This window comes from Hyalella azteca, unplaced genomic scaffold, assembly GCF_000764305.2.
Source record: "Hyalella azteca isolate HAZT.00-mixed unplaced genomic scaffold, Hazt_2.0.2 contig12293, whole genome shotgun sequence".
Classification (NCBI taxonomy): Eukaryota; Metazoa; Arthropoda; class Malacostraca; order Amphipoda; family Hyalellidae; genus Hyalella; species Hyalella azteca.
In genome coordinates, this window is record NW_025942253.1 from 7,658 (window position 1) to 151,836 (window position 144,179).

The 144,179-nt window shown below is 38.6% G+C and overlaps 2 protein-coding genes across 3 annotated transcripts in view; one reads left to right on the forward strand and one right to left on the reverse strand.

Annotated features, from left to right (window-relative positions):
* Positions 1-477: 477 nt before the first annotated feature.
* Positions 478-68,605, reverse strand: LOC108680385 (protein unc-13 homolog A). The gene is made up of 28 exons (XM_018169195.2): positions 68,568-68,605; positions 66,325-66,412; positions 65,227-65,235; positions 59,306-59,380; positions 56,525-56,530; positions 52,053-52,272; positions 43,742-43,862; positions 34,451-34,557; positions 28,094-28,235; positions 25,699-25,825; positions 24,172-24,491; positions 23,562-23,712; positions 22,276-22,434; positions 18,753-18,878; positions 15,632-15,796; positions 15,219-15,332; positions 14,887-14,957; positions 14,578-14,674; positions 13,984-14,205; positions 13,464-13,630; positions 12,973-13,249; positions 11,733-11,867; positions 10,555-10,780; positions 9,455-9,610; positions 6,816-6,908; positions 5,069-5,234; positions 4,465-4,591; positions 478-3,178 (listed from the first exon to the last, which is right to left on the reverse strand). The coding sequence occupies exons 4-28, from the start codon at positions 59,375-59,377 to the stop codon at positions 3,020-3,022; spliced, it is 3,726 nt and encodes a 1,241-aa protein (XP_018024684.1). The 5' UTR covers positions 59,378-59,380; positions 65,227-65,235; positions 66,325-66,412; positions 68,568-68,605; the 3' UTR covers positions 478-3,019.
* A 54,066-nt stretch (positions 68,606-122,671) lies between these two features.
* LOC108680384 (microtubule-associated serine/threonine-protein kinase 2-like) overlaps positions 122,672-144,179 on the forward strand; it is a 57,333-nt gene continuing 35,825 nt past the window's right edge. For both annotated transcript variants that reach the window (XM_018169193.2, XM_018169194.2), the window contains exon 1: positions 122,672-122,814. In XM_018169193.2, coding sequence (XP_018024682.1) covers positions 122,767-122,814 — 48 coding nt within the window. In that variant the 5' untranslated portion in view covers positions 122,672-122,766. The remainder of the gene's footprint in view (positions 122,815-144,179) is intronic.

The window sequence follows — 144,179 nt, forward strand, 5'->3', positions numbered from 1 at the left end:
TCTGAAGATTAGGTCGCCCAATATTGAAAACGACAAAGATCGACGGGTAACTCGCTTCAACACGATCATAGAACAAACATGTGAAGTAAAATTTTTGAACAGCCATTAGCAGATACGTATTTGAATCATCCGCGAGCGTTTGCCAAGCAATGCGAGTCATAGCACAGAACCGCGTAGTGAACACATTATTTTAATGTAACCCAACACAGGCGCAATGAATAGCTTAACGCAGTTTATGCAACGGATCTGCAGAAATCGATCGTTAGAGATTCAGTAGCGGTTAGTACAGTTTTTTTAACCAAGGAAGCGGGAGGACAAGTTAGTTGTAATTCACGGCACAGGACGTATGAAATCATAGGCGTCAAGGCTCATCAAACTTGCCGTTGCTATAATTATAAATTTTTGTTTCGACGACAAAATCGTGAAAAAATTTTCTTGAAATGAAAAATTTCAGTAAATTTTTCCCAAATAAATGTCATTTGGTCAATGAATTTACACGATAGCCTGGTGCGTAAAGCAGTAGGGCTCACATAATTAGCAAAGTACTTAATCGCATTTAAATTTTTAAGGCAAAAAAAAACACAGCTGAAACACAAACACACACACACCACGTGTTGCCGGTACGAAAAATCCGCATGGACGATAGATATTCTACTTCACCAGGCGATATTCTTTCACCAAATGATAACAATAATCTTAATAATAATGATAAAGATTTAACATAAAACACATTTGGGATGTGCAGTGGTAAGAACAATCACTAAAGGTCTTAATTACGTGAATTATTCCCTATTATTTACACGAAGATATGAGTACAGAGAGATGCAGAAGAGTCAATAGACATACGGTAACCTCGACAACAGGCTAACTTATTTACACACATATGTATAGGTATTTATAGAGTCATAGAATATCTTCAACAGCCTAACCCAGCTTAAATTGGATGTTAATAAATTATAAATCTATGTATATATTTATAAAGAACTACGTCTACTAATATTCGGAAATTAAATGCTCAGATGACGTTCACAAGCAACAGAGTTCTAGACGCCGGCCAGTTAACTAAGTGTTGCTTGCTACCATAAACTTAGAAAATAAGTACCTACATCATCAATGATGGGCATCAATGGCTCGTAAATGAGCCGGAAAAATTATAACATACGAAAATATCAAAGATAGACGAGCCAATGGTTCATATGACGTTTTGTCGATTAAATTTACACTTAGCAGCTGCACTTCAGAATGAAATGCACTACTTAACTACAGCATGTAGAAAATGACAAACCTGACAAAACGTATCTTTAGTCAATAGAAAAAAAAGATGAACGCACATCTAACGAAAGAGCTTAACTATGCATTTGGGCACAATCACAACCTCTAACCTCAAATGATATGATTTAAGAAAAACCTACAGATAGTTGAGAATCGGTTCCACAAATAGATGCTAAATTCAGTGCGCTGTCGAGCCTTCCACGTAGAACGTTTCAATATCAAGCCAAGCACATGGGTTTTTGGCTAAAGATATACATTTCTTGAAAGTTTGGTATTGCAGATGCATCACATGTTTCGGTTAGGATACATTCAGTGAGTAACGAATTACAATAAAATATTAAGAAAGAATCCAATAAAATTCGTCACAAAATACCCTGATCGACATTTGTAATTAATTGCAGCCTTCTACAGTATAATATATTTCTCAGACGTACAATTCAATCATGACAACGACTATAAAATCTCAATTAAATCACAGATGGATGGGTTATATACCGAGCCACAATCATTGAAGCGAATTTGGATAAGGTAAATTGGCAGTTAATTTCAGATCGCGTCTGGTTTAAAAATTCTCGACAAGAGGCATAATATCGAGCACGGTTTGCTGTTACTGTGATAAATCTTTTATTATGTCGAAAACTAATAACTGTAGTCTGAACGCAATGTGTAATCGTAATCTTCACGAACAGGGGCATTAACAAATTTGATAATGTATCGGCACACTTTGGTCAATCGGCTTTCGCAATCAATAAAACAAAACATGACATGAAAACAATCGCTTGAGATCGGGTGTCATGAATAAGAACACATAACACAAGTTGGCGACGAGCAAATCCCGTTTCCATGCATCCTTTGCACCATCGAGCTGAAGGCTAAATGCTTCAACGAAATCCGAATGCTGAAATGTGTCGCATGTAAGAAGACCAAAACTAAGCGGCAAAGAGAGTCCAGAGGGACCGGGGGATTTCGTACTCGGGAAAAATATTGGTTCACTGTAAAGGGATCGCAATGAAAAAAATATTTTGGCGCCTCGAATTAATGCTACGGAGAATTCTAGGAATCAAAAACTTCACATAAAAATAGTCTATATCATATATTTGTACGCAAATGGAATTTGATGTACTCTGTACAAAACACGTCCATGCAGAAATTTTCTCAAACAACAGAAGTATCTTGACTCTCAGTTTTTCACAGAAAATATTCTCTAAAATGCTGCCACTTCCATCGCACACGCACGCACTTCTCGTTCGCGAACTACAAGGAAGTCGAACACAGAACTTATGAAAGACTCGGGCTCTGCCCAACCGACAGTAACTCAACCATGCACGTTCAGGGAGAATTCTTTCTAAAGAGCTTACCCAAACCCTACGGCCATGTCAAAATGTTCAAGTCTTCTTCAGGGATAACACATTGAAATACTGTAAGGATTCATAAACGCAGTTTTTTCCCATGCACATGCAAAACTTCCAAACCGAACGTCGCTTAGACGCCAGATTCGCTATAAGTCTGCTGGCGATGATTGCTAATATATTGATGTTTAGAAATAATTTCTCTACTTTGAAACTTGAGAATTGTTTTAAAATGGCCATTGACCGTCTAATGGACATACGACAACGTGGCAACTTATGATTATAATCTGCCATCACAGGAACGCAAATGGAGGATGAGAAGACACAGCAAGCTATGGAGTCACCGCGAAGCTCAGCCCTTCCGTTGATAACTGCCAGGAGACTATAAAAAAATCATATTACTGCAGGGGAGGTTCACTTCTGACGTCTGATTTCAACTTGACGAGTTCTTTGGCGACTTCGTCGTTGGTTCTCTGGCTGAGGATCCTGAGGACAGTCCAGCCAGTCTCGTCCATGTGACAGCGCTTGCCTAGCGACAGCCACGGCGTGCAGGAACCCTGCAACGGATGATCAGATATTTTATATTTAAAAGGATAAAAGGATGATATTTCAATATTTAAAGGATGATAAGGATGATATTTAAATATTTAGAGGATAATAAGGATGATTTATTAAAGGATAATGGTTTATTTCAAGGATTAAAGATGATTAAAGGGATGACCAGGATGATATTTACAAGGATAAATCAACTATCGTGGATGCAATTCAAACATAAAATCCTGAAACGAGCTGGACCTTCAGTAGACAAAGGGAAACGGTGTCTATACAGATATATTCACCGTGGTCAATGTTATTCATATCCGGCTGCAAGGCAATAGAATGACCGTTAATAGACAGAAGGTTGAAAATGCAAGCCGTGATGTCACTGATCACGCGCGAGTCATAAATTAGTCACGATACATTATTTAGTGAGTGATCTGTCGTGGTTCAATTTATTCTCGAGTGATTTCAATTTGTTCACGCTCGAGGTATTAATCCAATTTATGCAAAAATTTATTGTTACATCACTGCTTTGATTGGTGTCAGATGCAACGGTGAACACGGCTATTTGAAGAAACCTGTCCAACAAAAAATCTGACACTCAACGGCCTGATTTTGAATTACATTTCAATATGAGGGCGCGTCCTGGTAAATAGTAATTAACTGACATACTTTTGGCTGTGTGTGTCACATCGAAATTACAGTTTAGTCAGAAGTAACAAAGCTATTTAACTCAGCTATATAAAATAAGCAACGTTTGTTAACCTTCTCACTGACATTTAATTTGGAAGTTTCTTGTTCAGTCAAAACTATATTGGACTGAATAAGTCTCAATACCTTTTCTTAATAATACAGGAAATCAAATGTATTAATCTTAAAATTACCGTGTCCGTTTTTGATTGAAGAGAATCGGTTAGTTTGTACAGCTGCATCAAAAAATATTAGATTAAATATATCCGCGGCCGCACTAATTAAGAGAAACGATACTTCGACAGTTGTTACATTTTTGTCCAGATTATTATGAAACACACGTTACACTCGTCGATGTTACAGATGTTGCATCATCGTCCGTATCAGTATTAAACAAACGTTTCACTCGTCGACAGGTGTTGCATCATCGTCCGTATCAGTATTAAACAAACGTTTCACTCGTCGACAGGTGTTGCATCATCGTCCGTATCTGTATTAAACGTCGACAGACGACAGGTGTTGCATTATATTTTATAACATTAGTTTCTATGCAAGAAAAAAATTAACCCAGAGCCAGGTTCTAAGCAGTAGCCATGTGTCGAAGATGATGTACCTGCTCTAGGATATCCCTGAGCTGCAGCACCGCTACACCCACGAGTCTGTCGTCACGAGCGAAGCAGTAATCCTTGACTGCGACGTGTAGCTCGTAACTCTCCGGGCCTTCGTCGCCACCGATGGGGCTGTAGGCGATGAAAACGATATTAATACATACTAGAACAAGGATTAATTTAGGCAAGGTATGTTACAAGTCAAGAGGATTTTAATATCTACTTAGGAAAGGATTAATTTAGGCATGGTATGTTATAAGTCAAGAGGATTTTAATACCTATTACAGCAAGGACTAGTTCAAGAACGCTGTGTTCCTGAACTACAGGGACAGTAATACCCATTAGAACAAGCATTAGCTTAAGTACGGTATTTTTCAAGTCACGGGTGAAAGAATAATTAATGACATTTATTAAACGCATTGATTGGGTTAGATGTAGCCCGCTCAATGCAAGTCTTCACAACTTGAATGACTAACTTTTTCGTTTTGTGAAACAACTTATGCGATTCTGCCTGCTGCATATAATGTATTATAATAATATATTATTCATATAATAGATACTTACATAATTTTCATAATTAATTTATTACATGCTATGTATTATACTCACAACTGGCAGCTCTCATTGAACTTAGGAGACCATGCATTAGACTTGGTCTTGGTGGTAAAGCGGCGCTTCTTGTCCGACAGATAAGGACCGATGAGATGAACCTCTACGAACGGCTTGAACATCCCGCCCGCCGTGGTGCGCCACTTCAGGTCGTTCGCTGCCACCACTGGTGTAGTGCATAATAATTACATTACATATTACATGTGTTAAGTGAATGTTTGTTGCCACCACTGGTGTAGTGCATATTAATTATTTTACATATTAAATGTGTTAAGTGAATGTTTGTTGCCACCACTGATACAGTGCATATTAATTACATTACATATTACATGTGTTAAGTGAATGTTTGTTGCCACTACTGATGTAATGCATATTAATTATTTTACATATTACATGTGTTAAGTGAATGTTTGTTGCCATTACTGATGTAATTCAAATTAATTATATGACATTACATATTTTAAGTGGTAGTTTGCTGCCACCACTGACGCCGGACATGTTAATTTATTAATTACATAATATATATTAATTATATCACATAATGATGGCATGTATTAATAACGGTATACTCAATATTATACCTGGAGGGTTATTGTGCAATGGACGTTAATAGCTCAACTGATGTTGATAATTGATCGAATAAAGCGATTGATAATACAGTTGAGTCAGTATAGTATAATGGAGTGCTCATAGAACAAGTGAAGATACGATCGAGTTAGTTAAGTCTGAGGAGACGTTCACGGATACATCAATTGATAATATTAATAGATTTGGCTATTGCTGATTATTTAGGAGCATTAAATTATCAGGCTGATATGAGTATGAAGATACATGTAACCTATAACGTGTAGGAAAAATAGTCGCATAGCAAAAGTGTGTTATGAAACTGACACTGATGAAATTCTTATCTTTTAGACTCAGTAATATACTGATAAATAATAAATAACGTGAATATTCAAATCGTCAATCAATAACATCCACGAACTCCATGAAAACTATGCACTGCCGTTGCATTGAAATGCCAGGGAAAACTCAACAATAATTCAAGAATATTTTCAAACATATTTTCATGAATATTTTTTTTTCAAGAATATTTATTCAAAATAATAATAACATTGAAAAAATTGAAAGCAATAATTAGGGTCCAAATGTATTAATTATACAAAACCATTTTTGCAAAATGGAGGGAGCTAAATCTGGACTAAAGATAGTGCAAATTATTTGCAGATCGATCACGGTACAATTATGTTAGTACCCAACGCCGTATACAAGCTAGAGACTATATAGAGACTAACTAAAAACTAAAACAAAGACGTATTCAATGTTGAAAGAATTAAATTCAGATTGAAGATTTTGGTGGAATAAATTATCATGTTCATTGGTAAATCAAATCAGAAGAAATTTCGTCATAACAGGATTAGCCAGTCTGAGCGTGTCTTCATTTCTGATGCTGCAACATAAGATGGAGATAAAGCGTGGAAACTTGAACAAAATTTCAAATTATTGCTGAATGACATCAAGAAAAGAAAAAAACTTTATTATTCAATAAAAAATACCTCGTGCAAATGTTGCAGTAATTGTTTATTATTTAAAATAAACCTCGTTTCCGTTGGACGGTTTACCTTCTCTTTAATTTTTTTCAGGATATCTTACTGATCCTAGTTAATATATAGACGAATTTTACTAACATTTGTTCGACGTTTACTTAATAAGAAGCCGTAACTATTGAGCTCGGTGGTTCTCGTACCTTTAACATTAATCTTCTGTTCGCCGGTGCCGGGGTGCGTGTAGATATCAACGTTGATGCTGATCTCGCCAACGCTGCCTTCGTCTGTTGATCCTGCGATAAAATTTAGTGTCATTACTAAGTAAACTAAGACGTCAATTATTTGTATCATTTGTAGATTTACTCACAGTTCAACCGAGGATTTAAAAGCACTAAATCCTTGATCAATAAACACTAGATATTAATCAAAAATGTTTCGGAGACCAGCTCCAGCATTGAAAATTCTTAATAAGGATTATATGAAAAAATATAACTCAGTACTCACTGCAGTGAGTGACTGAGAGCGCATTTTCTCGGCGACGAAAACATGATGTCACGGACGGACAGACAGGCGGACAGACGGACCGACATGGCGAGCACAATAGTGCATTTTTTTCATAAATGAGAAAATGCGCTAAAAAGGCGTAAATATATTTTCTGTGCAATGCCTGGCGCATGGAAGGGATTCTCTGAGAAATCTCAGAGCTAGTGCGTATGCAATAATAACTTTATGTATGATGAACTTAATACGAGTAACTTAGTTTATGAGAAATAAATCCTAGTTTTTTATAAATATTCATAATGTTAAAGAGAATGGCTGCTCACCCCACCCGAATAGAATTTTCTTATTGTCTACAATACAAATGAACCTCATGAGTCTCAACCAAATCAGGTTGTCGGCAAAAAAATTTTGGATGAAACTTAACTCAAAAAGAAATATTTTCGTTTATTTTCAATCAATTGGGGATTCGGCGCAACCAAAACTTCATCATCAGGCGATTACGATTTATAAAAAAATAATCATCCCGAGCAAAAATGTTCGAACAGCCACACTGACTGTGAAAAAACATCACAATAGCTTTTGTCATTCGTCGGTTTAGAAAAAACGATGTTTATCATGAAACACATGCACGATTGCTCTACCGCTAAAAAGAAATAACGATAAATTTGGTCCAGTCCTCTGAAGAATATCGTTTTTCGAGGGGCAATGGATATTTTATGTTACTATCCATCGAGATAATGTAGTCTGCAGAAACTAAATTGATGATGCTTGGTTAACGGAAGTTTTAGTCAATGTTACGAATATTCTACATTCCATCAGCGATATATAACTGAATAAGTAAGAAAACGTTCAGGTCTTCGAGTCGAACAATGTTTAACACGGCACAATTTATAAGGTTTGCAATTACTTATAAATACTCATATTGCTAGTTGTGTTTCTATAAGTCCACGGATAAATACGAACAATTTTAATCACAGCATATCAGCAATATATCCAAATTAAAATATTATCCACAACAAGCATTAAAATTCACACATTTCTTTTTATTTCACCACATTAAATAATCATATAACTAAGCAGATGTTGTTCATGAATTTTTATAATTATCACTCTCATGATATGGAAGAAAGAAATGTATTGATCGCAGCGGACGCGTTTAGGACAGAAAAACACGCAGTCTTCAAAAGATGGCATTGACAAACGAAAAATTTAATAAAGGGTACAGAAATATTTTAATTCGTCATCCTCCGTTCGTGAACTATTGTGCGGTCTATCTATCTGCGGTCTAGCTAGCTGTTCATGCTCATGCCATGTTCATGCTCAACTCGCAGGACAAACAATCAGTTTTTATGAACATTATTCAGGAGTGAAATTATATTTGGAAACAGAAATTTTGTCAACATCAAAGAGGTTTCGTCATTCCCTGCAGTGAATACAGCAGACTGAATCATTGATGAGACTGCATATTATTCATATTATACATACATTATCCTAGATGAATTTGGAGTGGATTTCTCCCTCAGCTCTTCACTCGAGGTGAATTAGAAATTTGACCAGCCTCTATCTATTTGTGCACACGGAGAGGCAAATATCAAACCTAAAAATGATCAAAAAGCTTGACACTTTCTAAAAAATTACCAAAATTGAAGTAAATAGCAGTCAGCCGACTTTGTTACTGCTCAATGAATATCAGTACATGTTAAATGAACGCAACGGTGGGGCGTAATCAAATAAGTTGCGGTTAATTTATCTACCGTTTTTTAGTCTGGTAAGAGAAATGATAGTAATAGCGTTCCTATGAAAGCACAGGGCAGACTATGGATGATACAATGATTTAGGACCATTCAATCATCTAATAGTTGTTAGAAAATTGCATCGCGAAAAACACAAGTCAAGACAGAACACAAAACTCTAAGCTAAGCACGTCAGGATGCTCAAGAATAATTTCTTCGTTATTTATTCGGAAAAAATGCAGCTAACTTCGGAAGAAGTCCAACAAATGGCTTGGAACACGACCAGCACTACTGAAAACTAGGCTAAGCAAGACACATGACGAACGCAAGATGCTTTATAATAGACAAGAACGGCACTGAAACAAACGGAACGTCCGGGAAGTGAACGCCGACACTGAAAGGAGTGGCTTCGAGAAATGTCAAGCTGTGCTGGTACGCAAGCCGAACGTTCACAGCTCTCAAAAAGCGCTTGCATTGAGCAAAAAGAATAAGTTGCCTATTTTTCTATGAGTTAATCAACAGAGTTTGGGAGCTTAGTTGTTGGCAGGCAACTGCGGTATGAGAAGAACGAGGAAGCAGAATGCAGACGAGAAGACCAGCTTTACCTCTCATGTCGCTTCTTATTAACTCAGTTGCATCGTTCCTATCGCCCTCATCTTCCTCTTCACCTTCTCCGTCTTCGTTGGGGCCTCCTGTGCTGCTCACTGACTCTTGTTTCTTTGGCTTCTTTCTTCGAGGAAATTTACTCTCGTTCACAGGAACTGACAAGAAAAACTTGTCAGGAACTTCTCTTCGATGATCAAGACGACAGCAACACATAGAAATGGTTCGCGGATCTGACGAAGCCACAATCTCATGCAATAACGCTTTTGCTGGGCTCGAAGTATACGCGCTTTCGCTTCTTCCGGAACCGAGCGGCTCGGAACAAAGCTAAATAAATACAAAACACGAGTCTACGAAACAATAATATTTCTAGCGCACGCTTAAGTTAGAGAGAAAATTTCTATTACAACACGAAAACGATGGCGCGAACCTGCACAAGAGTGCACTGGATACGAGTTAATTATTTGTAACAAATCTGCAAAGCTGAATTGTTAGGGAGTTAAGCAATATGTGCGTTGTACCGGAATCGACTGGACTCACGCATCTGATACCAAAAATACAATTGAGGTGAAAGCCAGGTGATTAATGAACATGACAAGAAAAAGGAAACCTCAATACTGAGTGCCTTAATAGAAGAGCATGGAGGCGAAAAATGCAGTTTTCGATTGTGGTTGCATATAGAATTTAAATAAAGGTTTCCGCTGCGAGTTTAAAATCTTATAAATTTAGGAAATTATGGATTACTTTTAACCAGAGATCATGAATGCTGATCTCAGTAATATACGAGCGAAAAGAAATACGTTTTATGCATGTGATAAAAAAGTAGTTTTATCAAGTTAATGGCGAGCTACTAAATACGCTTAGTCCGGTGGTCTGATACGAACTTTGTTTCCCGTCAGAGAAAGGCTTCCGCCAGAATCACTGGTACGTCTCAGTGAATACGGAACCTGAAATTTTCTTCAGACGACAATGAAGATACATTCAAGACTCGTGAGAACCGTTGTACTTATAAAACGACCCATTAGAACAATTTTACTAATAAAAAGACTTATGAGAACCACTGAACTAATAAAATGTATAAGTTCTAGATTGCATCTCTTACCTTGACAGGTCTGTGTGTTGACGAAGGTTTTGATGAGCGTGTCGGTAGTTTGAGTGTAGAGTGAAAGCGCGTAGTTCAGAGACTTGAGTTCCGTAGACTTGTCGAGGAATGTGTTCTTCAGACCCTTGCCGTTACAGTGGAAATATTGCTTGATGGTTTCTAGGGCACACTCCAGCACAGCACACTGCTTCGGGGTCAGGTTCCGCTCGAAGTCTTTTGAAATGTCCTGTAACGAGTAATATTATATTTACCTTCAAACTTGGTAATAAATATAGGCTCACATTCAGTAATCAGTGGTTTAGATCCGAATGCATGAACAACGAACATTCAAGAATCATTTCTTGTTACTGAAAGTTGGAAGATAAACCTTAGCTTTACCCAATTTTATCCAGCTTTGGAATGAAACGTGTAGGTATTCCCGGCAGTGATAACCCCAAGAATTTAATTAGTAGAGCCATTAAAATGAGGAAAGCTTACGTGACGAGTAGCTAAATTGAATTTTATTTGCTGTTCAGAAGCCGGTCAGAATTTCAACAACACTGCGCTTATTAAAGAATTTCTAAGGCTTCATTACCTAAATTTTACAAGAGCATTAAGACAGCGCTGAGAAAACCAAACAATTAAGGTGGTTTAAGGTGGTTTAATATTTTTTATACGAACACTACGACATCTCAAAAACAACAGTTTTGGTAGTTTCATTAAATAATTTTCGTAAAAGAAGGAAACTACACCCAAAACATTTTAGTCTCGTCTGGTTTGCATAATAAAACAGGGTGGAAAAATCCGATTCGGTAGAAATTGCAACATTCTTGAAGAAGACTTCGGGGGAGCTGAAACGAAGCGAAAAAAAAAATTGCGGAAATGAAAACCAGGTTTTGTAAAGGCAAATCTTCGGTATGAACAACTTGAATTCGCGAGTAATTAGGAACACAAAAGCACAGAATTATTGAAGCAGTGTTCTAACTTGAACCGCCCCTCGGTGTGCATCAAAGCCCGTCATTAAGAATATAAAAGCTTTAAGCAAAAGTCACATAATAGAGACGCCAAACTTTAGGGTAGAGCTACTGATATTGGACATGACTTCCATGACTTCAATGCCATGATGTGTTGGACATGGTGTTCTTACCATGATGTTGGACATGACGTTCTTAGCATGATGTTAGACATGGCGTTCTTACCATGATGTTGGACATGGCGTTTTTAACATCCTTGCCGCCGGCGAGTTGGCTCTTAAGGATGCGCGACATGTCCTCGATCTTGGCGTTGGCGGCGATGGTCTTAGCGTTGTCAGTGAGCAGGTTCTTGAGCATCATCTGTTAGAGGCGGGCGAGACGAGGGAAATGATTCAGGGGAAACCAATTAGACCAAGAGGGGTAAAGTGAGGGTAGGACCGATAAAAACCAAGAGGGAAGAGGTGAGGGTAGGAGCAATACAAACCAAGAGGGAAGAGGTGAGGGTAGGAGCAATAAAAACCAAGAGGGAAGAGGTGAGGGTAGGAGCAATACAAACCAAGAGGGAAGAGGTGAGGGTAGGAGCAATAAAAACCAAGAGGGAAGAGGTGAGGGTAGGAGCAATACAAACCAAGAGGGAAGAGGTGAGGGTAGGAGCAATAAAAACCAAGAGGGAAGAGGTGAGGGTAGGAGCAATACAAACCAAGAGGGAAGAGGTGAAGGTAGGAGCAATACAAACCAAGAGGGAAGAGGTGAGGGTAGGAGCAATACAAACCAAGAGGGAAGAGGTGAAGGTAGGAGCAATACAAACCAAGAGGGAAGAGGTGAAGGTAGGAGCAATACAAACCAAGAGGGGAGAGGTGAGGGTAGGAGTGGTGGAGTAGGCATAACACCGAAATGAAGGATGACAGGAAAGGGATGTTTTCAACAGGAAAGAGGACAACCAGACCAGATTTAAAATGATGATTGAAGGATTTACGTAGCTGAAACTAAAGAATACGTAGCAATAGAAAGCGGTAATACGGGTTATTTACTAAGATTAGGAATAAAAAAATGTGAAAAAATCGTAGGTCCGGGGCGCCAGCAACTACAAATTTTAGGCAATTGTGATAATTGATTAACAAACTATAATAAAATACCCCAGCAAACATTTTATAATGTATTGTAAAATTAACTTCACAAATTACTAAGCTCATCAAGGACCGAAAGAACCACGTTCACCCAGTCAAAGGAGAGACTAGTAAAACGACAATCTTTAAATTATTAAGAAGAGAATAGTGCATGTAGTTTAAATATATATTCATAAAAATTACTCATATACTAACCGCCTTATCTAGCTCATAAAGGACCGAAAGAACCACGTTCCCCAGTCAAACGAGAATGTAGTAAAACGACACTCTCTAAATTATTAAGAATAGTGCATGTAGTTTAAATAATTACACATAAAAATTACTACTCTTATACTGACCGCCTTATCTGTCATGGGTGGCAGCACGACGGCCTTCTCCAGGGTGGTGATGACAATCTTCCAGAGCTCCTTGAGGACGCGTTTAAAGATCGTCTTCTCGCAGGAGTGATCGTACATAGAGAGCGAGTCCCCGAGCAGCTCCATGAGCGGCTCCACGACGTAGTCCGCCTCGTTGATGATGGCGTTTCTTTGTGATGGCTGCACCTGCCCGGTGCCTTTGATGGCCACCAGACGGTCTCCCATCTCCTTCACCTTGATCGTGATCTTCGTCTCCAAGCTACAGTGTTTCACAGCCATTAGTGAACGCAATCGTGATCTATGGCTACAAATACCAAGCATATTTACCTGATTAACACAACGGAATCGTTTCAAGTTTGAACAAAGCACTGTTTCGAATGCCTTTGGAACCAAAAATATACCACATCACCGAAAATTTCAACGTCTCCCGATTTATTTGACGATTACTGACGAGCCAGCCTCTTGGCACGCACCTTTTACCGAAGATCTGCGCGAGTTCCTCGAGTACGTTGTTAAGGGAAGCCTGGAGGTCATTGAGGATGGTCGCGACGTCGTCTTCTAAGCTCTTACCACCCATCATTTGGTACATCTTCTGCAGCTCTACTCGCAGCTGCTGGATGTTGTTCATCAAGATGCACGCCTGAAGAGTTAAAATAATCCATTATTTAATCTTTGAATTATTTAATCTTTTTTTTTCAGTGTGGCTTAGATATTCTTGATAAATGTATAGATAGAATATAGATATATTTGAGCTTAACATTTAAATTTCATATTTAGGGAGATAGTTGCACACTGTGGGCACGTAAAAGATTCTTCGTCAAATCGTAAGAAGATCAAGATTACCATAGAGTATAATATTCAATTTGATGATAAAATTGTATAGACTCAACCCTAATTTCAGGACTTTACTGGATCATGTGAGCGCATTATTGCTACCTGAGAAATACAATATCTCCAGGTTCATTATAATGATTTTGGTTTGTTCATGAATACCTTCTTTTCATCAGCAACGTAGTTCGGGAACTCCTTCTTGGTGATGTCAGCGTAAGCCAGCAGCACTTTGACGATAGTCTTAGCAAACCTCTTCATGAAGCGCTTCCAGATCTCCGGGTCTGGACACTCGAGCTTCGAGACGACGCTGAAGCACTGCGTGAGTTGCGTGAACACATCCACCACGGAGTTCGAGAACAGCGAGTGTTCCGAGCTCGGCGGGAACTGTCCCAAATAAAACGTTAGGTTAGATGATGTGTCAGAGTATAATCAAGACAAGATGCAAAGTGTAAAGTCATGGCCTTTACATCAAGTCAATGCTGAAGGTATGATCAAGTCTATACTACACGTAAAATCCATTCGATGCAACTGGTAAAAATTGATTGTCAAGACATTGGTTGATAAAGGAACGAGAGGTTTAACGTTCATGATCGAAAATAAATGACAAATTCTAGCGTAACCTATTCATTACTGATTGCTTAGTTCCAAAATCTCGATGCGACCCTATATGGAGTAAGCGACCCTATGTGGAATGAGGGGCCCTGGATGAAGTACGTACTACGTGATAAGGAACATAGTCACACAAGATGACCTTACCTCATCCTTCTTGTCTCTTTGGAAGGCCCCGTTGAGATACTCCAGCGAAACATCGTCGTTTTCGTTCAGCCACTGCATGACGAACGGCTCGAACCATCTGGAGGGAGTTTAGTTTATAGGCTCAAACTTCCAAGCATTAGAGAAAATTGTTCATAAGGCAAATAAACTTGAAAAAATGTGCTAGAACTTTTTAGAGGCGCCAGTGAAATGCGCAGCAATGCAGTGCACTAAAAGCCAAGAAAATGCGGTAATACTGCATATCATGGACTGTGTGTTACATGACCAAACATCCAGGCGTACGATACTCACGCAGGGTACTCAGGCACTTGGTTTTTGTAGGGAGGCACGTCTTTGACGTAGTTGTCGTACAGCCACTTCACCTGCCGCCGCAAAAATGAGATAATTAATGAGCATGAGAAAGCGAGACTGCAGGATTTAAAATCGAAAAAATGAACGGTAAATAAGTTTGAAATATTAAAAATACTTTCCGACAAAATTTTTTTATTCGAAGCACCAAATTCAACATGAAACTACGGTTCACTTTCAATCTAATTTTCTAATACTTCCCAGCTCATTTGAACGAGAAAAATAGATTTACAGGGAAAAACTGTGATAATGGTACGTTGCAGGTTCACACTCACCCTGAAGTGCAGGTTCATGTACTCGCTGCTCTTGCACTTTCTGTGCTGTTCATGTTCCTCCAGCGCGTATTTCACGTCCATGGCGAACATCCCCCACATCGTCGCCGCCGAGAGCTAAAGAAAAAAATAAAGCTAAGCCTAAGTATTCAAGCTAAGTGCCAATAAGCTTTTCATTAGCTGCATTTCAATCAATCAATTCACTTGCAGTGTGACGACCCATGCATCGTTGTGCTGCAAATCCTGAGAAAATAACTGACCCTAATCAGTCACAGTACATGACTATTAAGAAAACAACGGACCCTATTATGTCATAGACATGACTCTTAAGAAAACAACGGACCCTATTTAGTCATAGGACATGACTTAAGAAAACAACGGATCCAATTTAGTCAGAGGAAATGTTCAGGGCTCACGGCGCCGATGTTGAACTCCTGAGGGAACTGGTTGAGGACGGGCGCGTAGCTGTTCTTGTCCTCGTCAATGACCGAGACGATGAGGGAGATGAGCTTGTACCAGAAGTCGACGCTGTCCAGCCTCGGGCCTTGCTCGCCGGGCTCTAACTTCTCGGCCGGGTCAACCTGCCGACACAGACACACTTTAGTCGTGACCCATTTGAGCCCTGACTCACATGAGCCCAGACACCATTGCACCCAGACACCATAGTGCCCAGACACCATAGTGCCCAGACACCATAGTGCCCAGACACCATAGTGCCCAGACACCATAGTGCCCAGACACCATTGTGCCCCAACACCAATGTGCCCGGAAGCATTTGAAGCCCAGACACACCTGCGACCAGACACACTTAAAAATGAAACATATTACCTAAGATGCACCTACGCCACGAAACCCGTACTCTAAGCCACACTTGGGCCCAGACACACGAAACTTGAGCTAAGTGCAGAACTCGTAGCCATCGCACCAATATATCTACCGTCAAGCACCTAATGCCATTACTGAGAGCTATAATAAACATTTATAGTCATAACCGAATATTGAACAGCCTATTGAATATTAATGAGCAACCTTTACCTCGTGTGCTCCTGTAACTTGCTATATATCTTAGGAACCTTCAATCATTTATGTAAAATAACTTTGTCATGTTAAATGCAAACTTATATACTTGAGCTTAAATTTCAACTTAGCGCAACCGTAAAGCTAAAAAATTATGCTACCAGGATATCGATTTTTTTTAAGGAGGAGTCTACCATAGAACCTAAGAACAACAAATTTATCCGAACATGAGATAGCAATAAACTTAACAAGATAAAAATAAAGCCGTAGCTGGCTATCCATTCAAGTTGCCAGAGCTAAGTGCAATTAATTATTCCATTGTTCATCGTCGGCGCTAAAGAATAGGCCAAGTTGGGCCTTTTCTTGACTTGTTCACAGGAGATCTAAAATCTGGCTTTTAGTTCAGATACTTTCACAACTGACGGTGAATCAGAAAGCTACTAAACTTTTACTAGGTGCATGGAGACATAGATAGCTCAAGTACGAACACATACTTTGGCATTACTTCATCTATCTTATTCCACAAGGCGTTCAAACTCGGCGCATCAACGAAGACGAAATTGTTTGGAATAGAGTATAAGAATGGCAGCTATTGATACATGCACTAACAATAAAGTTACGTTTAAATTGTAAGTTCTGTTAGCCTTCTAAAATACATTGAAATTTTGACCACAAACAAATTTATTGCGCGATGAAAAAGCACAACATGAGGAACATGAAGCTTTTTTTATCTCGGAATACTGAAGCCGAAATATTATAAGGCGACAATATTCAAAACTAAGCGACGCAAATTGGGATTCAAATATTTGTTGTTTGCGTTTTAATGCATTAGTCAATGAGGGCATTACTCAACATTTTTAAGGATTAACTAGAGTTATTTAACGTGTACATCGAAATTAGGCGATGGAGATTTCCTGATATCGGATGGTACGACGGCAGGAAAAACGTCTCAACAACATATAGTTGAAGATTTTTACTTCATTCGTCCATTTGGTTTGTTATAAAACTGCCTAGGTGTAAAGAAGTAACCTAGTTTTCAATTTTTAAGGTATCATAACCATTTTTACTAAAAATTTGTTAATTGTTATTTGCAAACTTTCAACGTATAGGCATTGAACGCGACCAAATTGTACTAAATTTTTCAGTTTCGTTGATAATTTATCGTCAGCTTCAGTAAAGAGATTTCCAAAATAAAAATTAAGATTCTAAACACAAGTTTAAGTGTCATTAAGAAGGCGCTCTAAGGCGTCCAGAGCTAAAATTTAAGACATAAAAAAATAGTGAGAGAATTAGCAAATGAAGCTACACAAGACCCATTGTCTAATATTGAAAAATATAACTCAGTACTCACTGCAGTGAGTGACAGAGAGCGCATTTTCTCGTCGACGAAAACGTGAAGTCACGGACGGACGGACGGACAGACGGACATGCCGAGCACAATAGCGTCTTTTTTCCATAAATGATAAAATACGCTAAAAATGAGCCAAACTGCAGCTAACTTGCAAGGGATTGGCTTGTATAAAGAACAGCAGGATTTTGCAAACTGAATAGCTCGATAATTGGAAAAAGAACTTTTTTGCTGTCCACGGTGAGTACCAGATACAAACACGCAAGCCGAAATATTAACGAACAAAATTTCAATGAGAGTCTTCACTGTCAACACTCTGACCTACAAATATTAATGTTCACCATAAAACCTGATCCGAGTTACTTGACAGTGAAAACTCAAAAGAATGAATGGGTCATATTATCCTAATAGTGACATTTTCTGCACGTGGCATTGAAAGGCTTTTTTGCCAGCCTAAACTTGTCAGGATGACCTAAACAAATGCAAAGAATGAGTCGCTACTTTGAAAAGTCTTACTCATATCTCCGAGGTAAAATTATTTATCCAAATGCTTCGTATCAGTAGAAAAGAAAATAAAAATTTCATACCAAAAAACATAGATGGCTTATTGATCCAAAAAATACAAATGAGGCCTCGGAGTCACGTGATGGCTTTGGGATGTTGAAAATAATTTGAGAAAAGATGACATCTGACCACCATTCACAAATTTTCTATAATGATTAAGCAAAGTTTTTTAGCAATGACAAAGCCTGTCTTCAGTTCTAATATCCGATGCATGATTTGTGGATGAAATTAAATACGATATCAATGAATGACGCTCGCAAAATTCGAACCAACAAGTTGATCTTACCATGAAATGAAGCTGGAGATTCAGTAAACAAAAATTTCGAATTGAACGGGACATGACCCGAACTCCATGCCTGTCTTCCCGTGTAGGATATCATTAATTATAAAGAGAAATATTCAAATAATATCAATAGAAGTAAAAATATGAAAAATGGCATGAGGCTGAAAGATGAAAACCAACCGCCTATAGTTAATTGGGGCGCTCACAATTTTTTAATCACAAAATGGACTTGCGTCGCGGTTAAATTACAAGTCCCAGACACTTTGAGTCATAATTACATTTAACCACGTGAACATATTTTACTGCATTCAACAGCATGTCTCACCTGGAACTCCCTGCTGAAGAGCTCGTAGCAGTTCTCGAAGAGGAACTGATACGTGGACTTGAGGCAGGCGATGGCACAGTCCTTCACCACCACACTCGCGCGCGGCGGCGACGCAAGCTCTTGTACCTGCAATATTTTGATGAATTATTCCAAATCTCTCACCATGAATGATAGCTTTAAAATAAGTTATTAACTACAAATGTAGTATGATAATTTCAATCTCTAATCAAAATCACACTAATCCTCACATCATTCCATTTATTTACTAATTAATCTATCCATCATACATTGTACGAGAACTTGCTTTGGTGCTCAAAAACGTAGTAAATCTGCAAATCAAACAAACTTCGGGACAATTTCGCATGTCCCTAATCACGCTAAAATATACACAGAACATCACAAATAAGCAGGTCAATTGACAATTAAATAGATTGATCAAAGTTTGAAATAATTGGATTACACTCAGGAATGAGTGTAGACAAAGAATGGCGCCGTAACAAGCCTCATATTATACACGCTTAACTGCTTCGTGCGCATATTCGTGGCCACTGCCACAGTTTCAGTGTCGGGAAACGCGCGGTAAAAGAACGAAACGAGCGAAACAAGAGCTTTTCCCAGACGTAACTCGGAGTATTAAAGTTGCAGCTAACCCTGACCGCAGCTGCGCTGTAGAGCTGCAGCTCAGTTCCACAGGTGCTGTACAGCAGCTGTAGCTCAGCTTTAAACCATTCGATGCGTTTGGGGCAGCGAAGAGCTCTCTCTCGTTATTGAACTATCGGATTGCTGTAGCGGCGACGGAACATTTCTCATATCGAGGTGGTATACGTACGCCTATAATACTAATACTTAGCGCATCTGATCATCGCCATCACTATAGCAATATATAACGTTACTACATGGCTGAATATATCAATAACGCATTGTCGCATAATGATGCATTCATTATGTTAATTGCGAACTACTATAAATAATTAATTTTCAAACTAGGTATCGAGAAATATGACAGAATCAACCTATTGATGTATTTAGCGATCAAAAATACGAGTTTTGAGATATAGAGCAATTACAATTATATAAAATACCAGCAGATATACATTAAATAATATTTGCATTCAATTTTCTGCTAACTAATTTAGAATGAATGTCAAGTTTGCCCTCAGGTTATCAACAACGCAAATTTGTTGCTCCACACACGACGCGCCGCACTTTGCAAACGAGCATCTCAGCGTCAGAAGCCTGTCATGGAAATATAAGGCAGATCGTAACGAAAGATTCCTGCCACTGCACGATGGGATTTGCTTGCTTTAAAAATCGTTCGGCCATTCGAGGGAGAATTCCCGGTAGCTTTAGTGTATTTGGTATTCAGACAAAGGCACGAAGCAATTGAAGATATCGTAAAAAGTAGTCGGTAAGACCTTAAAAGAACTTGAAACGAGTTCTCTGTACAATCACAGTAAGAGTTTTGCGGGGACACCTGCCATCAGCTGAGCGAGATCCGGCACTTCGGTAAAGCAGATATGGCGGCCATCAGAGCCAACAGGCGATCTCTGAGTCAAGTCCAACCAGACACTAAATTAAGTCTAAGCCTGTCATTCTCAACTCAAACAACTTGAAGGCTTATGATTATTACCAAAGAAATGAAATTTGACTGTTTTTTAGTATGGTTACACAGAAATACACTGAATTTTGTTTGGAGAAACTTTTTCGCCGAGTTTGCATTTTTAATCGGAAACGAGAACAGCAGAGGATTGACCGGTATTGAATTACGGTATTGACCATTGCCATGTTCGATTCAAACGTGTTTTAGAGGACTGGGCACAACATGGTGCAGTTGAACATATCCGATCAATGGAATACAAAGTGTGAAAAATCGGTGTTCATTTCCATATGAACTGAACCTCCTTGCATGACACGTCAAGTTAAAGAGATTCATGGCTTCCCAACGAAATAACAATAAATGTTATAACAATGGCATATATAATTATAGATATATAACTCCACACTATACTTCCCTCATGAATTGTGGAAATACAGCATGTAATTCTCAGTTCGCATGGAATATTATATACTTATCATTGATTTAAATAATCAATTTTCTTTTAAACATTATCACTTTACAAAATTATCAAAATTTTCTAACATGAAATAAAAACAAGAATAGTAGCCTAGATCTGAAATAAGCATAAAAATAATTTCAACTAATATCAAGTATTCATCTAAAACGTCTTCAAAATTCAGACTGACTTTTTGATACTCGCAGAATATTTATTTCACAGTAAGCACGTGAGAGATTTATCTCTTTACTGCCGTTAAAAAAACACTCTTGGGTTGAAGTTCGAGCATGAAAGTGGTATGAATGGACGAGAATTGCAACAAATTGTTGATGAATTATTATTTACGTCTCGGTTGTGGCCAATTCGACCATCACGACGCACTTGACGTCAATTGCCAGCAATGAAGATTATTACCTTAGCAATGGAAACAAAATACCATCAATAAGCTCAAAATGATGCCGGAAATAGCACCAGTCGATTGTTGCTATTGATATGCTGCAGAGATGAAATTTCCGAACCTGCAGCTTTCCTTGTAAATAATTTCGAATAAATCTGAATTTTCAACGCAAAAGAAAATAATTTGCTAGATTTTAAAGAAAAAATGTGAGAAAAAAAACGAATCTCAGCCAAATGCTTGAGAAAAATTGTGAAAAATTGCGTTTCGTGCCACATGAATGACCCATTGCCCATCTTTCAGGTCAATAATCGTTTTTAGTTCTCACAGATAAATGCAAGGATAACGAAATATTAAATAATATGTTCAAATTAGTACAAAATGGACTTATGATAATGAAACAGCCCCACATTCATCAGATCATCACATAATATGTGCTGCCTGATAATGAGGGATCAGAAATTAATAATAATAATAAACACGAACTTCGCCCGGCATTGTAAGGAAGAAGGCACTGACCTTCATCCCAAAGAAGAAGGCACTGACCATCAAGAAGAAGGCACTGACCTTCATCCAAAAGAAGAAAGCACTGACCTTCATCCTAAAGAAGAAGGCACTGAAATTCGTCCTAAAGAAGAAGGCACTGACCATCAAGAAGAAGGCACTGACCTTCATCCAAAAGAAGAAAGCACTGACCTTCATCCTAAAGAAGAAGGCACTGACCTTCATCCCAAAGAAGAAGGCACTGAAATTCGTCCTAAAGAAGAAGGCACTGACCTTCATCCTAAAGAAGAAAGCACTGACCTTCATCCTAAAGAAGAAGGCACTGACCTTCATCCTGAAGAAGAAGGCACTGACCTTCATCCTAAAGAAAAAGGCACTGACCTTCATCTAAAAGAAGAAGGCACTGACCATGATCCAAAAAAAAAGAAGACACTGACTTTCATCCTAGAGAAGAAGGCACTGACCTTCATCCTAAAGAAGAAGGCACTGACCTTCATCCTAAAGAAGAAGGCACTGACCTTCATCCTAAAGAAGAAGGCACTGACCTTCATCATAAAAAGAAGGCACTGACCTTCATCCTGAAGAAGGTGATGGAGGTGAGGAGGTCAACAGTGCTCTTAAGATCCTGGAGTTTCTCAGCGCTGCTGGCCGGGAAGTTATTGCGGTACATGGAGAGGTCGATGCGCAGCGAGTTATGCAGCTGGTCTAGCAGCTTCACGAACTTCTCTTTCTGCGACCAAATAATTTATCATTAATTAATCATTAATACTCCGAGAACTACTATTGCTGCAACAAATGTTATCTTATTGATTAATCGTTATATAATCATTTTTTAATCATTAATCATACACGAAGTTCACTTTCTACAACAAATGACGCCTGCTTATCTAATCGTTCAATGATAGTTTCTTTACCAAGTGATATTTCATCAGTCACCAACGAGTTTTTCTTCCATCAGTAAAACACATCAAGTATCATCTATTAGAAGTGTATTGCTCTTCTGCAGAATTGACACAATCATCCAGTGGAATTTTGAATTTTCTCATTAAGTAAAAAGCATCTTTTCCTCTCGGTTCATAATCTTCTTTAAAGCGGATCACGATATAATGGTTCGAAGCAACACGTGGCACCTATAGCCTATCACAGTCGAACCGACCCTGATGTTCGTGGTAGCCAAGCCTATCAAAATTTATATGCGTTTGCATTGTGCCTTGAATGGGTATTGTTTTCTCAATGAAAAAAATTGAAGCTATGAGGTTTATGAATCTTTTCATTGAGATCTTTTTATGAATTTTATGAAAAATCTTTTCATTTTCATCTTTTCTTTTTTCATTTTTCATTCAATGAAAGATCTATGAGGTTTATTATGGTCCATGTATCCGGTAAGTTAGGCACTAAGAACTAAACCCTGGCGAGTTCGATATTTGCTAATGCAGACCAGTGTCAACTTTATCATAGAGATTAGTTTAATTTTCTTTGTAAGAGGAATGTCCCAATCAACGTATTAGGTCATATAATAAATTCGACGTAATATGTAGTGATTCGTTGAGAACTACAAGATATATTACCTCAACATTAATCTTAATCGAAAACTTTGAATCTAACAAGACTTTGAAAAAATATCAAACGGTGTTAAATGATGCCCGCAGGTACTCGTACAAAATATCAAACTGTAATAAAAGATGCCATTATGTACTCGTACAAAATATCAAACTGTGGTACTCAGGTACATACGAGTACTCAGGTACTCGTAACTCGTATAAAATACCAAACAGTGATAAAAGGTGAACACATGTTCTCATATAAGAATCCTTCATTTATTTTAGAGTCAAGTACAATATAAAAAGAACTTCTCACCCCGAAGTTGGAAGCAGCGAATCGATCAGAAGCAGACACTGCGGAGGAAGCTGTGGTGTGCGCGTAGAAGGCGTTGATGTTGGCGAGCAACGTAGACATGACCGCCGGCACTCCGGGACACAGATACTTCGTGGACAGGCAGTGGAAGTGGCTGCACGTATCATAGGAAATACGTTGATACTTTTTGGAATTTCTTTGAGATAACATAACGAGTGCCAGCATCAACGTTAGTGTCATCATTACCCGAGAATCTACGAGGTATGGACACTGGTCGATATAGAGGTTATAATAATATCAATAGAGAGACAACAGTGGTAAAACTCAGCAGATTGAAGCAAAAAATTAATTTATTTAAGACATCTTCCGACAGCGATGCCTGCTTGTGTGCTTAATATTCACGAATATTTCCCAAGACAGTCAATATGAGTCAAGGAGAGGGGATAATGTATATTACAGGATTGCAAACTATAGAGTTCAATAGTCAAATAAACCCAATACAAACAAAAAAGTTGGTAAATTTACCACAAAATTAACTCAAGTTTATTTTCAGGTACACAGAATACTCGGATCAATTTCAGAACATGAGCAAATACAAAACGCTGGAACTCACGTCATGGCCTCATAGATGCTCTCGATGCCATATCTCATGGCGAATTCGTCGACGATTTCCTGGGCGGGGTCGTCGAAATAAACTTTCCAGGCGTCGTCACCTTTAGCGGTTGGGAGCTTCACAACGCCACCTTCACTCTCACACAAATAATGGAAAAGATTCTCGTGGAGACACGTGTACTGCACGTGGTATGGAGCCACCTTCTCCTCTCCTTTGATCTCCACGGAGATGTGGAGTCTGATAGCGCCTGACACCGCAGATTTGTCTGTGCGCTTCTCCAGGTTGTACCACACGTCCATCTCCCCCGATAGCGTCCTTACCTGAAGGAGGTGACGGGCAAGAAGACTTGACACATAAAAAGGCAGTAAAAAAACTTCGTTGAATTATTCAGATATGCGAGGGATTGTAGGATTTTCAGATGATATGAGATGAACGTTCATCGATATTCATATCTCCACCGATACTATCTGCTAGCATCCTATGGTAGGGGGCAGAGGAGTGTATAACATCTTGCACGGAAAATAAAGGTTCATACAAAACGTTTTCAGCATAGAAAAGTGCATTTAATTTCTTTAATTGTTAGCATTTGCACGATGAAATTGCAGAATTGTTAACACAGAGTCTGAAGTGAAATTAATTATAATTTCACTGATGTCATTAGCTTCAGACATGAAATTCTTATAGAACCCTAGAAAAATGGATATATCCTCAATGGGCGAAAAAAACGACTAAAATAGTTCAAAATTTGCGAATATAAAAATTAAAATGACAAACAAACCTTTAGTCACAAGCAACAAGTTGTTCGATTAAAATAATTTAAAAATAAGAACTTAAAAAGGAGAATTTATGCGCCAACGTAGCAAGCTTCCTATTGGCGTGTAGAGCCCACTCGAGGAGCCAAGTTTGGCCAGGGCAATCAAAGAGAGATTTGAGAGTGAAACTCTTCCTGCACTGCGCTCCCAATGAAGATTTAAAGACAGGCTTCAGCGACGTCTGGGTCTTTTTGCAGCACGGAAAACAACGCAGAAACGCACAACCCAGAAATTGCTACTGGCGCAGTGAAAAAGCGAGGCGGATAGCGAAGACATATAAAAATTCAAACTTGTTCATGATAATTCCTATGAATATAAATAAGATGCCCATATGCATTAGAAATGACACATTAAATAAGCTCGTGAGATAGTGAAACATATATTAATAGTACCTAACCGAACACGCGGCATGAGAAGGAAGAAGTTTATTTCAATCTGTTTTCTTGGTGAACAAATAAAACTATGTAGAGATAAACATGATGCAGGCCGAAGTGTAGGTCTGATGACATGATGATGGCCAGAGTCTGATGACATGATGCAGGCCTGGGTACAGGTCTGATGACATGATGCAGACCTGGGTACAGGTCTGATGACATGATGCAGGCCTGGGTACAGGTCTGATGATATGATGCAGGCCTGGGTACAGGTCTGATGACATGATGCAGGCCTGGGTACAGGTCTGATGACATGATGCAGGCCAGGATGCAGGTCTCACCTCAATGATGGTCTGGCCGAGGAAGTCATCGCTCTCTCTGGTGAGCTTCTGGCGCAGCTTGGACTTGATGTCGTTGTCTTCGTCCCACACGCGCACCTTGATGCGGTCGCTCGAGTTGTGGCACTCGCTGCAGGGCAATGAGGCGAGGAAATTACCGTGTGTCATGTGTGGCGTGGCGTAATGATATAAGGAAATTACCGCGTGCCATGAAGCAATTATGTAAGGAAATTACCGTGTGTCGTGTGTGGCGTGGCGTAATAATGTAAGGAAATTACCGTGTGTCGTGTGTGACGTGACGTAATGATGTAAGGAAATTACCGTGTGCCGTGTATGACGTGACGTAAAAGTGTAAAGAAATTACCGTGTGTCGTGTGTGGCGTGATGTAATGATGTAAGAAAATTACCGTATGTCGTGCATGACGTGTAGCAAAAACGTCACCATTAATCATGTATTTCTGTGTGGCATGACGCAGTCACGTCGTACGTTAAGTGAATCAATTATGTCAAGAGTTACGTGTCACGTATATATGACGCAAAATAACCTCACTTGTCCGCCACTGTATTAACGTCAAAGGCTTCGTTGATTGAAAATTTTACGTATTTTACATCAAAGACACTGTAGTGTAAAGATGTAAATGGTTTTAATAGAGAACAGTCAGCAATAATTCTACGGGCAATCCATATTCGCGGGGAGCGCAGATGTAACACGCCGAGCCTTGCGAGAGCCAGAGACACCGAAAAAAAATTTTGAGGCAAGAGACGGCTAATTTCACTATGAAATAAAATAAAACGTTCATGCTTACTCCGCCCATCCAGCGACACAAACACTGAGTATTCCATATGACCAAAACATTAACGAATAGTGAGCACTCTGTAGATCCTTACTGTACACAAAAAGTGAGCACTATACACTCAGTATACAGAACCTAAATGTTCACATAAACTGAGCATTCAACTGAACCAAATTCTCGCAAGCAGTGAGTACTCAACAGAACATAAATATTACCTAGTAAACAATGAGCAATCTGCAGATCATGGCTGTTCACAAATATTGAAAACTCAAATGAACCTAAATATTTACCAATAGTTAACACTAAAGAAAGTAAATGTACACAATTAGTGACCACTCTACAGAACTTGAATGTTCACAATGAGCGCTCTTCTGAAGCTAAATGTCCGAGCGCATGCGACTGAATGTCTGCCAGACAAACAGAGCCATCGCTCAGAGTTTTCTGTCCCCGCGAATCAATTGCGTTCATCGAGAGAGAAATTGCATGAGAACGGCCGGTCAATAGCTGTCTGTGGGCGAATCATTGATCTTGTACAAGGCTTAACCCTCTACTGCCTGACATGAGTAACCGGAGCAATATTGTCACAAGGCTACTTCCCAAAAAGGATACGTTGCTAGTGAGCGCAAAATAACTTACAGTGATGGTTGCCGCAACGTACGACAACTTTAAAATGTTCTCTTATGCGTACAAACGTCCTCAGCTAGGTTGCTACACTCAATAGTTTACGTATAATATAAGTTGGAAGTTATGTTCCCGGAGAGTGACATACGGTGGTAGAGGGTTAACATGAATTTCTAGGACGGCTCATAGCTGGCAACTTCACTTGCCGACACCAAATAATTCGTTTTAGATAGCTTCCATCTATCAAAATGTTTTGCTTCTGAGTGAGAGAGAGACTACTAACGCTGGATTAACTACAAACTAAGGATTAACTAAGGATCAAACACAATTAAGGGCTGTATTAATTTTCATCGCGAATTATATAATGAACTTTTTTGCGCCAACACTGATGTAAGGCTGGTCATGATTCTAACGCATACGGAAATATTCGACTTGAACTAGTAGGTCTCCAGATTTTCGATTAGAATGTTTATCGACTTCTGCCGAGAGGTGAAAACAAAGCTCGCCTTCTCATATGTCTTCCACAGCTCAACCTGCCATGAGAAGAAAAGAGCGGCCTTCATCACGTTCTAGGAAGCTGGTCGAGACTTTTTCAGTCTCAGTTTGTGAAGGTAACAGCAAGATTGCAAGACGTTCGTCCAGTGAGAAAAGTTGTGGTGAAAACTTGAATCCTTAGCCCCATCGACGCGAAAATTCGGAACAGTTCCCAATCATTAATTCGAAGCAAGAGACTCGGAGTATTATTGAATGCACGTAGTAAAATCCGTAGATTTTGACAGGAGAGGTTTCGGCATAATAAATTGTTTGATAATCCTAGCGTAGAAGATCCAAACCCTATACGGAAAAAATTTACCAGCGTATTATATTTTATTATATTATATTATACTATATTATTCACCTTACAACAACCTCATTTCATTACCACATCCCAACGACGGACTACGAGCTGAACACAACAAAATTATATTCAAAAATGAACTCACAAGTTGAACTTCTCATGCCAGACAGGGTTGAGTTCCTGAGGCACGGTCTTGGTGCGCTTCTTGACTTTGCCGACCTGCACGGTGACGTACGGGTCCGAGGTGCCGCTTTTGTCCTTCGCGATCAGGCCCTGAGCGCTGATAACTGCTCAGGGGAGACAACACTGCGAGTCAACACAAAATAAATATAAAGTTCAATAATAATGTTACGGTTTATCATCATGTTGATGTTGGCTAACTTCAGAAAAGAAGAAGAAAAATACTTTAATTGGGCAGCTCACGGGACTGCAGTGATTTACGAAATGTGGAGAATGGCGGAGTGCGAAATGTAAGGTCGACGAGCTGACATTAATTTTCGAGTACTTGTGTAGGAATATGTGAACGCTGGCGTAAAGTTTTGGGTCTTTATGTAGGAATATAGGCATATATATGGGAACGCTCGCGTAAAGTTTTGGGTCTCTGTGTAGGCATATGGGAACGCTCGCGTAAAGTTTTGGGTGTTGGTATATGAAGATATGAACGCTCACGTAAAGTTTTGGGTGTTTGTATATGAAGATGTGAACGCTCGCGTAAAGTTTTGGGTCTCTGTGTAGGCATATGGGCACGCTCGCGTAAAGTTTTGGGTTTTTGTATATGAAGATATGAACGCTCACGTAAAGTTTTGGGTGTTTGTATATGAAGATGTGAACGCTCGCGTAAAGTTTTGGGTGTTTGTATATGAAGATGTGAACGCTCGCGTCAAGTTTTGGGTGTTTGTACATGAAGATGTGAACGCTCGCGTAAAGTTTTGGGTGTTTGTACATGAAGATGTGAACGCTGGCGTTGCGGCTTAGGTGCACATGTTCCTAAAGGGAGATTTGAAGGTTGTGTTACTGTTTAGGTTTAGTGAATGAAGATGAATGAGCTTCATGTTTTTAAGTAGACCCACAAAATATGTTAAAAATAAACATTAGCTGAAGCTAAATTGGATTAATAAAATCGTAAAAGAAAGATTTACAACTAATACTGACAATTTTTTTTCGGAAAACATAAACAGAGCCCCATGATAAACTTGTTTGTCAAGACACTCAAATAATAAATAAATGATTCAATTAATAAGGAATTAATAATTAAATAGTCTTAAAGGCATCGCCTTCCTATAGCCAGTTAACGAAACATTCCAGTCGATTAAGGCTTGGAGAACAACGTGTCACTGTATCGCTCTCATTATTTGTTGGTTCCCATCCATATCTTCATTGATAAAGAATTGCGTTGGAAGCTTCAGATTTGCAGCCTGCTCAGCTACGTTGAAACATACCAGGGAAATTCGAGTACCGGTTTGATGGAAAGACGGTCTTAGGTCGAGGGATGATCGGGATAGCAAAAGATTATAGGGATTTTGGAGAGATCAGAGTGAAGTGGTCTAAAATTTGCAGCTACTTTGGTGGAAAGTATGCAGAATACGATACTGTGTGGGACATAATGAAGAATGTAAACTGTGTGGGACATGATGGAGAATGTAAACTGTGTGAGGCTTGATGGAGCATGTAAACTGAGTGAGGCTTGATGGAGCATGTAATTTATGTGAGGCTTGATGGAGGATGTAAACTGTGTGGGACATAATGAAGAATGTAAACTGTGTAGGGTCGATGGAGAATGTAAACTGTGTGAGGCTTGATGGAGGATGTAAACTGCGTGAGGCTTGATGCAGGATGTAAACTGTATGATTGATGGAAGATGTAAACTGTGTGATTGATGGAAGATGTGAACTGTGTGATTGATGGAAAATGTAAACTGTGTGAGGCTTGATGGAATATATACACTGTGTAATGCTTAATGGACAGAGTATAGTGTTTTATGAATACTGAAATTAGGGCCAATTATGGTCATGTATGGGAGACTAAAAAATATGTTCCTGGTTATCCAGCGGGTTAAAAAAAATCTATCGTTCATCATATTGATCTAAAATTATTGTTTGCGTAGAATATAACACGTTAGAACACGAATATTGTTTATTTTCAAGGCAAATCCTTCCATATAAAATGTTATCATTTAAAATGTTATATTTGATTAACTTAAAAAACAATTTCACACACATTCTCAAGTACAAATCTAAGTTTAAAGTCACGAGACAACATAAGGACAAGGAATTCTCACGCAAGACAAGCGAATAATGCGCAAAAGACTGCGTGCAAAAAACCACAGACATTGGAAGCCACGCAAACCTTATATAAAATAAAAGAAACTTGAAGTGGTTTTTTAATTGACATTTTTTAGGCACACTATACTTTTTTTTTGCCTCTCACGAATAGAGATTTTTTGTGCCTAACTTGAGAGCAAGTTTGCGAGAGCTGACTGAGCAAAAAGAGGGTTAAAAAAAAGTTAAAAAGAGAAGGTTGTTTGCGTTCAGTGTTAGAGCTGGTGCGTGATATCTGCATTTCCAGGATGGAGCTGTGATGGAGCCAACAAAAAAAAAAAACGATAGAGAATAGATCAAATCTTAGCGGAATATAATTTAATTATCAAATCACTGCTAAAGTGACAGTTGAAAAATTACAGTATAAATATTGATATCAATAATAGTGTTTGCTCATTTACGTGTTGAAAAAGATAATAAAAATTATTTGATATCAATAAGAGGCGATGCTTATTCAATTGATGAAATTAAATGCATACAATAATATTATAAGCATCTAAAGACTTTCTTTCTCCGTTTGTAAGTACTTTGTTTTTCGTCTTTAGAATCCCGCATGATAGGAATACAATTCAGATGTGTGCCAAATGCCGTAAATTACAGTGAAAATATTAAGTGAAATTGCAAACGTGGATACCAAGGCTATTAATCGATTGATATAGGATAACAACTTTCCATCAATCGATGAACTCAGAAGATATTGATTGTTTGAAAGGCCAATAATAATTATATAATTTACGACACGTCCAATCCAAATCCCTTCAGGCTAAGTTTCTCATCGATTTTGATCTGTGTTTCACGTTAATTAATAGTAAAAACTATAGTAATAAATGATCAACCAAAGCAGGTAATTTCGAACAAAATTTGAACTCTTCTGGTTTCATCATAATAACACGCAACTGCTTGGTGCAATGCATGACAATGGAAATAAAGTTTGAAGGAACGACAGGCTCGGTGGCCAGAGTTATAATGACTATTATGAACTCAAAATAAGTGGCATTAGCGCTCAGTGAACTTCCAGCGCTTAAATTTCGTAGGGGAAACTCATGCAAAATTTCTGCGGTGGCCGAAATTTTGCGTACAAAATTAATGAACCTCTAAACTAGGACGGAGAAATTGAACAAGGAATTCGTGCATGCTAAAACTAGGAACAAGGAAGCAATAACAAAAGCATAGTCAAGCACGATGAACAAGGCAACACAAACGTTAAAAATCATTACTTACCTGAAATATTTAATATTATCATTGAAAGAAGAATAAACCTTCTGTCAAAACAGTAGGACAGTGAAAGAACCACATTATCGTTGCCAGTCGAATCCGAAGAAAAAATCTTGTTTCAAAAAGTCTCGTATTGAAACAAGATTTTTGTCGACTCAAATACACCACCTTGCAGCGTTGAGCAGATAAAGTGTTTCAACACCAGGAATGTATCTTCACACGAGGAAGATTGACCCAAAATTATTTCATACAGTTTTCGATCACTCGTTGTCAAAAAGATTTACATTCTTTTCGTCCAGCGAGCTCCCGACAACAGAAAATTGGCGAAGGAATTTCGAACTAATTCAATATGAGTTATAACATCCAACCCAGGTGACATCTCAAACAAGCATGTCAGTTAGTCTCGACATAAAATTTGTTTACGTGAACTGTAAAGTGACGAGGCAGGGAGTGGCTCAATGTGTTCACAATCAACACAATACCGAGCCAGGCCGGTTACCCCATCACAGTTGCATGCACTTGAAATAAATGTATCGCATGACGTTGCCAAATGCGACGATAGGGAATGGTTGTCACAGAGACTTTGATGTGAGGCATGAAAAATACAAGGCGAAACAACATGAAAGCCGGAAAGAGTTCTGGCCAAGTCTACGAATTTCACGATATTCCAAAGGAAATAATCTCGATTTTGAAAGAAGATCGACGTTGAATAAAATGTGCATACATATTTAGATGGTTGCTGTTCCCTGTCGAAACTTTAGAGGGAACAAATGTTTGGGGGTCAGAAAAGAGTCAAGGGTATAGCGTTTAAACCCACTTCAAAATAAATATCCCATAAGAAAAGCGTTTATATTTAGGAAAAAATGTCTAAGAAAAAGGAATTTCCGATAACGATTATTTATACGAGAAAACGTAGTACCACAAGCTTAATAAAGGTTTTATTTGAAAAAGAACTCCATATTAAAGTCGAGTTTTTCTCGGGAGAAAATTGTACTAGAAAATGAATGAATTAGTAAATATTTTGTTTACTTTAAGTGATAAAGTAACTTAATTGTAGTCGCACTAGAAGAGTCAAGGTGTGATACTTGTGCGAATTTAAAAATTTGTAAAAAATTGAACGGACATAATGCTTTTACTGATATCTTTTTCCGATGTTTTAGTTTTTGTTAGATTGATAATTTGTAACAAAAGTTAAAGAAACGTGATCATAAGGGAGTTACGTAACCCTGAGCCCATAGAGAGTAATTCTCATTAATATTATCAAGCCTTTAGCTACGAATATGAATAAACAAAACGGTGAATAAACAGTGTAAATACAAAGTACACAGACAATTGGTCAAACGATGCACGAAATCCACGAGCACTCTTGCACTCGTCTTGCATTGTTATCACACAATAACAAAAGAACCGAGGCCCCCCCAAGACAAACCAAGTAACAGCCACACGGTACAAACTTCCCTCAGTTCAATACGGGTCAAGATCGGTCAAAACTTGACCGATCACTTGAGATCGGTCAAAAACGTAGCACCTCCAGTCCCATTTTCACTCCATGACTCATTTTTGAATATAAATTGTTGTTCTTCATTGGCTGGCTGACTGAAGAAAACATGAAAAATGACTGAATATAATTCGGCTTGTAACGAAAGTATATACGTCAGGAAGACTATTAATCAAAGTGCAGTGCCTTTTAAAAAACTAATGTGAGTCGTACCGACCCACTCATGTGCAGCAAGAGTGCTGGAAGCCCAACTCGCCCCCGAGAACAAACCGTGGTCGGCGGTTTTCTCTCACGTTAAAATTCAACAGTAATTTGCAACAACGAAATCTCTGACCTTCGACGGCGATCTTGCAGGACCAGTGGGACGTTCCCTCGAGCACGTTATCTTCGGCGCGCTCGAGGGAGTCTATGTGAGTATCAGGGTCCGTCTTGAACGTCATCCTGTGTACGTTAGAAGCACAAACACGTTAAACATGGAGAGCACACAATGCAACATCAAAGAAATACAGAGAAGCAATACATAGCGATGCCAGACAAAGAGGACAAGCTGGTGGTGGTAGGCTGTGTCGGTCGTCTTCCAATAAAGCTTGTGCCTCTGCTGCTGCATTCTGAGTGTTGTGTCAGAGCCTCGAGATTATTCGTATCAAGTTTCAAAATTATTACCAGTGATTTTTACCGCCTGATAAAATAGGCGGTAATGTTCTACAAGAAAAGTATGAAATGTAATCAATCATATGTAACGATTCATATCATTTAATGACGATTAATTGTGTGAAGTTAAAAGAAAGCAATACGCGGCAGCAGAAGCATCGCAATGTTAACAGCAAGGCACGGTCAGTAAATAGGATATATATGAAGCTAGCTAAGCACACCATTGAGCTACACAATAAACTTGCTCGCAGCTAAACATTCACTGAAGGAGCGACACATAAACGCCGGAACCGGCACGGCTAATTCGAGAAAAATTGCTAGGCGGCCATCTTTCTAATATGGCAGATCGTTGTCGGTCGATGTAGTAATCGTGAATCTAAAGGAATAAATTATAGATGTAAATCTTGCATCAAACTTAAGCACTATCAAAAATATGACACGAAATGAGAACTGAGTTAACAAAAAAAAAAAAAAAAAAAAACACAGGAGTCTCGGAGAACAGGCAAAATAAATGTTTGTTATAATAAAGAGAACGTTTTAGAAATAGGAAGCAGGATGAGCGAGAAGTACAAAATTAGGTAAAGTGAAAGAACAACGAGCAAGACAAGAACATAACAGCCATGAAGAGACACATCTCAAGTCAAATGCGCATCATGCAGCAACAACAACTGAAGCCGCCTCGGGAACTCTAACAGGCTTTCCAGCTGCAGTTGTCAGGGCGAGAACAACACTGAGCCCTTCCAGGCACATGGCAAAGCTTAAGAACAATGATGACAATTAGAAAAGGTACATTGAATCCGGCAACGGGTGCCAGACAAACCTGTGATGGCAATTTTGGCCGACCATTTACTGGTGCCATCAAGCACCGACTGGTGCACCGACGACATGTTAGACACGTGGTTCTTCTCGTCCGTTCCGAACACGGCTCTATGGAACACCATGGGTAAACTCCAGTAAGAATTATTTTACAAACGGAACATGGGAATGGGAGTAATGGTAATGGGAACATGGGGGCTACCTGTGGGATCAATAGAATTTAGAAACATCCTATTGCCTTCGCGAAAAAAAATACAGTTACGATAGTATGATTATGATGAAAATTTTAATATGACGGAAATTTTAATGGTAATTATTTTACTATCACTTCTATTAACATCACTACTATCTATAACGATAACATGAATCAACACTTAAATAATATTTCGACTAAGTATTATTGTAGGAGCGTCTCAAAATGAGTTGATTCACATCAAGATTATAAAGCTGCAAATGGCGAATATCTACATACTTTATAAAACAAACATTTTTTTTCGAAATTATTCGGAATTATTGGGGAAAATACAAGATATTTTTACCGAAAACATAACTAAATTATTAAAAAAACAAAGTTCCGTTCAGAAAAAATTAATATTATTCACGAACTGTAACTTCAGCATCTAACAATGCTGAAAGTCCTGCTCAAAACATTGAGTGACTTTCAAAATATCTTTCGAAATGGAGCGACACACAAAATAGTTTACAGGAAGATCTTTCGCGAATGATGAAAAAAAAAAATTTAGACAGATTCTACTGGAAAAGAACCCTGGAAATAGTTTGATCGTGAGAGAAAGTCAACAATAAAGTCTGGCATATTCCTCCGAGTTTAGAAGAACGTTGTCACAACGTTGATAGCATCGTCGCGGACCTACAGCGAGGCCTATATTCACACCACCCTGATTCGAGTTCAGAAAGCAATTTATTTTTTCAGTATTTTCGGTACGACAAGAAAAAAAATATTTATTAAACCAGGTTTCAGATCCAAGGATTTACTAAAAAATGTTAAAAATCCATAGAAAAGGAAACAATTTGAATTTAGATAACTTTATCTCCGTATCGTTCATATATAGCGATACGCCAAATTTATTATCGGTTTGTTTTACTTCTCTATAAAGATTAACTAACCTAATATAAATTTGAATTCCTCGGGTAAAACTTACTTGATAATTGATTGAATAAACATATGAATAACAAAATCAGTATTCAGACTGACGAACAGCAAAAATCTGAAACTTGATATCAGAAATACGTTTTTGAATAAAAGGTATTAAGGTGTAAACTGCGGCCAGTAGAAACATAGTTCAACATCAAACATGAGACAATGAAGCTAGAAGCTGTAGTCCACCGTCACTGGAACACTGCGGGACAATTGAATTAAATTGTATTAAATTTCATCATCGGATTCGTCACCAAATACAGGGAGGGACTATAGGATTTTGGTATTAAGCAGGCGAGCAGTGCGATGACACTGGAAACCTTTGAAGTAATAAATAAAAACATGAAATTAGAACGATGCAATTCAAGGTAGTGGAGTAGCCGTATCTGCAATACCGACGAAGCATGTGGCATAATTTAACCACATTTACCTGAAGAGGCAGCACCAATTTGAATAATTAACATGAACACTATAAATATAATGACAATGGCTTCAATCACAAACCATTATTGAACAAATGATTTACACGTAATTTAATTCTGCTCTAATGTCACGCATTAATACAACAGAGCAAAAGTGGACACGGTTGTTCCCCTCAACCAGCAGTTCCCTTTAACCAGCAGCTGTTCCTCTCAACCAACAGTTGTTCCCTTCAAGCAGCTGTAGTTCAAGCAGCACTTGATAAAAACGTGCAATTAACGCTTATCTTGAGAACGCATCTCCAGTGCGAGCATTACTGATCGCAATCATGAGGTGACCATGAACTTTAGATTCTTGATCGTCCATCCCCATGAACACGTGTCGTGTCGCTCCAGATTGGTCGTCTATCGTCCCCTGATCTTCTCTCATCGTCCATCGATCGTCCCTCAGATTGTCCGTCGTCCCTCTGATTGTCCATCGTCCCTCTGATCGTCCATCGTCCCTCTGATCGTCCATCGTCCCTCTGATCGTCCATCGTCCCTCTGATCGCCCATCGTTACTCTGATAGTCCATCGGCCCGCTGATCGTCCATCATCCCTCTGATCGTCCATCGTCCCTCTGATAGTCCATCATCCCTCTGACCATCCCGCTGATAGTCCATCATCCCTCTGACCATCCTGCTGATAGTCCATCATTTCTCTGACCATCCCGCTGATAGTCCATCGTCCCTCTGATAGTCCATCATCCCTCTGACCACCCCTCTAATCGTCCATCGTCCCTCTGATCGTCCCCAACCGCCCATCCCTCCTAGCCCGTGTCGCGCCAGTCCAGGTTGATTGGCAACGAGCGACTCAATTTAACCAGAAGTTACAAGAGGAACAACCACCGAATCACGTAATTGGCGGGAATTTATACCGAGAAAACTGCAAAATGATCTGAAGTGAATCCATCTCATTTTCTTTCGGAAAAAATGGTTCATTGTACACAAATTTTCAAATTAAAAGCGAAATTTCACGTAATTGCGGTTTTAATGGTTGACGCAAGTTAGAGTAGACGTAAACTTTCGCAACTCTTCATAAAATGAGATAATTCTTTTCTCCCTATTGTTTACTCAACACACAGAATCACATGTTCGTCTCATATAAACCCAATTAACAAATTTTGAGTATTAATGTCACTCGTTTGCATCAATCAAAAATTCACTGGAAAATTAAAAGCAAAGAAAATTAAACGAAAATTTATCCTATCTTCATCGAAAACGTTTCGGAGTCCAACGCCATCGTCAGTTCAAAAATTCTAGAATGTAGATACAATCACAGTAGTTAGTGAAACACAAAGAAAATTAAGCACTTGAATGAGAGTGGCGCATAACTGAAGATATAAATTGATCCGATGAACTTTTCGTACATCGACGCTCGTTTTGTGAAAACGATTCTCATAAGTGAGAGAAAAAGGGGCTAATGATATTTAAGCTAAGAATTGCTTTAAAATAAAATGTGTGGAGAGATTAGCTAACATTTAGCGTTTACACATTTCTTGGTTATCTACTGGGTTGAAAAAAAACGGCTAGGAACGATTACCATGAGTACTTCATGATGGTCCGATTTTTCAAATTTAACGCACCAATTAAGATGATCCCCTAAACACGACATATAAATATAATAACTAAATAAAAAAATCGAGAGCTCAAAAGCCAAAGCTCTAAGTTTTCGCCATTCGTTATAGTTAGCGACGCCCTTATGAGGACTCGAGAAATTTTGATCTCTGCTTTAATTTGCGACAAGTTATTGCGCGAGAAAACTTGCTTCCAGGCACCGAAGTTAGCGCTTAATGCCATCACGAAGCGCAGACTCAAAGCGACGTCTGGCACTCTTATAACGTATGGCAGGCACGGTCTACATGCGTTCAAAACTCTATCATCAGACCCTACACATAGTTAGAAATTTTATCTGCGGTAAAAATAGTGCAAACAATGTTATAAATTATGTGAGTTGAGGTGTTATAACTAAAAGCCTTGTTAACTGCATTGAACTAAATTTAATGACATCTTTCGATGGGCGGTGCAGCAATATTGTAATGAAGCCTCCAAATTTCCCAAAGTATTGGCTAATTGGTTGGCTCTAATTAATGCAATTTGACCCCGGCATTTGAATTGAAATCTATGAATGCTGGGATGGCTTAGAAGACAATCATAGTAAAACTGAGCAATGCAAAGGAAGTCAATTAATTTCTCCAGCAATGCGATTGAGTCGAGCCTCGCAAGAAACGGATTATTTACTAGCTAGCGGCTCACAGGAAAACCCAACTAATTCGAATAGATTGCGTTGTGATTTAATCTGCATTGCACGAATCTTTAGTGGGAATCTCACGGCAGAATCAAAAGAGTGACGGGAGATTAATCTGGAAACTGTCGTAACTGGATTCCGGGGCGTTTGTGAATCAGCCACTAAGGGAGAGGTAATATAGACGGTAATTGAGCTCCGGTCCCAACTGGAATGGTTCCCAGCAGGCAGCGATATCGCTGACTTCTAGAGTAAGCAGCACCAAGCAGAATTGAAAAGATTCCCAACTGCTCTGCAAGGATTCGAGAATATAAAATAACACAAGGTTCTCATGCAAAGACTGATTCTGCAGATGCATCGACAAGCATTGGAGTGTTGAAATTACAACCGGTTTTAAATGTTGTCGTGAAAATGAAGCACACATCTTGATTGAATTACATGTCAGTATGAGGATACTACGTGTCAGTATGAGGATGCTACGTGTCAGTATGAGGATACTGCGTGTCAGTATGATACTGCGTGTCAGTATGAGGATGCTGCGTGTCAGTATGATACTGCGTGTCAGTATGAGGATGCTGCGTGTCAGTATAAGGATGCTGCGTGTCAGCAGGATGCTGGATTTGTACGCGTAAAGGTATGCTGCGAGTCATAACTTGAAGCGCGGAAAGAGTGGCTTTAAGCCATTCTTGAAAAACGTAGTGAGAGGCTAAGCCATAATCTGATACGCGTAATGGATGACAAATTTATAATTTTAAACGTGTGAATTGTTAGTGAGTGAGATTAGAAGGCGTTAGAGTCAACATATAACCATCTTTAATGAGTGTGTGAACAGAATTTGAACTCAGACTAATGAGATGAAAAAAACAAACCGTTATTTTTTTTAATCATCGACAACTGGGAATGTTTGGATTAGGTAAAACTAAGAATTTATTAAGGTAACGTGGTAATCATGATAGTAAGTGTCCACTGTCTAGACCTATTTAGCAATCTTTCATGGCGACAGAAGATAAAATTTTCAACGCAATAAAATTTCCGTCGTAATTCATGGAAATACCGGACTATTGCATGCGTTTAATTTGCATTTTTTCTTCGTTTTCATTTTTATACAAGATAAAATATTTCGAAAAACTTTTCATGACGTTGATCATGAATATCATAGGTTTATCATCATCAACAATATTTGCATTATCAACGATTTCAAAAACTTAAACAGCACATAATTAAAAGTATTTGATCATTAACGCAAACATATTTTAAGTTAATTTATTCATATGAATACTAATTTAGTCAAAAGTAAATTCAGGTACATCGCTACACGAATTTTGTTTAACATTTCGAAGCCATACAAAAAGTTTTTCTCTGAATTCAGCATTTTTTTCGCGTGCCCGCGGGGCAAAATCTTCCGCCGCATCGCGCCAATTCCGCACACAATTCCAGATTCAGGAATGGAAACTGCAGATTTTTGCAGCGGGAGGCGGGAATCTAACACCTCTTCGGCTATCATAGGCATCAGGTTCACGGCTTTATCGGGCACATCAGTTCAGCTCAAAAAATAAAGAAGGATAAAAATCGCAAGAGTGCATGTCTATACGCAGCTTCTGCCCTCCAACCGATAGGAAAGAATTTCGAGAACGTTGCCGAAAAGAATTGTTCAACAATGAATGAATAATTGACTTATAACAAAAACTTTGTGCGCATACAAGAAAACTGTCTTCATCTGAATACGTGCTTCACAAACAGCGTTTATCTTACAAAGAAGAGGCCGGCATTGACTGGCGTTCTTAGATTTGAAACAGTCAGTATGATTACCGATCAATGTACGTAGTTAAAAACACAAAAAAGACTGCAAGGGAATGTCAGAGACTGTGGAGAGAGATCAATCAAACTGCCCGTATAAATCGCCCCTGTTGATATCAATTTTATTTTCTGCAGCACATGGGCACCAAGAGCTTATAGCTCTATTAACCAAAATAAAAGCCAACGTTGTAGGTAGCATTTGTATAGTGAGAGACCGCGGCCAGCGGGCCGGTAAATGAACTAACGCAACAGCACGGAAAGCTCTTTACTACTATATAATTGCTCGTAGCAACAGCGACGTTATACGAGGCAGTCGTCGAGAAAGACCACGCGAGCAAGCGTATCATTTAATCTACGCAAAGTTCACGGGAAACAGAGAGACAATAAGAGAATCTTGAGTTAGAATTATAAGTTGAATGTTAGAATGTTGAAGTTAGAAAGTTGAAGCTTGAATCATTAAAACACTAGAAACTTTATAACAATCTTGTTTGTAAAGTTGCATATAAACACGGTGAGCATGGGACTAAAATTTGGCCGAGCTTTCTAAGATTCGCGGTTTAAATTATGTAAATTAAACTCAAGATAACAACGTGAATTACAAACAAGGTAAAATCTGTTCATTTCGCCCGCCAAATTTTACTCACCAAAGGTGAATTTTAGGGTGTTAGTACAACAGTGTAATTTAAAAACAATGGAAATTTGATTCAGGCGCGCAGTATCGAGACTTCATTTTCGGGCAGTTGGTGACGAAAAGTGACACTATTTATAAGTGAGAATTATTATAGGAAACTTCCTTATCGTTCTCGGCATGCAAAGATGGCCGAGAAATGTTGCGAGTCTAAAATTAGAGCTGATAATTCCAGTTCAACATCATTGAGCAAACGTTCAGCAAGGAGGCTTCAAGCTCTACAATTTTAGTGTGGAAACAATACAAACAAAGTAAGAGGAAGTAGAAAGCATCAAGGAAAGACTGCTTAATAGAAGCAACAGTCCTCAACAATCAATTATATGTATAATGTAAGGAACAGCCGCGTTCTTTCCTTCAATATCTAAACTTGAATCATTACAATACAAATATTATGACTTTAATCAGAACGAATTTTCCTTCTTCATAGCTTAAAGTAACAGGAATAACATTTGGGGCACTAATTTAATTGGCAATTTTCGTGAAAATACAACAAATAATTAAATTAGTTACATTTCAAGTCTTTTCCGATGTAATGACAAACTTCGTATTTCCTCACCTGAAACGCTGAGAAATTTACGTGTTTGATATTCATTTGTTTATTATTTGCACGCAGTCTCCCCAGTGAATGTAATAACGGAATTATTTTATTCTCTGTGAATTGAGTGAAGCACAAAAACACACAAAGTGAAGAATACATCTGGAGAAATTCGACCAACGTACCGTTACGTTCGTGTTCTCTCGAGAGCCATACGAGTCCTTGCTGAGATAGAGCTTCATAAAATCTTATGTTTACCAGAGACAGAGCTCATCGTTGTTGATTGAATTTGTGGTGCAGCTTTAAAAATGAGCTGTGAAGCAATTCACATCCCCTCGCCGCCCTCGCCTCCCCTCGCTAATTGGTCCCAAAAACTTCGGACAAGAGCCCGAAAATGTGACTGGGGAAAGCGGCGTTCCTCAACGAGGTGACGAGCTCGGAAATGGAAATTAATTGAACTGAAACGCCTACACTGAGACAATTAATCGACGCAACTTGAAATAGATTGCTCTGATTGAAGCAGCACGTAATTAAATGTATAATCTGAACAGGAGTGGAATGTGTATGATCCTATAGTAAAACATGAGCGACAAACTCTTCGATCGCTGCATCAAACGATTTAATTTAAAAATTATATTTAAAACAAATGGCTACCAGAATTGAATAAAATTTAAGATCAACTTGAGAAAGATGGCGTGGCCTACTTCCTACAACTGAGAGGTATTACAGAAGATATGTTACCGGCTTACGATGTGTATATGTGGGATCGGTCATTATTAAATGAATGCTACTACAAACTACAAAGTACAAATGCCAATTATATATGAAGAACTCATAGCAGATTCTTTCATTGCAGCGGGTTTTATGCAGTAATGTTTAAATAGTTACCCTAAGTAAAATGAAGACAACTTTCAACAAGTTACCTATAAAAAGCGACCAAAATGTAAAATTCTTTCAGGGATACGAATATTCGGCAGAGCCTACCATCGCACATTCTATCTTCGAATTTACCGGGACATTATTGTCGTCTTAAAGGTAATCTATTTTAACGAAAAAGCATTACAGCGATCCCTGCATTTAGGGAGATGCATGAAGCGGCCACTAGCTAGGGGGGGGGGGACTTGAAAATACGTAAATCTCTTCCTTGAGGCTAAATTAAATGAACCAAGAAAAAGAAACGTGAGTTCCTACCTATAGAATAAACGCATATGCTTTCAGTAAAATCGACTTTAGGATCGATCATGGCTGATAGAATTCTGCGCCAACGAGCCATATATAATACTTTATCGTAGGCAATGAGATGAAATACACTAGTTAGGATTCGACTAAATTTACTACATAAATTTATTAATTAGAGATTAGAGTCAGCGCTTCGTTATAGGCGGTGATATAAATTCAATAAGTAGGAAAGACGTCTCATTTCATTGGCTTGCACAGCTAACATGAAAATCGGATTTTTAATGCAGGGAAGTAGCCCAATTATTCCGCGACCCAGAGTTTCTATGGCATTAAGTAGAAGCTTTATACTCCACAAATCGACTGAGAAAACATTCCTATCACCCAGGAATACATGAGAATAACTTATGCGTAATAAATAATAAATTCTGAGGCAAAGAAGCTAGGATGAGGCACAACTGTTGGAGTCTATATGTGCACATCAATTGGTAAAATAATCTTATTTTATAAAATGTTCCAGACTATCAGACAGTCATCGGAAAGATCCGATGTAAGTAAGAGAACTTATTTAAAGATCTTAAAATAAGAGTTTTACCGTATTTCTTTCGGTTACCGAAGTATTTCTTTTCCGAAGTATTTTTGCGGCTTTCTGTTTAACACTGAATGATTTGAAAGGTCATTTAAAGAAGAAAGTCCAACTCAGTCGCGACAGAAGCTCTTGACCTTCGCCTTTCGGATCAGGTACAACTGTAACCACCGTAGGCCAATGTACAACTGTACTACAATAGTAACGTAAAATAATTCAGCCTGACAAAGGTTGAAGTGTCAGCCTTGGAATTATCCAACAATAATGAGTTCATTAACATACTTGAGATAAAGTTCTAGCACATTCGCCTAAAATTGCGTTGCAAGCGAGGTCAACATGAGATAGGGAAGTCCCGCATCACTATTCGAAATTAGTCATCCTTACCCTGTACCAGTTTTGCACACAAATTGCACAAAATAACTTTAAAATCTGGAAAACTCAACAACACACCCCATTAGCAAACGCACACATTGTCAGTTATTAAAAATTATAGATCAGGCATGGTTGACCCTTGCATTACCCTTCAGTATAAGAGGACCCTTCACCTTTTCTTTTTATTGTTGTTTACCCCTTTTAGTATAGAGGGTAAAATACCGCAGTGTTACTTGCTTAAAACCCCGAGCGGTTGCAAGAGATCAGCGCGCCGTTGCGTTACCTTATGAGCTCGAAAATTTCCGGTCTCTCTCTTTCCCTCTTCTTCATCCGGTCTTTCATGGCTGCGATGATGTTGTTGGTTTTGTCCTCAGCCCCGTGTTTGGAACTCTTCTCTGCAGCTCCTGCAACACAAGGCAACACATATCATCAGTATAATATTGGTTTGGTCTTTGGCCCCGTGCTTGGAACTCTTCTCTGCAGCTCCTGCAACACAAGGCAACACATATCATCAGTATAATGTTGGTTTGGTCTTCAGCCCCGTGCTTGGAACTCTTCTCTGCAGCTCCTGCAACACAAGGCATGACAACGTCATTCGGTTAGCACAATAGAAGCTGTCACAAAAAATATTAAAAAAACTGTCACAGATGGAGAATAGAAAAAGACTTTTCAGGAGGAACTCAAATAGTTTTCCGATTAAGACGTGCTCTGAGAAAACAGAAATTTCGATACATGATTGCACAGGGCTTGAGAATTTCGACGCATGACAGCGACCAATACTCAGATGAGAGACACTGAAGAAGCCAAAGAGAAGGAACTTGAACTCAAGATGTAAACCGTTTAGGTTCAACTCTTCTAAAAATGGGGTAAATTTGGCGTATTAAGAATATCGACGAAACCTCGTAGACTATACAAACAAGGAACGGTTGAGGACCAACGTTGAATCTATTGACAAGAATAAGATCAGTAGGTCAACAGGCTGAGATTAAGAACGAATGAAAGCTAACTAGCTGAAGAATATCAATTCAATCAAGGTAATTATTAAGCTGAAACTATTATGAGGGGTACAGAAAATTTTACAAATAATTGTATTATATGCACGATGTGATGTACTAATTTTATTCCATATTATGGAAGTACCTAAAAAGTAAAAAATCAACACAAAACTATATTAAAGAAACTTCAAGAGATTCTAAACTTTCTTCGACTACAAACTAAAAACTTTAGTTGAATTTCAATTTAAACAAGCTGGCAGCGTCCAGAGCAAGAAAGCCTGGCTTCAGCTTGCACTCAACTCTCGGGAAGACAAGCTTATCTTTCAGCAACTCGCATCCTCGATTCTTAACGTAAACGATGCCGCAATTTTCCTCTTGGCCGCTCTAAATATCCAAGCACAAGCCGGCATCGTGTTTATGGAAGCGCAATACTTCGTGAAGAAAATCCCGCGAAGTGGAAAGCGAGTTTACCAGGCGGCCACTTTAGAGCCCTTCAACAAACTTGCCAGCTAAAATCACGTCGGCATTAATAAAAATTAATGGGAAATAGGGGTAAGCAGACAGGTGAGTTTACTGCAGTAATACAGCGGGGAGTTTTCAGTATGTAGTTAAAGAATTTTTGGTCAATTACTCGTGGTGGAGGGCGTTTAAAGTTCTTTGAGTGATTAGAAGATGAATTTCTCCGAAAAAATCCGGGCTCGAGATTCGAGCCGGAGGATTAAATTTTAATATTCAAAAGGTAATTAAGCAGTCGATATTATTTCAGATAACTATTTAGCGAATTACTAAAAATTAGTAAAAACAATACCACATTAAACATAAATATGCACAAAAATCAATTTGTTTGATAGACAAAATATGGAAAGGCCGGGGGGGGAAACCAACGAGATTACAACCCAGGCTTCAACTCAAGCCAACTTTCATTCATGGTTTCATTCAACTCAAGTTTATGAATGAAATCATCGCCGACCTGAAGATACAATAAGTGAATATGAGCTATTAATTTAACAGCTACAAGAGTCCATATGTGCACAAATTTATAAGCAAATAAATTAAACTTAATTAATGGCTTGAACCTGGTATAATCTCCTTAAATGACGGTTAACTAGAAGAGGCATGTACAAGACAAGTCAAACAAAAAAACATGCTTCATTCATTGGAAGAATCAACAGGTGCACAATATTCTCGCCCATTCTTCCAAGTGGACTGCTGTATGTATCAAATTACAATATCTCTCAGCGTTGTCACAATCTGATACTTCTAATTAAAATCTGAGCAAACTAGAGGAACGAAAGTCTTTTCTACACACAACAGTTCACTACTAAATGAATAACAATGTTTGCATTGTTGCAGAAGTATCTCGCTTTGCGTAACACGGTGATGGTAAATTAAAGGTTATAAATCGCAGTTTAAATTTACATCAGTCAATAAAACGTTATGTTTGCCTTGTATGCTAAATACCCTATGAATCAATAGCGTAGACTTCGACGCGATAATTGCATGAAATGACTATTGAAATTGGTGCATAAATAGCAATCGAAATCCATCACTCGAAAAGTTGTTCTAAAGTAATTTACGCTTTGTTTAACTAGGGAGCCTCTCAAAAATGTTTCAATAATATCTAATATCCTAATGAGAAAAGAAGAGAAAGTGATGGTTATCATTCAAACTTAAAATCTCTCGCGCGCGAGAAAATGTGAAAAAGCCCTATGCCATTGTTGCACATTGCCTCTAAAATCGAAAAGATTATTAGATCCACACGTAGCAATTCAAAATTAAACAGTAGAACTTGAAAAAAAAACATGCTTTTTGCATCATATGAACTTGATGGGGTCGTAGTAATTATAGGCGAATATTGCAGCATCACAATGTTTGTTAATTTAAAGCACTAGATCCTACTTCACTCATTTATCAAAGTTCAATATTACATAAGAATTTACTAAGGAATTTCAAAGGCAGATGAAAAATATAAAACACTGGGCACTATTGTGAAAGACTGAAGGGGAAGGAAAAGGTAGGTTGCATTCTTTGGCAAAGCGGGGATAGGAAATGTGACTATTAGGTATGAGCGTGATCCCTGACAAATTTTAGGCATATAACTTAATGTTTATAGTTTACTCACACACAGTAGCATACAATGCAATATAGAAGAGAAAAACACGAAATAAAACAGCAAAAGCTTCCGAGTGAATCTTATTAAGCTAAATAAAGCTTTGCAGTCTACAAGGTGGTCTTTTAACCCCATTCGAATGATAATACGATAGTGATAAGAACGACAGAAGGTATCTCAAAATAACACACATCCATTACAGAAACCTCAAGAAAACTGATAATAGCAGGTCACCAAAAGCAAGCCCATCTAAGACATAAGCAGCATTACACAGAAAAATAGGATGTAATTGAAAGCAGCGTGTCAAATTACTATAATCTCACATGATTGATATTCGAAGGTAAATTAATGTTCGGTAATAATAAAATCGCGGAATTTGATTTTTAAAGGAATTTAGAACAATCTATTTTGAAATCATCAGACAATCCATTAAAATATTTCACACAATAAAAAACTATGTTGTTTTTTCAATTTCTAACCGAACCGGGAGTAAGTTAAAGCGAATGCCCCTGGTGTTATGGGAATGTCGAGGAACACGAGAGGTGAACGCAGATTAAAAAAGACGGTTATCACATAGAAAAGCGCACAACTCATAAATTTTAGATTTCTAATGACTATATACTACAGTAATACGCTTCAAAGGGAAATTAGTGCGGGAATTCCCTACAAAGTGAAAAGCCTTTTGTATGTCTAGAAAAAGAGCAACACAATAATATTTGGATTGATACGTCCTAAGGAGGTCTTGAACTAGCTAAAATATGGCCGTTGTCGTGTAAGTACACCTACGAAAACCAAACGGATTAACTTATATTATTGAAAATCTGGTCTAAAAAATTAGTGAGTCTGGAATTTAGAGTTTTCTCAAAAACTTTATAAAGAAAAGGCAAGGTTGATATTGGACGATCATTACAGTTTTAAAAGGATCACCAGATTTAAAAATGGGTATAACATGAGCACCTTTCAATATGAATCAGGTTACATTCCCGTGGACATGCATAAATTAAAAATGTATAAAACTGGAGCTATCGATGTCAGCAGATATATATGAGACACGCTATTCTCGGCTGAATGTCATCGATATGAAGTCGCTTGCCGTGGCACAATCGCAAGATATTTTTTATTTCAAGTTCAGAAGTCAGGAAAAGGAAGCAGGATGCCTCACAGAAATGAATGTAATACGTCATATCGTAGTTCACAGGTCCTAGGTTGATAGTAGTGTCATCAGCAACAGAGATAAAATAAGCATTGAATTCGGTTTGAATTTTTTAATTCAATTCAATTTTTCCCAGTCAAGGTGTTAACAATTTTCCATAAAATCCTTGAATCATCTGACTCTCGCATAATTGTAGCCGAGTAGTATAGCCTCTTAACAGTCCTAATTAGGGTGTTTAGGACATTCCGATAGGTAGTGTACGATCGACGAAGAATGACGCCAGAACGGGAAAGCTTCAGAAGTTTATGTTTCGGCCTGATGACAGACTTAATCTCAGCAGTTAACCAAGGAGGCCTCTCTTTTCTTACAGATAGAAACTTCACAGGAAAAGATTCGTTATAAATTTTGGAAAGCTCGGAAATAAAAGAGTGCATTGCTGAGTTGGGTTCATTAATACTTGACAAAAAAGTCGATGGGAAAAATCGCATTTTCTCCTTAAACTTTTGAATATTGCGATCATTAATTAAGCAAACTTTTCTCAGAGGTGGAGCGAACGAGAAACCAGTTTCAAATAAAAGAACGTCATCAAGTGATCAGACAAGTCACAGTCAATTATAGCTGATTCGGGATTGGATCTATCGGAAAAGTTGCACCAAATGTGATCCAGTAATGAGTATGGGGTAATGGGATTTCGGGGAGAGATTCTGGTAGGTTTAGTTATGACTGGACAAAAATTACTACACAGCATGTCATTAATAAAGTTCTTAGCTGAGCATAAAATCAGAGGGTTGTATAGAAATATATTGAAGTCCCCACAAAGGATTGACCTACTAGTTCCCTTTATTTTTGAAAGAACCTCGACTGTGAATAACTCATTGAAGGTTCGTATACTGTTAGAGAGTGGCCTATAAACACGATATATAGAGAGCTCCAAAGTAGGTAAGCTGACAAAAAGATTCAAGAGTTCATATTCACTTTTTACCCAAGTGAACTCATTATATACCCTAGCGCCGAACTGGTCTAAGTAAGCCGTTATATCTCCCCCACGGCTGTTGCGATAAATGCTATACCTAGAAAAACCAGTAATACTAAACAATTGATAGGAATTTGGACTGAATCAGCTTTCCCTTCCTAAAATGAGAGTAAATTCAAATTTCACTGTGCTGAGGAATATCATGAATTGATCAAAATTTTCCGTATACTCCTATAATAATAACACAAACAAGTGAAAAAGATTTCTTAAAAGGCATCACAGTCGTAGATTTCCCAATTGATGTTAGGAATATCAGCCACAAAAAAAAAAAAATTCCTGAAGACACTTCAGGATAAGTAATTTCGGCCATCGTTGTGAAGTTGTGAATATTATGGATAATATGATGGCTCTAAAAGGTATCAAGCATTTGAAACGCCAGAGACTCCTCGAATTTGTGAAACATAGTCTTGGCGCAAACGTGTCCATGCAGTGCATACATGCACTCTTTCGATCGATGGAATTGTTTGATCTCTTTAGAATTCTTAGCTTGAATAGGAGAGCAGCACGCATTTTAGTAAAATATTCATTGACAAATAGATTTTCAGGCTTCATCCTCTTCATATATATGAAGAGGATCCTTCAGAGGACCCTTCAAAATCCTTATATGATGGTAAATAAACATGAAACCTTTGGCTCGGAACTTTCGACGAGATGTGAACAGCTAAAAAAATAATTTTTTATATGATCCGCTTCTGAATAACCCTGTCCAGGATATCGTATCCGTACTCATGAAATGAGCCCTCTGCATTACAAGTAAATTCCAATGCAAACTCATAATTAAGAATATCGAAATTCTTAAGGATGATCAATTGACTCAGAAGTGACGTATGTTCCACGAGAAAAATGATCAATTGTGTTGAGGTGGCAGTCAAAGTTTTCCTATCGGCTGGAGCCGAAGTGAAAAAAATTGCTCTAGAAATAAATGTGATTCAAATATACGAAAATAAGTCGAATGCTCAAACTGTATTGACTCTTGACAAATGCAAATAAAGTATGAAATAACAGTCAAATACAAGGATACAACGTGCTATATATCACGAACAATTTCGGGTTAGGAGTGGTTGGATCAAATATGTCTAAAGGATGAACGGCTGCAGGTCTCTTGAAGTTTACCCTTAATGCAAACTTTACTTAATTAACGCCTACGAACAACACTAAAACTATTTCAACAAAGTTAGGTAAACATGGAGTTGCACTGACAAAGGACATTCTGCGTCATTACATGTAAATTAAAGAAGTAGTCTTGAAAAATATTCAAGTCATCCAAGCTCATATTAAGCATCGCTACCGTCAACGCTTGTAACAAATCAATATGATAACACTTCAACAATAGCTGTAATATATCATTTGTTTCAGTAATTATGAATACTTATTCACATGTCGACAGGAGCAATGCCGAATGTGAAACAAAATCAAAATCGTTCTATATATACATACAGCGTTTAATTTATAGGATATTTAATGCAATGATCTATGGATTGCGAGGAGGATTATTTACAGTAAGTCGTTAAATGCACTGTTGATATTGCCATCCACACACGATCGTCTGCATATTACGAATATACTCGCGATACTCGATGGATTTCGATGTCACGCGATATTAGAAATCGATATCCAGGAGGCGTGATATTCGAATGGAAATCGAGGTGATAGGACGCGTTTATTAATTATAGATGACGCTTAATAGCTCGCCTACGATCTTAGCGCAGCTTGAAACGGTATTAATAAATCATTGAACTTTTTATTGAAGGTTAGTAGACGATCGTGTGCTTGTGCATAAGGGGATCATGGATGAATCAGATGATATAATGTGCTATACAGGACAAGATGGCTGCAGCAAGTACTTACTTTGCGCCGCTGCACGACAGACACAACAAATCGAAAACGAAGAGTTTAGCACAGTGCAAAATGGCAAGAAATCTCTGAGCCCATGTAGTGAAGATATACCATGCAAATGGGGAGAAATGTACAGAGAACAAGGGACGTGAGAATCAGAGTGCATTGAATGAATTTACCTATCAATTAAACTAACAAGGGTTTTGGATTACATGATAGATATGGTGAAGCCATGCCTATACATGTTTAATTTATTGCTTGGTTTCCTACACGCGTGTATCTGTCAGAGACAAATATTTCATATATTATAGTCTAATATTAATTAAGAAAAGCTTTAGTGGTGGGAGCCTAATGACAATATGATAAATATAAATAATGTTTACTACTTATTACATTGAAAACTTAATAATTTTTATATGAGAAATGTTTGAAATGAACAATGTTTAGAAAGATAATTCTAGTGGTCATGGAATTATTGAAAACTGACGGCCATGTTAACACTTGAGAATTCATGAACTACGAAACCGATGAAACCGAATGAATGCAACTCACGTTTTTATTCAATAGAGTATACATTTACAATTGCGCAACTATTTCACGTACAAACAAATTATTCACTAACACGCGTATTTAGGAACTCACGTAAGTATAGATAACAGATCATCAACGTAACTCGGGCAACAAGAAAGTAGAATAAATAAATAGAACTTGATTACAATTTGATCACCTAGTTACTATAGTGTAGGTAGAAAGAAATTTATCAGTAAATCGTAAAAGTAGTAGCGAGATTCTGGAGTAACTCGCGTATTTAATTATTCGCCTAAACAGAATCGTGCGTATAATGAACTAGTGCCTCATTTACGCGAACGTGGAGATGAGGCACGTAATTTTTTTTAGTTTGCCTAAAATATTCAAGATATAAAGCGAATAGCTGTGCGTATTATTAAACCGCAACGCTTCAGTGAAAATACCTCGACTCTACCATGAACGCCTATACCGCTTCTAATTTTGACTGGGTACAAGCGAGTTTAGCCAAGTCAGAACTTCAGAACTTAGCTTCGCAGCAATTTAATTTAGATCAGGTTTGACTAGAAGACTTCTGCCTATTTACGCTAGATGGCCAAGCGTTAAGAGAACAAAAAAGTGAAATAAAATAATATATGAATAAGTAACAAGATGAGACCACACAAAAAGGAAATGCTGAAGATCAAAGATGATAGAAATGCTAATGGAGAAAATAAATTTGCTGGTTGCAATTACATAATCAATAACTATTGACTTGGAAGAGCACAGATGAGGTGGAAATTATTCGAGTTGCTTTAGTAATAAGAGGCTAACACTAATACTTATATACCGTACACTCTGCATGAAGTATAACTTGGTTCAAGGGAACACAATATTAGAATGTTCGTTGCATAATCTGAGGAAATAATTTACGTACGCACATGAAGAACAAAGATTACTCACTTTGCAGACAGTCAGCGTTGAGAAGATCCTTGCATTTCTCGTGGCATTTGACGCCGCATTCGTTACATCGCACGCCTTGTCTGGCGATGCCCCAAAGCAAGCCTTCGCACTCATAGCAATAAGTGGGAGATGTCGCAGTCCAGGGGGCGAAGTTATGAGGGGTCGTCGAGCTGATGGGGTAGATGAGCGCCTGTAGGGTCTTCTTGTACACGTGCATCTTCTGCTCGGGGAAGACGGCACGAGAAAAGCAGTGTCAGTTTTACGCATGGAGGTGCGAAGCGTGACACACGGAGCATAATATATGGATAGCCATGGAAGAAGAGGAGGAGGTTAGAGAATAAAGTGATACTAAGAGGGATATTTAGTTGGCTGGAAGACAAGCTAAAACAAAACGAGTAAAGTCATTACAAGTATAACGCGCGGAGCTTGTCATAAAAAATACATAATTGAGTGAGAGGGGAACTGGGGAAAGGAGGATAGAAGATGTAAATTGGGAATAATTGCCCGTGGTGTGCCTCAAGAAATGAAACCTCATTACCTTATAATATTACGTAAATTCTAAAATAAAATATGAGGTAAGATTTCCCACAAAAAAATTTTCTGCTGGACGGAGTAAGCAACTAACTTGAGGGTGTGAGACTGAACATTTCAGCGAATTGTCAAGTTGTCCTGTGAAAAGTGTGATTTTTTTTAACCTTAGAATTATGCATGGGTTGATATAATTCACAAAATCGGAATCCGATAATAAAAAATAGCTAGCTCGTTGGATGAGGATAAATTTGAACCTTGTAAATTTATTGACAAGGCGAACGTCGGATAAAAAAATTCTGCGACGAAAAAAAAGAACTCTCAACTCTTTTCGGAAGTTCCAATTACTTCTGAACTAAAGTTAGGAAAGCCATAAGAACAAATAGTATGAAAATGTCGGAATTTAAGAAAACAAAGAGTGTACAAATTTTTAACTCATGCTCCTAAGGGCTTCATTTATTACTTTATATTCTCGTTATTTGATCATATATAAAAACCAATTGGTCGAATAACTCAAAGAATAACTCAATTAGGGGCATCACAACAGCACGCTGAAAACTTTGATCTACTTTATAAACCTGAAAGTCATAAAATCAACTGTTATCGAGAGTATTGAAGACGAAAGGAGCCAGGAATTTTGAAGGCTAACAGTGGGTAAAAATAAATAGAAACTTTATTATTCAGAAAAAGGTTTTCAGTTAGAAGCATCGTTAATTATGACCAAAAATAACATTGAGATCAATATTGCTTTCGATACGTTTGTGTTTGAGTGCAATACGTGAAAATATCAATACGCTGTCGATTAAAACCTACCGATTTTACGTGCATGGTAATATTCGAAACCTACTTACATCACGTAGGACATTCTAAGCCTTCTAATTTAAGGTTAGGATATTCATTGTATCCAAACCCTACTGACATAAGTGTTAGCTGCACACATCTACAGTACGAATATGTGCGGCTTCCTATGACACGAACGGGCCGATCGAGGGAGTTACTTCAAAAATAATCACGAGAGACTCTAACATTGCAAATGAGATGAATTCCACAAAACGGATGCGTTGGGGGTCCTTGCAATAAGAATAAAAGGAGATACCCGCAGCCTCTTAATTCAAAATCACGTTTTTCATGTGAGGGTGTCAGCGAAGCAAGAAACGTGGAAGGGATCGCCGCAGGTGCGGACGGGCTACGATTATCGTTTTTAAGACCCACAATCAGGCAGGAAAATTAAGAGCTGGATTAAAACAGCTGATCCTGTGAATTGCCTGGCTAAACCTGGCCATTTTTCTTGCCTAGCTGAGACGCGGCTCATGAACTTAGAGCGATGTTCAGACTTTAGGATTGAGTTTAAATTAAAACAACCCGTTGAATTGAGCGCTACCGAGCTGGCATACTATACACGCCATCTTAAATTAGGAAAAATAATTCGTAAAACACAAATGTTCGGAATTGGTGTCTTCCTCAAGTTGATGAGCAAGTTGATTTATCGTTGAAGTTTTACGAAGCGAAACTTAGAGAAAAATCTAAACGTTTAAGAATTGGTACAAGAGTTTCAAGTCGATGCTCTCTTACAAGGAAATCTAATGAACATATATAGAATTTACGGTCTCAGAATCATACAATCAATGGTGTAATTTTTTTATTTCCTGAGGGAAAAATTGTTCAAAGGGAAATAATTTTGATTTTAATTAACGGGAATTAATTTTTTTACTCATAAAACAAAATAAAAACTACTGACTTACACAGCACGTACACACGAACAAAATAAGGAAATCAAATCGACGTGAAATTATAAAAATTAAATTATTTTTGTTTTCGAAGAGGAACTAATGAGACCTATACGATTCTAGGATAATAGAAATTTTGACTATTAGTCCCATCATAGGACCAAAAAGTATTCAGATGAGACAAACTACAGAATTTCATAAAAACTAAGCTTCGCTTATGATATGTAACGAGCGTTAATTAAATTCGAGCATAGGTGTTATAACAGGTGGCGTTTAACATATGCTGTGCAGGAATGACAGTATTTACACTTTAGTTTCAACATTGTTAAAAGAACTGGTTTATACGATAGAATGTGGGGGATAACATGCAAAGCCAAATGAAATATGCTTTTTGCAAGGATGGTCGATCAGATTGAAATTAGTTGAATTCATAGTTGCGGCTAAAAATCGAGTTAAAAAATGCCGAAGAAACAGAATTTCAACCCTGATGCATTATTGCATATATTCTCAATGTGTGATAAATATAACTGACAAGTACATGTAACCTTCAAAATATAGCAAAGAAATATTGGTTGCATTAGTGCTCACTTGCACTGATTGTAATTCCTTAATATTAACAAGATGATATTAAAGTGCAGCTTAATTTATATTTCAAGGTTTAAATAAATGATCACATACTTCATTAGTTGTGAAACGAGCTAGGACCGTAATTGGCTTTCTGATCAAATTATGTAATGTACAAGGCGAATGAACAATGATTTAATATCTATGAAAATATGAAAAAATCATCAGAAGAATATTTAGGAAAAAAAAAATCAGATCATTTAGCGTGTCGCTAAAAAATTTTTTAAAGAAAAGAGTCGCTAAAAGAAAAAAGATATTAAAAGATTTTCGTTTAAACAAAACACACGACCGCTGCTTGCTGTCATTACAAGGGCGATGGAAAATTGAGTGGGACCGGAAGTAGGTTACCGGAAGATCATATCAAGACTTTTTGCATTTATCAAAAATCCACTGTAAATTCAACTGATTTTCAGACGCGCTCATCCACTGGATGAGTATAAGAACCGATCCATCATTAATTCTAATCAACACATCTTAGTAAAGAAGGGATAACTAGGGCTAATAATTATTGAGATTAATTACTAATAATTTCTGAGATTACTTACTAATGATTACTGAAATTAATCACTGATAATTACTGAGATTATTTCCAAATAATTACTGAGATAAATTATAAATAATTTATGAGATTAATTACTAATAATTACTGAGAGAAAATTACGATACGTCAGAGATAAGGCAGGTGTGCTAGAAAACTCGTAGCAGAAGGAAGGTATTACAAAGCAGGAGATTAGGTGAGGTATTTTATATAAATGCTTACTAAAGGAATTGGTGCAGTTTAACGGTATGTTAGATCTATTGAGGTATATTTGCTTACTATAGGAATTAGTGCAGTTTAACGGTATGTTAGATCTATTGAGGTATATTTGCTTACTAAAGGAATTAGTGCAGTTTAGCGGTATGTTAGATCTATTGAGGTATTGAGGATTACTTAAAGAATAAATGCAACAACGGTAGGTTGTGCGATTTAATTCTTTCAAAGGTAGGTTGTGCGAGGACGGTTTATAAAGGCAATGGCAATGAACATAGTCAAGGATGTACGCTATAGTTCAAGAAACACTAGCAAACTAGAGATGAGAAAATTAGGGGCTATCAATAAGCTGTATTGTAGATATTGTGATATTGTATTAGAACATTTGCTGCTCTAGAAGGAACTGCGCGATCAATATGAAACTGGTATTTCGTACTGTAAGTAATTCAGAGTCAAGTGCTATATAGGAGTGCTATATAAGAGTGCAAAGTAATCCAGTGTAGTGTACAGTACGTAGACAGTGCAATGTGTACCCAGAGAAATGAGCGAAGCTTTGTCCAAATAACGAAGCACTTATCGCACTTATGAAGTTAATCGTGGCTCAACTTTTTCGGGGAAAAAATCGTATCAGAGCTACATTTATCCGCTCCCTGTGATTATTAATTATTAATTATATTAATTATTAATTAGTGCTGTGAGTAAAAAAGTGCGTCACTATTTGGAAAAGATGACCCATTCCTTCTTCTGAGTGTAGAGTATATATAGACAGTGCAATGTAAAGACAGTGCAGCGAATAGACGGGAGGCACAGAGCAGACAGAGAACAAGAGACAGATGGCTCACCACAGCCTGCAGGTGACAGGTACCGCAGAGTTCAGAGACAGAGTTTTAGACGGTATAGATTGGCAGGAAACTGGCAGATTTTTCTATACGAGAGACAGAACTCTGGATTTCAGAGCTAGAATTAAAAGTGAAAATGAAAATTTCGGAAACTCTTCATCTACGAGTCTTGTCGTCGCCCAAAAAGGGAGAACAAATTAGTGGGTCAAATTGACTCACCCACGGTCAGATTGATCCAATAAAACAACAAGAAATACGTGAATTTTCTTGAATGAAGTCAAATTGGAAAACAAATTTAAAGAAGTTGGCTCTAGCTGGGATACGAGCAAGACTCAAAGATAGGAAGAATCAAGGGAAAATATACTTTACTTTTCAGTGTTATATGAACATCCTTGGTGAATTACTTTAATTACATGAGAAAAATTGATAAGGAACAATACAGGTTAGCAGGAAACTACCACTCAAGAGTGGCTGATAATATTAAATAAAATGGCTGAGTCAATTGATTACATTCATGGGGAGCGATGGTAAGCGATGTAGTTGGATAACTAATCGAGGGCTTAATTAGTCACAGTACTAGAATTATATACAAGTTCTTCGAGTTCTATGACAAGTTGTGGGTACAGATACAGAAAAATACTCGGTGTGAAATGCACTGAAATGCATTGAAAAATTATTCGCAGAGCCATCGTTGACAAGACGATCGACCACTTGATACGACTTGATAAAATTTTTCATCTATAGGGTACTGAAAGGGCTTCATTATATCGAAAACCCAGAGAGTGCAATCATAAATGAACGATTAGATGAAACGAGGCATCAAATAAATTACTTCAAGTAAGCTACAAAAACCTAAGCGCATCAAATTCTACTCGCGAACAGTGAAAATCTACACGAAAATCTGGCAATTTGACTTGAACTTTACTGAGAAAATACAAGTTTCATACTCAATAAATAGTAAATATGGGTGAATCTTGAAAACACTTGAAACGATTATCTTCAACACTGGGAATGATGAAGATTGTGAATATCGTAACTTTAAGCGGCGGAATAGTCGTAATTCAGAAAAAACATGCATACTCGTATATGCTCGCGAATATTTCCTCAAGTTTCAATCGTGTCATTGAGAACATTGAACTAGTGAGCGCCGTGGGCACTAGCATGACAAACTAACAGTAGTTATGAACGTAGTAAACGTATACGTACGTTACCTGTCGATAATGCAATTGCGCGACTAATAATCGTGTAAAAACTTACTTCTTCCACGATTAGTAGCACCTATGTCAGAGGCTAGTATAACGCTAAATAGTGGCGTATAGTATTTGAAAGTTGTACTGACCGCCACAATTATCCCACCACTATTGTCCCAGTGTACAAATACAGTGAGTGCAATTCCAACCAACTGGCCCGGTAACTATAGAGTTACCGCCAGTAGAGGTCGACAATTAAGGTACGCGTGTACACGCAAGGGCCGCCACTCGACGACATTCTGGTTCCTGATCTCGACAACCTCAACATAGGAGTGTCCATCGTTCGCTTCTTCAATATATAAATTCTCAAATCTCAAGAATTGGTAATTTTATAATTTTGAACTGTGAATTTTACTTGTTAAATAAAGCACACCAGGATATAGAATAAGTTCTTACGGCGTGACAGCTTTATGGTATTTGATGTTGTACTTCACATCGAATATCTTCTGTGAAATTCTGTGCGTCATCCAATCCTGTAATATCTTTAAGACAATGATTTGAACAGTAATTAATGTTTTGATTCTGTAAGTTCCAAAAAATTATTACCTTTATTGAATCTTTATGTTATTTGAAAACGTTTAGGAATTAATAAGTATTTTCATTTACAGAAAATTTTGCACACATGACTTACAAATTTGAAATTTATTTTTTTTTTTCGGATGAGCTACGATTGAAAATATTGCGGTTTTTCTTCAAGGTAAGCATTTAATACCAATATTTATTAACTAGTTCAAATCATTTCATATGACGGTAGACAAATGATCGTAACTTGGCAAGATATAAAATTATATCTCGAACGAACGGCCCAGTAATAAACCTACGGTGGTTGAACACCACATTAGATTAATTTCAATTTAACAGTCGGGCGCCTGGTATAAACTTCCCTATTTCTTGATCAGATTGTCCGGGTGGCTCCGTTATTCTTATCTTAATTTAGTGATGGGGATTATACGTCCCGAGTTCCAGGGTATTGTTGGGCAGAACTCATTACGCTTACTAAACTTGAGGTCGAACGTACGAGGCGTCGCTACATTAAGTGTCCACTGTGACTTTATTTCAAGATAATACTTCATTTCAATGAAGTCAGACAAGTAGAAGTCTACACTATCCCATGCAATGTAGAAGTATTTACAGTAAAACGAGAGACCGAGGAAGATGAGTACACAAATGAAATTTTGGAGCTAGAGTTTTCGGAAAGGAAATTTCTTTTCATAGAACCACAATGCAGAAAAAATTTTCATAAACTGTTCCAACATGACTAATATAGTACTTGAACAACGATAAACCAGTACGTGATGAGAAAAATATGTGCAAAGAAAAACATTAACAAGGAAGTCATTTAAATAAATAATCAGTAGTGGGGGCCATCTGACTAACTGAACGATTGTGTGACGCAGAACATCAAATTGCGTGGTTCAATTTAGCCTGTGGCGGACGTTTGAGAAAATTTGTGGGAGATGAAATTTCATTGAAAGAACTCAATGAACAAGTAAAAGAACAAAGAAATAATTAATAAAATATCACTGTGACTCACCAATTCTTCATCGTTGAGAGACGCTCGCGGCACCGCAGAGGGAAGGCCGGCATTGCGCTTCGTAGCTGCCATTGTCTGAGGGGTGAGATAAAGGGTAAGGGGTGAGATAAGGGTTTAGGGGTGAGATAAGGGTTTAGGGGTGAGAATAGGGGTTAGGGGTGAGTTAAATGGTAAGGGTGAGATAAGGGGTGAGATAAGGGGTGAGATAAGGGATGAGGGTTGAGATAAGAGATGAGGATTGAGACAAGAGGTGAGGGTTGAGATATGGGGTGAGGGTTGAGATATGGGGTGAGGGTTGAGATAAGGGGTTCTACCCCTTATCTCAACTGCGATATCGACGAAGGGGGTGATACTGCGATATCGATACACCCCTTAACTGCGATATCGAGATAAAGAGTGAGGCGTGAGAAAAGAGGTTATGGGTGAGATATGAAAAAAGATAATTAGAACGATTTGGAGTGATAAACGAAATCTTTTGATAAGAACGATGTTGGGTGAGATAGGGAACAAGATAATCAAGGAGCTGTGGGAAGTGTGACCGATACATCGGTTGTTACCGGGCGTCATGAGATGGGTGGCCGGAGCAAGAGATGTGACTGTGATGGATATGATGAAAATGTACAAGTGAGCAGCGCTAATAACTTGAGTAAAATGTTTCATCATAGATAAATGATCATGATCTTCTACATGGTTAATGAAATGAGGCTAGCTTGTGCTGGAAATGATTGCTACAGAGTAAAGTTTGTAGGTTCTGATTTATAATGAATTGCTTAGGTAATAATATGAAATATTGGGCTCGTTAAGACGGATTTTTTGAACGCACTACATGCTAGAAAGCAACACATTTAAGGTATATTAAATTTCAAGAGAAATTTCGTGCAAGAGCAACAGTGGAATGAGAATAGAAACACGTCTACACATTGCATTACGAACGAGGAAAGTAAATCTTAAATTTACATGACTTAATTAAGGGAAGAAACCACCGAGAAAAGCAGCAGTGAATTAAAAAATAAGAATAGAGTGATAAAAAAAGAGAAAATTATGCACAGAAACAAATACGAGCATCTATGTTGCAGGGTCGTTAAGTGAGCGAATGCAAAATATGGGAGTTCCCAGGGTATTTAAATGCACTTTTGGTTGGTCGTTTACAGTGACTTTCATATCAGGACTCACTTCCGTGGGTTAACACGTTGACTTCGATTGCTTCATCTTTTTCTATTATTGCATCTTTTGTACTATTATGAAACAAGGCTGCCACAAGGTCTTCTTTTCCACACAAATTCCGCGATTTGTTTTTTTTAATTGCGCTGGCCGGCTAAAAATTATGATATGGGTAGTTCATAATTAAATTTAAAAACTAAAAAAAATAAATTTGACTTTTACACCGGAACCTATAAAAATACTAGTATATATTGAGTTATAGTTTTTTTTTGTCTTTTTTGTTCGCGGAGTTGGCCGTTTTTTAGGCCATCCGGCAACCCTGAATTATGTACCACTAAGTCCTGGAATAATACACCTCGTGGTACGCATATGTACCACTTCGGAGTCAACGTGTTAAACTTGAGGAAAAATAAAAGGCTAAGGTAAGTAAGGTGGGTAAGGCACATTAATGTTAATGATGGCACATTAATGTCAATACTAATTGATTATTCTAAATTACCATTATCATCAATGATATAATTATTTATATTAAACATTATTTTCGCAGATTATGGCAACATGAAGCGCAGGCATAAGACAACATGCAAGAAGGGAACCGCCGTACAAACTATCAAATAAGAGCAAGAAGAGGCAAGCGAAAAAATTATCTTAGCAAAGGATTCAACAGTATTGCGAGCAGTGCTGTCTTGGGACCACACACATTCCAGTTTTAGAGAGAGCATTAAAGTTTTAAATCCGATTTTAATTTATAAGACAAAAATTTATTTCGAATATCTCGCATACTTTACACTGGCATAAAACTTTAATGTTAAGGCTAATATCTTCGTTGCGAGGTTTGACTTTCCTTCACTATTGTATCTTTTTAAAAGTAATGTAACGAAATGTGTTCTGAATTCTGTCCTCAACGGAGCAATTTCACTGAATATACAATAGAACCGAAATATCGTATTCACAGTAATACTTTCAGGATCGGATTACAACAGGATTTTCTTACTCTGGTTTTCGAGCACTATTCAAATTCTGTTTTGAACAATTCCAACGAGTCCCTGCATAATAAAATCTTGAGCTGCCTTAGCTAATGTCAAGGCTTGATTCATTGATAATTCTAACATTTCGCTGTACAAAATTCAATTCATTGATAATTTACCATTTCATACCTCAGAATAAAATTCGTTGATAATTTTTACATTTGGAGCAACAGAACTCAATTCATTGATAATTTTAACATTTCATGCCACAATATTCGTGTCGTTGAGAACTCTGAAATTCCGTGTCACAGAATTCAGTTCGTTGATAATTATACAATTTCGAGCCACAGAATTCATTTTGTTGGTAATTTTCAAATTTCGTACCATGTAATTCATTTTGTTGATAATTTTAATATTTTGTGCCACCGAATTCAATTCATGGATAATTTTCACATTGAGTGCCACAAAATTCAAATCGTCGACAACTCTGAAATTCCGTGTTACAGTATTCACGTCAATGACGAATTCATCATGTCTTACCACAGAATTTAAGCCGTTTATAATTTCAATATTTGGTGCTAAATAATTCAAAAATGCACAGTTCTGCGCATAAATTTTTCACTAAAAAAGTAAAGCATTGATCGAAACAGCGTACAGTCTCATCGGTGCCATAGTGCGCTTTAGGCATAGAACTAAAATTCCGACTGAGGAAAAACCTTGCGAGGTTAATGCTAGGAAAACATTACGAATTTTTTTGGGGTTAACAATTATTAAAAATTCGTACACACTTCCTCGTATTTCTGAAGCAGTGCGTTACAGAAGGGAGATTGCTGTGTATTGTAAACGCTGCAAAATTGAAATGAGACCCAGAAGCGAACCGGCCCGAATGACAATAAATCGAGGTGATGGAAATATTGGTCCAGTTGGTTAGATTCAATGGTTTATAGCTCTGAACTTTTCAAATTTTTTGCTTTCAGAACCTTTGACAGCATTACTGACATTGAACCTAAGTGAGGAGAATAGCTGAAGGATATTTAATATGTTTGTAATTTTAGAGTTTATAAGTTCTATTTTATGTTAGATATTTTGGTAGTACAATGATCTATTTGCATGTGAGCTCTGAATTTTCGAGGGCAACGCATTTTCGTAACTAGTTTACCACTAGTAGTTCTTCATCAGATTTAAAATAGATTTTCACGACGGCAAAAATTCCACATTGAAAAAGACAAGAATTAATTCGATAGTCAACTTTTGTTAAGAAATTTAATAAAAGGATATAATTATTGTAAAAATGTTCTTTTATCCTTGACGAATGACTTATTATTATATTAAGATTTTTTAGAGTCAGATCAAGCAGAAGAGTTTTATCACCAGGATTGCGAACTGAGGTCGGGTATAGATCCTGCAGAGCAATTCAAAATTTAATAATAGCCACTCGGGATAACTGTGATTTCGAATCTAAGTGAGCAGGATAGAAATTTGGGATAACTGAGGTATCGAGCCTAGGTGAACAAGATAGCAATTCTGGATAGGTGCTATAAGTAAGCATGATAGCACTTCTCGGTAACTTCTATTTCACAGTTATACATCTATATCCCTCAACGCAGTACCACGCACGCGCATATTCCGACGCGAATATGAACGTTTGGACAGGGATGCAGTATTGTCGCAAAATGGTTGTATGTAGGAATAAAATTGTCGCAATTTATCGCGCTTGATCATCAATAAAAGTTTTTAGCGTCTTATTGAATAATGAAAATATATCGGTAAAAGCCATATTTAAGACGGAGTCTGTTTGTACACAACACACAGAAATCGTATTTACGCCAAAGTGGTTTTGAATTATTAATTTGGTTCAAGAAATCCAATTAAATGTTTGTCAACGGCTACGCCACAGTAAAAACTACCACAAAGGGAATAAACAATTAATTTTAACCAGTATTCATTTTCAAACCAAGTTTCAATGAGTCAAATCATCAGGAAACGCTTGCTACCAAAAACGCAGAATTTCGGTTTCCTACGTGCTGATCGAGGTCAGTCGAGATAAATGAAGTTGATCCCAAGGACGTTTAAAAATTTTCATTCAATTGAAAATTCTACAATTTTTGGTCCCAGATTGAAATATCTAGGCGATGATATCGTCTTCACCGAACACTAGCTAAAGTTCACTCAAGTCAGCCATAATTATAGTTTTACGCAATAAAAAAAAATAATACAGTGCATTGATGTTATTACAGTGAAAAAGGCCTCAATTCCTAGATCTAGACCGGGATTAAAGTAATTGGAGATCGTTCGTGACATTGACAACCGGGACGTTTGTTTATGTATCCGCAGCAGGGACATCACGATAGGATTAGAACGTACTCGGAATACAGGATGAGCGAACTTTGATCGTGATTTCATTACGATCTATTCTGCCTCGTAGTCCCCAAAGTAAATCACTCGAAAATGTTTTACCTGGTAATACTACAGAAAAAATTCATTCTAAAAACCTTTCATTTAGGTAACTGTCTGAGCGATCTTCAAGCTCCTCATTCGAGGAACAACATTAAAGCATTAATCATATTAAAATTAAAAAGAAAATGTAACTATACCCTCTTATACGAAAGAGGAAAGTTTGTACCTACCCATTGTGGTCGTTAGATTAAGTAGGATGGCCTTTGGCTCATGTCTCCTTTATACTCTGGGTTTGACTAGCAAATAATGTCGCGATATCCATTCTCAGTCAAAAGTTCTTGACTTAATTAGTATTTATATAAGTGGCTCATCAATTATATACATTTTGATACCAAATTTAAATAAATAAAAACTCGCTACTTTCCTTGATCTTTATAGTCTGCATTTAAATAAATGAATAAATTTCCGTCGACACTTCGAATAAAAATTAATCGTGTTTTAAAGCCGTGCATTGCTCATACGACATGATATACAAATCGCATATATCACCAACAAGACGCGTCATGATGATATGCTCTTAATACACTCGATATAAACCATCATAGATCTACCACGAGTATCCAATGTCAAACGTTGTAAACAGTACCACAGTAGTTAATTAGTTAATTATTCGATTATACAATCATTTATTATTTACAATTCGATTATACAATCGCTTCACAGATTATTATGGATTATAATAGCTGAACCGAGTTTCACACAATAGATACACAACATTAACAGACAAAGTATAGAGAGTTGCATGAATAAGCATTAGAAAACATGCCAGTTTCGTCCCGTTGCAATGCAGAAGCTGAGACGTAAGAAGAGTGCGAGAGAAAAGATATTAACATGTAGACATTATGTCTAACACAGACATTACACAGACAACACAGAATTTGAGATCATATTAGTGGATGCAAAGGAAAAATGTGCAGCAGTTTCCCTGGAATGGGAATGTTCTCCGAGTGGGAATGCTGAATCTCGGGGCGGATGATGTGGTGAATGATTGGGCAATTCGTGGAAGAAAAATTTGATAGCGTGAAATTTCTGAATACTTTTGCGATATCACTAATTTGCTATATATTAATGAACACCTATTTAGATTCTAATAGTTACTTCTGAACTTGGTGTTCAGAAGTAACTACGTTATCTGGTTTTCAGGTGACTTGAGAAGCCGTTGAGGTAGTTTCGAGTAGATAATTAATCAATCTTGATCCGAATAAAAGTTGTAGATGCTAAAACCTATGGAAATTAATATAAATGACCACTCAAAATACAAGCAAAGAAGTACCAGTGAGATGAACTTTTTAGGAATTTCTCAAACGTTACCTACAAACACTCATATTGGCTTACCTTGAGCACCTGCAGCAGCAAGAGGAGAAAAGAACAGAAGGATTAAACAGCGTATTTACATTGAAACATGATAAGCTAAAAAATATAACTCAGTACTCACTGCAGTGAGTGACAGAGAGCGCATTTTCTCGTCGACGGAAACTTAAGGTCACGGACGGACAGACAGACGGACATGGCGAGCACAATAGTGTATTTTTTCATAAATGAGAAAATGCGCTAAAAACAACGATATACGGCAAAATATTCAATCGGAAGCGTAATCATGAGTTGTTTCAGATGACCAACCATTGCAGAATAATTTTTTATGAATTACATGCATTTGCCTTGAGAACCTGACATCGAATTTACTACAAATGTCCAGAAATCATAGTCAACTGAATTATTACTTCACACCATAAATAGGTGATTGTGTCTCCTAGTCGTCATGTCTCATTTAGCTTGACTTTTTTCAATTTATACCTAATCATGACAATTGCATCAAAAACATGTAAAGATCGTACTTTCACCCTCAATTTTGCAGTAATTTTGAGTAATATACCTTGATGTGATCTTCGAACGTTTGTTTCTAGGCTAAGCTTCACAGTGCTATTCTTATCAGGCTTCACTGCTCCAACTTCGAAAGTTATTTCACATCTAATTAGAATTCATTTAGAATATAAACCTCCGCGAATCAGCAAATCGATCAAGCCCTGAGATCGTCAAATCTGGATAAAAAGTCACGCTATGTCGATGAGCGCACAAGGCGTAAGTAAAATCACGTAAGATGGAATATATTGCAGTTCTGATTACAATTTGGTTCATTGGGTTTTCAAACGCAGTTCCAAATGTACATTTAAAACAGTCAAGTGTGACAAAATTTGGAAATCAGTCGTCTATTTGTTCAAAAGCTTCAAGTCTTTAACATTTTGCTCCCGGATACGTGGGCCGTATATAGTCAATGCTATTCGTTCTAAAGTCCTTTTAACGAAAGTTAGCATAAGGAAGCAAAGGGTCGAAGGTAAGCAAGAAGAATTAATTAACGCGACTAAAATTCCAGCATTAGATAAGGAATATAGTTAGAAATATAAGGTATACAAAAGACTGAGGAATATCACTGACCAGCTCGGACACGAGGGGGATGGACTTCCTCCTGGGTCGAATGTCGGGAGCGCTGTTGATGAAACTGTAGAAGGGGTTCTGCCCCGGCCTGTAACAACACATTAATTCATATGCTTTATATTAAGATGAGTTATGGATGACTTAGTCTGACTACTACAGGTACAAATTAAACCAGCTTAATTTAACACGAACAACATAAACATGCAACTGACCTGCCTACACAATTAATGACTTAACCTCACAATAGAAAGTTGCAGTCAGATACCACGCAGGCAAAGGCAAAAATGTCGTCTGTTATAAATGCACCAATCATATACGGTACTAATCGTTAATGGCACTGATCATGAACTGCAGTAATTGTTTATGACATTAATCATAAAGTGATTCATCCATTTAAATTCATGTGCCAAATTCAACATCTTCAATACGCTGTAGGGCCATCAAATTTAACGCCAAAATTTTATATCTTGACAATAGTAAACTCAGTAACCCTTTCAAAATATCTTTGAAAATCACTCCATGAGTTGCATTAATCCTTAAGTAATTATTAGCAAGTTTTCCAAGGTTGTTTGGCGCCGGCTTCAAAACCCGGTTCAGCTTAGGTCTGATCATCGCTACCTAGCTGCTGCTTTCGGGAGAATAAATTTCAAATTTGTCAAAGCAGCCTCACCCTTCGTTTGAATAACTCGTATTTGGAATCACTCAACTAGAAGAAATCGATTATTCGACAGGAAAAGGATGTTTAACTCAATAGGCATTAGACCTACGCACAAACATTTTAGAATTCCCATGATGCATGGAGCGGCGTAAAATAGGAACACGAATCATTGGAGGAATAGAGATATTGTTATTGACTGTACAATGACTTGTTTTCCTTTTAATGTTCCGTTAACTAATTGTTCATTGACTTTATCAAGCAAACTTGCTGAAGTTTAATACGTCTACGTTAACGAACTTGCCAATTCATTTCACTGGATTGCTCTAATGTCATTAGTATTAGTGAAAGCTTGCGGGGATATTTGCACATTTGTTTGAAGCCTGGCACCACAAATATTTAGGGCATATCCATGACATTTATATCAAGTCACCTGGACACAAAAATTTTATTCCTAATGGAAGACCAGCAAGGAATTGGAAAACTTTGAGGAAAGAGTTCGACCAAAAATAAAAATTCAATTTTTAAATGGGTTCATAGAAGCTGTATTTAGAAGACCATACGGGCCTTTTTTTATTTTTTTTTAATTCATGTAAGAGTTTTATGTTTTATACAAATTTTGAGATAAAAAGAGTCTTTTCTCAATTAACAATTATTATTTCTTATTAACACGATTTGGGGATAACTAAATTAAAATATTGTAGGAATTTTATCCTCAACAGCTCCGGGCTAACATTTAATAGTCATATTTTCGATCGAACTAAACAATACATAATTCAGACAAAGCATATGTCTGAATAGTTCCCCGTTGCTGGCCTGCCATAATGATCGATTCAACAGAAAATGCCTTTGAAGTTCACAAAGCCTAAGTGTTAGCAACCGCTATTTCCTCAGCAATGGCCAGCAATAATGGTTAGCCAAGCATTTCGGTGCTGTAAAGTTCTTGAAACTCTTAAAGAACACCTCCTGCTCTCCATTATTGGTAAGTAAAAAATAAAAATTTTCAATGATAATGATAAGTATTTTACGAGATACCGTAGAATAAGAGCGCTGATCAAGCGGAGAAGGTTAGCAGAGAAAATGATATCAGAGGCGTTTTCCATACCAGGTCCGAGTCTTCAAAAGATCTTACATCACCGAATCATTGTACGTATATTTATAACCCGCCTTCCACGACTTTATGCCTCGTTCAACTCTATTGCGTCAAGTAAGTTTAGTTGACTTCAGCTTTTCATCCGTGGTCCATAGATTTTTCTCAATAATTATAACAGTAAAATATGTGACAACAGAAAACAAGCTTACACCATAATTTGATGGAAAAGAACACAGAGAAGCAAATAAGCTATCTAGCAACCAATTGAAAAATCGTGATTCTAGAAATATAGTACGAAAAACTTTTCCAATATTTTAGACACAGTCAAATGTATAATTAGGTTTGTGAAAATTATTTAAGATATAAAACAAAGGAGATTAAAAAAACTAAAACACCTCTAAAATTATCGACAAAATAAAATATAATGAAAAATAAGTGAACAATTAATAATAGAAGTTAAGAGACAATAGAGGAATGTAAATGGTGTGTACTCACAGCAACTGACTGACGACGCCATCCAAACCTCCTCTCTCCGCCTGCGGTAGAAAGAAAAACATCTTTAGTGGCCTCGAATATCATGTACCTTGACGAACAGTTATTAAATTTAGTCATCTACTGAATAAATTTGATATATACCGCATCATTGTTTAGTGGCCTTGCAGATCATGTACATACATGGACGAACAGATATTAAATTTAGTCATCTACTGAATAAATTTGATATATACCGCATCATTGTATTGTTTCATGCAATGTATTTGCTTCTGATGTAGCTGAGAATGCACCAATATACGAATGTTCTTGATGGTTAGATTGGAAAGTAACACATAGTGAATTAAATAGATAATTTCTGCTGAAAAATTCAAGCTTTAGACCTGCAATTAGGCTAATTTTCAGTGAAACGTTCCTTATACAAATTAAAATGGTGATTAATGTAAGAAAAAGAGTCTGAAAATGAAAATACAGAATAGATTCTAAACAGAAATAAAACTTACAGTTAGAAATATTATGAGCGTCAGCACGAGGAATTAAAAAATTAGTCGAATTTTGCTTGAAATCAGCAAATGTCTCAGACCGCTAAAACTGGTCACATTTAAACCGCCACTTTATGCAGCAGTTATACGCGCAAGGCATGTTACAGAAACTAAATGAAATTCTTCCAAGAAAATATCGGTTATGATATGAAGATCTCAAGTGCAATCCATCCAAGTCAAACGCTTCACATCGTCTGCCATGGAACCATGTACAATTTATTATACCTCGGCGACCATTTACCGTTTCTTGTCACAGTTACTTCATTACTTTGCTTGTATAGATGATGGAAGAAATATTCCAGACAAATATCATGTAACAGAAAAAACCCACGAGTATTCCCAGTCAATTATGTCTGCAAAAACTGTGGTGAGCTCAACGATGCATCTTGACGAAGCACAAACGAGCTAAGGAAATTATGTTGAGCTACGGAAATTGTGAGCGCCGACGCTCGCCAATAAATTGTCTGCAAAATAAATAATTTGAAAAGGAAATAATGATTGCAAGCGTCTGCGCTCCTGGGGAATTATTGGCACAGCACTGGAACATTTCCAGTCATGCTTCGGTCGAGACTCGAGATTCGAACCTGTCCGGTGAAGGCAAGAAAACCTGTATCAAAACTTTAGCGAGGCTGCGCAAAGAAAGTCGAACCTGTAAATGACGGCACCCAGATCTGAACAATTTTTTGCGGGCCTGTACCATCTCGTAACGTCAGTGAAACAGTACCATAATACTATGACGTCATACGAAGCTGTACAGTAAAATCTCTGGCACAGACAAAAAACAAATCGTGTTTCGAACTCGTGCAAAGATAGGCAATGTCTTCATGGAAGCTTAAGTATTTTACCAATAGTTCTCACTCATACATGATTGTTGGGAACAACCGGTCAGGTTTTCACTGTTTTTTTATTAATTAAATCAGCGTCTTGAAGTTTCCAAGCAAAAAAAAAATTATAAGCTTCTCCCAACGTGGGAATATAAATTAAAATGCAGAGCTTTATTACAGATTGATATCTTAAAGAAAACTTGATTGGTCAGAAATGTAAAACCGCGAACGCAGAATTAAAAATACCAAGTTTATGGATAAGAATTTTTTCCAACACAAATTTTTTCGATAATATTTAGAGGCGAGTTATGAAGCAGATCGAGTGCGTTAATAATGAAAGAGCTGTAACATAATTCACATACAGTGTGCTATAATATATGTCCGTTATGCTCAAACTCCTATCAAAGAGAAAAAAAAGCTTGCTCACAACGATATGAATACAAGGAAAAGAATTAAAATAATAGGAAGAAATCGGTGACACTGTGCGTGACTGCTAATTAAAAGCGTCAGCCCATACAAAATGACCAATAAATTCCTTTAATTTTTAGCCAATAATGATAGTTGACCTGACGTTGATTGAGAGCTGGCGTAATTACCTCCTGGCCACGATATTTACCTGCCTCAGAACTTGCAGGAACTGGGGACTGCGATCTTCAGTGACAGGAGCGGTAACTGCTACGTTATCGCTTCAGCGCACTCAAAAAATCGCACGTCTCAACTTTTGTTTAAAATTAGGTATTTCTTCTTTCCTATTTCAATTTCCAAACTTTGAATAATATCCTTCATATTCTATCCGATCTTGTGAAACAAAAAATTATTCCGCAAAAGTGCAACAACCTGGTAAGTTTGTTACAATATTCCTTGCATTTAGAGCGAAATTATCCTTCGACCGAAGAGGCTACTAAAGTCATAGTGAAAGCTACGGGAAAATTCAAGACTCAGCGTAATGGCTAAATGCCAGCGCACCGACAATTTATTTCTCCAAATGCAATGGGGAGCTTCCGCTCACTGCCTCTTGAATATCTAATTATTCGCCACAAACTACACGCAAGCCTTGAGATACGCTCGCCACTAATTAAGACGACACTGATACAATAGATAAGGAATTGTATTCTGGTTTCTTCAATGCGTAGATATACATCACAAATCCGCATCCGCTTGGCAAAGTCATTGCAATTCGTATCAGCTAAGGTTAGATCAAGAAACGCACCAGCAGATTTAATAAAAGTGAACTGGTAGATAAATTTATACCCAAACCGCCGGAAATAATTTTCAGACGACGCGGAGTCAGAGAGACAAACGACCGCCGTTGATAATAGCAGCAGCGAGCGGCGAAGGAGAGCGGCGAGCAGCACAGCTGTAGCGAGCTCAACATTTTGTGTGTATTTTTTTAGTTAGGTTGTATAATATAATGGGCCAGCCTCGAGTATGACTTGAAGTTTTTAGGAGAAAAGATATGTTAACAAACTCAAATTTGTTCGAAAATAACACATGAGGGACTCGTAATTTTCCATGATTCGGCTTTAATAGGTAATGATGGAAGGTAGAAAATACAGGATATATTCTTCAATAATTTTTTCTCCAGCGAAAGTAAAAATTGATCACAATCTGNGAAAATACAGGATATATTCTTAAATGATTTTTTCTCCAGCGAAAGTAAAAATTAATCACAATCTGCGATGAATTTAATGATCAAGGAAGTCAAAATCCTATTGCATTTTATGATTAAAACACTCTTGAAGAGTTTGTAGATTTAGGGCGTTATTGGCTTCTGCCCACGCAATAATGCAAATATAGGAGATCTTAATTTTCTGGAGCTGTATTGTAAAAACTCGCTCAAGTTCACGTAGCTGCCAAATACTGGTCTGTGATTGGTGGGTGGGTTTAGCTTAAAAAAGAGTCAATGAATGGATGACGGAGCTACGAAATCTTAACAATTTTTGATAATACTGTACCTGTTAATTTGATAATCCTGTATCTGTTATTACTGTACGTACCTGTTAATGTACCTAATATTCTAACCACCCACTGTCATGCGGAGATGCCGGCCGGTTGTTGTGAATAACAACTAAAAGTGGCACTAAGATTTGATCCAGCATCACGCAACAAGGACGTAACCACTTTGAATAAAGTAATTAAACTTAATGATAGAATGAATCTAAAGACTTATGGTCTGCAATGACATATGGTTTGAAGAGGCATATATGGTCTGCAATGACATATGGTTTGCAGAGGCATATGGTTTGCAGAGGCATAAGGTCGGCAGTGACATGATCCACATTGACTTACGGTCTGCAGTGACACGGTCTGCAGTGACACGGTCTGCAGTGACACGGTCTGCAGTGACACGGTCTGCAGTGACACGGTCTGCAGTGACATGACCTGCAGTGACACGGTCTGCAGTAACACGGTCTGCAGTGACATGGCCTGCAGTGACATGGCCTGCAGTGACATGGCCTGCAGTGACATGGTCTGCAGTACCATGGTCTGCAGTGACATGGCCTGCAGTGACATGGCCTGCAGTGACATGGTCTGCAGTGACATGGCCTGCTTTGACATGGTCTGCAGTCACATATAATAATGCGAAGATAATACCACGCCCGACAGCGTCGTGATAAGCCATCGAAGGACCTGAGGCAATTTTCAGCGTTGACTTGTGGCTTTGGTTGCCACCAAAGATTGATTTATCCAGAGCGAGCGTCGTGCCTTATCACGACCGAGCCTGGGCCCCAGGGACGCGCCGGGGGGACTGTAGGAAAAGCTGCGGGGTTGTTGCGGGGCCACGAATCTCACGCAACAACACGAGTACAAAACTGCAGCGCAGTCAAGTAGTACAGTCAAAAAGTAGTACTTAAGTTTAGCTCAAGAAGTTATTCCTAAGTTTAGCTCAAGAAGTCATCATTAAGTTTAGTTTAAGCAGTCATCACTAAGTTTAGCTTAAGAAATCATCATTAAGTTTAGCTCAAGAAGTCATCATCAAAGTTTAGTTCAAGAAGTCATTTTTAGGTTTAGCTGAAGAAGTCATCATTGAGTTTAGCTTTTGAAGTCATTAATAAATTTAGAAACGTGTAACGATTCGGAACTTAACACTGATCGTGCTAGTGACGAAGCAGAACTTAATACCGACACTGACCTACACTGACCGTTACCGCGATTCAGCCTTCATCCTTCAGATGCAGCATTGTAGATACACAAGTTAAGATTATATACACGAGATCAAAGAAGCTAAATAGCTGTATATGTCGAGTCGTTTGCATTCGGACGTGACCAGGCCGACGTTTGGTAGTGATAGATACGGCTGGAAAGAATTGTTTGAGTAGAGCAGCTGCATTTTTAAACCGCAAACCGGAGTCATTTGTTAAAATTTGTTGAATACATTAAGCTCTGTCAATGTGATCCGCATCCATCGGCCTGGCAACTACTTATATTATTAGTCTGCTTAAATCGCAAGTTCACAAGGAGTTTAAAAGCAAAGAAAACGCCAAGAAAATTCTCTATGTCGATATTGAAAATGTTTCAGAGTCCAGCTTCATCATCAGTTCCGACAATCTAAAAAGTGAATGCAATCATTTTATAATTCAAAATTCTAAGTCGGACATTAAAACCCAAAGGACATGCAACACAAAACAACCCTAAATAAAAAATTAGCAGTTGCGGAACACAGAGTCATAGGAAACACGAAAAGATATTAGCTTAGTTATTAACCTTGTCGTGTCTCTTATTACTCTGTGTTCCGCGAGCGCTTGTTTTCGATTTAAGGTTGTTTTGTGTTTTATGTATTTTTTAGATTTTAATGTCTGACTTAGAATTTTGAATTATAAAATGATTGTATTCATTTTTAGATTGTCGAACTGATGATGGAGCCGGACGCCAAAATGTTTTCAATATGGATATGGTGAATTCGCTCGGCGTTTTCTTTGCTTTTAAATTCCTTGTCGTGCAACTAGTTACGGTCAGTAGACATACAACCCCTGGCAAAAATTATGGAATCACCAGCCTCGGAGGATGTTCATTCAGTTGTTTAACTTAGTAGAAAGAAAGCAGATCACAGACATGACACAAAACTAAAGGAATTATAAATGGCAACTTTCTGGCTTTAAGAAACACTATAAGAAATCAAGAAAAAAAGTTGTGCAGTCAGTAACGGTTATTTTTTTTTAGACCAAGCAGAGGAAAAAAATATGGAATCACTCAATTCTGAGGAAAAAATTATGGAATCACCCGGTAAATTTTCATCCCCAAAAACTAACACATGCATCAAATTAGATCTGCTCGTTAGTCTGCATCTACAAAGGAGTGATCACACCTTGGAGTGCTGCTGCACTAAGTGGACTGACATGAGTCATGGCTCCAAAACGAGAGATGTCAATTGAATAAAGGAGAGGATTATCAAACTCTTAAAAGAGGGTAAATCATCACGCAATGTTGCAAAAGATGTTGGTTGTTCACAGTCAGCTGTGTCTAAAATCTGGACCAAATACAAACAACATGGGAAGGTTGTTAAAGGCAAACATACTGGTAGACCAAGGAAGACATCAGAGCGTAAAGACAGAAAACTTAAATCAATATGCCTCAAAAACCGAAAATGCACAACAAAACAAATGAGGAACAAATGGGAGGAAACTGGAGTTAACGTCTGTGACCGAACTGTAAGAAACCGCCTAAAGGAAATGGGATATACATACAGAAAAGCTAAACGAAAGCCATCATTAACACCAAAACAGAAAAAAAGGTTACAATGGGCTAAGGAAAAGCAATCGTGGACTGTGGATGACTTGATGAAAGTCATATTCAGTGATGAATCTCGAATCTGCATTGGCAAGGTGATGATGCTGGAACTTTTGCTTGGTGATGTTCCAAGGAGATTTATAAAGATGACTGCCTTAAGAGAACATGCAAATTTCCACAGTCATTGATGATATGGGGCTGCATGTCAGGCAAAGGCACTGGGGAGATGGCTGCCATTACATCTTCAATAAATGCACAACTTTACGTTGATATTTTGGACACTTTTCTTATCCCATCAATTGAAAAGATGTTTGGGGATGATGAAATCATTTTTTCAAGATGATAATGCATCTTGCATAGAGCAAAAACTGTGAAAACATTCCTTGAAAAAAGACACCTAAGGTTAATGTCATGGCCTGCAAATAGTCCGGATCTTAATCCAATTGAAAATCTTTGGTGGAAGTTGAAGAAAATGGTCCACGACAAGGCTCCAACCTGCAAAGCTGATCTGGCAACAGCAATCAGAGAAAGTTGGAGGCAGATTGATGAAGAGTACTGTTTGTCACTCATAAAGTCCATGCCTCAGAGACTGCAAGCTGTTATGAAAGCCTGAGGTGGTGCGACAAAATACTAGTGATTTGTTGGAGCGTTCTTTTGTTTTTCATGATTCCATAATTTTTTCCTCAGAATTGAGTGATTCCATATTTTTTCCCTCTGCTTGGTCTAAAAAAATAACCGTTACTGACTGCACAATTTTTTTTTCTTAATTTCTTATAGTGTTTCTTAAAGCCAGAAAGTTGCCATTTGAAATGACTTTAGTTTTGTGTCATGTCTGTGATCTGCTTTTTTCTACTAAGTTAAACAACTGAATGAACATCCCCCGAGACCGGTGATTCCATAATTTTTGCCAGGGGTTGAATGAATAATAAAAAATTAGAAAAAAAACTTTCATGGCTAACATTCTACATGGAAGCACAAAAACAGGAACAGGATGGTATTTTGAAGAAAACTTCTGGTATTCAGAGTAATTGGTATCTAAGGTAACGGCATCGTCAACCAAGCAGCTATGTAGCAAGTATTTAGTCTTTCGTCACAGGAGTTTTCAATATAAAAGATGCGCCCGACTTGGAAGAAAGTCAAGTTAGGCAGCTCAACTTTAATCTGCATGATATGAACCATAAATACACAATCNAAGCTAGGCAGCTCAACTTTAATCTTCATGATATGAACCATAAATAAACAATCACAAATGATGAGCAATATGACGTCCAAAATCGGCATTGGGGCATTGATGTGCATGCACAGGTCGCTTTTTTCGCGCGTACAGATGAGTGGAATGACAGCTTTATACATGCAAAAGAAAGATGGAGGAGATTTATCGACCAAATAAAGTCAGAAATCGTATTGAGCATATTTTTATAATGGGGCTGAAGACTTATGGTGTGAAATATGCACCTCTCAGCCTGATCTCTGTCAAGAATATTGAACTTAGCAAATAGCAAGTACAGGAGACTGATGGAGCTCATAGAATGGTTGAATAGACTAAGTTGACTTCCAATGTTGTACCTACCAAATAAAAAAATTTGAAGAAGGGAGGCAATTTCTTGACGCAAACATATGACTTTTTTTTATTACCCAAACAGCCTTTTCCTGTTGCCTAATCCGCCGCGAAGAAATTGCATGTCTGTGGCTATTAATAAGCGGGTGATAATCAAGAAAAATTTTTCGTGGGACCAAATTTTTTTCTGGAAGTCTTCCTGCCGTCATATACTAAAATTCTAGCAGGCAAATTATAAGATTACCTAGCATAATTCTGTATTAATTAAGCGTCACGCGCCCGTCTCGTGTAGGCAACAAGGCGGTGGGAGACTTATTGCGCCGGGCAGCAGGCTGGCGCCGCTGCTGCCAATGTTGCTGTTGGCATTATTTCTACATTTCCTGCATGGGCTGCTTCAAGATTATGCTCAAGGGACGTTCAATCAAAAATAGTTCAGCGTTCGTAATTCCGTCAGCCAATTACTGACGGTCTTTCAAGAAACACTCGCCCGTCACAGACGAGACATTAGGCGCTACCTGCATGCACTAGAGCGAGTTTTGAGAGTAAGGCCCCTGTATCGTAGTATGTATAATAATATATACTTACAGAGTGAAGTCCATGATACTTCACTCTGTGTCTTCATATAACCTCAATGTGTTAATATTTTAAAAAAAGAACAAAAGCTAAAAAATGTTCCGGCTGGCTCTATTTTGTAGTGTGACAGGTCTCCTGGCTGGCGACATAGCGACAGTCTCTTGGCTAGCGCTATTTTGTACGCATTTTGTCAGGCTGGGTTAGCTATAGGCTGGTGGTATAGGAGATCACCTCTCCCGGCTTCAGAAATTGCCTTGTTTGCTTGCTCTCTCTTTGTGGCAGTAATCAAGGGCAACACAAATGCTCAATCTAACGGTGTCCACACAAACTATTCCTAGACAGAAATCTGTCCTCGAATGTATTTTAAGCGTAGGTGGAGTTCGCAAAAATTAGGAAAATATCCTTACTCCGTAAGCCCGCGAGAAGCGAGACTAATATCTGAAAAATAGGTTATGTTCATTTTCTGAAAATATCAATCATTCTATACTTGGAGAAGCGTTGAATTAAATAAAACTGAACACGACAAAGTTGAAAGCTTCGTTTTCGCTATCTCTGGCAATAATAATCGATTTTATTGTTACCAACGTGACAGTTTATGATTGCACTCGATATTACGTATTAAAATCACATTTTAACCTTTATCCTACACAAAAAGTAAATACTCCGATTGTCGTAATTTCACGAGCAACAGGCAATATGCTAGCAATTTCCTTTGACTAATTTACATGCAACACACTAGTGTTCCAGCTAGCAGCAGTTCGAGGTGCATCCTTTCCACACGCGAAAATATTCTTGCAATATTCGTGCAGCGAACAAACTGCGCTGCGTCATCTGAATAACAGCGACATAGTGCGAAGCTGTCAACACGAGTCGAAACCTTGTGTTTGTTTGGTGCATGCGACCATTTTTTTGTCGTCACAGCCGTAATGCTCACTGTCGTCGATTTATTGATGAAATTTCATTTGCAAACCGAGTGAATCTGAGTGTATTTGAGATGGAAGGAAGTGTGCGTGTTTAGGAGATGGAAGAAAGCGTGAGTGTAATGTATATGAGATTAAATGAAGCGTGGTTGTAATGTATATGAGATGGAAGGAAGCGTGAGAGTATAGAAGATAGAAGGAAGCGCGAGTAAATAGGAGATGGAAGGAAGCTTGAGTGTAATGTATAGAAGATAGAAGGCAGCGCGAGTAAATAGTAGATGGAAGCAAGTGTCCGAGAGTAGTTTGTGGATACAAATCCTCGTGCGTTCACCAGCAGACTTTGTTAGCTTTGAGTCCACTGTGTCACTGAGAGTTTGCCTCAGACACTGAGTCGACAGCTTTTACAGCATATGTGTCACGAGGACAAGAACTTACGGACGGAAGTCATAAGTTTATAAAAGGGCTGGGCACCTTCGTAAGGTCCCCCCAGTTACTAAGTAGAACGCCGCGATGTAACACCGAATTTTTCCGACCTAACGGTCGACGTCTTAACCTTATACCTCTGTAATGACTCTCTTGTATAACCACCGTGCATCAAGATGAGTTCTGTGACATATTTCGTCTTACTTATCTCTCACGCACTTAGTCAAGGAATCCATATCATCAGGTTCAGGTAGAAATATATAATCAATCAGGTGGCGTTTAACATGGCCGCCTGACAGAAGCGTGAAAGTATAGGAAATGAAAGGAAACGCGAGGGTATATGAGATGGAAGGAAGCGGGAGTGTAAAGGAGTATATTCTTCCGCAACATTAACCAACACAAATAAATAAATAAGTGTATAAACAAACATACTATATTGACAATTGTTATTGTCGATTTTTTATTAGCTACACCATCTGACGACAGCCTGTATAAGGACACTCGCTCCCTGACCGTTGCATCAAGTGTCCTGGGAATTCACATCACGAATGTACGTAGAGATAAACTTAATGCTATTTGTTTCAAGCTCACAAGAAATTATTAACATTTTTTAAGTTTCTGTTAAATTTTTACAAGCTCACTGGCGAAATTACCGACTTCAGGTTTCGGAAACCGAATATGTGCTTCAATAATTTTGATAACGTTAGGTAACGGAACGAATCGTGGGTTAAGCCTCTCGCTGATTTGGATACTGCTTGCAATGAAATTAAAATTATCCCACCGATATACTTCTGATGACCACGACAAGAACGTAGTTGAACTATAATCTCCGTTATCAAATAAATTATTGCGATGTTAAGGATTGTCCGCCATTTTCACGCGGAAATAGCGCAAGGAACGTGTGGCCTTAAGGCAAATCCGTTCTTAAGTGGCCGAAATCTGCTAATTACATTCGCAGTAGGTGAGGATCTGGAACCAAATCTTTCAAGTCTTGTCCCGGTTTGTGATTGGGTAAAAAATATTTCTACATCGTTATGCTTTGTGATAGGGAAATTTATATAATAATAATAAAAATTATTATTAACTATTTTCAATCCAACACAATGGTTGAGAGATTTTGTAATTCAAGATAACTTTAGCACTAAAATATTAGCATTCTAATTATATAATCCAGATTAAATATCTTTGGCTAAAGGCTAGATCAATAAGATTCTAAAATTCAATAACAATGTGTTTCCTCGCCACATGTTTTCTGAATATATGTCATCGTTTGTACAAACAATTATACAAATGATGATAACATTGAATGAACTATAAGAAAAGTCACTTATTCATTAAGAAATAATTCTTTGGAAAGATTAACTTCGCTAAAATTAATCTCACATAGTAAGCAGAAACAAAAGACATAACTCTTGGGTATGATTCTAGCAATTGCGCACGTAGTAAAACTTTGACATAGCTACTTCAATGAGCGATCTAAGTAAACGACGGGGCAGACAACATTTTCACTGAAAAGTAAGAAACAAAATCATTAGTCCATATCACAGCACTAGCTGTGATATGGATTTTAAATGGATAATTTCAATCCATCAATTTAAAAAAGCTTATCCTGAACAATGACGTTGAAAATAATATACATTATTATAATCTCAAACACAAAACACAGCGAGAAGCGGTAAAATTGTTCAGAATCATGTGCTTCTATCAATGTCATCAACATGACCTTGGCTTGACGGGAAAATGAAATTGAAATTCCTTTCATGTGAAGAGCTCAATTCTTGAAAATTTTCAGAAAAACTTCATATATATATGTACGTAATCTGTAAAACAGCAAGAGAGCTTTCGCTTGTTGCAGATAGTGTCGAGGTGACATGACCTTACGCCGCAATTGAGATGGACAGCATCTCAGGCAGCCAAACAAGATTTCCTGCAAGGCCATCACGAGTAAAGCCGTGGAGCTGTACAAGAATATAAGGCGCATTTTTCTCATACTTATACCGTTATTCTCATTTTTACTCTCCTTCTCTTTCCATTTTAGTAAGTTATATTGTAATCTAATCGTACAGATCGCTGGGAGGCATGGTGTTTATCAGAGACTTTATATTGATTATATGAGTCTTGTTGCAAAACTTTATGTTCGGTGAGGAGGTTCGATCGGTATCCATGACGTTTAAGAAAAAGAATTGAAATTCCGTATATTATGATTGAAGATAACGTGATATTGACACATATACATGCCAATGAAATAATCGTCAAATTTATTATAAATATGTGAAAAAATCGGCCTCTAATCGGCAAAAGTTGCCTCGTAGGAATAAAATTCACTTTCATCATACGTCAGCCACACGATTTTTAGATTTACGGCAAAATAATACGCTGATGGCGTACGACAGGCAATCAGGAAAGTGCAGGCGAACGCAATGCTTCGCCACAGTGGTTCACGGAGCGCGAGAACCGCGACTAATGTCTTCCATTGTACGAGATAACACCGAGACAAGATTCGAGCGTAAATCCAAGGAGGTATTCGGCACAAGGACAGATATGTTCAAGATTAAAAGAGTTTTGATAGCGGTTGTTCTGAATAAGGAGAGTGTATCATACTATCTGTTTATAAAAATTCCTTTACTTCATTATTTGAAAATTTTTTCAATCAGAAAAGAAGGAATTCCAGAATGAATTTCAGAGGTTTCTACAGATTAGAGTCAATTACACTTTAAGATTTCGAACTGCAGTAATAGTAATTTCGGGGCAGTGGTTGGCGCTGATTAAAAAAAGGCAAGGTTTTCATAAAGACATAAACTACAAATTATCGTCAAAGAAACCAAGCTTTACAATACTGAGCGATATGTCAATTTACATTATCTAAAAGATTGAAATTAAAACATGTTCGAATGAATAATATATATTTTGAGCCAGGGTAATCAACTGCATGAATACATTTGAATAAAACCTTCCATACATTTAACGAAGCTCTCCACTGTCGCTACAGACATTCAACCCAACACCGATTAAAAAGATTCAATAGTGGTTCCGAAGGCTTACCCTAAATTTTATGTACGTATCATGATCGACTGCAAAATTCGCGTATGAAATTAAATGAATAAATCCTTCGATTAAGATAAAAAAACAAAGCCAATAGCCACGAAACAGCCAATGGATTTCCGTTAATTCATAGAACTTATGACAAGCTTGAGAACCTGAACTGTGTTGTAGGTCAAATCTGCATTTAATAAAATGATTTAGAAGAGAAAGTTTTGCAGCAACTTCCATAAAGTGTGCGAAATTCGCATAAATTTTTAGTAAATCGAGAGTATTAATAGAGTGCAGCTGTCAAAGCAGAAGCGTCATGCAAAACGTTTTATTATGGCTCACCGGCTAGCATTTCCAACAATGTTGGTCAGAATCGTGATGATGATATTATTCGAGGTCAATATTCATACATCGAAGTCGAAAAATCTCTCACGAAACAAATGACGAGCTAATAAAGAATAAAATTAAGTAATTTCTGGTAAAAAAAAACAATTATATTATTTCTTAAACACTCAGCATTCGAATTACCTGAGAATGGTTGAAACGTATAAATCTTTTATTTATGCTATCCATGTCCTACGAAGATTGATTTATGGAATCTGTTATCCGTTTCAACTATTATGAGCAAAAGTATGATTTGTTCACAATCCATATCATCGAACTTGTGCAATGTTTGAACATAAATTCAGAGACAAAGGTCTCGATTACTGGCATGCGATTTGCGATTTCTGGTAGTACGCAGTAAATTCTGACTTTCAATTTAGAACAAAACCGAGTAAACTTTCCACAAAATACTCGAGACTTCATCGGTTGGACGAAAAAACGAAGAAAAGCCGTACATGAACTCGATCATCGGGGAGTTCAGAAAGTCGGATGAGGTTTTCAAACAGAACGCGATTGAACGGCTGCTTGCATTATAGGGTTAAAGTTTATTTTGGACAGACGAGGATATATAAAGAGAAACGCATGTTGATTGAGACCAACGGAAAACAAAATGTTACGCCTATCTTTTTTGAAAAAAAAAGATTTATCAAGTATACAGAGAGTATGAGCAAAATTGACGAAACATACATCAAACTGCAATTCTTCGTCTTTTCTTCACTAGAAAAAAAGCCATGAACAGCGCGTGTGTAAACGCATTGTGATGTCAGAGTGCCTTTCCTGTCGGGTTATTCGCTAACGCCTGACCTTGCGAGCGCGGGAACGCAATTTCTGAGACTTTACGAGCTCATGCTCGTAAGAGGTTCTTTCAGACATCCATAGACGTCCTCAAACTGTCAACGTCGCGTTATTCACTTAGAAAAAGGAAACTCTGCATTCGTTAGAAGATAATGGCATGGCTGGAAAGGTATACGAGCGCTTCGTGGATAGCGCTACATTTTGAAATGAAGGTGTGGCTTTTGGCTGAAGAAAATCTCGTCCTTCGCTCTTGCGTCCGTTCAGAGTGGGCGCTCAACGAGTAGTTTTATGAAGAAGTGTTGCTCTGATGTGCTCTTCATTTGCCGAGACATGGCAGCGGACGTAGTTATATATATAGGAAGCTAGTGCGGTAGGTGAGGCGTTTGGCGCGCAAGTGGTATACGAGTCATTTAGTTAATAAGGGTTAGGTTTGTAATCGTGGTAGGCGATACGTTTGGTTTGTAATCCCGAGAGATGAGGATGTTACAAATAATGTAACATCCAAGTTAATATATAATGTTACAAATAAATATATAATCTTACATATATAATGTATAACATATATATATACATATAATTACATCTTTATAATACATAAAGATATAATGTTACAAATAAAAAATTATTTGCGCATTCTTTATATTTCTATTGCAAAGGTTATCACTCCATTTTTCGTATTTTAGTGGAAAATATTTTTGCAATCTGACCATCTGGATTCTGTCAAAACTCTGAAAGAATCGCATTATAACTTCAAAATTTAATTGACACTACTGACTTATCAAATATATTGACATGCTGTGCTAATGGTTGCATATTACATCAATCATCATGCGGCAATAATTTATCCGAGTACTAAAGCTATAGAATACTTACGTCAGTTTTGCTTTTGTCTTTGTCCTCGGCTTTCTTCTCGAGTTCTTTTTTGTCTTTGAGAGCCTTCACAATCTTCCACTTGCTCTCACCCGGGACCCGAGTGGAAGGACTTGAATATTTCGAAGATTCTTTACAAGTGTCTTCTGACGGTCCAGATGTGGCTTCAACGTCAGTAGCAGTAGCCGCAGGGCTGTCGTCAGTACCAGGTACTTTCTTCACAGTATCGAAAGCTACTTCAACTATCGGAATAGTTTGATCAGAAGAATATGAAAGAGTCACAGAGTCGCTCTGAGCTGACGAGGTGGTCGAGGCATCGTGCACACTTGCTGTGGTCTGCTGACTTGACGAGTCTCCGATGCTGGAAGAGGTTTGGAATCCCGGTTCTGGAATAATACTAGCAGGATGCAGAGGTTCGTTAGAAATAGGGAGGTGCTGATCAGCGTCAGACTTGCTCTGACTCCGGCCTCTAGCAAATGCACTTGTTGCTTTCTTGACGTCAATAATTCTCTTGAAGGCACAAGGCTCAACTAACTTAAAAAGTACATCAGCATCATTCTCTGGTAATGCTGCTGCAGGGGCAGAAGTCGCTTTTTCTTCAAAGCGATTTCCCTCTTGCTCTGCTTCATCGTCATCTTCAGGTTGAGGCGAATCAGGACCAGACGTGTCACCGGACGATCCTTCATCGTCGTCCAGTTTTTCCAAATGCAAATGATGAGGTGAAGTGGAAGACGCCTTTACATCAGTGCCAATGTGCAGGCTTTCATCACTTTCAGCCGATAGCTTTCGGACAGATTTTTGTACTTCAAGAGCATTAAAGTTGGCGACCGCCCCCTCATCGCTGGCAGGAGCTCGCGGAACCTTTCCTTGTAGTTCGCACAACACAACTGTCATACGCCGTCTCACAGTTTCGTCTGGGTTCAATGGGTAACAATCAGCAGGGTCTATATCTTTCCATTGATTAGTCTCTTGAAGCTCTAATTTCCGTATTTCGTAACGATACCATTCATCATCAGAATCAATGGAATCTTCGGTACTTTGACGTCGCGATGACATGCGAGAAGATCGGTAGCTGCGCATTGACCGGCAGTCATCTTCCTCTGAGTACGTTCTTTGCGGGTGTAAAGATGCACCTCGTAGTTCAGGAGGCGAGCGTTTATAGTTTTCTTCCGTCTTCTGAATAATTTCTGCAACAAGAGCTTCGTTAAATACTTCATCATCGCCCGCCTCCTCGGTAATGTCTATGTTGATGCCACTGGAGGCAAGGATTGGGGTCGCAGTGGACGCTGAAACGCTTGCATTAGTAGAGGCGGGCGCTTGGAAGTTTTTTGGCGGATTAAAAGTAGGGATTTGATTGAAGTTTCGTTCATTATCGGCGCTTTCGTCAAGATAAACTTTGTTACACTGCTCAGATTGCGAGCCAGGAATAGAACTCTTTCCAGAAAAACCACCGCTCAGGTAAGAAGAGTTAGATTGATTTAGTCCAGCTTTTTCGACATTTTCGTTGATTATGTCCTGATTCGAGGATTTATTGGAAGTACCGTCTCGGACACTGAAATGATCATTGTTGTTCATGACATTTGATGAGACGTGACTAGCCAAATAGTTATCGTTTTGTGCACATGAGTCACGTTTAAGGGCAATATTGTCAACATTTTCTGATGGTTCTTCAGGCAGCGAAGGACCGCAAATTTGGTGATTGCTGGGTGGGCGAGAGCCACTGTCAGAGCCACTGCTGCTGGCACGCATGGCTTCTTCAGAGCCGCTCTGATCATCAGAGTGCGCCGCCGAACTTTGCCTCTGTCGATATTTGCCCAGTGCTCTCGAGACTGCGAATTCTCGGCTACCGCCACTCAAGCGGGAGGGGCCAGATGCTTTACCTTCCATTTCACTTTCTTTACTATCAGAGTGCTTTAGATCGCCAACTGTTTCGAACATTAATTCAGAAACATTAGGACTGGCATCCTTAGATGTTAGCTCACCAGATGGAGATAACCCTTCCTTGTTTTCTTTTTTGGTTTGTGTTGCTTGCTTAACAGTTGCGAAAAGACTCGCCGGCAGTTGGGCTTCTTCGGAAAACAGGAAACTGCCTTCAACCCCCTCGTTTTGATGGCGTCGGCTGGAAATTGGTCGCTGTATGTCCATGTCTGACTGCTCTGAATCAGATAGCGATCTCAGAGATAAACTACTACCGCGCTTCCGAGTTTTGTGCAAGATTCCGGTCATGGCAGATTTCAAGAACTTTTTCTTGTCTTTTTTCTTTTCCTGAATGCTGGGTTCTTCCAAATTGTTAGGATCATCCGTGAAGGAATGAGACGGCAAACTCAGAGACCTTGATCGTTTACCGATTTTTTCTATGTTTGGCATAATTCTTGACACGTGAGTGAAGGCGGATTTCATGCTGGATACACGCCGGACTTTCTTCTTGTCGTCTGGAAAACTCCGAAATCCACCAGATGTTGGAGTTTCTTGGGAGATGGTAATGTAGCCAGACTCGGATACAAGAACTTCACTCGGGCCGTAACTCGGCAAAGGCGATTCGTGTGGACGATTATGGTTTTCAGGTCCCCCCATTCGATTTCTAATTGCTGGATCTATCATACTCAATTGGTCAGGGTGACCTTGATTCCAATTAATCATACGATTATCCGCTTGAGACATGCTAGGAAGAGCTTGAGTCTGCCGTCGCACATCAGTGTAGCGATTCGGTCTGCTGCGCGGAGAAGACAGTTCTGGTGACTCATTCCCAATACTTTGTCTGTGTCGTGAATTCACTTGTCTGAAAGCTCCTTCAAACTGGCCCTCTGTGACATTTGTTGACATGAAGCCTTGGTCGTTCGAGGGGCAATTTCCTGGGTATGCCTGCATGAACTGTTGTTGGCCAGTTACGCTGCTGGGTTCTCTCATGTGCTGCTGCTTAAACCGTAGTTGCTTCTTATCATCCTCGGGGGCAAGGCGATTGGATGATATGGGAGGAGCACTCGTGGGAGGATATTTTGTGTACTTCTCTTTACCTCCACTTGAAGACGGATAAAAACTGGACGAAGAAGAGAAAGAAGAAATCGAATCTGAGCTGTCGGCAGCATAAGACTGCCGGGAATCCATTTTAGCTCCATCAATTTCTTGAAACTGACTAGGTATGAGTTTAAGCTCACCCGTAACTGTGTAGTAGGCGTTGGTCAGCTTTGCTTCCTGAGGTTGCGGAAAATTCTCAGCATGTTTCCGCATCACATTCTCTAGACTAATATTGCCAGAATTGTGCGCATCGACATTAAAAAAAATTCCATCCGAAGGGGGTTCGGGATATGGAGGTGCGTAACTCTTGGCGAATGCACCTCCTGTTGGGGCTGGTGGGGGCGGTCGGGGAGGAGCTGTTGCCTGGGGACGGCCAGAATTGGGAGTGCCAGATTTCTGCTGCTCGGCCCTCATGAAAGAGCTCTGCGGAATCGTTTCCAGTGTGTCAGATTGAATGGGATTCAAATTTGAAACTGCATTCTTCATCTCGTCATAGTCCGGGATTGAAGATTTTGTCTCGTAAAGCGTAGGATTCATATTCGCAAACGGATTTGTACTGTCTCGAGGGAATTTCCGCTCCGAGGTTTCAGTCTGCTGGGTCGAGTTTGATGAATAATTACCAGAAGAGTGAAACGTACCGCTTTTATAGTTTTCAGAAGCACCAGTCTTTTCTTGATATGTTGTGGGCGTAAGCGACCTCTGCAGTCCCTGGGACTGGTCAGACTCTTGGATGCCTTGGTCCTGAGAAACTTGAGAAAAGTATTGTTCGTGGGAGCGACTGACACGACAAACTTTCCCAATCCGAGGACTAGTTGGAGACTTGGCAATGCTAGACATTGTGCTCATGCTACTACTTAACGTTGATATGCCTGAGTCGTACTTACTAGACTCGGAGAATTTATTACCAGGTGAAATGATATGAGAAGGTTTACTATGTTGCACGGGGCTTTTAGAACTGTGATGATCAGCTTTGGATGTAAAAGAAGACTGCGAAACTTCGGGAGGATCATATCCTTCCAGATACTGGTCAGCGGATTTCGACGTTGAGGAGCCAGTTCGATCGAGCGATTGATTAATATCTATTAAAGGATCTGGAGTTTTTCTGCCGTAAGGACTGGAATCCTTATTCTTGTAGCGACCAGAAGATTCAAGGCGCAGCCTTGGAGAAGTTCTTTGCAATCCAGGCTCTGGCTCCGACAGACCACTGAACTTACGGCTCATTAATGCCACTTCAGCATCCGTTGAGGCATTTTCATCCGCAACGAGTGAATCTTCAACTGATGGTGCGAAACTCGTTTTCTTCGATTTCGAAGACCAATTTCCTTGGCTAGAGTCTTGATATATTTGACGTAGCTTTTCATCTACCAGAGACTCATCAGTTTTGTAAGCACTTCCTAAACCAGAAGATGGTCTGAATGATGAATCATGGATAGCACTCGATGCCTGAGGCTTCGGAGAAGATCCACGAGACCTAGGCGGCTTCGGTGACGCAAGCAATCGATCTCTTAAATCGCGCAAATTTTGCGAGTCCTTCAGAAGTTTTGCGCTCAGGGTATCAAGCTCCCGTAACTTGTCCAATGCAACTCTGTCAAGGTTAGAATACTTCTGCAGCTCATCTAGTTCCTTTTCACCTAACGTAGAGGTATCATTCCATAAATCAAATGGCTTGGTGGTAAATGGAAGATCTACCGATACATCACCAACTTTTTCGAATCTCCTGGGATCTGTGAAGTCGCGGAGGGTGTCTCGAGAGGCAGCCCAACCTGCAGCGGCTCCTTCAGATCCACTAATATCGTGAACTTGGGCGAGGTTGTCACGATGGGCAGTGTTCAAGCTGCGATAAAAAGCCTCATCGGGAATCCGAATCTCAGAAGTCGAATTACTGTTCTCAAGAGCCTTTGCGTTGGCCAGACTGGAATCCCGGCTCATCAAAGCCTGAAAGTCGGAAGAAGTATAGAACTCTAACAACTGCCCGATGACCGTCTGTTGCTCAAAGAGAAGAATCTCTAGTTTCTCTAGCCTTTCCCACATCTTGACGTACTCTTGCGAGAGCATGTCAAGGGCCCTCCAGGCGTAGCGCAGCTCTGTCTCCAACACGCCCAGTCTCGTGCCCAACCGCTCCATGTAGTCGGCAAGAAGGGCCTCCATGGTCGCCACGTAGGCGCTTGCTCCCATGGGCCCCCGATGGGATGCTAGGCCACCAAAACCTACGGCTCCTCCAAGGGGCATCTTAGGAGCCTTGCGTCCATCCATGGGGGCAACAGCAACGGTCACGGCCGATCTCCTGACCAGGAATGAACTGAAGCATTCGTGCGTCACTTGGCAGCGAGCTCCTCGGCCATTATTACACGAGAGACTTTCTTGTTTGTTTGATTTCTACTCTACTATTTCCATACTACGAACGGGATAATGTTTAACACTGTCACATTTTGAATGTCACCACAATAAACATCGTCAATAAAATACCTGAAACTAACAATTTCTGCACAAAACACACACGAAATTTCAAAATTAGTTATACATAAAAATTTTACACGTCATTAAAATTCGAGTCCTAACAATACTGGGAAGAATACAGAATGAATTATGAACACAACACACAATATATGATGGCACAATAAACTCTCCCGACTACAATTTGTAATAATCAAATTCAAACTCTGATAGAACTTATACCGGAGAAGTGATCTATCAGTTGACATTATGTCAACACAAAATTTTGAAAAAGTCTAGTCTGACGGAAAAATCGGTTTTGGATGTAAACTGTAATTTCAAAACATAGAGAAGCGAGCAGCCGCGATCAATGAAAAGTTTCTGCCGATATTTTTCCAAGAAACTCGATAGAATAAAAACAGGATTAAATTTAATTTTTTCGTAGAGTTTAAATTCATGACAAGCTATGATATCAGAGCTCACACGACAGCTTAACCAAACCGACTTCGCGAACAAAATTTAGAGTCGCCCCTGCTTCTGGCACTCCAAATCAGAAGCTGACGCGTCTGTAAGTTTTCACTGTGCTGGCTTAAGAAGCGAGCAGCATGCAGCAGGCTCACCACCCTCACCGCCTCGCTATAACGAAACAAACTTCGAGTTTAAGCTAGTGTATTAATTTTACGTTGTTCAGAACTATTGCAAATCGAACAGAGTCCGTAGACCAAACACCAGATGGATAAAAATGTGAGAAAGCAAATGCATCACGAGTATTATGAATTTTCTGGCCCAGTTGTAGAGAAGCGGGCTCACAAGCACTTCTAAATTTCTAAATATTATAAAAGATACCAGCAAACGCCGACCATGGGCCGATTCCAGCACCATGAAATGACAGAAATACAAGGCTTTGAAATTCAATTGCCGAAATTCGAGTAACCCGACGAGTGACACTCGCCCCGACAAATTGAATCTAAATGGAGTACAGGATTAGCGCATGAAGAAGATTAAGCTTACGAAGCTGCCAGCTCTCCTGCTACGCGACAAGGGCCCGAGAATAAAAGAAGCGACTAAAAGCGAGGGACAGCGAGGTGTATAATACAAGTGAGAAAGTTGAAAAGTGATAAGAAGAGATAAAGAAGGATTAATAATGGCGAGATGGCGAAGAAGCAAGAACAGGTAAACATGAAACTAGTCGAGCAGCAGCCGACAGAAGCAGAGCAGCAGTATCAGCAGCAGCAGCAGCAGAAGTAGCTGACAGGCTAAGGGCAGCAAAGTCAGCAGCAGCAGCAGCAGCAGCTCACAGGGGTAGGGCAGAAGTGTCAGCAGCAGAAGCAGCTGACAATGGCAGGGCAGCAGTGCCAGCAGCAGCTGAAAGGGCCAGGTCAGCAGTGACAGCAGGAGCAGCAGCAGCTGGCCGGGGCAGGACAGCATGCAGCAGCAGCTGACATGGCAGGGCAGCAGTATCAGCAGCAGCAGCTGACATGGAAGGGCAGCAGTGTCAGCAGCAGCAGCAGCGATGGCACGCGGGCATCTCAACTTTAAGGTAGCCGTCAGGGCAGTCGAAGCTCTTCCTCCACAGCATCCCCTCCCTCCGCAGCAACAGCGCCCTCCTCTCCTGTAGCCGGAAGCCTACAGTTCCCTCCGCACAGTACCTCAGCTTCCCTCAACTTAAGCGTTCAAACCACCCCAACTCCCTCCTATGCCACAGCTCCCAAACTCCCCGTGCCGCCACAGCGCTCCCATTCCTCCGTGCCGCTACAGCGCCCAAACTCCTCCGTGCCGCCACAGCGCCCAAACCACGCCGTACCGCCACAGCGCCCAAACTCCTCCGTGCCGCCACAGCGCCCAAATTCCACGTACCGCCACAGCTCCCAAACTTCCACGTGCCGCCACACCGTTCCTACTCCTCCGTGCCGCCACAGCACCAAAACTCCCCCGTGCCGCCACAGCGCCCAAACTCCCCACGCCTCCCAAACATACGCATGCAGCTAAATTTGCCACACGGATTTTATCACAACGCAGCGTCCGATATTGGCGACGGGCGTCGACGCGATGCGTAGCAGCGCATCTCTAGCGGAGGTCCTCGTAAAGAAGTTACCCGATATTATATTTTCCAGGTTAATTGAGGGGACGCGCGTCTGGGGGGAGGTATTGTATGCAAATGAGGTAAATGCGGATAAGATTTTGTGTTGACAAAATGGCGAAGGCGTTCTACATTTGGGATTGAAGAACGAGCTGTTACAAATTAGAGGCGGAAACCTGCTTTATTCACTGCGATGATAATGAACTTTCTGAAACGCGAGCGTTTTGATTTAATTTTAAGTCAATTTAATTTTTTAAGTCATATTAAAGATCTTGTAACTTTAATCGATATAAAAGAAAGTTTCTTCGAAATATTTCCATTCACAAAACTGCTATCAGAGTTTGTTCAGACTTTTTATAACCTGGCAATGACATTTTGGGAACCTTTAAAAGTATTTCATTGATGTCGTTGTACTCTGTTATAACGAAAATGTGAGAAAAACTTTGAACTTTAAATTTTCTTCTGAATTTTGGAATTTTTTCATGTTATACAGACGTTGGCTACGGAAAAAATAATTGACGACCAGGTCAACAAACGATGCGCGCTAGATGTACATTAGCCTGATCTTTCACGCGGTATCTCTTCAGCGTAGGAGCATTCGAGCTTAACTTAAAGTGGAACCTAAACGAAAATTTGAATATACTTCAGCTAGTTAAACGAGCAAACTGCTAGAATGCATAGAAGAACAAGTAAACAAAATGTTATATGTATAATGTAAAATATGAAAAACGTCTTATTCTAAATGATTGACTCAATTTAATAAATTCGTATTTATTTTAGCATAAATTCAAAATGAATAATTAACACATCAATGGAAAGAGAAAGATTCAAAATTTTCCCGTTTATTGGTGTATAAATTATTCATTTTCTATTTATACTTAAATAAATACGAATTTATTTATTTGGATTCATCATTTAGAATAACCCTGTATTAATCGGCGTTACAAGATTACATCCATACAGCTCTAGAACAATAAGTTGAACAATATACATATACCGCTGAGTGAACGTAACTCAGTTGAAATAACACTTTTTTAGATTTTTTCCAGTTTTACTTTGGTTCCTACAGTTAGTTTAGCTCGAGTGCGTTGAAGTGATACCGTGTACTTTATTTGCCAAATAAAGCTTTCGCTTGTAATATTAAGAATTCAGAGTAAAAACTTGCAGATAAGCGAACTTAATTCCGCTAGCACTCGAAAAGTGACAGAACTTAAAAAAAATCGGCGTTTTGACGAACGAGTGAATGAAAGATACTACGCTAACTTCAGATATAGCTTCTAAGGAAATAATACACGACGAGCTGCAAGCTCAACGTAATTCCAAATAAATGTAGAAAGGTTTTGAACCGTGACAATGGTAATTAAACCTCATAAATTCGAGTGATATTTTGTTGTTGCAAGAAATCCGATGCATTTCGGGCGGTTCTAATGCTTTCCATGCAATGGCACAATTAACCCAAACCTGTCGTATGTTTGCCAAGTTAAGTCTAAAATTCCAGTTCCGCTAGCCCATTATTTTATTCTAGTGCGGCATAACTGATATAAAATTTTCCTTACCAAGTGAATGAATATTTCAGGATAAATTTAGTAGGTAAAGGAACGAAAACTAACATATCCCAACATGTTTTTTTCAAATAATTTCGCCGGCTATTTGTAATAAGTAAAAATTTATTTAAAAACATTGAAAATTAGATCCTTAAAACGTGCGCTGAAGTGTACGCAGTTAAACAGGAGTGACATACGTCGCCAAGAACGACAATTGTTACTATCGAGCGCAACAGAACTGCTGGCCGTGAATCATGAGATGACTAATGTGCTGCAGCGAGGCGTGATTTGTTGGTTTCTGGCAGTGTTAGGAGAATGATACCCGAGTATCAAAAGAATCATAATTGTGTAAAAGAAGAAACCAAATTGTTAATAATAAACAAGACAAAAGAAATATATATCGCATTAAAACGATATAAGATCGAGAATGTTGCTTGGCAAGCGACAGGCAGGTGCAGGAGTGCACTTCAATTAGCCCTCGTACGGCGGCTCCGAAATCGTGCGGGCTGGGAGACGCAATATCGACAGCTTTCAGTTTCCGATATTGCGGTGACTTCCTTACCGTCGTTACGGACGGCCGTCTATCACGGACACCGACACCACAAAATAATTCCAGCACAAACCTTGAGACTCGTTTTTGTAAGTCGAGTAACTGTATTTCACCGCCAAGAATTTGAAACATGTTCGTGTTCCACGTTGACTTAAGTGATGTATTAGACATGTATCACAGTTACAGGCACGGGGAGTTATTTCTGTAAAATTTGCGAGATTTATACAGCCTCGTCGAGTTGCATTGATTCAACGTAAATAACTCGAACCCTAGAGTCAGCGTAACGCAATAGAATGAATTACAAACAATATCGTACTAAGGATCATGATTGAGAGAAACTTTGTTTCAAGCTATGAATAAGAAACCAAACTTTTATGCCTCACAAATGAATTGGGTCCTCCTAAACAGTTAGATTTTATAAATTATATTTATCCCGTTCAAAGCACGAATGAGCTAACTTTTCAATGGAAAAAACTTTCAATGGATCCAATTTGTATGGAGTAATCGCTGCAAATTGTCGAGAATTGTCGTGAATCGTGCTAAGAATTGAGCCTTTTTGGATTGCATGCGCTAAAGACCAATTTGTCGCCGCGTTCTGCGCGAGCGAACGGAAAAATGAACTAGGATTAAAGCCAACGTAAGTTCACCTGCTTGCTAAAGCAATATGAACGGCGCCAATAAACTAGCGCCAGTCAAGGCTTCGCTGACAAATCCTAAAAAATTGCTCAGACCTATTCTTCAGGAGCAAAATTTAGATAACTCTGAACGTAACTCTGAAGTTTAGTTCGTTAATGCAACATAAATATAGTTTTCATCGTAGGAGAAAGAGTAATTCAAAATATATGGTATATGCATATTTAGATATCTGAGTCAGAGATATTTAAACCGTTTTTCAGCCAATCAACTAGTAAGAATTTTCACAACGAAAAAAATGTTCCGCCGATCTTGAATATTTCCGCATTCAGCACTGAGGAAAATGCCAAACTTGAGATTCAGTTCATACGAGCGCACGCGTTGTATTGGATATTTTAAATATGCTGGACTATAGAAAACCACCAAAACACTGTGTGATATAATGTAACAATAGATACGTACTCTTAAACAAATAGGAATACTCAAGGATTGCTTTTTAAATAAAATTTAAATTTTTAAAGTGACATTCTTTAATAATACTCTCATGAAATCGGAACCGGATTTTGCAAAAATAAATTAGGCAAATATAATTAAGAGAGTTAATAATTTCAGAAATATGAATTTCAATTAATTTTGGATGTTTCAGTATTAACGGCAGAGTCGTGATTTTTATGGACTGGGGATTTATATATAAAGTAGAGAAATAATGACATTTCAATCAGACGAGAGTTAATTAAAGATGTCCTTTATTTCAGTTAAATTAAAAGAAATCGTGCATCATTAAACATTTGCGAGTCCTCAACAGCAATGATTCAATTTCCATAAGAATGAGCGGTAATTAGATGCAGCTTTCAGTGGTTGTCGACCGACACGAAATGATTTCAGCTCGGCCAGTCATTTATGAAGAGAAAAAAACATACCATTTTACGTGCAATTCAGCCAGCGAAAATAAAGAGACTGGCATGAAAATAAAAACGCTCCAAATTCATACCGTGAAATGTTCATGGCAATTATAATCACAAAACTTGTTAAAGTAAAACGTGGCAAAATTATAAAATAACCGCGAAAAAATTTATAGGGTTTGACACACTCTGTCCGATGCTTGTACGAGTCACTGTATATTTTGAAGTTAAATACTTTGTGCAAAAAAATGAATTCAGATTACTAAATTATTAACCTAATGCTGAATACACTGCAATTAGACAACAGGCATATTTTTTTAATAATTATCGAGAGTGAACCAACACGTTATTCAATAGATGCAGAAACCATTTTTACACTTAAATAAACTTTTTAAAAAATATGTAAGGAACAAAAGCTATCAACTGATGACACCACGAAATATTTCGCAGCAAAAGAAGTTCAAGAATTGCACGTTTACTCCTAGCACACAAACAAGCAAGAACTGTGAGTGTCGGGGAGACGGAGTATGAAGAAGCCAGCCTGCATTACACACTCACAAAAATGAGTGAGAATATGTCCAAACAGCGGGGCACTTTTTAGCGGTGTACTTTATCCCTTGCCTCAAACAGCGATGTCATTGTTTGGATCATCCTGACCCAGTATAGCCCGACTATAAAGAGCATTGCAGTGCTACGTCCGCTCACAACTACGTCCGCTGGTGTGGACAAGAATGTGTGTCACAACTTGGACAATATGACCGATGCATTTAGTGAGTGCAGGACGCAGGTGCAGCATTGGAATAGACCAAGACACAACGAAAGCGGTCAACGCAATATTATTGGGAGCAGTTGTTGCTCGAAATCGCTACCAAGAAAAGGCCGGTCCGGTGGCCGAGGCCATCTCGGGATTATCGTTTTCTAGATGGAAACTGGGAAAGCACGTCGCCGTAGCAGATGGTCTTCAGGCCAGCCTCTACACTGTGATCGGTAAATCAAATAAAAGCGAATAAAAGCGACGTAGGACCAACTTACAGCGCAAAAAGTGTTTATGGATAGATTAGCGTTTTCTAGATGGAAACTGGGAAAGCACGTCGCCGTAGCAGATGGTCTTCAGGCCAGCCTCTACACTGTGATCGGTAAATCAAATAAAGGCGAATAAAAGCGACGTAGGACCAACTTACAGCGCAAAAAGTGTTTATGGATAAGTAGCGGTTGTAACCTTGAGCAAAATAAGATCAGTTATCTTGTGGTAAATTGGTCATGTACGAGTACACGCTGAAGTAACGTTTAGCAATTTCTCATTGAAATAAATTCAAAAGCTTAGTTAATAACTATCCTTGAAATACAGGTAGATGAATTATCTACGTTATTTGAACATTTGTCTTTGAAATTTTCATTTCCTATGTGATATATCAAGTAAAGATTTATAGTTAGGACTTGGTATATTTTATTAAGCTTTGATGTTAAGAGGAATGAAACTCTAAACCTCCATCTGCTTATATAACACCCCTGAAAAATAACCCACAATTAATTAAATCTCTCCTTAACGTTCCAATCGGAGGTAAACCCTGAACGTGAATTATGGTGAGCCTCAGGTAAATCCTACCTTGCTTCTACACCCAAAATTTTTAAACAATTCCTGCTAAAAAGCATTCACGGAAAATTTTAAGACAGTAGAAAAATAACTTTAGCAGGGATTAGGAGACTGTAGTCACTGTAGATGCAGAGGCCAGGCGTCATGCTGCACGGTTGGTACCAGAGATGTTGGATGCCGGTTGAAAACTTAACTAACTTATTAGTGCACAACCTCCTCACCTGGCGGAAAATGAAGGAGGTAATACGCAGTCCAGGGGCCATACCTACAAAACTCGCTAAGTTAATGTAAGTAATTACGCTCTATTTTCTTGTCTATGATTGGTGGATTTTGCGTCAAATACCGTCGATGATTGGCAGATGAACTTACGATCTCTTAACTTTTTTTGAAAGTATGGCCCCAGAACGGGAAGTCTCATGCAGCAAGAAGTGGACTTTAAAAAGAAAAATTCCGGTATTGAACTGATAATTATGCATGTCGCATAACCATCCTCGAAACCCGAAATGAAGGTAAGCAGCATTCATGCATGTCCATTGTTCGCAACAAGCTTCGTTTATGCATTCAGGGACCAACGCCTGACAAGACGCCGGTATCCGCACACGTCTATCCATAAAAAAAAAACAATCATATCGTATCCATCTCAACCACATTAGAAAATAGTTTAGATCAATTTGTCAGAATCAGGAACGAAAAATCCAGTAAAAAAATGGAACCGATGGTGGGCAACGGCCCAGTCGATCCATAATGGTCTTTGCCTTTAAATGTAATATTTTTTTAAGTTGCGTGTTAACTTGTGGAGGATTAACCGCAGGCAAATATAAAATGGCACGCACGCAAGAGGAAAGCAGAAAAAGATATTCTGGAAATGCTCCATGACAATATCTTCGATTTTATTCTCCCTGCACTAGGTTACACAAACTCATAAGAACTAAACCAAGGGGTAATTCAAGACAGGCGTAGCAGCACCAGAGGTCAATTCCCCTACACAAAAGTAAGGCTCATCCTAAATAGCGGATTTCTTTTTCCCGACCATGATGTTATATGATAACACATGAGAGATACCTGCATCATCTTCGGAGCTTTATACTGTTTATTACATCTAATAATGAATTAATAAGATTCTTATCAAAAATGAATGTTAAATTATCAAAATGGATCATGTCACCTCTAACAACCAATTAAGAAATACCAGTGCGTTGCTCTGAGTTACGTAGCAAACGCAGCTAATAAGAATAAAGATAACAAGGCAATCTGACACAAGTGCGGAACGTGTCGGGATGCAATGAAGGTGTCATGGTTCTATTTACGCCGGCCTAACAAGTTACGTTAGACGAGGTAAGAGGATACATCGTAAAGAAGCTCGGGGACATAAGGCGACTAGCTGGGCATAGCTTTGCATGAGAACCGACGGCCGCATTCAGCAGGCATGCAACACGACGCCTGCTAGCTCAATTTCAAGCCTTGCTTGTAAATCATAAACCACAAATTGGTATACTTTCGCAACGACATCTAAAGTCGCTTGCTTGGCATTTTTTAAATAAAAACAGGTTCATACAGATTTTCGTACACCACTGCGAAGCAGCACTCGACGCCGATTAAGTCGAAACGTTACTCGATCACAAACCAAAAAAATATACCTCAGTACTCACTGTAGTAAGTGACAGAGAGCGCATTTCCTCGTCGACGGAAACGTGAAGTCACGGACAGACAGACAGACAGACAGACGGACGGACGGACGGACGGACAGACGGACATGGTGAGCAAAATAGTGATTTTTTTCATAAATTTGAAAATGCGCTAAAAATGAACCGGTCACTAACCGAATAGTGACGCACTTTCTCACCCACAAGCAGAGAGCAGACGATGATGAGCCATTTCATCGGGCCTAACTGGGTCACGATGATCTTCACAAACACAAAAAGGGTTTCGTTAATTCGACAATATCACACAATTCCTTTTAATGAAACATATATATGAGATTCCTCGTTTGATCATTCACCAGAATTTTGCAGAGCATAAAGCCTGCGATCACTAATATGGCTCACAGTTGAGTTCAAATCGATGGTTTGGCGTGGTTCTCACTCCGAACATCGGTGTGAAAAGGTCAAGTAGATAGTCAGCGATGCATAATAAAGGCAGAAAAAGCACGATTTTCACTCACGAACTTCTTTAGCTTGTTGTTGAACTGGCAATACTGGTATTTAACGAGAAATACGTAGCGTCTGAGCCGTAAAAAAATTCAGCATTCAGAGCCGACATTTAATGTTGAATGACGTCAGTTTCTGCCGACTCGCTCGAGATGATAAAACGTTGAGGCAAGAGTCGAGAAATAGAAGCTATCGTTAATGACATATAAGTCGTCACTCACCAGATACTGCGCTTACCTCGCCGATCGTCACTAAAAACCGTACAATAATTGTGAGAAATATCATTTTTAGGGTTAGATCACCACACGAACCTATTTCGATCTCGCCAGGAAGTTGTGGTTCAGTTTTTCCACATAATAAATCGCTTCTTTTGAAGCGATTTTTTGCACTTAATAAATCGCTTCATGGCAGATGAGTTAAGTGCAACGTTAGCGAAATTGAACGTAGTCAGCCAATAAGAGGAAGCGAGGATGGCGCTTGGCTCTGATCCAGAGACGCCACAGGTCGTCCTGTGTTAAAGAGAAGCGTACAGGTCAGGTCAGCGTATCCGTGCTACCTCAACATTATTAGACCTGGTGCAGGGGCGGGGGTGTCTAATACAGGTCAGAGACCGCACTAGTAAAAGACGCGTTGTAAAACTAGAAGTACACGTAGCGGCCGATTTATTGTCCGTGTTGGTGGATTTAGCTTTAAATGTCGTCAGTTATTTGCTGACAGAGTTAGGAAGTCTTGATTTTGACAGTATAACGGTCCTATATATATATATATATAGGGTCTTCATAATCTTGGAAAGTCGGTAACAATTGCATCTTATAAAACAATTCCAATGACAAAGTGGCGAATGAATGTGATTTAGAATGAATAAAGTTTTATTTCGCTAATTAATTTCTGGTACTGCAAATCTTGATACACTATAAACGTAAATTTTACCTGCTCTTGGCAAAAATTTCCGACACATCATCCCCACAAAAATTTGATGCCAATGATTTAGTGACCTACATACAACATGATACTCAGCGTGCCGTCAGAGTAAGTGGAGATATTGTTTAGTAGCAAAAACATTTGATTATGGATCGCGCCAAGATCGAGACGTCCAGAGCTGGAAGACAGTTAACTTTTTTCGTAAACATACTGAGTGAGCATTTTTTTCGTGAACATATTGAGCATTTTTTTCGTAAACATACGGAGCATTTTTTTCGTAAACATAGTGAGCATTATTCTCGTAAACATACTGAGCATTTTTTTCGTACACATACTGAGCATTTTTCTCGTAAACATACTGAGCATTTTTTTCGTACACATACTGAGCATTTTTTTTCGTAAACATAGCACTTTTTTCGTAAACATACTGAGCATATTCCGCGACCATTTGGAAAGACATCACGGATCATTTGGCAGTACAAACACATCAGGCTAATGAGACTTCGACGATTTATCGTTCAAGTTGAGATTTTTTCCATTACTGCACCAGCAAATTTTTAACCACTAAGAAAAGATTAAGTATTTTTGGCTCAGGTTGACAAATTCAGTCGATATTCCAGCTTTTAAACTAAAAGTCAAGAAACAACGAAAAATTCAGAGCTGGCCTTGATCAATGAAAATACGCTTAATTAAATAATTAAATATCCATTGAAGCATCAAACGAAAAAATTTCAAATGAGGGGCACGTAAATTGCGAATGTAGAAAAATTATCGCAAATCTGTTGATTAGCTTCTCACTAAAGCTGTTTGAAAGGCGGTCCTCGCCAGGGTTACATGCCCTCCCCTTCTCAATGTTAGCACTATGTAACACAATTTTTGTTCCTGGCAAGTAAGTGTTATTTTCCAACTCATTTTGTTACAAAATAATAGAAAATGGCCATTATTCCTTTTAAACTTTGCTTTTGTAGCATACAGAATGAAATTGTGACAAAAATGGCCAAATTTCACTCTTTCGTGTTATTTTTGGACATAAAACAAAAACATACAATATAAAATTTATTTTAAACCTTCTTGAATACGTTTACAAAGTTAAAACTGAACAGTTTTTCTAGATTTACGAGCATGCAACAAATTAATCTCCCGAATAAGACCCCAAATGTAGTCTCCCATCATGTTTTCATTGTAAGATCCCTGATATCTGTATTCAATGTCCATTATATCTTGATGGAAGCTCTCCCCTTGTTCCTCTGAGTATGCTTCCATATTCTCCTCGTATAATACAATTATACATTGTTTAAACCATGGTTTCAAACCAAATTCCATGGTTTGAAAACCATAGAATGAGGGTTTTTCGGGGTTTAAAAGCCAAACCCATGGTTTGAAAACCATTGAATAAGGGTTCCATGGTTTGAATACCATAAAATAAGGGTTTTTCGGGGTTTTAAAGCCAAACACGTGGTTTGCAAACCATATAAGGGTGCCATGGTTATACAATTATACAAGGGTTATACAATTTTTTTCTCATACTTTTTCTTCTTTCTTTGTAGTGGTTAAACTTATTTGGCTTATTTTTAATCAAACTTTCATCACTCCAACTTGAATTTGCTTATTTGAGCATTAGAAGAAACTGATATGATATTGAAGAAATGCAAATATGAAAATTCTTTGTGAAAACCACATAAGCAAAGTTCTGAGACAAAAATGGTTCTTTTTCTTTTTGTTTAGGGTGCAATGAACAGGAAAATTATGTTTTCAAGCCAGGAACAAAAAAAAGTGAAATTTTGTTACATAGTGTTATTCAAGTGTTGTCCGTGCGTTGAATTGCTCTGAAGTGATGCCTGTTATTAATGATACTATGAACAACACATTTTCATTGTAATTAATAATGGTACTATGAACAACTCATTTTCATTGTGATGGGTGCAGCAGTAAGGTGACACCAGGATATGTANGAGGGCCTCAAGTGTCGGGGACTTGCTTAGTGAACAACGAGGGCCTCAAGTGTCGGGGACTTGCTTAGTGAACAACGAGTGCCTCAAGTGTCGGGGACTTGCTTAGTGAACAACGAGGGCCTCAAGTGTCAGAGACTTGCTTTGTGAACAACGAGGGCCTCAAGTGTCGGAGACTTGCTTAGTTGCTGGCATTGCAGCAGCCGAGAAGCTGGAGGAAGCTGTCCACACTGAGGCAGCTGCCAAGGATGGAGGGACGTCGAGAGGTAGGGTGCAGGTCCCAACCCATCAGGTGACACCTGTGAGTCTTCCTTCTTCTCCGTCTCCTGCTACACCTTCACCTACGCTTAGGTGAGACTACTTCTCTACGCTGAAACTTCTGAGTATTTCTGCTCCAGACATGGAAAATACTAAATTTTCGTACTAGCAGTAGTACCTCGTATGATGTTTATTCGTTCATTACAAGTTCATCTTTGTCGACAAATATTTGAGATAAATTATTGCTCTTAGTTATGATCACAAAATACGGATAAATTTTCATCTTGAGTAAAGCATAAACTTGGAGTCAAAGAAATATTTAGCTACTAAGTTTTAAACACGTTTTAAAGACAAGGAAACACGTCTATTATTTGTTTCATTATGCAAGGATTAGCTATATTATTTGCTTTTGATGAACTTCAGCAGTTAGCAAATAAATTCTAAGAGGGAGAATCCAAAGTACGGGAACTAAAACACATAAATTAAGTCATACTGTTATTATAAAAGTTTATATTAATAGTTTACTTCCATGTTATCTTATTTTGTCCGTAACTTTGCTTGATGTTACAGATAATCAGTCAAAATTACGATGACGAAACTTCCCATGACTACAATGATACAATCCATGTGACTAACTTATTTCTTGGGACTGACACGACTCTACCACTCGCCCGACCAGCCTGACATAGACAAGCTAACTAATAGCGCTCCTGTCGGTGACCTGTCACGCAACTCGTCGGTGTTATACAGGCGCGTTCTTGCTTGAACTTGTCGCTCGCTTGGTTTTTCGGGGTTTTAAAGCCAAACCCATGGTTTGAAAACCATAGAATAAGTGCTGTCTCTTATACACATCTAGATGTGTATAAGAGACAGCCATAGAACAGTGTTCCATGGTTTGAAAACCATAGAATAAGGGTTTTTCGGGGTTTTAAAGCCAAACCCATGGAATTTGACACTCATATGACGGCCCGTCTCAATAGTCTGCTCTGTTCAATCGGGACGTAATTTTACTCATCGATATATCTAATTAAATTGAGGATGATTATTGTTTAAATTACTATTTTTGCGTGCGCACTGAACTGCTCGCTTCCGAATGAAATTCTGCGCCGTCTTGCGGAACACTACTTGGATAGTTTGATTATATATTGTTCGAATACCTTTTAGATCACTTTTAGCTAGATTTTTTTTGTGAAGCTATGTTCAAAAACCACATCGGTTTTTGCATACACTTCGACCAATCGGTCCTGAGCTTGCGTTTGAATAATCAACATGTGTTGGTTGTTAGTAAATATCTTTTTATTAATTATCGTTTCCTAAATTAATGATCAACCGGTCTTAATGATCATAAATGCGGCCTCCCGCACTACACGTAATTTAATAATATGCTGATGAAGAGAAGATAGAGGATTTTTAGTGAAGGGCAATTTTTTCGCGCCAGTTTTATGAGCGACTCAACCTTGCTGCGAACCACACTTACTTGAGTCTGCCCCGTGCAGAGTTGCTTCCTAGCTCCTCGTGGCATCGATGTCACGACATTTCCAGTTGTTCTTCTCTGTGCACTGTCAGAAAAATGACCGTTAACGGTATTACCGGCGTTTCAGTGGCCGGTCGGCACGTGAAAAAGACACAGTGTCGCCATTTTTATTCTAATTTAACACTAGAAATCCGTTAAACATCTGATAAAAACGGCGAAACAGTCTATTTTCACGGGGTGACCGGCCACTAGAATGCCAGTGGGACCGTTTTTCAGCGTTTTTTTCTAACAGTGTGGTCTGTAGCGGTGAATTATTCGTGTGCTTCTAGTGCCATCGCCACCGAAGAGATCCTATTGTGTCCGAGTTGTTAGAAGTATATTTTATTAGCTTTTTGCAGTGCTTGAGAGAGCGAAAGGGGATTATGGTTTTGATTCTTATAATTTGTTGTTCTGAGAAAGTTTAGGTTAAAACTATCCGTGTTTCTCAAGTACCAAACGACCGGAACTATGTGTCTGCATTATCTTATTTGCTTATTAAATTTTCGCTCTCAAAGTGCTGCAATTTTCCTGCCCGTCCTGAATTTCTTCTTGAGGACATCATATAGTTTTATTGTAGTGTTTTGAATATTAATTCCGCTTTAACTATGCCGATGTTTTGACTTTATCTTTTACTGGACACACAAACGTCCAAGTGACGGCCATATTGGCATATGAAAGATTTTTTTAGCAGTTTTTTATTCCCTGATCGAGTCTAAAATTTTGTTTAATACCTATATTTAAGAGGAGTACGAGAAATGTTTGCCGTGAGTTTATCCCTGATGTTTGCCCTGAATGACTTATCTGTGAGTTATTTCACTGAGATAATTCATTCCTTCATTCATCAATTTTTTTTTGGTGTTTCAACAAATAGGCTTGGTCATTGCAATGGAACTTTAAATGATCATTTTTGTGTTCAATTATCCATAATTAAATCACCTCTAAACCCTGCTACTGTGTTTTTTTTTCTTTTGACTCCTAACTTTTTTAATTTTTTGACTGCATTTGTGTTCTAGATTTATCGAACTGACGATGGAGCTGGTCTCCGAAACGTTTTCAGTAGAAAAATGCTGAATTTTTGTGGAGTTTTCTTCGCTTTTAAATTTCTACTGCTACTGCTTTTATCCCTGGACGTCTGTTATACTTGTCTGTACTGTTCCATGCTTTGGGATTCTATTCATGTTTTCATTGTTATTGCTGTTTCAGCATTATGCACGTTCCAGCCAGCTAAGCAATCTCTAACTGGCGGCAATTTCTAAGTGGAATGCCAGAATATTTTGTCAACGTTGTCTTATTTTAAAATGTTCCATACATCGGTTTTGCTATCATGTGCGGGCTTCAGTAACGACACCATTCGCCTGCCGATGTTAGAAAGCAATTTCTGGCTCAGATGATATTTGTATAGGAATTACAATTCTGGTTCAATTCTGCATCGAAAGCCATGAAATGTTCGTGTCGTAATAGTTCTAATGAATGCAATCTTAACCAATTGCAGTCACCCCTGCAGAACATTCTACACAAGTCTACGGAAAGTGCTCCGAAAGTTTGATTTACACTTCATTTATCTTCACGCCTAGCGAGATGTTCAATTTTCTGAAATCTTCTGTTCTGTTAATGCTTTAAATTTTGATTTATGGATTGAAGTGAACCTGGAAAATTGAACGTCAACCGTTGTGTTCGTGTATATATTCACTAATTTTTATCACTAACTCTTTTCATATCGAGTTGGAAAATTATAAATTTGAATGAATCTTATCGAAATGTTAGCGACAAATCTCACTGGCAACATATTACGGCCATGCATAGGCGCATGGTACTTTTCCTTCGTAGTAAGAAGTTTGTATCCGATTAATGGATGTTCTGCAGCCGAGCACATCTTGCTCTAATCTCCCTAGATCTCCACCATTAGGTCCGTGAGATGACAGTTGAGGCAACAGCAGCGGGCAACAGCAACGGCAACAGTAACTACAACGTCAACAGCGGCGACAACGGCAACAGCAGGGACAACAGTAACTTTAAGCTGCCCGCGAGCCAATATTGTGCTGATACAGCATCAGAGATGGTCACGTTATTCTCTGAGCATCTGTGATGGTCACGTTATTATTCTCTGAGCATCAGAGATGGTCACGTTATTATTCTCTGAGCATCAGAGATGGTCACGTTATTATTCTCTGAGCATCAGAGACGTGCGCGTTACTAGCTGCTGCCGATGAGCGATGAAAGACAGCTGCATTTTATTTCTACCCTCAAGCTTGCATGTCTCACATCACCTTTAAAATCTCCCTGTCAAAGTTGCGTACATTGTAACACAAGATATTTTATATCCATAGTATAGTTTTCTTGTAGTTCATCAACTTCAATCTTTTCCGTTTCATTTCATTAGCTTCTTCCGACATTTATACATTCAGAATTTCCGTTTTGATTTGGGACTATTTAATGCAAGTTTGTATTCTTTTGATTTCGTTCAGTGTATTAAAGTAGCAGCGGGTTTTTGATAAATTCTGTGTTTTCATAATAGCTGTTTATGATGATCGTTCTTTCGAAAGGCTCTTAGGGCGTGCCAGACCGTGATCGGAAGAACGTAACAGATACGCTGAAGGCTACCACCTTACTTGTACCAAATCTCAATTGTTTCTTTCGTTTCTTTGTACAACATTATATCCCATAAAATAACCCTGCATCTTTCACGTTCGCTTCCTAATATTTTCAGTGAAATTTGCATCTTATTGTGGGAAAAATTGGCCTAAAATATTATAGGTTACATATTTTGTCGCTCGCTGCCCACCGGTATCAAAATGATAATTTATATGCGCCTTGTGGCTGACGTGCGTCTACAGAATGCGTGGATTAATCTTGTTTATTGCACAACGCTATTCAAGCCTCTGGACATGATCTGCACCACATCCAGTTTGTTACTCACGACTTGTTCAAAGATTACGTTTGCAAGCTCCTTTGAAATTATCCAAAATACTGATTTAGAATCTGAATGATGCTCTGTATAAATGTGAAAGATTCTTTGAAATACCTTTTTTCGAAATGATCTTTTGTATTGCAGTTTCGGGATAATAGATCATTCTATCCAGGTGAACATAAGAAGCCTGTAATTGTTTTCATTCTGTTATACTAACCATTCGATGTAACATTTACACCCGATTATCTATGACTTATTGGTAATTTAAGTCTCGGGAATTCTCATCGACGATTTAAATGACTTTTTGAATTCTCTTTTTATTTCGAGAATTTTTGAATCGAGACATCGACTAAAGTTTTTCACATATTTCTTTCATCTAAAAGCCTCTTGCGTGCTTTTTTTAGTGCGCGTTTAATCCGTTATTCTCGCTGCTCGAATATTGTGTGCCGCTTAGAAATGTTTCACAAATTGCACTGTTGTATGATTGAATTGAGTTAACTTGCAATGTCGAATTAGTGTAAATAACGGTACACGATATGTGATGAATACCTACTGTTATCCAATTTAAATAATTATCATAGATCTAATTCTATTTATCACCCTAGAATCCCTTATCACTTTGAAATTACCTATTCGTTTTCACTGTCATGTGTTTATGGCTGACGACGTTTTGACAAGATATGTCCCTCTAGTGTGAAATATTTATTGACATTTGCCTCGGAAGTGTAGAAATAAGATGTGCTATTTATGTAGCGACTTCAGAAGAGACATTCTTGTTCCCTGCGATTCAATTTAAGGCGAGATAATGAAGCAGCGCCGTCTGGTGTGTGTTTCTTCTTGATGAGCCCTGCAATGTCGCGCGCTCTAATTGCCATTTAAGAAGTTCTTGTGTAGACTCCCGTTCTTTTACAAGGCTGAACTTCTGTGTTCGTGCCTTTTACGTTGAGCTTTTGATATCAAGTTGAATTCCCTCGTTGCAGGAGATGAAAAAGTGCACATAATTTGTTGAGTTTAGGCGATTTATAGTCATCGCATCGAGTGACGTGTTCAAATAATTAAAGTAATTGTAGCATTGTGTTTCCTTGTCCCTTCTTGGCTAGAAGACATGTATTGTTTTTTTTTCTTATGGTGAAGTTCGTGCAAAATTATGAACAGTTTTTCCTGGTAGATAATCCTCCTATAATATGAAGTGAAGGAGGTCATGCTTGCTCGGCACATGAATTTGTCGAGCGTCTCGAGCGAACAGTTTATTTACAGAACAGATGAATAATAGGTTGAAATTACCATACGGGACACGCATCTGAATAGGCAGGAGGCTAACTAACCCGTCGCACACGCACCTTCAAGGTAACCTTCGGTCTTGACACTACATTATGGAAAACCCGCTATTTTGTTAGAAATAGTACTTACACTTTGTCCCAAGTTGGACGTGTTGAGCTCGCGCTAGGAAAACGAGCCGAAAATGTGAAGAAAGCAAATATCGGGCAGTTCCCCCTGGCCCTGACAGACCTCAGCCTTCGAGATGCTGGTGACAATCTCACGTAATGGGCTTGCGGCCGTTGCGGGCGCTGTTAATGTTGCATCAGCGGCGATTGTGACTGTAATTTGAAGGTATTAGGGTCAATTGGGGGACGAATTTTGTCCATTCTGAGTATCGCTTTCGAATGGAATTGTCCGTTAATGATGGAATTCCGCTTCCGTTCAGTGACGATTCGAAGCGTTAGCGTTTTAATTTATCATTCGTGGGGATTTATTTTGTTGTTATGATTACTTTTAATATGTATAAAGCCCTACTTACTATCAATATGCGTTTACGAAAATAACGATATTATATGAAAATTATTGGTCTTTTGTGTGTGTGCAATACCATTTGTCTGTGCATTTTTTTCGCCCATTATTGCTCGATGTTTCTGTATTAATTAAAAAGAGTGTTGCCGACACTCAACCCACTATCGTCCCAAATTAATGGAACGTTTCGTCGCATCCTCATCACGTGCAGATTCATTCAGAATCTGCAATCTCTGAGAACATCACTCTCTCCGAAACCCGGTCTGGCCGTTTACCCGACATTTTGACCCTTCTATAAATTTATATTCCGTGTCTGGGCCTCATTTTGGGCGAGGGCAACAAACGATGACCGCAATATTTCTTTGTTGGCCTCTGGAGAAACGATGCTGCTACCGTCGCCCCTGGTCAGTACATGCATGGCCTGCGGCGTCCCTGCGTGCCTTCTTGAAATGATGTGACTGATCATTATTTTACTGATTATTACTGAAGTACTTATTATTAGTTTATCATTGTAAATTTAGTATAGTAACTCATGTTTTAACATTGTCATGCTTATTATTATTCCAGTATATGCTCCTATTGTAGAATCCCTGGTACATGGCCTGCGGCGTCCCTGCGTGTCATCTTGAAATGATGTGACTGATCATTATTTTACTGATATTACTGAAGTACTGATTATTAGTTTATCATTGTAAGATTAGAATAGAAACTTATGTTTTAACATTACGTAATGCTTATAATAATTCCAGTGTATGCTCCTATTGTGTATTGGCTTCTGAATGGCAAAAATCTTTTAAAATATATCAGTTCAGTAGAGACTGTACAGCAATTTGAGCATTTATACTAATAGGTTCTTATTCTTTATTCCAAGTGATAGCGAGCTTCCAAAATTTCTATATAAACAGATCGCCCCTATAGTATTTCTGGATTTGACTGTTCAAGTATCTCGTACTTTATAAAGTCTCAACCCCGTCTATTAAGTGGTTTGAAAGTTGATACACCATATGCGAATATAAATGAAGAAATATTGCAAGCTACATCGTTGGTTCCGATTGTATTTGTGTAACGAATTATTGAATTACAGTCCATATAGGTTTAATCGAGATCAATGACTTGACTTGCGTGTTTTTCCTGTTCCAAATTGTTTTTTTTTTTTCGTTTCGCCCAGCCAAAAGCATGCGGTCGATTAAATTAACAGCCGCTGTTCCATTAACCCCTATGATTTATCGGATGACCTTCCGCACTGCGATCTTATCAGTTATTCATTCACGTGATGCACGAATAAACTATGATGTTATGTAAGATATGAAAGTGTTGTACCGTATAGCTGTGTCAGCAACAATGAAAACTTTCCAACAATTACAATATAAATACTCAAATATTTAAGTACTCTCATTCGATCAATTCCCCATCGTTTTTTTACCTAACGTGGCCGAGATCTGGGCCCATACTTTCAAAAAAAAGTTAAGAGATCGTAAGTTCATCAGCCAATCATTGACGGCCTTTCAAGCCACTCTTTTAAAAACAGTTAAGAGATCGTAAGTTCATCAGCCAATCATTGACGGCCTTTCAAGCAAAATCCACCAATCATAGATAAGAAAATAGAGCGTATAAGTACTTACGTTCACTTAGCGAGTTTTGAAAGTATGGCCCCTGAAACGTAACACCTGCGACAGACGAGGGATTACTGTAGTATTATTTGCACAGAAAATATATTCCGAAGCAACATATCACAAACAATATTTCTTTTATTGTTTTTTTCCGAACTGTAAAGGTCTTTTAGCTGTATTTTATTTGGTTTTCATGGTGTCAACTCGCTAAATCGTTTCTGGAAAGTTAAGGTGGATTTCAAAGTGTCAACTCGTGTTTTCCTTTTCTAATATTTTCGTATTAAATATCAATGATGGATTCCATTATGACTGAATTGTTCGTGTAGTTTCTGTGTAAGAATGAGCCTTTGCAATTGATACGTGCACGATGTGTCCTATGGATCCACGTTGCACACGCCTCAATGTGATCACGTTCTCGCTCATTGATCAGTTTGGCAGAGTTATGCATCCGCGTCATCTCGCTCAACGTCTCTGTGTCTAGGCTTGTCTCACGAGGGTCACGTTCTACCTCTCATTGTCACATCTTATCACTTAACGTAGCAGGTTTTAATATAAACAACTCGTATAGGTAAGTGTTTATAAATCATATAATCCCTAACAAAATTTAGATGCCTGCGCGAATCTGCATTAGGGCCGCCCAGGACCCTGGTAGCGCGTAAATCAGCCGCTCTGTGTCCGCTTCGCCTCAGGGTTTGGAAGGCAGCCTCTGATCAGATTGCAAGCTCGGCTCGGTATGACTCGGCACGGCCAACTCTTGACATACGCTCAAGCGACTGTAAAGTTGGAGAGGAAATTCTGGCCAGAAACTGATTTCGATCGCGTGGCCGGCAGACCCAGCATGACTTTGCGCCAAGTGTAGCTACTACTCGGCCGAACCCTAGGCGGTCCTCGAATTTTGATCGGGTTGATTGATGTTGAATATTCCCAGTTGTGAGGTTGACGTTTATGTGCAATGAACTTTCCCACTTTAAGCCTCTACAACATATTCCACTAACATTAATTGAAATAAAGAAACATTTGTTACTGATGCGTATATATGTTTTAAGGTATTCATCTTTCTTTTATGCTGATTTCAAACGTTAATAGTTAAACAAGAAACAGCCGATGTTGTCAATAAATTTGTGAGTCAGCGTATGGATGCGGAATTGTTGTATGATTTCTAGATGTCATGAGCACCGCCACCATACAGGTGCATCCGGCTCTAGCCTGCAAGCCGTCGCGAGCTAGCGAAAACCCCTTGATCTTCTGCGATTAGATTACCGCCTATCTAGGTTACGACTCCGTGTTTGTTCTACTATTACCTTCATATTCCACCTAAGTTTGGTTGACGTTTCTTAAGAAAACGATTTCGGAAAATGTAACGTCAATTGCATTGCTTCTGTCACGCACATTGCCAATCGTCGTAAACCCTCGTCTATATCGTCGTAAACGAGGGTTTGAGGTTCGATCGCGTTTCGACTATTTAATGATGTTTGTGCAGCCAATGGGTTGTTATTTTGGTAATTTCAATCGCAGTCTGTGTTTTAAGTCTTCATATCTAAAAGCGTTTATTCCGGTGAATAAACATAATTTTCCGTTGTTTTCATTTTCATATAAGATATTTTACGTTAAAGGCAACATTTAATTACATATGATGATTTTTTCACAGGAAAAACTGTGGATGTATGTTATCGCTTTTCACAGTCGTGTTTGAAATCATATTCATCACGTTTTGTTTAATGTGTGGATGTACGGAATGAACAGGAGTTGGGATTACTAAAATGTTTGAATTCTACCAACGCATTTACATTTGCAAAAGCCGACTGATCTAAAGTAATTCGTCTCGACTGAACTTGTATTCCGTTTAGCAGGACTTGCGTTTGTCTGTACGTGCTTTCATGGTCCTTTCTATTCTTCGTCCGTTGAGTTTCTCTTTTTTATGGCTTTCGTTTTGCATTAAAACTTAAACTTGGACTTCATAAAATAAGTAGCAAAATTTGACCTGATAAAAGTCTGGAAGAGGGTACACAATTTTCTTCCTTGCCTGCCGCCCGGAAGGGAGGAAATTTGTTCAATTTGGACATCGTCACCATGGCTGCATCGAAGGACTTGGTTACACTCCTGGAAAGTTGCCAGGGCTTCTGAGACCTGACGAGCATCCTGTCCCTCATTGCCTCCAGCATTCCACCTATGCCTGCGCTCCACGTACTCGTGATAGAAGCCCGTAAGATTTTATTTTACGGGCTTCTAAATAAATAAGATTTTATTATAAATAAAATAAGTAAGATTTTATTTTACGGGCTTCTTCTTAAATATTTATTTAAGCCCGTATTAAAATAAGCCATCTTATTTTACCCCGATGGGGTAAAATAAGATGGCATAAATACCAGGGCCTATACTTTCAAAAAAAGTTAAGAGATCGTAAGTTCATCAGCCAATCATTGACGGACTTTCAAGCAAAATCCACCAATCATAGACAAGAAAATAGTGCGTTAGTACTTACGTTCACTTAGCGAGTTTTGGAAGTATGGCCCCAGCTCTACTACTACTACGGTATATTGGACGGCAGCCCAATTTTTTATGGTCGTTTTGGGCATTGCAATTCAATTTAATGCACCGTTTTTTGATGACTTTATCTCAATTTGTTCGAGTAATGTGATTGGTTTGAACTCTTTCTGTAGTCATTCATTTTCAATTGAATGAAGAAAGTATATTTCATCCAGTATATTGTGTATGCCGCGTCAATACGATACACGAGTTGTTTAATAACTTTTACTATCGGTAACTATTCTGGGTTTTGGGTAATATTTTACAACAATCATAAATTTAAATGGATATGTATTTATTTAATGGAATAATTTCTTTATAGTCAGTAGTTAATTAAAGCAATTATGAATTTATTCTAATACATAAGCACTCGTATGGTAGGGGAAAATACATGATGGAGCATTTTCAAATTTAAAATGAACGTGGTAGTTATTCATTCACTTGTTATTCGAAAATGCGTTTCAGGGAAAAAAACTTGTCATATATATTAATTTTTATTTATTAATGCACAATACAAGTTGTGCTCGACACCTGCCTTGTCGTCGGTGGGTCGTCGTAACGGCTGCAGAGCGGCTGTAGTTTGCTGCCAATTCTGTGCTCGTCATCTCGGCTGCAAAGCGGCTGTAGTTGGCCGCCAGTTCTGTGCTCGTCATCTCGGCTGCAGAGCGGCTGTAGTTTGCTGCCAATTCTGTGCTCGTCATCTCGGCTGCAAAGCGGCTGTAGTTGGCCGCCAATTCTGTGCTCGTCATCTCGGCGTCAAAGCGGCTGTAGTTGGCCGCCAGTTCTGCCTCTCCATGGCGTCTCTGGTATTAATAGCGGCAATCAGAGCTCTATCCAATTTACTAATGGCTGTCAAATTAACTGAACTAACGACAAACCCTCAGTACTCCAGGGAACTTCACCAGGCTTACGTTACGAACTTCCCTCTCACAGCTCCACTATTGTTTTTCTCTGTCTAGCTCCGAGGCTCTGTTCGGGCGCAGTTGAAGTCACTGAGATTTGCACGTTTTATGCTCCACTGGGTTTTAATTCACGCGACTCCTAAATTGGTTGGGAATGTTGTCGGTTTCGAAAAATTATGTTGTGATGTTCACTTGAATCGGAGCTTTATTCAAATTAATTGCAAGTAAATAATATATTTTAATTAACATATACGGCTGACGGAAATGCTATTTGAATCCTCAATATAGAAACAACTTGAATATCGTTACGAAGTTGGTTCTGCAAGTTTTAACTGTCGATGCTTTTCTGACCTTCAGTGAATTCTTCGTTGTGTGTCCTCCCATTTTAGAAGTAATTATAATATGCTTTGTTTTTCTGGACTAAAGATGTAGATTGTAGAAATCATTAGAATGTATCAAATTTATTCTGATTCGCAATTTGCGCAGAGGAACTCGTCCTTCATGGGAGATTCACATTCTTGTCTTTGGTTGTCAAGTTTTAGTCATTACGAATTTTCTCGATCGCCGCATCTTATTGCTCATGTTTGGTGCCTATATTGCTTCTGCTCGCGCCGTTTGGGCGCACTAGGCTTCGTAGTGTTATAACAGGACGCTGAATTTAATTGAGTCACACATATGTACTCTATCAGTTGCTCATATGTACTCGTATTTATCAGTCGCACTTATGTACTCGTATTCTTATTGCGTTGCCTAGAAATTACAAAATTTGCTTTCTTTGAGGAAAACTTGCGCTTCCATTTGCTGCTCTAGCAGTCACTAATTTTCCATGACTTCCTAAATATCGCTCATAAAATTGAAATATTTATCTATCTTCTATTTACCTTTGAATGTAAACGATTGTTACTTTTTGTCATCGGTCATATATTTCAAATTATTACAACCAATAATACCTTATCGTGTTGTGATTTAATAATATTCTCTTGCTCTCCAATATTTTGTCGTGCCGTTCATTTGAGGCTTCGTATAGGCGGGACTTCTTCTTCAGAAATAATGACTTCCGGAAGCTGTGGGAGTTGTCACTAATAATTGAAGTGTTGTACTTTTGTGCTGTAAATGGAAAAAATGCCAGTATACATTATTAACGTTATAATATGAAGCAATAACATTGATCTCGGGATTTGTTCATCATTTAAATCTTTACATTTTCATTTCACTTTAAATTTTACAGAATACAAAGTGTGGAAAACAATCCTGGAAAGTTGTTGTGCGATTGGAAGCCTGAGCGTCACATGTGTCATGCGATGAGAATTTTAATAGGGAATTTTAATTTTTTGTTAAAATTAATTGACATTTTTATTTATTTTTGTTTACTATGCGTTGTAAGTTTATCTTCTGGCTTCTTTTTTCTTTGAAAACGTCTTACTTACAAATATCGAATCTCATAACAAGAAGGAAACTAGAGCCTAAAGTGTAGACGCTTATTGGATGGTTATTTGTCTAGATGAGACACCAACAAGCACATTAATTTTGTTTATTGAATTGAATGAACAGTGGTGCTTATGCTTTAAGTGTCCATGTATTATATGGTCCTGTTGGCCGAGACAGCCCGCCCCAAGACCCCGAAAATGTCCCGTGTGTTCATTCATGATTTTTGCAATATACACATAGCCAGAGTCTGGTGAGAACACACTACATTTGAAGCTTTGTGGTCAAGTTCTAAACCTGAATTACTGCAGCCTTTCGATAAGCGATGCGCACTCGCAGGAAAAAAATCATTCGTGCCAAATAAAGGCATTTGCTGTGGCGTTAAGGAAAGGTATTATTACCAAATCATTAATTTTCCTTTTATTCATAGAACAACCTGCGGTTTCTCAACTGCCGTAGTACTGCTACGAGTTCCGCTAGAGGAAGAAAATTATTTTTTCCTGCTGATTTTAATAGCAATCAGTGTTCTTCAGAGAAGTTCCTCTGTTAAGAACCCGGATATGATGAAATTCATTCAATAATAATAAAAAGAAACATCCTTGGCAAAAGCATGGTATCATTTCCAGCGGCTAATAAAACATTTTCCGAAGTACAGTTCTCTGTAACACGGATAGTTTCGTCCTTTTCAAAGTAATAGTTGCCAGTCTTGTCTGTGATCATATGTTACCATTTCCTGTATTGGTATGGAAGCTTCACACGACGTCTTGCTGCGTGCGTCTCATAGCTCTATAAGGCAACCTGCCATAAGAATGAACATAGGATAATAATGTAAGTGTTCACAGTGAAAACCTGTACGAATAGGCTTCTGTATTCTATGGTTTCAGGCGCCAGCCTGAGCAGGTAACCAGCACGCTGGCAACCTGCTTTCACTGTGTGCGTACCCTAAGGCTACATCTGTGATTGCGCTGCTTGAAATTTCCGGTATAAATTTACATCAAGGAAAGTGATCGGCAGGTAAATCGGTGCGCAAGAAACTTAGATGTTGAGTCGATAAATAATCTGTGAAAATTATCAGCAGAAATGGTAGCGGTGCATAAGAAACTAGATGATGAGTCGATAATTATCTGTAAAAATTATCAGCAGAAATGGGATCACTCAGCAACTTCAAGTTGGAAGTTATTGCATGATCAATAATGTGTAACTGAATGGTGTTTAGTCTCCATAGAAGTGATGTGTGTGTTGATTAAATGTAATGGCAGGTTGTTCGACGTTTGATGCCTTCGTTGGTTTCATTGATACTATATATTCGTAATTTTAATACTCCTTTGAGGTAGACAAATCCCAATTTATTATCGCACTTCCTTAGCAGCTGGTGTTTTAGAAAGCTAACTATGCATGCCACTATTAAACAATAGGTAAGAGGATTTTCGAAAAATTCAAATTTTTTCAAATTAAAACTTCAAGGTACTAAACAAGGTTGAAATTGTGGGTTGGTTTGAGCGAACCCTTTATAAAGTATAATTCAAAATTCAGGCCATTTTGATAGACAGAAAACGATAATTCTTGAACGACTGAATTTCAAATCGATGATATATTTTATCTGCCGATTTCTTTGGAATTTTTCTACAACTCGATCTTCGCATCGGGTTATTATAAAATTAACCAGCAAACGAAGTTATTATCTATTATCTCTAAATAAATTATGTGTGCACAAGGGACGTATGCTAGGTACGGATTAAAAGTTCTAATTCTTTATTGAAAATCAAGTCCTTGCGAAGGAAGAAATCCAAGCTGCTGCAATCTTTTGTTTTAAATAAAAGGAATTTGACCGGAACCTTGTGCTGTGACCTGAATCTGCCGCGTGCTTCTTGATAATGCTAAAAGCGTTGGATCAGATACTAAAGAATGATCAAAGATAGATGATCTATTGTGTACTGCAAGAGCTGGCATGGTCTTATTACAACTCAAGTAGCTGAGCACCAGCAGCAAGTTTCCCATGGACGGCCAGCTGCTCTAACTTCATAACAACTTCAAGTTAGAATCCTTACGGTGCCAACATAAATTCAGGCTCATTACGAGTCTCAGCTCTCGCTTTGTCGTTTTTAGCGCATTTTCTCATTTTTGGAAAAAAAGCTCTATTGTGCTCGTCATGTCCGTCCGTCTGTCTGTCCGTCCGTCCGTCCGTCCGTCCGTGACCACGTTTTCGTCGACGAGAAAATGCGCGCTGCAGTGAGTACTGAGTTATATTTTTCTGGTGATTTTCCATCATAATTGTATTTTATAACGATTTATTTATTTATTATTTCGGTTGAGATGCCGGTCCTTTTTTATCGCTCGTCGATGTTTGTTAACGGGCTCTAACATATAAGGTTATTGTATATTGCTAAACATTTTAAGATCTACTGTATCTCGTATATACTATCTGTTGAACAGTCTTTGAATTCCAAAATAAATCAAACAATTTTGATGCGAGTATTTAATTAGCGCTATTATTTCGACTAGAACTATTGCATTTTAAAGTGTTTTTGTTATCTCACTATCATTTTGAAGCGCCGAATAAGATGCTGATTTTTTTAATTGCATTATCTTCGTTAATTTTATCTCTGTTTGTTCCCATTAAGCATTTATAATTTGTATATTGAAAGAAGATACTATTCCATGTCTTGAGGTCTAAGCTCAAAAATGGAAGATATTATATAGACGTATCGGTCACCTAATGGGGTTGGGGCTTCTTGAGCTCTCGTTGAAAGCTCCTAAGCCCTCTTGATTTTGTCCTTTGTTTGGCGAGCACTCGGACCTGATGCGAGCAGTAAATCTTCCTCTGTCCTTATTTGTGTCCGAGACAAGCACGTAACCTCTTGTTATTTTATTGCAATGTTAACTTCTCACTTAAAATGACTGGTATTACGCAGCTAATGGACGTGAATACTTGACTAATTTTATTATGAGCCATGTTTTGTGGTAATTAATTCGGAGGTAAATAATGGTTCCCTTAGATCTGAAACCTCTGCGCTTTGCTTCTATGGAGAGGTGTAGAAAAAATCCTAAGCACTAAAGTTGAAAAAATTACCACTCAATCACAACTTCAATGTTCATTACTGATGCTTCAGTTATTTGCTTCTGCAATACATTCATTACCGCCCAGAAAAATCATAATACCTACGCTCCGTTACTCGATTTCTGTCTCGTCAGTTCAATGAACTTCATCCCAAATCCGCTTGTTTGCATATCCAATGCAGCGCATGATTGATTTTCCAAGACCAAACTGCAAGGCTTTGTGCCTTGTCTGAGTGAATTCTGGCAGATCTTGGCATTAAGTTGGCACCAGATTAAGACACCTTGCATCTGGTGTCTAATTGCAATAAATAAATTTGAAATTCGTCTAATGTTCTAATAGTTCCAATTCGTAACTTCTGTATTATTTTGTTGAGGAAGTGATACAATCCTTTGGATAATATGATAGAATTTATGAGAGGGTTCTTAACACGTTGACTACGATTGCTTCATCTTGTACTATTATTTCATTTTTTGTACTTTTTTAAGCAGGGTTGCCAGACGGTCATTTTTTCCGACAAATTCCGTGATTTAGTTTTTCTCAATTGCGTTGGCCGGCTAAAATTTATGATAGGAGTACTTCCTAATTAAATTTTAAATACTGCAAAAAGAAAATAAATGGAATTTTTATAGCGAAAGTTACAAATAAACTAGTATATATTGAGTTATCGGCCTTTTTTGCCCTTTTTTGTTCTCGGATTTGGCCGATTTTAGGCAACCTGAATTATGTACCACTACCTCCTGGAGAAATACATTTCGTGGTACGCATATTTACCAATACGTAGTCAACGTGTTAATTATATAAACTATTTCAATTCAGTCGTTATTCATTGGATGACATAATAATTAATAGGTGATCCTATAGCTGCTTGGCTGGTGGTTACCTAGTGTGCGTGGCGCCTCCCACGCTGTGCGGTAGGCCGCTTATATGGACGAGCACGCGTAGCTGACATCATCCCAGCTTCCCGGTATTGCCGTGGTGCTTTAGGGCGCATGGCAACCGCTGCTGCTTGCATCATTTATGATGCATCAATCATCATAAATGATGTTCATCATACATCAATTTGATGTGTGATGAACTCGCATCACCTCATGTTTTGATGTGATGAATGATGAACTCGCATCACCTCATGTTTCGATGTGATGAGTGATGAACTCGCATCACCTCATGTTTTGATGTGATGAGTGATGAACTCGCATAACCTCATGTTGTGCTGTGATGAGTGATGAACTCGCATAACCTCATGTTGTGCTGTGATGAGTGATGAACTCGCATAACCTCATGTTTTGATGTGATGAGTGATGAACTTGCATCACCTCATGTTTTGATGTGATGAGTGATGAACTCGCATAACCTCATGTTGTGCTGTGATGAGTGATGAACTCGCATAACCTCATGGTGTGATGTGATGAGTGATGAACTTGCATCACCTCATGTTTTGATGTGATGAGTGATGAACTCGCATGTTTTGATGTGAAAACTGAAAAGTGATGAACTAGAATTGTTTTGCGGGAGTATCGAGCTTGCATCAGCGTATGTTATGTCTGTGATAAGTTATATTTATGTGAGTTGGAAGCTCTCTAAGATAAATGTCTTAGGAAAATCAGCCGTAGCCAAATAGATTTGTGTTTCTTCAACGTGCCTTGAGCTAAATGTTACATTAGATGAACCTCTTTTATTTCTTTTTCTCAATAATAATGAGGAATGTAGGTGTAAAACAGTTACACCCACATCTTATTATAAGAATCAACGGAAAATTTGTCAATAAGTAACAATAAAGTTACGGAATAATTTGTTAATAAATAACAATAATTAAAGTTACCGAGTAAAATACCGAAACATTATTGAGCTTTAAAATTAATATATAGTTGACGTGCATATACCAAGGCCTAGCTGGACGTAGCTAGTTCATGTCCTCAACCTATTCTTCAAAATCTTTACGTAAATATCAGGAGCTAGCGACAGGCCGGGTTCATGCGGCTGACTTTTTAAGTACGAACGACTCCTTCCCTTGACCCACCATAAATAATTATCAATCTTCCTATATTCTATAAATTTTACAACGCACGCGCATAATTAAGCAACTTTCACGTGCCCATGTATACGAGATAATCTATGATATTGATCCAGTATCGAGAAAACATCACTCTCCAGTTTTTGACGGACGCCAAATGAGGTTCCATGGACCAAATGTGTCGACTGTGATAATTATGATTTATATAAACTGCATATCGGAGACATTTAGTGAGAATAATAACTCTGCTTTCTTTGTAATGCCAGGCGTCGAGCGATCTTCGGCTTGAACATTATTTTGAACAGTCACGAATACTAAAATTCGGTTGGGAATTTCAAATTTGTATTCACATAGTTTTTATTTGTATAGAATTCTCAAAATTGACGGGAAAATGTTTAATATAAAGGATGTCTTTAGATTTTAATGTTGAAAAACTTACGTAACGAGACCCGGGAATTTTTTTCATTAATTATTTTACATGTGGACACTTATTCACGAATATTGACGGTAAATATTAGCGTTAATCATACTCTGATGCCTCAATTGTTTTTAGAGTTCAATTCTTTTAATCACCAAATGATACTTCCAGTGATAGTGGTTGCTATGTGCATGATTTAGCGGCCAGTTCAATGCTCTTTTTACGTCGATGCTTCTCATTTAGTTTTGTAACTTAGTTACAGGTTATCGGTTCTGTTCAAATTACCCTCAATGTGGTGCTTTCCAATTTCTTCACTTGATGCTGTAAATTATTTGAGGCGATTTAGCATTCGTGGCTTAATTTACATTCTGCGACTATAAACTCCAGCGGTTTGTTATACTACCGTTCAACGCAGCCTCTAAGCCTGGCGCCCCCCATGCATGAGATTCATAGAAACTTCTCACATCCGTATTTCGAAGCAATAATCTACCACTATCAGATTAATTTATTAGCCTACCTTAATGGGTATACACTGTTAGAAAAAACGGTGAAAAAACGGTCCCACTGGCGTTCTAGTGGCCGGTCGCCCCGTGAAAATAAACTGTTTCGCCGTTTTTATCATATGTTTTACGGATTTCTAGTGTTAAATTAGAATAAAAACGGCGACACGGTGTTTCTTTTCACGTGCCGACCGGCCACTGAAACGCCGGTAATACCATTAACGGTAATTTTTCTAACAGTGTACTATTAATTCTCTGCCACTGAAAACTGCAAGTTTCGTCAGTTTAAATTCTCTGACGTACGTCGTGGCATTCATGTCCGCCAGCGCGTGTCTATACCCATGTGTGAATTACTCGCAGTCTTTATTCGTTACAATTTTCAGGCCAAAATTTCGTTCAGGCTTCTCGACATCTTTTAGGTAATTTTTATTTCGTTTTTCGTCTCTGGGGGCGTTGATTAATCATGCAAGAGAGCTCTAAACAAAGTTTTTTTAGTCGTCAGTTTTCTAGGAAGAGTTCGAGCGAACTTTACTTGAATAAAGTTTTTCCTTGCAAATTTTCGCGCGCTCCTATTTTTCATTTTTACGAATCGAGAACGTAAATTCGCATATTTTGTATTGCTTTTGATTTTTTAGTTTATCGCTTATTTTGTCATGTTTCAAGCAGACAAGATCGTACGATGGTAATGTCACGGAATAACTTTGTTAACCCAAGGCTATCGAAGGCCACCTGTGGTCCACGGACCACAGGTGTGGATCCGCTGATCTGTTGTCGTAATGCGTCAAGATCAAACCTGAGACGCAGATTTTGCGTGGTGCATGCGTCAATCGTGGTGCGTGGCCGCGGTGTGAGGGTGACTTGCGTATAATTGAGAATGACGCCAACCGAGAATTAGCTTTTTCGTATAATGGCCTACATGTGCGGAAGGGACCGCAAATAGCCAATTCAAGTCTGGACATCATATTGCATCATCTACACTAGATGTTATCGTCTTGTCGCAAGAGTGAAAAATAGTGGTTTTGAATACGACGAAAGATTTTTATGTCTTAATGTCAAGAGTGGGTGTATTGTTTCTATTGTTAGGACGTATCTCTTATTTTACAGTGGGGGACTCGAATTGCAAATGTTAGTTACGCATTCTTATAGCGTCAATTTGTAGGGACAGTATTTATCTGTATCAGTTATATTAATTTTCTAGAATATCTATCCTTTCTATCTTCTTCGATTCAGTTATCCGTAGTATCACAACAGCCTGGTTCGCCAATGTTTGGGGTGCAACCGTCATACTGTACAAAATACACTGTGAACATTATCCTCGGTAAATTCGTGTTATAATCCCCGTTTCTAAGTTCTTAACTTTATAACTTAATATAACTAATATAACTTTTATATCAGAAGTGAAGGTCATTGAGAATGCAACAGTTAGTAATCAGTCTCTAGAACAAATCTGGTTTTCAAATGAAAATTTACTAAAAAAAACACATCACAACCACCTGTCAATCTCATCGTAACTCAACATTCTCTCCTTCATAATTTCGTGGAAAAACTGCAACTCGTAACTTGCATTTGATGCGCCCGTCTCCAATTGAGAGCCACGATCGCTCGGTCACCTACAGGACTTCCTCCGGGTTTTCCTGATTTTTTTTTTCTCTGCAGGTTGATCCCTGATTACTCTGTCGTCCGGGCCAGAGTGAAACGTAAGTACTTACGCTCTATTTTCTTGTCTGTATGCGTACCGTGTGTTTTTTGGAAAGTATGGGCCCAGGGCCCATACTTTCAAAAAAAGTTAAGAGATCGTAAGTTCATCAGCCAATCATTGACGGCTTTTCGAGCAAAATCCACCAATCACAGACAAGAAAATAGAGCGTAAGTACTTACGTTTACTTAGCGAGTTTTGAAAGTATGGCCCCAGGGTCTCAGGCAGACATTCAGACCTCGTGTCCGGAAATGGGTTGGGCTTTCAGGCGTCGGTCGTCAAATTTAAACTTGAATTATTCAGAGAACTACGGGCGGGAAGTTTTTCCTGGATGTACCTGTTAGCTTTATAATTGTAGTTAATTTCCTGTTAGCGATTGTTCACAAACTTGTATACAAATCTCAAATTTATTACTTCCTATAACTTTCGATTATGCGCTGATATATAATATATTCTATCGTTCATTCCTGTCAAGAAAACTTTATTCCTGTCAACTGATATTTGATGTCTCGCATTAAGCGCTCATAAAGTCTATCTTAATATTTTTAGATGACCCGATGATTTTGTGCATTTCTCCATGCCACCCTTCCCTCCTCCCCTATTTTGGCAGGAGTATCGCTATCAGAGTTCGTTGATCTCGCATAAACCTGTCATGCATTATTCAAGTTTCTTTATGTATTATTGTTTCTGAAACGCTTTATGTAAGTGCCCTACACAGCTGCCATGTTTCAAGAAGTGTCGCTTCCATCACAGCTTTCATGTTTACGATGTTACCTGTTCCTTGTAATGGTTGCCACATGCGCGATGAGTCTACCTAGCGGTTTTATGTAAATTGTACGATTTTTCCAACGTTTCCGTGCTAAATTTATCGCATTTGAAAGTATTTTTTTGCAAACACCTTAGCATGGTAGCTGATGGTTGATCTCTAGACTTTCCTTCATCGCCAGATGTATTCCTGGTAAATATTTGAGTTTTTTTTGTGGTGCTGGTGATTGAGTGATGGTGCTGCCGCGTCGAAGGTGTTCAATGGGACTGCTAGGGTTGGTGGTTCACCCCAGTCAGTCTTCTATGAAGTTTTGCGTGAGGAGGTTAGTGCGCTCCTGCGTTATGGAGCTCAGCAAAGCAATTTCAACAATTCTTCAAAGATGACCGTGGGGTTTACCGGAATAACAATATGGAAGAGCATCGCCACAACACAGTCAACTACATATTACTTAAGCTGGTGAGCAACTGTAGCTTTTTCTTGTCATGATCTGTGCAAGTCCTCGTGTAGGGTTCAAGCAAAGCTCTGCCATAACAGCTGCCTGCCGTTGAGCTGTGGAATGAAACAGCTGTTCTGAACACCCATGCTGCTCCATTTAAGTCATTGTAGATTCTTTACAAGCAGTTATCAATCTGTTGATATGATGTTGTGATGGTGTCAAGCCTTGAATTTTGTTGAAGAAGTCTCGCTTATGGCCTGTGTTATCAAGTCAGAGTCAAATAAGTTATTTTGCAAATATTCCACACTAATAGCGACCATGACACTTAGTGTTGATTTTTTAAGCTTAACAATGCAATGTGTCATCGATATCTGTCCAATAATAATGTTACAATTATTTGTGTACAAATCTTTCTCACTCGACTCCCAGTGTCTGTAAAATCTTTGTATTGTCTAAAGATGATAATTTTAAACGGTATTATATTGTAGCAACGTGCCAAAAATGTGGGCCTAGGCCTCCTGAACGCCACCAGACCTACAGTGACTGATGTAAGAATTTCGTGCTGTAATTCCCGCTGGTTTTTGTCTTTTGGGCGAGTGAACCGACGCTCGTGGTTGCGGGGCAGCGAGCAACCGGCTCCCGTAGCTGCTTTCTCTGCCGCGTGTCTCTGTCTTCTTGAGACCCAGGCGTGTGTGTCTCTGACTATTTGGTACGAAGACGTGTCTCTGCGGTGCATCTGTGACTCTTCGGTACCAAGACATGTCTCTGTGGCGTGTCTCTGTCTCCTTGAGACGGAGGCGTTTCTCTGTGTCGCGTCTCTGACTCTTTGGTATCAAGACGTGTCTCTGCGGCGTGTTTTTGACTCCTTGAGACCGAGGCGCGTCTCTGCGGCTTGTCACTGAATCCTTGAGACCAAGACGTGTACGTCTCTGCAGCGTGTCTGACTACATGTCTGTAACTCCTTGAGACCAAAATGTGTCTTTGCGGCGTGTCTCTGACTCCCTGATACAGAGACGTGTCTCTGCAGCATGTCTCTGACTGCTTGAGACTAAGCGTAACCTTGTTCGACGATCTCCGCACTCTTGATGCTCGTTTCTAAAAAAAAGGCTCTGTTCTTCACTGTGCCTACGCATTATGCCAGCGCGGCACGGCCTTGCGTCTTGCAATACGTTCGACCGACTTAAAACGTTTTCACTTGGCTGTGAAAACCCATGTCTTTGATTGCACTGTTGACGTCTCTGTTAAGAATTTTCTAACCCGTAAAGCATTTATAAAATATAAAATAGATTTGTAAGATTTTGTAATTATTCACTTAAGCTATCTTGGTACGGTATCACGTATGCTATCTTGGTATCACGTATGCTATTTTCGTGTAGCATATCTGTACACATTCATAAATTTTGGGCAAGAAAAGGCTTTCTCTCGTGATTTCTCCGTCATTGTTGCCACGTTTTGCCTTCCTTCGTTCGAGCCTTTCAACGTTGGAGCCTTCTCTCGTAAGAACTTTCTGTTTTCTTAAGCAGGGAATGCAAAAATTTGTTGTAAAAGTTCAAGCTTTTTCTGACTCGAGCATAAATAAATTCAATGTACTAAATTTACAAACAACGATTAAACGACTATAGTACGTAGTACGCGTTAGATATTCTTACGTTGATTTTTGAGGTATAGGTACTGGAAATAATTGTGTCGGTTGTATGGGTAGGGTTGTTGTGTCACCAGCAAGACTTCGAGCTCAGCTGTTGCATTTATCAGCCCTGACTCCCAGGGCTGATAAGCCTTCCGTCTGTCGCTGCAACTTCGGCTCACAGCACCTGATGTGTTCAACTCGTAAACATTCAAGCTAATTACTAATTCAAAACTAAAATACATATATATGTGATATCTTTTATAGCTTAAATTTTGAGTTAACACCATATTCATGTTACAAGTCAAGTGAAAAGTGAATTCTTCGGTATTTCTGTTCCTCTTCTCGCCGGCTGCACGTGTTTGCGCTGGTTCGATGCTGCCAACAAGAACAACTTTCAGCATCCTCCGTTTATAAAAAATATTTAAACGAGACTTGAATTGTTCTGAGCTCTGAAATCACCAACGTCTCGCATGTCCAAATCGCCTGAAGAATAGTGAAATTCTCCCATTCTAAAAACATGACTCCCATATTCTTAAGCTTACGCTCGTTGATGCATGTACCTTACATTCGTCCAACATTTTCTCATCTATTGTGTTCCGATATTCATCGTTGGTTGGCAGCAGCTGATACCCTCGGGTGCGATACAGGCCTCGCAATATCATCCTCGTGATGCCAGAACGCTAACAATTCCTCCTGATTTATTACCCTGCGAAACTCGATGATCATTTCATGTCTTGCAGGACCTTGGCGCAGGATATTCTATAAGAAAATTTATCAACTAGAAAGCAAGGTCGAGTGAACCAGAGCTCTTATAGATCGCTATCCAATAATGCTACGCTTCCTACCAGCTTTATATCGTTTAAACATGGCTGGCTGTGGAATACATGAAAATTTTCGCAATTTGCATATTGCTCTCAAATTTTTGATAAAGCAGAATGCAAGTTTCAATTTAATATTCTTGCTATTATTGGATTCGGGGCTCGTCAATAACTTTCAGTGAGAAAATATTTCCAATAAAAACTTGGAACTTACTTGGCTCTAATAAAATCATTTTGCTCACAATTTTCGAATGCTTTCATTATGTCGGAATTTTTACAAGGTACGTTGATGGTATTTGTTGAGATAACCGTCGACACTGACAAGCAACGAAGTTATGTTACCACTTACCATTGCTATGAAATTTCCCATCCAATATTTGCACTGATGACCGACTATTGAATCTTAGCAGAAATAGTAAAACATGAAGTCCTTGACTTGGTAAATCATTTTTCCCCAAAATCCAAGCTTATATTTCTATTCGAAGATTTGTATTTTATTTTATTTTTCTACAAAATCCAAGCTTATATTTCTATTCGAAGATTTGTATTTTATTTTATTTTTCCACAAAATCCAAGCTTATATTTCTATTCGAAGATTTGTATTTTATTTTATTTTTCCCCAAAATCCAAGCTTATATTTCCATTCGAAGATTTGTATTTTATTTTATTTTTCCACAAAATCCAAGATTATATTTCTATTCGAAGATTTGTATTTTATCCATGAAAAATGTTCTCCGTTGTGCATGAATCTCTGCTAAGGTCCGTACGTGTAATGATGCCCGCTCCCCGATACGATCAGCTGGGGAGAGTGAACGCTCTTGAAGCTTCTTTTTTTCTAGATATTTTTACTTCGATGCATGCCTCCCTGGTCTTGCTGCGAAAAGAAACACTTTTTCTTACTGCGAACATTTTATTTTTGATTGAAATGTCGTTTTTGACTGAAACACGTTTACCTTCGTGGCCCTGCTTCGAAAAGAAACACGTATCTTTACTGCGAATGTTTTTTTTTCATTGAAATATGGTTTCTGACTTAAACACGTTTGCCTGGTCTCCCTGGTCTTGCTTCGAAAAGAAACACGTATTTGTACTGCAAATATTTTATTTTTGATTGAAATATCGTTTCTGATTGAAACACGATTACCTCCCTGGTCTTGCTTCGAAAAAAAGACACGTATTTTTACTGTAAAAATCTTATTTTTGATTGAAATTCGTTTATGATTGAAACACGTTTAACTCCCTGGACTTGTTTCGAAAAGAACCAGGATTTTTTTACTGCGAACATTTGATTTTTGATTAACATATCGTTTTTGATTGAAACACGTTTACCTCCGTGGTCTTGCTTCGAAAAGAATCACTTATTTTTACCGCGAATATTTTATTTTTGATTGAAATGTCGTGTGTTCAAGACACGCAGAGTACAAGCAACTTCGTAAACTCCGCAGGCAATATCGCGATTCATGTTTCAAACTGCAACTCTCAATTTCAAATGTCGTATCTCGAATTTACGATCGTCGTAAGCACTTTTGAAAATACAACAAATGGGTACCTGCTTACATCACGCTTTTCTAATAGTTAGAAGCTGATTTCTGAAGCCATGTAGGCTGCCCTGCCTTGAGCTTTTAATTGTAGTTCATTTGTATTTTAGAGCTTCATTTCTCAAATGACTTTTTGCTCTGTGGAAACTCCGGAGAACATATGTTTGGTTTTCACCTTGCAATGATGATGGCTAGCGCGGAACAAAATTTATTTATGCCCTGACTTTCTTCGGCACATGCCTCCTATTAATTTGTGTTATTAAAGCTGATTTGCAGCATATGGTGCCACTCTCTTTGTGATATTATTAAGATGTGCATCCGTTTTTAACATGTCACATAATTAAATTGATTTAGAAATATTTTTTCTTTGTTAGCTTTTTCGCATCGGTTGCGCGTTCATGTTTATATGCCGGCAATATGCTGAAAATTTTACAAACCATAATTATAGTCGGTGCTGTAGGCATGCTTCTTTGTACATCCAGTGAAGTTAATGAGCTGTCCATTCTCCCATTGACGATCCGCTCAGATATATTCCGTTATTTGTTCTAAACGTAACATTGCGATTACGACTCGAAAATTGTTCATTTTTACTATAATTTTTAACAGTCAAGAGCGCAGACCCTACCAGAGCTTGGTATAATGTTCATTAAATTATAGTCTAAAGTTCATAAAGTCCTTTCCACGTAGTTAAGCTCTCTCTGTATATTTATCCTCTTTCTATAAAGTTTTATGTTCTCTCTGTATAGTTAAGATCTCTCTGTATAGTTTTATTCAAGTTGAGCAGATGGCAGAAGTGAACTCGTGCCTCATTAGCTGCAGTATTCATAAGGCAGAAGATAAAGGCTGCCCGCTTGATTGTAGCGCCAGTATTGCCGTGCCAAGTACTTAATGTTTCTCTCCTGCGCTCCAAACTCACAACTTTTATGAGTCCTTCACTGAGCTCTAAACGTTGCCGACATTCCTGCCAGCAGCTTTCAGTTCCCATGCACATTTGCTGATGGCTTCAGTGCTCTTCGAAAGTCCTTTTCTTTGGTTAAAATTTTCAAATATCTCATGTTGTAATCATTACTGTAAACATCGCTTGTATTTTTTACAACACTTCTCTTCAACTTCACTTCTTGTTGTTTGTCTGCTACAAATCTTATAATCGATATTTAACACACTTATAATTGTCCAATCGATTTGAAATTTTGCATACTTGCGTAATGTCTGAGACAATGAATGCTTGAATCGATTGACAGAATAAATAATTTTAAAAATGTACATAAAAAATTGTAAAAATAATTTACAATATTTTTTATATATAAAAATAAAATTAAAAATTCATTGTACATGTGTAACATCGGAGACACTGGCCTCTTTAGAAGTGTTGTCTTTAAAAAGTAATTTTTAAACGCATATTATTACTAGTTGTGTTTGTAATTTCTACCTGCACAGTTCCAAAATATAATGACACTCTCTGTCAGCTTATAATTTTCTCTTTCTATTCTAACAATATTCCATGTTTCTGGGGGTGGCGTGCTTACGCTGACTGCAGTCGATCTTCTGCAACACCTCGGAGCGAGTTCAAGGTTCGAGCAATTGGTGAATTACACGTCGTGTTTCGTGTTGTGCAACTGCGAGCCTTCGCAAGACGGAACTCGTGGTCGTGGCAGCCTCGTAGCACTACTCGTTGCCTAGCATTATATGCGCGCCCATTTACGTAAAATCACCTATCTTAAACTAAACTACATGTACAACTGTACATGTTATTCCTGTTTGCATTGACATCAATCAATTGAACTAAAATTTTTGTGTTGTATTCAAATACATCTAATCGTATGAAAAAAAAAATATTTTACATTTTTGCTCTTCCGCTTTTGCTTTAATTAATTTGATTCAGATTTTTCCTTTGTTGCTAAGATTGGTTTGAAAAGTTTGTTGATTGTTGAAGCTAATGAGGTAAAACTATAGCTAAGCTTCCTCTGTACGTTAGTTCGTAGTAACTGCTCTTCAAAATAGCTTGCCCGACATCAACTCTTGATTTCTCTGCCACACTCCTATGTAATTTTAACAACGTAGGATATGTAATAGCGATCCACGACGAAGAAAATTTTTTCTTAGTTGTTGCTAACTATTCTATTCACTGTCTTAAATTTTGTTGGCATTTATTGATGAATGAAGTTTCGAGTAATCTTAATCAGCTCGTTTGCGTCGCTCTGCCAGAAGTTAGACTTAGTTCCACACATCTGTGCAGTTAAGATCGATATGTTACTTGTGTTGGTAAGTCCCATCAGTACTAGTGAACACACTTCCACTTGTCCCTATACACAGAACATGTAGTTATGACTCACTCCAAACTTACTCATAGATTCTTTTTCCTGATTACGCTAACTTGAGCTGCTGCTTTTCCTGTTTGTAGATCTTCTGTTTGAGCTTCGGCCAAACTATAAACAGTCGTGCTTGAGGTTCCTCATAGTGTCTACGTCACAGTTTTCTGTGTTAGTGCCAATCTGTTCATTTTCTCTGAGAAAATGATAAAATTTGCTGATCAAATGATCAGATCAGTTAACTTTGAACTTTGTTCAAAGTTAATTACATTAGGTACTGCTGCGGACCGTCACCCACTCAATAGCCGTCCATAAACCACGTGTCATTTCTAACGTTGTATTCTGCAGAAGACGATGTTAGGTTTAACTCGCCTATGTAGATTTTTTCTTCTTCGATCTTGAGAGGGAAGTCACGAAAATTTAGATCGGCCAAGGGAATGTTTTGGGTGATAATGTCACTGATACCGAGCGTCCTCTTTATTGTCTGAGAGAAAGTTAGTCTTTCTTTCCGTGTGCTTGAGATTTGCGTGAGTTGAGAATTTCAGTTGTGGCTCCCTGACTTTTTTAGCCTGAGAGCGTATTTTTCAAAATTATTTTGGCGACGAGCATAACTAAGGAATATATATTTATTTGAACCTGGCCTTAATTGATCATTTGTTTGTGCTTTCGTAGCTTCGGCATTGTTTAACTTGAAGATATTTTTATCTAAAATTGCTCACCATTTATTTCTTCGAATTTGAAACTGGATTCTATATCGTTTTTTTATATCACTGAAACAGTCGATGACTGCAAGGTTTTACGAATAAATTGATTTTCACTGCTACATGTATTGCACAACTAAAACCGTTTTGATCTACTCGGCAGTTATTAAAATGAATGAGCATTATTCCTGCTGGGTCACTAAATAAGCTGTCGAGGATTTAATGGATCATATTATTACTGTAGTGTTGGACGCCACATTAATTGGCCTGCAATGACAACCCGGCGGTAGATGAAAAGCCTTGCTCAACAGGCCCTTTAATTATACTGCTCTCTATGAGCATTAGGCCGTGAAATTAAATTTGCCCTAATGGAATTATCACCTCGTGTGGAATTGTTCTCTATGAACTTTAATGCAGTTCAGGCAGGCTTTGCCAATTGTGAGCTGTAGAATTCTTCTCGGAGTTTCGGGTGAAGGAATTGTGCACCATGCATGAGCGTATTCTATAATGCAATACTTCTTGCTTTGAATTGTCTCGTAAAGTATTATTCATAATGACAGTTTTAAAGTCGTATAAATCGGTGTTAAGATTATTCTGCTTTAACAATGTTCATTTATTTTTATACTTTATTCTAAGTAGAAAGATGTTAAGCATCAGGGCCTATACTTTTAAAAAAAGTTAAGAGATCGTAAGTTCATCAGTCAATCATTGACGGCCTTTCAAGCAAAATCCTCCAATTATAGACAAGAAAATAGAGCGTAAGTACTTACGTTCACTTAGCGAGTTTTGAAAGTATGGTCCCTGTTCCGCTAAAAGCACACGTGCCTTCACGCGCTCTTGCTACGCGCCATCACACAAGCTGCTATACTCTCCCTTGCTCAGGTCCATGGCGTCTGTGTTGATGCGCCGTGTTTACGTTATTGTCTCGTCTATTGATTTTGATGATGCATGCCACTTGCGACTGTAGGACCAGGAAGCATTTCATTCTTCATATACTTGTTTTTCATTCGAACGGCTTGCACTAGAGGACCCAGCTAGGTCTTTTGCGTGTTAACATGAAACCTCCCTGTGATGACCGTTTGCACATTTTGCTGAGCATTTAATATGATTAGGCCAAGTTACCTAATTAAAGTAATCTAATTAATACATAATCTATCATTGACGAGAAGTTGATTGGAATTATTCCTAAGAAATTACAGCCTTCAATTCGTCGTTGACTTAAATTTCGTGATTATTTTGATCGTCAGTGTATCTTCAGCATGCATGCGTGAAAAGATCTCTTCAGTATCATAAATGATATAAATTTGTTGAGATCATTGATATTTTTCTTGTTATAATAATTCACTGCATGAACGGAGAATCTAGGTAATTTTTTTTTTTTTCGGCTAAACTTTAGACTAAGAACATCAAGAATTTGTACACCAGTTCGAATCCTCAAAACTACCACGTAGCTGAAATAAATTTAAACTGTGGAGGAAATTCTAATTTTATGTCATCAGTTGATCGACGCAACCTTGAAGATTTTATGCTACATGACACTGCTTTATAAGCCTGCCATGTGTTGGTGTGTCACGGAGGCGTGTCAAGTCTTGCTCAGTCTGCCGCGTCTCTGACTCACGTCTCTTTGTCTGCTCCGTAACCTTATAGCTTCAAGCTTACGTCGACCAAACTGTATAGCTGGTCCTAACACAGGGTACCCACACAGTGAAAGCAGGTTTGCCCGCGCGGGCAACCTGTTCAAACCTGCCACAAGAATGAACATAGGATAATAATGTAAGTGTTCACAGTGGAAACCTGTACGAATAGGCCAGCGCCAGGCATATTTATTTCAATTTCAGGCGCCATCCTAAGCAGGTAACCAGCACGCTGGCAACCTGCTTTCACTGTGTGGGTACCTAGTTACGCCGACCAAACTGTTTAGCTGGTCCAAGCTTACGCAGACCAAACTGTATAGCTGGTCCAAGCTTACGTCGACCAAACTGTATAGCTGGTCCAAGCTTACGCCGACCAAACTGTATAGCTGGTCCAAGCTTAAGACCAAACTGTACAGCTGGTCCAAGCTTACGCCGACCAAACTGTATAGCTGGTCCAAGCTTACGCCGATAATCTCCCTACATACGACAGGCGTCCTCTCGAAATGCCTACAATGACGGCTGTAATGCTTTCTGCATCGGTGTCCGTAACTCAACAATCTCATGAAAGATGCAATAACGCTGTTGTGTCCTGTACGCAGCCATGTTCAGGGCTGTCGGATGTCATTCGTATATTAGTAATTTTGAGTGATTCGCCTGGTTTCCTGCCTCATTGTAAGCGAATGTGTTTAGCAACTGCAAGACTCTACAATATATATGGATTGCAATGCGTCAAGTCTCTAATCTCCCGTTTTAATTATCTTACTCTGGTCTAATTTATCTTGGCGTAATTTGTTTAATAAACAATCATTTAACATGTAGCTTAATATAATATGTAGAACGTTAAATCATTTTTTTTATTTCTCTTTTCAGTTAGTGGTAGTTTTACGTCATCGAATTCCACCCTTTTACAATCAGGTTGCTTACTCTAGGCATCCTCTCGATTCCAGAATATTTCAAATTATTTTCTTCAATGTGAAGTGTAGTTAATTTATTTACCAACCCAATCAAAGTGAAATATCTGATTTTATGTTCATCCTTTCGAGAATTCCATATTCGCTCAGTTCATCCAACGAGAAATATATTTAGTTTGACCTCAGCCATTCCCTCTCTCATATGCTAGCTCATTACGCATTCATACTGTTTAGTTTAGGATGCGCCTGGCTCCCACGAACGCTATTTTAAGGCATCGGTGGCGCCTTCATTTGTTGCCAACTGCACAATGCTGTTCATCCTGCTCGGCATATCCATGGCTAAGGAGATTGCAGTCGTCATTATCTGTTGCCAGATGTACACTGTTATTAATCCTACTCGACAAAGTGATGGCCAAGGATGCCAGAGACATCATTATCTGTTGCCTGTTGTACACTGTTATTAATCCTGCTCGACATAATGATGGCCAATGATGCCGGAGACATCATTATCTGTTGCCTGTTGTACACTGTTATTAATCCTACTCGACAAAGTGATGGCCAATGATGCCGGAGACATCATTATCTGTTGCCTGTTGTACACTGTTATTAATCCTACTCGACAAAGTGATGGCCAATGATGCCGGAGACATCATTATCTGTTGCCTGTTGTACACTGTTATTAAATCCTGCTCGACATAATGGTGGCCAATGATGCCGGAGACATATATTAACACGCAGGTAAATATTTCATCACTCGTATGATGTTCACTGGATAATCAGTTTTTGTTATCAAAAGCCTGGCTTATTTCTTAACCTCTCGATTTCCTTCTAAAATTTTGAACGTTTTCTTTGAACAGTAAGAAGAAGAAAGGCAAATCACGAATCAAATATTTTAAATATCTCGCTAGTAAATCCAACTATAAAATTTTACTTGAGAACAGTTATTTTGGGATATTATATCCTTTAATCCAAATGAATGTTAGAGATGATGTGTTTATTTGACCGCTTCGTTGCAGATGATGTAATTTTTCCTCCTTTCAAAATTGCATTAGCAACACCGTTGTACGATTTGAATTAAACTGTCGAAATTGAATATGTAGTTGCAAAATGAACAATAATTGTGATGCTACGGAAATTAATGAGGTTGGTTCTTAGAAGTGTATCTTTGCTTCTAGTCTGTCGATTAGGAATTCACATCTCGAACGTAAGCTTCTTCGTATTTATCTTTTTTTTAGATTATACCTTTTGCATCTCCTCCATTTGACGATGATTAACATTCGAGACTTGCGGTACTGCGGGCTCTGCCTGCATGCGTATCTAATGCGCTGTCCGGTGCTGGTCGGACAAATGTGATGGATGATTTAATGCTTTATAACTCGTGCCCCATCCCTGTACTGTGCGTTTAAAAGGATCAAGAAATATGCAACTACATAATTCGCCTGTCCCGGGAACCTCCACTCTAATATTATGAGTATGTGAAGCATTAAGCGAGTGAAAAGACACATGTGTTTTCTAATGAATTCTAAGTTTGCTAAATTTATAAATACTCTTTTTAGACACGCAAAAATTACAATTTAATGATTTAACTATTCTTACTTCATTAATATGTTAATAAATCCCATTTCTGGTTAGTTAGAATACTCTTTCACTAACAAAACGCTGTCAGTGACTAGTATTATTGAACGATATGTGCCGAAATTAACGACTTCTGTTGAGCACATTATGGTGACAGCTTCTGCTGAGCTTGTGCCTGAATGGACATGGATGAATCAATGCACTGTTTTTCATCTATGTAGTACTACTCTGAAGTTCTAGAAATGTTATAGTCCTGCCTGCTGGGTTTTATCTCGGATAATGCGCTCTCAGGCATGCAGGCTCGGCCGTACAGCCTACATAACTTGCATTCATGAAGACATGGCAATGCTGCAAGTATGGCGATCATTGCCTGTATGCACGTCCATGGCACGGCAGCTATAATACTTCCCCGCATAGCGATTTTTTTGAACAATAGCAGCTGATTTTCACGGCTCCAATTTGAGGCCTGCGTGTGCAGACGGTGTGCTCTGTATATGTTCAGGAGAGTGTGACGGTGGCTTCATGTGTCGTCTTTTTATTCTATTGTATTGTCGTAGGATTTACGTGTATCTTCAGTATTTGTGTAATTGTTATCTAGTTCTTTAAATATCTATACTGTGTAAAATAGAATGTGCTTTGAAGGCACTGTGAATTGCAAGCTCAAAATTTAATGTTCTATTTTAATAATAATAAAAATTGGGAAAGCAAAAGACACTTGTGTTCTAAGAGTTCTTTGATGCCATTCTGCTCTGTCATTGAAGCGGTACGATAATTTGAGTCGCCACAGGGGCTATCATCACTGCAACAATCTGAAATTACGCTAATATTGAACTATAACTGCTTTTTAATTCTATTACGCGAGTTTTCATCAAACATAATGATAACTACTGTTGTACTATCAATACTAACTACTGTTGGCTTCTGTGTTGAATTGAGAAATTTTTATACTTGATGTAGAAGTTATTACCTTGTTATTTTATTCTGTCCATTTCATTACCAAATTCAATGCGCAATCTAACATTCCTATTAAATTTTCCCCGTGTTGATATACTATTGCTATTTTAAAGCTCATAAAACCTTGCTTATGTTCACCTTACCTGGTCGCGACGAAGCCGCTGGCGGCAGGTCCATCTATCCTTTGATGTTCGACGCTTGAATTTCAGTGCTTGATTGTGATCACGATGATCTGTTTGAGGCGCTGATGCTTCTGGCATTTCTGATGAAGCTTTGCCTCGCGTCAAGCATCAGAGCTAGGCAAAAGGGATACGGAATCGGTCGAGCGACCAAAGACCAAAAGTCGTACTCTTTAACACCTGGAAAGCAATGAATTTCGTCAATGACTCAAAACAATAGGAAGCTAGAATATTTTTTTTTCCACAGAACATGCAAGGTAAGCAACAAACAGCGGGTCTGCGTTAGTTTTTAATAGTCCAAGAGGAAGTAAAAGCGCTAGCTATTTCTGCAACGACCTAAGACTTGTGTGATTGTATAGGGAACGCAGGTATGTTCCAGGCATAGAATTGTCCAATGAACCTAGAGGCGCTCTTTGTTACGCTCGTGTTCTGGTGCAATCCAGACCTGCGCGTTGACCTGCGGCCTTTCTTTATTCCTTATTGGATTCTGTGAGAATTTCAATGTCTTTCTTCAGACATTAAAGGCTTTGAATAACCTCGCGCCTACTTTCACTGGCACCTCTGAATGGGCGATAACCCATGCGATCAAAGCTTATTATTCATTTCCAATTGAACAGACTTGCCGCGGATGAAGTCACTTCTATTGTTGAGGGCTCAATAGCCAATTCGAGCGCCTCTGCTAAGCCATGATTTCTCATGCTCATTACAATCGCTTGTTATCTAGTGACTTTGCTGCAAAGACTCTGGCTCTCTTGATCCATCCTTCGTAACTTCACCTGCTCATTAAAAACGCTTGTTGTCTTATAACTTTATCCGGTCTTCGTAAGGCAGGAAATTGCGAGTTTTTCCAACCTACCACAACTTCCAGTTGGTGACTTTTTAGATTTCGTGACACAGTCTTTTATTTTGTCTTTCTTCTATCGCAGTTTTCTTTTACTTAGCCAATACTTTGCTACTTCACGTTTAATTGTATTTTTCAAACTATATGATGGAGATGTCGAGCTAATATGCTAGCATAAGTATAACTGCAACCGATTTGTTCCAAATAAATTCTAAGTTCGTAATGACTACGGTTAACTAATTCAGTAGCCATTAGCACATACTTCTAATTTTTACAGCAGTGACATCTTGCTTCTGCTCGTTTGAGCAACGTACAGGCGGCCAATAAGCAACCGTTTTTAGGCCTCGTAAAGCAAATAAGATGCCTGATCGAGCGATGATGTGTAGGAATGTCGATTTTTCACATTAATTATAGGTCATGGGAAACTGTACTTCTCCAGTTCAGTACTTTTTCTTCATAGATGGAGAATGGAACTTTTTCACAGAACTTCTTCCGACCAGAAAACGTTCTGTGCCCTGGGAATCGTTTGAATTTTTGTGAATATAATTGGTATATTTTCCTGTCACTGCGCTGCAAGATTGCCGGATGTGTGCCTCATTTCTGAGAATTAAATCACAGGAACTACTGTGCCTGAGCTAGTGCATCAGTAGTAGTCAGGGCAGTCAATTGAAGTAATAATGCTCTACTATAATAGTAGTAATCGTAATTATTAATAATAAAAATAACTGTTTATTATGTTTATCTATTATATGTAATAGTAATGATGATCGTAATCGTAATTAGAACACATGTGATAACATAATCCAAAAGTCACTAGACACAAATGCAATGGTCGATGACATCATTAACGATCAATGCTGTGCCGATAACAATGTCGCTAGTCACACGGCATAAACTTTAAGGTAGTATGAATAAGAAGAATTCTCGTGCATAGATCATGTAGAAGAAGTGGCTAACTCGAGTAACGTATTTTATTAAATTGAATTTAATGCATAGAATAATAGAGCAATTACTTGCATCTGATGAAGAATGAGCATCCGTGGAAATATTTATTCGTGTAGCAACTTTTATCTACTTAATAAAATTAAATTAAATTAATTAAATAATCTTGGAATGTAGGAACAAATGTTGATAGATGAGAGCGTTGTGACGCGCTTGGAGGAAGCGTCACTTGCGTCATATCGAGGTCACTTCGCCTCTACCGCTCTTGTTGCTGCTGCTCTTATTTGTCTTGGTATTACTGCTGCTAACATCATTTATAATTATTGGTGTTACTGCTTCTCTACTTCACACTTCATTCGGGATTGTTTTGTAAATACTGATAACAAAAGGTTCCGTATGTCTTAAACATTTTCTAATGATTGGTGTTGCTGCTTTTCTACTTCACACTTCATTCAGGATTATTTTGTAAATACTGATGACGAGAGGTTCCGTATTTCTTAAACATTTCTCTATTCCTGCTGGTGCACGCTACGCAAAGCTGAGCTCCGTAAAAATATTGAGTAATTTTTGCTCAGTACTAACTAGTACAAGTAGGAAAGAGTCGAGAGAAAATCGCCCCGATGTATCGATAAAAGGTGACAATTATAGTGACTGATGAATCAAGATGACTTAAGTGAGATAATAGGATCATGCCTTTGGTTTCTCTCGATGGTCGATGTCAATTTCGTTTCCTTTTGTTCGTAAAAATATCTTTTAATATCATAACAGATTGCCATCTTCCGCAATGCCACCGATAACTTCGATTCCACGCGATGTGTCTGCCATAATTGTTTACGAATATGCATGGGCCTTCACTCTCGGAAATCCTGTTCCCTTGATCTCCTGCTGGCGCTGCTGACTCTTCAAACAAATCTGTTCTTAGGTTTACTCTTCCCTTCCTTCAAAGTGCCAGACAAGTTATTTAGAGGCTGTCGTCCTTAAATCTCCGACGACTTTAATTAGGTCAGCAGGAGCAAAGTTTCACTCTGGACTGTCACTGCAACCTCGGCTTTATTGCCAGAGGCTTGAATTGGTTTCGATTGGCATTTTAATCTGACTTTTTTACACGTACGTAATCTAAAACGTTTTTTTGCCGATCACATGACGTAGGGATGTTGGTGTACGGTATTATGATCCGACAGCTCAGTGTGTGTGTGGTTTCACAAACTCGCTTAACTGGTGCGTCTCGAGTTTTTATACGCTTTTAATACGCATGCAGCAATAGATAGCCATTAATGAATTTTGAATTCACTTGTAGTCTGCAGTGGAGTTAATGCTAAGCAACCAACGGAGATTAGTACTAATAAATTTCTTTAATTGGTACTCTATGTTGAATAAAACTGGGACGGCTGTAAATTTTCAACTAATTTGTAAACGAAGAAGTTACGATTATTTGGTATTACTGTATTAAAGTCGCTAATCACTGCCTTATTTCTTTATTAATATAGATCAATAAACTATTTGTCTCGTGTCATTCTTGTTGATGCCCAATATATGGGCTAAAGTCCGTCCCGTATTCCTGCGTTCCACATTTCAACGAGGTTGACAGTTCGTAGAGATAGGGCAGCGTCTCTCTAGCGCTGCATGACATCACCGTAACGGTCGCGCGGAGCTCTACAGAACACTCCCTGCCTAGCACCTCGGGCGGCGTATAGGCGTACCAGGGTTGGCTGATGGCCGGCCTGCTCTTGCACGGCGCTAGCGACATAAGTCATGTTCTTCGATGTAGTGGAGTGAATTTTTATATTTTCTTAGTCGTTTATTGTTGAAGAAAATTTATGCTCACTCTGCTGTTTTAGTGAGTGAGATTTCTCTTTCGTACATTAGTTTTTTGACGCTTGGTCGACTTTAAAACACGTACATTTTCTTGTTGAATTAGGCGCATGATTATGATCAGCGCTTGAGCAGCTTCAGTTATGATAATCTGAGCACTAATCAGCCGCTCATTGATGGTGTCATACCAACGATGCACTGCCACAGAATAATTGTCATCGCTGCCTTCGAAACGCACCGCACGTTGTGGTCGACTTCCTTATAAGAGCTTCAGCTGACAGGCAGAGCCTGATGATCTACGCTCGCCACAGGGTAACTAAACTAATGATGCGTAGCTACGTCGCGGTGACAGACGAACTCCTCGTCATATATTGCCGCCTTATATGAGGCTATCATGCCACTCGCTCAGTTCATAATCATGTCAGGCTCTATCAGTGCCTTTCATGAGGCCATCATGCCACTCGCTCAGTTCATAATCATGTCAGGCTCTATCAGTGCCTTATATGAGGCCATCATGCCACTCGCTCAGTTCATAATCATGTCAGGCTCTATCAGTGCCTTATATGAGGCTATCATGCCACTCGCTCAGTTCATAATCATGCCAGGCTCTATCAGTGCCTTATATGAGGCCATCATGCCGCTCGCTCAGTTCATAATCATGCCAGGCACTCGTTGCTTTGTTGACAGCGCGCTTTGTCAATACATTTCTTTGAATATAATTAGTTTTCGATAAGACATCTCAAATAAATAACTGAGGCCTGTTAACTTGACTATTATTACGGAAATTGTTGAGGTAATATTCTTATTTTTCAATTAATATCTAGAATGAATTATGTAGGATATTTGATGAATGAGCATATTTTTTGATGAATGAGCCCATGCAATCCGCCTGTAGCGTCTTGCGAGCTTCTTGTTATTCATGTTGAATTTGTGATGGCCTAATGACGCAACTGTGAATTTGGTTCACAAAAACCTGAGCATTGCATACGATTGATTACGTAAGCTTCGCTTCCAAAGCAAGAAGCCTGTATTACTTCTATTTAGGAAGATAATTCACGGCTTGCGTTTACTCAGCAAAGGCGACATGTTTTTGATGACAGAGGTTTTAGAATGTTACTTCCTGCTCTTCGTAACTCTCTGTAGTTTTCAGGTTTTGTTGTTTGCTCTAGTTTTGGGTCAAGGTTAATTTCGTCTTCGTGTCTGTCTTGCTCGGTATCGTGTCACCGCACTCATTAAAGATAAACACAAACGTTTTGTACTCGAATTCTGGTGAACTTCAGTGCAAAACTTCCACGAATTCTGGTGAACTTCAGTGCAAAACTTCCGCGAATTCTGGTGAACTTCAGTGCAAAACTTCCACGAATTCTGGTGAACTTCCGTGCAAAACTTCCACGAATCCGGGTAAACCTCAGCCTTGTGAATGTACTTCCTGACACTCACTGCTGAGGCCGTGCCGTAGTCCTACTCACACACGAGTTACTTCAATTGTTCATCAGTTCTCCGTAAACAGACATACTGCCATCATTTTGGGCTAAGCCTTTATTTAGCCCGCGTTAAGCACAACAGTGGCTCAGCTGTTGCTGTTCAGAAAAGTCACATTCAATCACCTTCTGAAAGCTTTACGATAAACTCCTTGTGAAGCTTGTGCGGTGCAGCATGTGTACACTGTACAGATCGCAGTGTCTAATATTTCGTGTAGCACTGGGCCCATACTTTCAAAAAAAAGTTAAGACGTCGTAAGTTCATCAGCCAATCATTGACGGCCTTTCAAGCAAAATCTACCAATCATAGACAAGAAAACAGTGCGTAAGTACTTACGTTCACTTAGCGAGTTTTGAAAGTATGGCCCCTGATGACTCACCACTCGCACACGCTGCACGACAAGGCAGTTACAATGCAGCAGTGTCCTCGCCATCCAACGCAGCGTTTACACACACCGCCATTCACTTGTACTGCTCGTCTTCTTAGCGTGTGTACGTTCATCCGATTGCGTAAGCTTCTTAGTATTACATTGGATATTTTCCTGCTCTCTATTTACTTAGAAGTCTCAGGAACTTTGCGAGATTCAAGAGCATCTAGTATGTCTGGTAAGATATAATGTGGTATGTGGTGAGAAATTTTTAGGTACTGTGAAAAATTTACGTAAACCATCTTTTTCGCACTGATCGATTTTTCACTGCCCTGCCATGCGGACTGTCTTTATTTTGACATTTAATTAATATAACTTCCTTTACAATGGAATTCAACTGCAATTCGACTTTTTAGAGCCATAGAACTCGTGGGGCCGACTAGACGCTTTCTCGAAACACCATCCTTTTTAGCGCATTTTCTCATTTATGGAAAAAATGCACTATTGTGCTCGCCATGTCCGTCTGTCCGTCCGTCCGTCTGTCTGTCTGTCTGTCTGCCTGTCCGTTCGTCCGTGACTTCACGTTTTCGTCGACGAGAAAATGCGCTCTCTGTCACTCACTGCAGTGAGTACTGAGTTATATTTTTATGCATGAGTTCACACGACCTCACACAATCGTCGCACTGAAACATCAGTTACGCACGCAAAGTTGTCATCTAAACGCGTTGTGCGATCATTAATCATGTGGTTTAGTGGCCGGGTGTCTGTATTATTAAACTACTACAACAGAGCGCGCTTTGAGGTCAAGGTACTGCGTGTGGTGGTACGCTCCCCATGGCCTTCTCTCCCTGATCGTCACCTCGTAATTATTCGGGTCATTTTTTGTTTGACCTCACGCGGGTGTATATGCACTGATACCATTCATTGTCGGAGTTATTATTATTTACATGCCTTATTATAATATGAATGACAACATTCGTTATTATGAGATCAATAATAACATTCGTTATTATTTGTATAATTCCTTAATGCCTGTAAAACCTTATCTCTCTTAATGTTAACATGAATATTTTTTGTACTTTCATTTTGCCAACTTTGAGTATTTCGTATGTGACAGACCACGACCACGCCTTCATGTTCCCGAGTCAACGGTCGAATCACGCACACCCTAATATTTTAAAGCTCCATCTGATCACGGGAGGTGTAATATTTTCTTTAACCTAATTAAAGTTTTTGTATTTCCATTACCGAGATGACATTTGAAGTGAATATTGTGTTAGCTGAATCTTTGACCTTATGCACATGAACTCTTTGGTTTTGTTGTTGCTAACCTTGTGCACAACTTGCTACGAAAATCCTCGTGGCACGCAGAGGTGACTCTATTAAATTAATCCATTAACGCACAACCGCGTCATTGCTTAGTGAAATATTTGCAGTTCGGGTCAAAAATGACCTGTCAACAAAAATTATTCTCGTGTAAATTTTTGCTTCGAAAGTCGCGAAATTCTCCGTCAGTTTACCAACTCAGCAAAGTTAAAATTCTTGATCGGTTTATTGATTCGCCACATTGAAATGTCGCCATCAAACTGGAGAGGATTATTTTTAATATGTTAATTTAACGCGTGGTTTATTTTAAATATGTTAACGCGTGATGTTGACTGGTGCAGAGCAGAGGCGCTGTATTTGTATTGCACAAAGACGGTCACGACCTCGGGGCCACGTGGTTCCCCAACCTCTTCGTGGAAGCAGAGCTACGCCCGAGCTCCTTGTATGGCTCGTGCTGTGTGCATGCTCAGGCTGTTACTATTGCTGTTTAGTGCTCTTTGTTGTCTTGTTACAATATTCTATCACTTGGAAATTGTGAATTTTGTAAGGGTTTAACTGAAATGTAATTGCGGTCGACATTGCGTTGCATTTGCTCTATCAAAATAGACGCTTGAAAGTAAGGATGCCCTCGACTCCGACACGCATGCAGCCGCTGTCGATCAGTGCGATGTCACGACGCGATCGAGGTGCACATCGAGCGCTAAATATTGCGCCCAAGCGCAGTACGAAGCACGTAACGGGCAGTAAATTTTAAATATAAAGAATTCGGGTCCTTTAATGTACGAAATTTGACAACGGCGTGATCTTCGCGCCTTCCACCGACACACGCTCCTCCGCACAGTCTTGTTTAACGACGTATCGAGCGGATCAGTACGTGTTGTTAACCGTAGTCCTTCTCTCGAGGGCTCGATGGGTCTTTAGAAATTTAGTTCTTATTATGGTATTCCACAGGCGAAGACGAATTCAATTTAATTATTTCGACTTCACAATTACTAATAAGCATCCTTTTCTGGTGAACAGAATGTCCAATATCAGCATTCTGAAATGCCATGGCAAAGCTCAAGGGCGATTTTCTCGTAGCTATGTTTTCTGTCAAGAACTTTGCACTCGACATTTCAATTTGTCCGGAATCCTCTGGTGAAATAACGCGGTATTGTAAATCCATGGAGAATGAAATATCAGTTCTGTTCACCGACGCTATTTACCTTCCACGGATGATTTGAAGTAAAATATGTTGATTTTCTTGTGAGCTGCGGTCGAGCGAGGTGAAAAGCATGGAAATTTTGCACCGATGTGCACGTAACCAAAAGTACGTGATCGAATTAAATTTTGTAGACCAACAGTGAATGCGGTAAAGATTGGGACGTGATTGCACTGCGACATCACCGCGCGCTAACTTGTATCGCAATGCTGTTCTGGGGCCATACTTTCTAAACTCTCTAAGTGAACGTAAGTACTTACGCTCTATTTTCTTGTCTATGATTGGTGGATTTTGCTTGAAAGGCCGTCAATGATTGGCTGATGAACTTACGATCTAACTTTTTTTGAGAGTATAGGCCCTGAGTTTTGCCCCTCGCAACCCACCAGCTTGAACAGTTCGACATTTGTCGAATGAATATAAATGGATGAATTAATCTCAATTCCAATTAATCATTCCTTACGTGTCAAGTCTCTTCTAGATTGAACGGTAGTTAAGAAGAACTGCGTTTGGTTGAAATCGTTCTTTGGCTATGCAAAGAACCACAAAATTTACGTTCCCTATAACAATTGTTAAGGAATATATAATATGTGTAGATAAATTGAAGATTCTCAGCTACGAGTTTCTAAGCGACGGACAAAGATGTTTTCGATCCAACTGTCACGAAAATAACCTTGAAGTTTTTGAGTTCCGAGTGTTGTTCTATATAGGCGATGAATTACCAACTGCTTAATTCGATCCGTCTCTTATGACTATATGAATGTTTTTACTCTCGAATCATTTGAAATCCTAGGAAAAATATTAGAATTGATGGAATTACGGGTTGTCTCCCGACACAAAGTAGGGAACAAAATAAAGTTACGCTCGTCGTGAAAGATCACCAGTGGATCCTTCAAGGAAAATCAAACAAAAACATAGAGTAACGTCTTGTCCACGAGAGAAACAGACTGAGTAATTTACACCCTAAGAGTGTACGAAATTTTTATCTCATTTACCGGGAGAGAGAACGAAGGATACGCACGTCAATGTGTTTTGTATTGGCAGCGGGGCCACGTGTCCTGTTCACCTGTTGTGTATAGAAATTATTGCATGCTGCATTGCTGCCACAGCTGTGGTGGGTTACCTGCAATTTTATGGTCTCCCAGAAAGTGTCAAGGCTCAATGACTAGTCTCT

Excerpts from the sequence above, each read along its gene's own strand:
- LOC108680385 (XM_018169195.2), bottom strand. The coding sequence starts at position 59,377 with ATGGCAGCTACGAAGCGCAATGCCGGCCTTCCCTCTGCGGTGCCGCGA. Across the intron at positions 34,558-43,741 it reads GAAATTTTCGAGCTCATAAG|AGCCGTGTTCGGAACGGACG; the intron begins GTAACGCAACGG and ends GGTGTTCCATAG. Across the intron at positions 15,797-18,752 it reads TCTTCAGCAGGGAGTTCCAG|GTTGACCCGGCCGAGAAGTT; the intron begins GTGAGACATGCT and ends CTGTGTCGGCAG.